The following is a 124,880-nucleotide window of genomic DNA, read 5'->3' on the forward strand; positions in this document are numbered from 1 at the left end:
ATCAGGCTTGCACGACTGTTGCATGATGGCTAAATTCTCCCGGAGCATTTGAGGTGATGAGACAATGGCTGCTCAACACTCAGCACTATTTTTAAGATTAGCTCCACGGTGGTGTTATGAAATGCAGTGCAGTCTTCACTTCAAGGCTTTGCATCGCTCCAAATGGTGGAACAACACTGTCCCCTGCTGGCTCCATCACGCACAGCAGATCCAGCTCAATATCTCCACAGTGTGCATGGACATACTGTATGCATGCTGTGCTCGGTGAGGGAACAGTCTCTTTTCCTATTTGAGAGCATTAAATGATAGAACGCTCTTCACTAACAGCTGACACAAGAGTAATTGCCAAATAAGCATAGCCGTGCCATTAAGCAATTTACTCATCATGTTTGCTTGTTTGCTCTTCTAAATGCCAGCTGGCTGTGCACACACTTTTGGGTGTGTCTGTATGTTTGTGTGCCCCCATATGTCGACTGGTCGTATGGTAATTTGCAGTGAATCATGGGCAGTGGAGCAAAAGCTTTTAAATGAAAGTCAAAACAGCCCAACAGCTGCAACACATTTGCACATGTGTTTAATTTTTATACAGTTTGATAACATTTGTTTCCCCTTTTGTTTTTGTTTTTTTATGGAGACCGATAAACTAATGCCGGCATTCTTGGCTGCATAAGTAAGAAATATATCTATAAGAAGAAGCTAAACCTGAAAGATTTGGTTACAGTGATCGATTTTTTTATGACTGATTTTGTAACAAGCCACCATCCGGTGGGGTTTTTGTTCCTGGCTTCATGTTTCTGCTTTATTCCTCGAGTTTTTCCTGAGTTGTACTTTGCTCCTCTTGGTTGATACTTTGTTTTAGCTTTTGTGATGCTACTTTGTGTTTTTGGCATTTTGCTCTTCTTGGTTTTTGGGATTATATGATTTTTGGATTCCAGCTTTCGTTAAATAAAGCTCGCTTTTTTGTTCCCAGTCCTGCCTGCCTCCAGAGTGTCTTGCATTTGGGTCCTCAACAATTATTGCCAAAACCTAACACTGATGCCAATACTGATATAATGGAGTAAACAATTCCAATATCAACATATATAGGCTGATATTAGCACAATTTTGCAGTGATCCCTCAAATGTTGTTTTCTGCATTGTGTTCTTTGAAACCAAAAATATATCATCTCAGAAGATATAGCTCTGTGGTACATTAAAAATGAAAAAACGATGATTAAATCACACTTGATACCATGTAGCCTATCTTTTTAAAGAAGAATTTGAACATGTAAAAGACAGATGTGAGGGGATGGAACCAATGATCTGTTGATCTTTACAAATCAAGACTTGATAATCTGACAATGTCAGAGCCTCCAGTGCTGGAAAAAAGGTTTAAAAAGACAATGATAACAGTGAAATCAAATAGTGGATTCTGAGAATCCTGACATCTCAGTTATCATCTTTCACCACAGGTGAAACAATGGACATAAATCTCACAGTTTCGAAGGAGAGCAAACCCAGAATTGGTTGCATCCTGATGGTTTTTCACCATCTTTTTTAGCTACCTCTCTCCTATCAAAAAATAACCCCAGGTGGAGGAATGCAGGTGAAGTGGAAGGTAGCCAAGGAAAAGTGGAGGCTGTTTTGCGCCGTTTATTTACAACATCATCAAAAATAGATGTGTGCTACTGAGGCGATGGACCTGTACCAGCTCACAATATGCCTTGTAGGAGATCTAAGTTTGGGATGAGCTCAGAATAAACACGCATTAACCTGAAACTGCTGACTGTCTTTATGCATTTTCACTCACAGTTGCGAGCTTCGTGCCTTACCACAATGTCATATTCTCTCTTTACTCACAGATAAGTGAGACAACTTGTACCATCCTCCATTATCAGCACAGGGAGACACACAGCGACACAAACATCTTTTTTTTCTGGGTCACGGAGAAAACGAGAGATGAGTTTTCCGGCTCCAGGACACACGTCTGCTCCTGTTCTGTCCAGACAGATGCCAAACCCCAACCCCACAGCAAGTTCCCATTACTTTTGTCTAATCAAAGTAACCTCTCCTTGATGCTAATCACAACCAACCTGACCTTGTTCTTGCCTTAGGGAAGCTGTGAGTTAACCATGAGGCTTAATGGCCTGAGTTTTTTTTTTTTTTTTCTGTCTGCATCTCTGATATGCAAATTAATGCAGCAAGGTGCTCCCAAAATCTAATCAGAACATCAGTTCTCTGGGGGAAACCTGTGGTGAAAATGTGGAGTTTCTACTCTCAATTGTTCTTGAGTTATGAACGTGTCTACAGACAGACTGAGAAAACAGAGAGAGAGAGCGATGTAATGTAACATTAAATCAGTTTTATTCTCTCTGCATTTTTTCCGGGAATCTTTCGACTTCTGGTACGCTGAAAATACTCCGGTTTTGTCGAAGGTAATACGATGTGTTCATTTCCCCGTAGGACGACAGGAGGGGCAGGAGGGGTCGATGGGTCCTGTGGGTTCACTTCACAGTAAGTGACCCGGCACAGGAATAATCAGTGACACAGACAATACAGAACAAAGAAGGAGATATCTGTGAGAGGAAATAAACTGGATGTGAAAAGAGGTTAGTTTCACATTGGTAGGCAGGGCTGACAGTAGCATAAATATTTGATTTCACCTAACATGTTTTTATAGCCAGGTTTGTTTGTTTGTTTGTTTGTTTGTCTCTTCCTAGTGTCTCAAAAATCAAATGTATTGGCTTTATTTGCAGGGGTGCCCCCGGAAATTTTTCATACGGGGGCCAGAGGGGGTTACTGAAAATCAGGGGGGGCCACAATTGGGACCGAAAAAACACTTGATTCTTTTGCTAATTTAAAAAACGATGTCTGGCCAACACTTTACATCAACCCAACTGCTGAATACCCAAAGATATAAAGGTTCAGGTCAGCAGTTGGAACATATGAACGTGTTTTAGCACCACAAAATAATACACTGGGAAGACGCATCCTCACGAAGATTTACGACTTCTTGATAATGGTAAATTTATTGTTAATTAAACTTTAGCTAATAGTTAATATTGCTCTGCTAACCATTTATTAAGCAATTGTAAAGGTTTTTAAACAGCAGTTGCGGCTTTATAATAAACAATTGCTAGATAAATGGTTTATTAAGAATTTCATTGTTTGTTTACTGTGAAACCAGTATTAAGTGTAATTCACTATAAACCTACCATTTAATATTGATGTTGTTAATATAAAGTATTATTAAAAAGTATAGTAAACAGAAAAAGATAGTTTCTCTGAGAGCACGTCTAAAGTATCCTTCTAAAACTGAAATTGTAGAAGTCATGTGAAGCAGCCCATGATTCAGCAGGTCAGAGAAGCAGGTGCAGGGTTGTGTTTTCCACTAGATGGTACTGTAGTCTCTCTTTATTTCATTAAAGGCTGTAAGAGGCACCAGCCTTCCTTTTCCTCCACTGTGATCAGGGATGCCTATGATAGAACTGCTGCTTCCAAAATAGATTATGTATCTAATACAATCATGTTCTGTAAATAACAACCAAAGGGATTTACTTTATTGAGGCGAACACTGCAACCACAATCTGTTACTGCGGCCAAAATAAAACAAGAGCTCGGCTTTGATTTTCAGGTTAAAATACTTTTAATCAGTGAACTGACAGGATACAGTAATTCAGATGTTATAAAGACATAAAATAGGAATATAATACATATGCAGCTACACAAACTTTTCTCAAATCTTTGCTTTTCCATTGTAAAATAGCGGACAGTTTCTTTCTTGAGGCTTCTACAATATATTTAAATCTGAGAAGCAGGGATGCACGATATTGGGATCTCCTTGGGACACTCTGGGTCGTGCTGGGGTGACATGGGTCATTGGGTTTTGTGCAGACTTGTGGGGGCCGTGCCGGCTCGAGTGCGTGCTGTTGTTGGAGCGGGACGAGGACATGCTGGGATGCCATGAGATTTGTGTGGCTTCTTGATTGCTTGAGTGATTGAAAGGTTTTTGCCAATATTCAATAGGTCGATATTTTCCAACTCATTCTGGCCGATTGTTGATGCTGATACTGATATATGCAATTCTTAATTCGCAAAACTAAATTAAATACCACTGAACTCCAAAACTATTATATGTTGCTTCCTCAAAGAGGACAGCAGTTGAGGTCGCATAAAATTCATGTTGAACAGATTCTGAAGGTGACCAGATCTCCCAATGGGAGGAAAATAGTATCAAAACATCCCTATGAATATAAAGTTCTCACTTTAGATGCAAACACTTCTGCGCTGTAACCACCGCCTCCATTGTCCATCTTTTTTTCTTTTTTGTCTTCATTTATGACTTGTCATATTTTGGCAAAACTGCATGAACGCGCATATTGTCGGTCCATATGCTCAGCATGCTCCCAACACACTGTTCTGGGGCTTTGGCAAAAGTAGTGTTTGGACCATACTGAGCGAAAACATGGCTGAAAACACAGACTTCATTCTTCTATGTTCACATTCCACATGCACATCCATGCCATTCACATTGTTTGGCATGGATGTATGCTGTGTACAGGATTCAGACATATTATGGCACAATTGTGGTGTCAGGAACACAGAAAGCATACAGATGGAGAGTGCGACAGAGGTTTGAGAAGGTCATATAGCTGTTTTTATACCTCTAATTGTCATTGAAATGAGACTTAAGTAAACTAAGCCCATCACAGACATCTTCAAGTAGCTTACAGTTCGCATTTCTGCAAATTGCTGGTACATTCACATCTGTACGTGCCATAGACTATGTAGCATATTGATATTTCTACAAAACCGGTCGTATGACGTACACATGACATGGATAGCTGGCTGTCATATCAGGAGGTGGAAGGGGATGGTCGTGTAGTTACAGGCAAGAAAGCAGCCAAGCCAGCGACCGCAGTTCGAGTTTCAACATTTGTAAGCGTGACACTACTAGATATCTTTATGGAGACCTCAGGACAATTTCCAGCCATGTTTGTGGTGACAAAAGCCGGATATTTTTGATGCGAAATACGGATATCTCTCGCCAAAAAAACCCAAAAAAAACAGGCAAAATCATGATCTTTTCCTAACCCTAACCAGTGTTTTCTGTGCCTAAACCTAATCAGACAGTAAGCACAGTGTTGTTATAAGATAAATATTGAAAACAGAACTTAATGAAATGTAAAGTTGCAACATAAATAAGAAAGTTTCAACGTATTTGTGGTTTGCAGAAACTTACATTTTCAACATTTTGGAAGCCATTTCGGCTGATTTTTGGGAGAACCTAACGGCGAGCTTTCAGCAGCTACCTTTCAAGCTTGCAGGTGGTGAGTGCTGGACACTATCAAAAAAACTGTAACACTTTAATATAGTTTTAGGATGCTGTTAATCGTGTTTTTTAAATTATAATGTTAGTTAAGAAAACAATTTAAACTATAGAAACAAAGTACTCACTTAAACACCTTAACCAAACAACTTAATTATATAGATGAATAAACCTGTGATATATACGATCAACAAAATGATTGAACTGGGGCCTTTAACAAGAAATTAATCCTTTCAACATGAAGTGAGTTATAGCATCCTGCCAGTGCAGCGGAGACTGGCCTAGAGACCCGGTAATTGGTGAGTGTTGATCCTGTGATATACAATGATATCGATTACCCGCTAATAAATCTCATCCTGCAAGTGTTCCTGTGCAGCGAAGGCTTCAGTGTTCTTGGGGGACACATCAAATGAATGATCACCATAAAGGGTCGGAGATGGATAATGCTGAGGGAGAGCTTTCACGGGGTAATAAAGAGTCCCGGCGTGAATGAGCGTGGGGGCCTCGGAGCTCCAGCCTCTTCCTGCTGCTGATTCTGTATGGATTTTTCATTTGTTTAAGTAGAGCATATCATATGCAGGAAGTACAACATTAGCCACTGTCAATGGAAACTTAACAACTGATGGCTTCCTCACCTCGGCCGGGGCTTTAACGAGCAGCTATCAATCACATCCTAAAGCCATAACACTATATCACTGTGTGGGTGTTTAGATATGTTATGTAAGACATATTATTTGTATCAGGTGTATTAGTCAGTCAAAAGTCCTGTGGATGTAGAGAATAAATATTTCATGATCAGCACTGTCCATGTTCTGCTGAGGGATATTGACTTATCAGTCTAATAGTCATAATCCGATGCATCTCCAAGGACCCATCCAATTATCTCTAAACACTTCATTGCCATATGGTAAACAATACAACCAAATATTAATTGGACAAGAAGAAAAAACTCAACCCGGGACACGACGAGAGCTGGTCGATGTAACAGTGTTGGCGTTTCCGTTATGGTAAGCTCTTAATGGCTCTTTGCATCACAATAAATAGACAAATCAATGTCTGTAAGCCTGCCTTTTACTTAGTGTGGGAAATGTGACATGAATCACATCTAGTCGGAAGAGTTTTTATTATAATGTAATCCACTGGGCACTCGCAATTAATTCGTCAGTCATGCGCCAATCCATTCAATTTGTCGGCATACTCTGTCACGTAGACTAAAGGCAATTCATAAACAATATAAGGCGTATAAATCAATAAGACTTCAACAATAACAATTTTTCACATTTTGTTTTTTACATCATGAAGGAAATGATACATTTAAGCTGCTGAACAATACAATCACAATCACAGCATACAGTATTTTAGAGGTTATAGGCCAATTAATTACATGTACAGTAACAATTTGGTAAATGGCAGCTTACCAAATACAGTTTTCTCTCAGGACGACTGTGAGGATCTCTCTCTTTTACTGATCAGGCCGTCCTGAGTTTTCTTATTTAACATTCACAGACAGTTATATCTATTTCCCTTTTCTACAACACAACTGCTCGTCTTACTCTTTGGTTAGTTTTACCACATGAGGAAGACAACGTTGGTGCTGCTCAGGGGCGGCTGAGAGGTCTGAGGCAACCTAAAGATAAAAAAAAGAGAATGATTGACAGATAAATGAAAAGTTGTTTGGCACTGAAAGGACTTTGTTGTACAAATTTGACCAGCATTTGTATTATTGGCCATTTTAAAGGATAAGTTCACCCAAAAATGAAGACGCAGTCACTATCTGCTCACCCCACCTGCCAATGGAAAGCCAGGTGAAGTTTCATTTCTGGAGCTTCACAGCAAAACAGCGTTGCGGCATTCTCCTAAACAACAGAAGTAGATGAAGGCTTCTTTTAAAAACGTTATAAACAACAAAATAATTTTAAATTTTTTAAAAAAATGGCTCCATGCAGCTCAATCGGTGTAATCCAAGTGTCTGGAAGCCCTGAGATCCCACATTGATGTGAAAAGACATTATTTACGCTCTCAAGGCGCGGTTGAGTCAACGCTTTTAGCTTCTGTCAGCATGGGGGTCAGTACATAACGACTGAATTTTCCTTTTTTGGGTGAACTTATCCTTTAATAAGAGCCTCTTCTTTTTCCCTTAAGGTTGATGTTTTCATCTCTTGACATAAGGTCAGAGGTGGTCTTTTAGATGTCCTGTATGCTGAGCAGTGTGTGTCTGTGTGTCCAAAAGCTCATGTGGCATCTGTAATAACCTCTGTCTCATATAGATGGAGATCAGATAACAGAGCAGAAATGGAATTTTTTTTTCATCGGTGGGTTTTCATTGCAGTGGAGCTTTGTTTGTTTCAAGGTGAAAGTTCTGAGTCGGCAATCAAACAAAGTATAAACTGTTAATTAAATACAAGCTGAAGGAGACGTTTCTTATATTGGTAGCTAAAAGGTTTCTGAGAGAATCTGACTGGACTGCAAAGCAATCTCTAAGGTCCAACCCAAGTAAATTATTATTACCGAGTGAGTGCTCTCGTCTCATTTTTCACTCATTCTCTCAATCTGATTTTTTTTTTTAAATTTTAACAGAGCAGAAAAACAAACTTCTGTCAACAGCTATCACAATTTATAAGGCAACTGCAATTTCAGATAAAGAAGCAATATGATGTTTTAATATATATATATATACCTGTGTGCTGCTCAGTTCGAGAGATTGAAATACCTTGAAACTTTTAAACCCACTCCCTTAAATGAAAGCACCAGGGGCTGTTAATAGTTTCAGTGAGATATTGAGACACTTAAATAAATCGCTGCAATTTAGCTGACAGACTGTAGATACATGTGACGCAGGCCTGCAGGTCACATCAATACATAATGAGCTGTTGGAAATGTTCAGCTGAGAGTTAATAAGTGAACTCTATCCAGATGTGCCCTGCTCCCCGTGCTGCTTGCCATCCATTTGTTTTCGCAGTTGGATGTAAATGTGAAGCTGTTCACTGCTCTGTTAAGGTTATTGTGCGCATAGTCGCGTGACGTCACGCCCTCACGCGTCGCATCTGGAGCCTCTCAGTTGTTCATCAGAGAGGAGAGCAGTCCGGATCAAAACGGGGCTGTTTTGTCTTCGCACCTGCTGAAGGGGATGTACTTTTTTTGATCCAGATGTTGGGAATCCGAGCGCTTCCAGTGCGTAAAGGGACGTGACGGACGATTAAAGTTAAATTCCCCTCATGAAGTTGGACTGATCAGAGTTGCATTGAAGTTTTTTGTCCGGCAGCTCCTGTGTCGGGACTTGTCCGTGCGAGTTCGGTGGAAATGGTCCAGAGTCGACGCGTCTCGTCCAAAACTCCGGCAGGTTCGCGCGGTGCGGTTTCAGCTGGCGCACTCGGGTCTGGAGTTGGGATTGTCGCTGTTGGATCTACAGGATGCCGGATCATCACTTGAACTCGCGTGATGTGGAAGAAAAGCGGATCTGTGTGACAAGTTCGCTCCAGAATTTCTTCTAATTCAAAAATCCTCTTTGAAAACATAATTATTCTCCTAAAGCGCAATGATTTTGACAACTTTTGTGATTGTATTGTCCTTCCTGGGTAAGTGACGCTTTAATCTGTTGAATTTCTATGTTTCGGCTGTGATATATACTTAAAAACTGCGCTTTGTTTCTTTACAGTTCATCTAAATGGTTGATTTGTTCCAAATTACGCACGATTTAGGGTTCAGAAAGTTTGTTTTACGCTCAGTGCGTCTTTGCGCATTATTTGGCAACAGTACTCTCGGTTATCCTCTTTCTGTGTACAACAATGTCGACAAACTAGAAATCTTTGTGACTTCCCTCAGACTCAGTGTTCACCTTGAGGGGAGACAGCAGCAGCAGCAGCAGCAGCAGCAGCTCCCGGGCCGTCCGTCTGGACTGCGTAAAGGCCAGTGAGCAATGTCTAAAGGAGTACAGCTGCAGCACCAAGTACCGGACGATGAGGCAGTGCGTGGCGGGGAGGGAGAGCAACTTCAGTGCGGTCACCGGTCCCGAGGCGCAGGGCGAGTGCCGCAACGCGATAGATGCCATGAAGCAGAGCCCCCTGTACAACTGCAGGTGTAGGAGAGGCATGAAGAAGGAGAAGAACTGTCTCCGGATCTTTTGGAGCATATTTCAGAGTTTACAGGGTACGCACTGACCCAGAGGAAACTATGAATCATGATTTGATTGATTAATAAGATCAATATATTCTGAAAGTATGCTTTTATGATGGTGGGGGATGTTCAGGTACTTTATTTTGTAAAAATATCCCATCACTGTGCAGAAATATAATCAGAAAAACGTACTTTATATCAAAATAAAGCACAGAACATATCATGCATGCTGAATATCATTGTTTTATAATAATTTACACTATTAGATAATTAACACTGATGCATTAATGTATACTAAGTGGTATTGCAGTGCTGTAGCTAGTTAAGGTGGAGCTATTTTACTACTGATAGGTAGTTTAATCTGTTATAATGCATTAACTCATCAAACTGTAGCATTTACACTGTGTCTCATATCTAAAACTGCAAAGAAATAGTCAGCAGTAGTCCAGCAGTGGAGAAGGAGTCTTAAGTAGATTAAATAGGAAATATTCAAATAAAGTACAAGTACTTTAAATCACTATCTCAGTTCAGATGTCTGAATATTTAAAGGTGCACTATGAAAGAAATGTTAATGGATGAGAAAAATCTTCATTGCCTAAACAAACTAAATAAACAAACTCTCTTCATTTTCATGACTGAATAAACAAACTGACCTTAAAGGACAACACAATTTCACACTGTTTTACTTTATATTTGGCGGACCCTGCCACCTTTCTAGCTTCAAACAGTGTGCTGGGGACCTTATTGTCGTCTGAGGAAGCCTTAATATAAAAAAAAATGTATGAGTTTGAATTATTACCTAATTAATATTCTAAATATCAACTTTCTGAGTTTCTGAATTCCTTTTCCAAATCTACATATTGCCCCTTTAATTCCCACAGTATGCCACACATTCATTATAGTGATACATGTAATGAAGCAGTGTCAGGCCTACGTGAGACGGAGATAATTGTAGGCTACTTAAATTAACCTAAGGTCAGCCTTCTTCACATGCTTTATTGTGTAATTACATGACAACACATCAATATTTACAAAACAAGAACTCATATATGCATTAACATGTGTGATTTACAGCTATTATCCAATTACCCCTTCAGTATAATTCATATCATAATGTTGAAGACGATCAGATAACATTCACCCACATCACGATGTTGATCACATACTGTTGACAACCATTTGTTTCCCGTGCAGGTAATGACTTGCTGGAATACTCCCCGTACGAACCAGTCAATAGCCGCCTCTCAGATATCTTCCGCCTGGCCCCCATCATAGCCGGTAAGACGCTGCTTTTACATCTCTGACATTCCTCAGGTTTTACATTTGGACCCTGCAAAGTTAAGTCGCTGTATACATGGAGACATTATCTCCCAGTTGTTGCTCTAAACCCAGTTTAAGTCACCACATGAGCGCCACAAATCTGTCAATATTTGACAACCGCTCTTTTCTATTGCTGTCTGGTTTCGGGCTGCAGCTTTCAACGCCCATTATCTGTCACAAAAGCTTTTATCTGCCACTGTGACCCACCGTACACAAAGCAGAGTAATTTAGTGTATTTCACTTTCAGCTCTCAAAGCGATGATGAGAGGGTCTGCGTGTTTTTCCCCACTATCACAGTACTAGTGCTGGAAGTAGCATTTATGTGCTAGTTTTGGATTAATCATCCTTTTGGAGTAGAGCATGTGTTGTTGGAGCTCGCAGGGTCGAATGCCTGGATTTACAAAAGAAAACATTCAGACCAGAATTGTTGCTTGTTTGTCATTTTGAGCCGTACACGTCCTCAAAAAGCCAGTGGAGTGAAGGTGGGCTTGGGAGCATGCACCTAGGCCGGGCACACATTTAGATCTTCTGAGATCACACACACACATCCACACACACACACACACACACACACACACCCCACACACACACACACACACACACCCCACACACACACAGAAGAGCAATTAACCATCTGTCTGCGTTCAATGGCACTGATAGAACAAGAACTGTGTGTGTGTGTGTGTGTGTGTGTGACAAGTGCAGCACTCTCTGGCACTCTTCAATGTTGGGCTTTCTGGCTGGAGGAGGGCGTCTGCAGCACTGGCCAGCGACCATTTCAGCGAAAAAATGGTCATCTGATTCTCTCTCTGGCTCTTTCTGCCTCCCTCTCTCTCTCTCTCTCTCTCTCTCTCTGGCTCTTGCTATGATTGAATCCACTTAGCGTATCGCAGTGGCTCTGCTCCACATGCGATGACATAATGGTGAACTGTATTTCAAAAGGGAGAGTGAAGAAATGTTTTTTATTGGAATTCAGATTTCTCCCCCCGCGCTGGAATAGCGCAGAAGTAATACAGAGATAGGTCTAGCAATGCGAGACTAAGAAGAATTGGAAGAAAATTGAAATTGGAAAAGTGGTTAAGGATTCATGAGGCTTTCAGTTGATGGGTCTGCTTGTAAAACAAAACAGGAATTATTAAAGGCCAAGAAGACAGATCATCTCGAAATGTGCAGGTCATTATTTAACAAAATCATTTGTGTGATGTGGCTCAGACGAGGCAGCAGATCCAACTGAACAAATGTTTTAATCTTGATGAAGATTTAATCTGCTGCAAATGTGCTCCTCTGTCAAAGTCAGTGTCTTACAATAGGGAAGACATGGCGGTTTTTATCATTATTAGACCCTATTATAAGAAATCACCAATGTGTATGTGAGCAACATAAATCTGGATGCAGGGATGGAGTCGGAGCTGAGTAGCCAGTGTAATGTATAGCTGTGTGTAAACAGCCGAAGGGGCTCTAAGAAAAAAAACCAAATCACTTAATGGGTTAGATATCAGGAATCCATTTGCCATAAGTGACCTCATTCCTGTCTGCAACTAAGCCAGGCCCCGGGCCATCCGCAGTGTAAAATAATGCATATGTGAGCCAGCATAGAATAATCCATACCATATCCCATAGGGCCAACTGCTAAGACATGATGGACACTACTATGAACGGTCAAAAATCAATGCTTGATATCATATACATGTAAGTCATTTTTATTCCAAATAAGTCTCAGCAAATTACATTTTATAAAACATGCCAACTATGAAATAAGCAGATGCACCTACCTATTGACTACTATTAACCCTCCTACCAGCCGGTTTTTGATTTAATCAGATTTTATGTAATAGTTTTACATGTACAAGATAGACGGTAATTTATTGTCATTATACAACACATAGTGCATCTTTTGAATCTGCTTCAGGGTGTATGTAAACAGCTGCAACAAGATGGTGATGATAATGTGGTCGGCATCTTCATATCAAAAGTTCGACATCTGGGAAACACTGTCCATCAACTTTGACTGTGTGAGCTCCAAGCATCAATGTTGTAAACACAGAGTCCACCTCTCCTCGTCCAGCTGTACTCCTGCGCTCAGTCGGCTCAGATCACGGTCCGCCCGTCGAGTGCAACAGCTTGATCCGAGATGTTGTGGTGGAGACAGATCTCTGTGGGAACAACAGTCTCTGATTTCAGGTTGCTCTGCCTGCCCGAATCCCATTTTGTCCATTTCCTTTTCCTGTGACCAGACGTTAGCCAGGAGCAGCCTTAAACCGAGTTAGATCTTATTCCAAGTGACTGCTCCACAGCATCCGTGTTGCAAAGTTTGCACCGTTTGTTTGAACGTCTTATTTTACGAGAATTCGTTGAAGCTGGTTTTGGAGGTCTGTTTTCACCTAGGGAGAAAAAAACTGCAATAGTAAAATGCATAAAATATATTTTGTCTTTTCATACCTGTTCATTGTCGAGAAATCACGTTCACAGTTCACACGAAATACCCTTGGATAACTAGCACATTGTCTGCAAGGAGGCTCAGGCAGGGGTGGGGGTTTGTCCATTCGTCAAACTTGTTTTCCAGCTGATTCATGACCTTCTCCTGACTCTTGTTCGTTGATTGTAGTCACAATCAGCTTAATTCACCCCAGTAAGGACTTGATTCTTGATCGAGGACCACTCCTGCAGGACCTCATTATTGTATCACTTAGTAGAGGACCTGATTGTGACACTAAAGGCCCCAATGATATCCAGTGTTTCCAGGCCTGTTATGTAAGGGTGGATGATCTACATGAACAGACCTTTGTAGGAAGAGCCTTTGCCCACCTTTACTTCAGTCATTCGGGGCCAAGTTATTTTTTTTTTTGAAGAGGAAGGGGAAAATGTTTTAGTTTTAAACTTAGGCATTCACCTTTCACTGGAATCTGGTTCACTGCTCCTCCCTCAGCACTTCTTGGACATCTTGCCCTCGCCTATTCATCTCTTCCTCATGCTGTGTGTTGAAGGCTTCAAGTCCTTTGGGATCATCGAGGTCCTGAAGGAGGCGAGACAGGAATGGTCCAGGGAGTGGAGTCTATTTGATGCTGCTCAGAGTCTGAACTGTGACAGGAACATATATTTACAGTAGAATAGCTGCCTCTGAGCATGACATCAAAAAATATCAACGTTCCCATACCTGACAGGTGAATCAAGCTGCCTGGATAAGGACACATCTGTGCTCCATTAGACTTCCAGGCTAATTGCCTGTGATGATTTGCTCTCAAAGCCAATCGGCTCCTTGACGACTTCTGCCAAGATCTCAAGCATGTTTTCAATGATGCTTTCTATAATTATTCCTCTGGTCAGTCTTGACATTGGGAGAAGAGGCAAATGTTCAGTTATTAATTAATCATTTCTATTCATAAACTTTAAGGCTGAATTTCGTCTTAAATAACGGGTGACCTTTGCCTTTATTTTCCTAAAGTAATTACACCCTAAGCTCCACCAGACCCACAAGGTTTTTATTAGCCAGTGAACCCACCAAAGACTGCCTCATGCTCCACCACAACAGTGGGCTCACAGGAGTCAATCACTGATTTGAAGATTATTTGAATTTACTTATATTATTATGTACCTGCTGTTGGAATTGGACCCACAAGATGCAAGAGATGAATGGCATCAGATGCTGTGCTGGTGATATTCTGTAGTGATTTGCCTTTCCAAGTAATCTGTCAATACATAACGGCTCCAACCTCAACAAAAGCCCTCTTTGCACAGCATTTCTTACAAGCAGGTACAAGCCTGTTGATGAAACACCTCTAAAAAGTAGAGCAATCAATTATCACATTTGCTAAATAGCTACATGGCACCTGATTGTTTATTCTTTTTCGTTAAATTAGTCACACAATACATGACATAACACAATAAGAACACAAACTGATAAGATGATTTATTTATTTGTATTGATGGTTATTTATTCATGATGTCACAAATTATGAAAATAGCCACTCTACTATGCTGTGAGTGGTAAAGTCTTTAAGTGAGACATATTCAGCCACTCTGGATCAAATTCAGTGCTGCATGCTGATGTCCTGTCCTTCTCGAGGCACAGAAGAAGAGAAATGAGGGCCCTCTTCCTGAGAAATCTACTTCTCTGACCTGCCCTGCTTCTCCATCTCTCTGTGTTTGCTGTCAGTCTCATCTGTTGCTTGTGCCCTTCGCCATATCTCCCACAGCAGTATATTGACTGCTGTCCTTCACCTCCTCATCCTTCCTTCATCTCCCTCTTCGTTAACTACAACTACCCCTTCCTAACTTTCTCTTGCTGCTTCAGTAAGTCTTTTGAGTCTTTGAAATATTTTTCAAATAATAAATTCTTCAGTCCAAGGGAGTACATATCCAATATTAGACTTAAAGAACTAACATTAATGTTAGCTACTGACGAGGCGTTTCAGGAGCAGGAGAGAGGAGCTTCTGTAGGTGCGGACTGTGTCTCCTTTAACTTGATGGCTTTGGATACATTTTTGGATAAATTTGTGGAGCCGTGTTCATAATAATAACTATTCGTGATGCACTATTTGTGAGGATATAAAGGTAAAACAAAAAAATCAATATGTGGCGATCAATGCTGACAAATCAACGTAAGTGAAACACTTCCTCAATAGAGCCACATTGCGAGCACGGCTGAAAACAAAAGACATCATATAGTTTTCCATTTCTCGTGTTAGACCACTAGTTTTGAGTATCTCCTTCATTAAGTCACTTTTCTTCATTCGTGGCTTCTCCGGAGAGCCATACTTATGATGTATTTATAAGGTTATTAATTCAAACTGAAAGGCGAGGCATCCATGCCAATAACTGCTCAAGTATAGTCTCCAGGAGCAGCTGAAATTAAGTGCTGTGTCATTTATAAATCAATGAACGAGGGCCTCTCAGAGATGTAACACAATACTGTTGAGCAGACTGAGGGAACGATGGAACTACAGAAGTGCCCTTAAGTAAGAAAAAACAGAGCTTTTCTACAACACATCTTGTTTATGTCTTTAAAATTAATTTATTTGGCTGCTCGAGGCCATACACTTTGCTCAATTACACCGAGCTAAAGACAAATTCAAGTGATTTCAGATGTACCTGCAGCTTTTGGGTTGTGCTTCTTTGAAATCCAATAGCGAGAGTTAAGAAAAGCGAGGATATCCTGCGGGACATATCTTGTACAATCACATCCCCCAACTCGTCTTAAGTTAGATAAGACAAGATGAAGTGATTCTGCATTCCCTCAACAAGCCTGACAGCAGTGATGTACAATTACAATCAACACAAACAGTGACACATAAGAATTTGCAAGAGAATACACTTGGCCACTTAATTCTGCCACTTGTTCTCGATTCCCTTTGAAAGTGAAAAGTTTGAATCAGCTCTGCGTACTTGCATCCAGCGATAAGTCAAAGTTAGGAATACGTACATGTAAATCAGTGTTCGAGCCTTAATGTTTATAGCCATGTTTCTGTGCAGAGACGCTTGTACTCTTGGATTCCTGCCACTCATGTTTCTATGATGCTGTAACTGCTATAAACTGGAGCTGTCTCAGTTTCAAAGTGACAAACTTAAGAAGTTCTCAAAAAGCCCCGCAGCCAGCTCCTCGACTTACGTGTAAGCAGCCACTCTCACAGAGGAAATCTTAGTATTACAGCCCCACCACTGAGCCCAGTATATTCTCCCTCTCCTCCCAGTCTATCCTCGTAGCTCATCAGCAGTCCTGCAGAGGATCGAGTCGGTGAACAAGAGATGAACCTCGGCATGATGATTTTCCATTGCAAAGAGCTCAAGAATAATTCAGTGGGTCTAGAGTCGTTGCCTGAAGCAACAGATTAATCCTCTGTAGTCTTTGTCCTCTGCTCCTGGCCCGGCTACCCTGTGAACTCTGCATATATGAACAAACTGCTGCAGCTGAACATCAGAGCGGACATCAGGAGAAGACACACTTTTAATCTGCTGATCCTTTTTTACACAAGACTGCTTTCAGCCATATCAGCCAATCATCTGGAGGCATTTCCTTTCACATAAGTCTCCTTTGTTTTCACTGTGCCCCTCTATAACCGCAGAATAACACGATTTATTCCGACTGAGTTAACCAGAGGGAGCTCACGATCCAATAACAGACACAAGTTGTGGATTAGAAGTTTGAAATTCACTTAGATGCTGCGTAATCAAATATTAAAACTAAAGCAAAAAACAGAGGATAGCCCGTGCACAGCAGTGCTTCTCTTCTGGGTGCAGCCAGTACGGAGCAAATCACAGTACATTAAAAAAATCTATACTCCAGCGCACACCAGGACATGATTGACACTATTTTATTAACAGTTCATCGCTCCCTCTTGTTTTTAGTGTAACTGTTAATAAAATGGTGTCAATCGTGTCCTGGTGTGTACTGGAATATAGATTTTTTGATCTACTATTAAAACTACAGCATTCAGTGGCATGAGGTGAAATAAACGTAATTTTATCTCAAACATTAGCAAGACTTTCTGTGTCATTGTGAACTCATGGCGCCCCATTCTCGTAAACAAGATATCTCAGAAACGCAGGGAATTTCTTCAAATTTAGTGTCCACTAGGGACATCACCAATAACGAGTACTGACAACAACCATGGTATTCAGAGATTGAAATATTGTTATCACTCTGACGTCACAAAACATATTTTTGGCCATAGCTCCTTTCATACTGTAATTATAATAAAAAAATTACACAAATGTCTAATAGGATAAAATTAGAAAGCTATTACAGTTGATATCCAAAAGGTCAGAGGTAAAATGCACTGTGACATCATAAAACTCTGTTAAAAAATTATTCAGTGCCATAGCTCAGGAACAGCAACTCGACTGGTGCGCATACCATCACAAGGCGGTTATTCTAGTTTAATCATTTACTGTGTGTTATTTTGTATTTATCATCTATTATTTTTGTCACGTTGAATTTATTTATATGTACATGCATGGTTGCATAATTTGAGTATTCTTGTGTTGCGAGGACATGCCCTAAAGCGCTGAGGAGTAGTAACTGAGTATTATAGTACTTACTTTTCTACATCTCTGTTCTGATGCCACATCATGCGAACGAAATAATATCAAATACATTCATGAGCACACACACATACATGCACACTCATTCATTCATTCATTCATATACTGACTAAACCACCCCCAGCTTTCTCTGCCACTCTATATGAATCTTATTGGAAGTTGAAGGCTCAGTAAAGGGGCTTGAAGAGAAGGATTTCCTCACTGAGATGAGTGTACCTGATGGCTAAGCCATGGCAAGCTGTGTGCAGGGAGCCTCATGGATATGCAACCTTGAGTGATGCATGCAACGGCTAATCATGGCTTTGAGATAAGAATATAAAATGCTGTAGGCTGCAGGTGACGCAGGATAATGTTGTCAGTCAGGCATGGACTTATTTGATGTGTGGACTAACTACACCCTGTGCACCCATACACACCAACACATGTACACAAACTCATAATCTTCACACTGTGTGCATTGCGACTGCATGAAGACCCTCATCTTCGTGCAAATCACTCTGCATACATTCCGATACACTGACAGTCACGTTTTCAAAGTTTAAAAATATCTCAGCGCCTCAGGCTTCCCTTACATCTCTCAGATTGATATACAGGTGAAATGGTTTTCTAACCACTAATGCCTAAAAGTAGGACACAAGAAGGAAGAAAAAAGGGAAAAAAAGCTCCCTATAGAAACTATTTGGTAACTGCTGATGGTGAGAAAGTGAATATTAGAAAGTTATATTTCTGATTATCCAAGCATAATATCACCCCTTTGATCTGTATGGATAACTGAGTCTCTGAAAAACAGAAAGCAAAAGGTATGACTGTGCATCGACATCCTCTCCCCACATCCAGTCATCTTAACTGTTTCACAAATGTAACCTTATATTCATAACCATCGGTCAAATCTGAAAGAGGGGATGTTATCTCATGCCATGGTGTAAAAACCTAGGACTTTAAAGCGTTACTTAGGTTCCAAAGGGACCTGATGAATTTCTTTAACATCCTTAGGCCACCATCACTAGATTGTGGATGCCCTCAAGATTGATCAAGATCTGAAATTGTCAAACGCCCACCCATAATTCTCAGCATATAATTTGGTACCATTTATCTAGGGGATTATGGTACCAAAAGAGTCCCAGAGTCCAACATGAGCATCCTTGTGATCTTTGATCAGAATCAGACTGAATATGACACTGCAATACTCTCAGCAATGAAGATGGTATTGCACTTCTGTTTAATAGAAGGTGAATTACTGAGTGGAGGATTAAATAAAATAAAGGGATAGCTTGTGGGACCTAAATGAGATTTTGCTAATTACATGGGAGCACTTAATAAATGGGTCTTGGGGCTGGTCATAAATACAGAAACACTGAGACATAGATTAAGTGATGCTGGCAGGAAGCCAGATAGAGGGCAGGGTGCCATGAAGGGGCAGGCTCTAACCACTGCTGCTTTTTTTCCATTATGGGGAATGACAATGAGGGCACTAGGTGGAGGAATAGGTTTAAAAGGATTAAGTAAAGCAGTGATAAACATTGAAAGACGGTTTTGGACCATTATCTATTATTTCAAGCCTGTAGTTTATCACTCAAATCAATTTATCTGCACTGTTTGACTGTCTGAGTTCAACCCCATTTCCATTCGGGATTGCTTGGATATAGTTTCTCTCATAGAGTCCATCATCCGCCCCAGTTGACATAATTCCTACAAAATCTCTTAAAGTGGTCCTATCAATCATTTCCATATGTCTTCTCACTATTATCAATCACTCTCTTCTGGCTGCTTTCCTAATTATTTTAAGACAGCCAGTGTCTTCTCCCTCCTTAAAAAAAACCTTTATAGATACCACTAATTTAGTAAACTACAGACCCATCTCTAAACTTAATTTTATTCCTAAAATTCTTGAAAAACTTGTCATTCACCGGCTTCTCGTGGTGGTTAAAGGTCACAATATCTTTGATAACTTGAGAAGCTGTCTTCTGTCAAAAACATTGTGCTTAAAGAAACAACTGACATTCTCATGGATTTTTGTTTTACTTGACTTACTGCCTTTGACACCATTGATCATGCCATGTTCATTGATTATTGATCAGGGTTGGCATCTCTGGTACTGCACTGAAATGGTTTACCTCATATACCCCAAATTTTCGTAACAACTACATGTCTTCCTCCGCTCCTCTCTCATGTGGGGTCCCTCAGGGCTCGATACTGGGTCTTATTCTGTTTTCTTTACATATGCTAACTCTAGGCAATCCGTCAACTCAACCTGTGGTGTCTCTCACCATAGCTACGCCGATGATATGTAGCTTTACTTCTCGGTCAAACCTAATAACCTTATTAATCTTACCCTACTTCATGACTTATTTGGATGTCTCCAAATTTAAAAAGGCCCTTGTGATCAGCCCTAAGGAGGCCAGTCACCCTCTTCACATGGAAGTACTCTGTCTTCCCAAGCACCTCAACAATTGGTCCAAAATGCAGTATCTAGGCTGTTAACAAACACTGATTGTGAGTTGCATATTAATTCTTGCTCCCTTCATTGGCTTCCAGTAAAACACAGCATCAGTTTCACAATGTTATTAATTACATACAAGGCAGTGTATTGCTTGGCCCCTACGTACACTGAAAGATTACAGAGCCTGTATTGTAGCAGTCTTCCTCTCCAATCATCTGAGCGGGGCCTTTTAATTTGTTCCCCCACATGCTGATCAATGCTCCAGCAAGAGAATGCAAGTTTAAAATATCAGCATGTTTTTCTTAATAGAATTCAGATTATAAAAGCAGAAACCCAGATACTCACTAAACTACAGCCTTGTTTTGTGGCTGGTCATTTTCACTGACTGAGCCAATAGTTAACTGAGCTCATGCAGTGTGCTTCATTGTTATCCACACTTTTTACAGGCATGTTGCCTCTAGATTACCATGCAAACAGCTGGCTCCTGAGCTTTAGTTTAAAGGTCACACTAATACTATTTATTACTATAATCTGTGTTTCTCGGATATGGGAGGATTTTCATGGCAGCCACAAATAAAAGGGCAATTCCATGACCACATATTTCTATCTGTATTCCCGACTTGCACTAAGAGGAAAAAGAAGTTGCTTGGCAGAACATAATTGCTACACAGGAATTAAACCCTCGAGAGAAAGTACTTTTCCAACCAGCTCTACTGCTTCTGACCTCACAGCCTTTATGTTAAATGGTGGCATCAGTTCAGGATGTTCTGTTGGTGCCTTTTAGTCCATGTGTCCTGTCCAAAGAGATGATAATCCAGCTAAGCCTGAATCCATAGACACTAGCAAAAAGAAATTAAGGGGATTGCACAAAATCTGATGCATTAAGTGCACAAGGCTCTCTGGATGCTCCTGACAGGAAACTTGGAAGCTATGAACCATGCAGCCATTTTCCCACATTTCTTTAAGCTTCACCGGACATCTGTCTTTTTAGTCCGATGACTACAATGACTAAAAACATCGATCAAAGATTGAATTGAGGTATTGATAATGAACATAAACTGACCTAGTCTTTTCTCATTAGGTGTTTTTTTTGTGTCTATCAGCTGTTTTGAGCATATGCAGTGCTGTAAAGTGCAGATGCAAATCTTTGAAGAGAAACTTTTCTTGGTCTAGACTTCTCCTATAATCTCGAGGTAATGGGTCAGTTCTCCAACAAAGATGCATGTCATGTATCATAAGCCCACTGATCTGAAAAAATGTTTTAGGTAATTACAACAACAAAAAATGTGTGTATGCTTTTAAACCTTCACTAGCATTGAGGGTATTACAAACACTGGACGTCTTGGCAGCTGTACAAAAGAGAAGTTTGGCTCTCATATTCTCATTTTCACTGTATTAGTGCCCTGAGGGCACCATAATTAACCTCTTCTTTGAGATGCATATTTGACCCTACCTGGCAGGCAGTCTTTCAAAAGCTCTTTTGTATCATTCTAATAGATGTCAAGGGTCAGATTCCTGTGTTTACTTCACTGGTATGTTATTTGGTCTACGTCAATGGCAACATGGTGGCCTTGCAACTTAAGAAGGCTAAGTGAGAGTCTTTTAACAAGATATGTTATTTTATAGGTGAGCATCGCATAGGATTTCAGTCCTTGTTATACACTGCAAGGTCAATGGACTAATGATACGAGAAAGCAGAATAATGTTCATTTAAATTAATGTATCTTGAAACAGTATTGTCATTGATGGCCTTTCTCTGCTTTCAATAAAGAAACATGATAATAGAGATATTAAGACAGTAAGAGGATTACAGAGACGAGTGAGGATTGTTTTCTAATTAAAATAACAACCATAGTGCAACACAGAAAACTGAAGTGCAAGCAGTACACAGACAATGAATAATAATCTCCAACATTGCTAATTGTACTCTTGAGGGAGATTTAAATAAAGTAATCGTTGAACTCTATGAATAATAACTGTGTTAACATGCAAAAAATACTCCATTATATCCTGAAAAAGTTCCAAACAAGTCGTTGACATTGCTAAAGGAATATTCTACTAACATAAAGATATATTATAAGGACATATTCTTGTCCACATAAAGAGTACAAGGTAATGTATGCATCATTATACAAAACAGGGTTGCATAACGAAATGAACATTTGCAAACACCTTCATGCTACACTAATTACAAAACATATATAAAGTCATTTATACTGTATACAAATATACATAATAGTATAGTATAGTATAGTATAGTATACTTTTGAATCTGCGTCATGGTGTATGTAAACAGCAGCAACAACATAGTGATGATAATGTGGTTCACACCTCATATCAAAAGTCCTGTTCTCTGTCAGCTCAGAACACGTTCTGTCCGTCTGGTGCCACAGTTTGATCGGAGATGTTGTGGTGGAGACAGGTGTCTGTGGACACGACAGTCTCTGAAGTCACGTTTTGCCAATCTGAGTATTTTTTTTGCCGTTTCCCTTTTTCTGCGACTGGACATTAGCCAGAAACAGCTTTAAACCAAGCTAGACTAGTATGGCTCTTATTCCAACTCTCTTCCTCCCTGGGGGCAGTCAGCCAGTCAGGATGAATGGTTGAAAGATGCCGTGGGCCGTGATGGTCTCAATGCCTGCTGCTCTTAATCCAAAACACCTGCTTTCTTCTCCAATGTTGATATCAATAAAGCCTAAAAATAATGTTTTAAAAAACAAAAATGTAGCATAATCTTGAGGAGCCCACAGTTGTCATAGCCTACTCAGATTGCGGAAACACAGCCTCTGTCTTCATTTGTTCAATCACCTTTCTGGAAAGGTTGGTGTAGCAATATTTGTGGGTTTTCAAAAACGAGCTGATATCAAAGTCTTTCACATGACATGTTAACTGTATTCCAGGCAATACACAGAGCTGAACATAAACAGGCACATTTGAGATGCATGCTTTGAATGTGCTGTATACATGTCCAAATAATGCTGCTAAAACCCAAGTCACATCCCACATCTTCACCAGAAAATGCTACATTCAGAATAAGCCATAAATCGGGACTATCTAAAAAGGATGTAGTTTACATGACCTGAATCAAATTCTGAATATTATCACATTGAGAATAATGGTGGAATATTAGATTTCACGTACACAAAGTCAATGTCATGACTCTCCACTGAAATTGAATGTGAGCAAGGTCTGTATCTAAATTGCTCCTGAAATAGAGAAAATATGACTCCAAAATTAGCTTATTAAATACAAAAATGTTCCTGATGAAAAGGTTTTTTCCTGCCGGGGGGTGTTGCGTCTATATGGAGTCACGCTGTGACCTACAGCTTCAACCTTCTTATTCACACTTAGCTTGTGACGTCTGCTACATGCTCACACACACAAACACACAAGTACGCAACCATGTTTTAGTTCAAGTCCTCAAAGTAAAAACTTTTTGAAAAGTGAAAAAGAATAAATAAATAAGGGTTAGCATTTCCTACTGGGTAACAGTAATTGAGGTAGAACTGTCACACCTATGGCCCAAGAGCTACAAACAGCCACTAAAGGATCACAGCCCACATCTCTAGGCACTTGTCAGATGTAAGTAATGGGTTTTGTAATATGTGATTAACCCGAGGTTCAAGAATGTATTCAGATTTAATCATGGCTCATTCTGTGGTGCATGAAAGAGTGCAGTGAGCTTCAATTCCACCTCAAAAGGCAGAATTACAGAATTCATTCTTCCATGCCAAGGCTGAGGATACAGTTTTTGTTACTGTGCAAAAGTCACTCGAGCAGAGAGGACTTTTACGACAACAAATGAGAAAAACGAGATGTGAGGGTCATTGTGTCGGCTATACAGTGCTTTAGCCGTGATGGAAGGAAAGATGGTTGACTTGGTTTATGTAACTCAGAGCAGGGAAATGCACTGTGTCTGAGCAGGTGTTTGCATTTTCAAGGTCTATATTTCTATTTTATGTAAGGCTGAGGACAAACAAATCACCCTAGAGTTACATAAAATATGTGACAGTCACACAAAGGCACAGAATACCAATATGAGTTGTGTTGGAGAGACAAGAGGTCAGTAGGGTCTATCAGTGGCATTATGTTGCACATACTGGGGTTTGATCACAAATGCCGGACCTAATGAGGTCTGATAATAACTTCAAATACACCATTTAGCAAGAACATTTGGAGTTCAAACATGCAACAGAGCAATCGAAACAAATGGATTAACTAGAGCAAAAAATTGGTGCAATAATTCATGATGAATCCGCTGCAAAAAAGTCGTTATCCACACAATTATACTGTTGTGTTTGCAAATACAAGCATGATTACGAGGCTCGAAGCTCTCCTAAAGTTGTTCTTTTTCAGTTTCAAACAGGCATACAGTAAATGACAATTTTGAATTCATAAAAAGGCATCTAGTGGACACTAATTCATGCCAAATGTGACTTAATATATTTAAATTTTATCTCAATCGTTTAATCTTCACTACATTTGGCAGCATTTTCAAAAGCACCCAAGAGATACTTTCTTAGGACTGTGGATAGAAGTGGAGCAGAGCAGTTTTTAACGAGGGGTGTAATTAAACTGTTTTTAAAATTGATGCAAAAAACAGAAAAATCCTCTCACTAATTCCCTGAAGACTACATTCGGTGTTTTGAAGGACTGATGCTGGGGCTGCGACCAACGATTATTATCATTATCGATTCATTTGTTCATTATTTTCTCAGTTAATCAAGGAGTTGTTTGCTCCATAAGTTGTCAGTAAATGGTGAGAAATGTTGATCTTGTTTTTCCAAAGCCTTAGATGACGTCCGGGGATAGATCAATTATCAGCCCGGCTGATTATTGGTGCCGATATTCAGCATTTTTCTGATTATCTGTATTGGTATTTTTTGTGTTTAATTGCTGATGAAAATTTACTTTGGTTGAGTATCTGATTGGTTACACATCACATGTAATAGCTTAATACTGAAGAATGTGTAAAGTAACTAGTAACTAAAGTTAAATGTAGTGAAGTGGAAGAATCAAAAAGCAGAAAATGAAAATAGTCAAGTATAGTACTATTGTGAATATTTAAGATTTTTATTTTTATATACATTGGTTCCAAATATCGGTTCTTGGTCTCCTTGATTACTAATAATCGGCATCAGTATCGGCCCAAATAAAACATATTGGCCAATTTCTAATGTAATCTGTCAACAGATTAAATATATTCTGTTTACGGTCATAGAAGTGTAAACAAAAAAACCCAGGAAATATTCACATTTGAAATCAGAAAACTTGATAAACATCTGTGCAAGAAGCCAATAATTCTTACATAAGGGATACTGAAATCATGTCTCTCCTCTCTCTTAGTTGAGCCTGCATCCACAAAGGAGAACAACTGCCTGAATGCTGCTAAGGCCTGTAACCTGAATGACACATGTAAGAAGTACCGCTCAGCTTACATCAACCCCTGTACCAGCAGGGTGTCTGCCTCTGAGGTCTGCAACAAGCGCAAATGCCACAAGGCCCTGCGTCAGTTCTTTGACAAGGTAATTAAGCATGTTAATATTGGGAGCCATTTGCAGCTTTTTCTGTGCATTTGCTGCTTCAATCAGTGTCTAGACCTGGTGTCAAATGTCGAAGGAGAAATGTTTCTTTAAGTGCAAGTTTGCTGACTTTGAATCCAGTCTCCTTATTCTTACATTTAAGTCCACAAAAGGCTTCTATTCAGCTACTCTGGTACAGTTAGAAGCTGTAATTGCAGGTCTAAGGTGTTCGTATAATTTTCACCTGTGTAAACAAGTGTTTTTTCTGTCATTTAGGTTCCAGCTAAATACAGCTATGGGATGCTGTTTTGCTCCTGTCCAACGGGGGATCAGACAGCGTGTGCTGAACGCAGACGACAAACAATCGTACCCGTCTGCTCCTATGAGGATAAAGACACGCCTAACTGTCTGTCTCTGCAGAACACATGCAAGACCAACTACATCTGCAGGTGAGACCGATGTTCTTTATACTAGTGTTTGTTCTGCCTGCCGAGATTTTTCACGTGTCTCCAGTTATGGGAAAATTATTGAACCATTGGTTATAAATGTGACAAAGCACTTAGCCCAGCACGACCTTGGTATGTGATAACAGATTGAGGAAATTAGCATCTATAATCTGTATCTCTATTCTCTTAAGGTCAAGGCTCGCAGACTTTATCAGCAACTGTCAGCCTGAAACTCGCTCCATATCCGGCTGTCTGAGGGAGAGCTACGCAGACTGTCTGCTGTCTTACTCGGGTCTTATTGGTAAGTTATTCTGAAGCATTTTAAAATTGGCATCCGAATTTGCCAGATTGATTATGTGACAAGACTAGACTAGAAAATCTTCTAATAGAAGAAGCTCAAAATGAATGAATAGACTCAAATTCTTGGCATTTTATCAAGTCGTAAACATTATTTGATCGTCAATCTTTTAGCCATCAAACTTGTTTGTATTGTCTTCTAATCTTGATTTTTCATTTAGCAGCGTGAAGCGCTTCTCAGCTTGATTAGAAGTGATAAAGCTTTAATCAGATTGTGTTTTTCCTGAACCAAAAGAAAACAGAAACTCATTAAAAGTGTGGAGAGTTGATTCTCTCTCTAAAACAGCTGCAAAGAATATGAGCCAGCTCTTTACAGCTGGTGAATTTTCAGCACGGTGCGGTCACCGTGCAGCCTTTGCCTTCACAAGTCACACAATTGGTGTCGGATAAATGACTTGTCCATAAAGCTACAGTTGTTAAAAAAGATAATAACACATCAGTTTTATGGTTAAGTTGTGTCTAAAATATAAAATATATGAATATGAGCCTAACCCTAACTACAAACTTAAGGATGATTGATAACATTCAGCCATTGCACTCACGTCACAACACCGCTATTGTTCGAATCATCTGCCCCCTCAAGTGGCTGCTAGTTTTGTTGCACTGGCAAACGTTAACATTGCTAATGCTAGTTAGCAAACATTACTGCTGACACTAGCTTGACAATGGAAAATGTGTTTCAGATGAACAGAGATCTTGCCCATCATGTCAATGAAAGTGATTTTTGTATGTATTTATAACTATCAACTAGCAAATGACAAACTGAACCGAGCGCTGACTACAACATAGCTTCTTATGTTACTGCTATAGTCATTATCACTGGCTAGCTACGAAAGAGACCTACGAAAAATACGACACATTCAAAAGGATGCAGTAAACCCACTATTAATGGGGGAGCGTACCCTTTTTTTTCCTGATGATGCCACATTGTGCTAAAATCCGCTGGAGGAGAGCTAGTTAGCTGTTAGCAACTGAAGGGCATGGAGTCCTACGGTGCGTTTGGCTGATGGAGCTAACAGCTAACGGAGCTAAACGCACAGCAGAACCGAGAGTTTCTGTTCGGAGGAATAGGAAGTGTTAAACAGTGAATTGCAGTTTAACTTCAGCTGAGTTTGAGTTTGCGGGTAAAAGTATTCTGAATGCTAATACTGTTAACTAACAACAACAAAATTTAGATTTTTGGATGGTTTACATTCACTTCAGGATGGTTCCAGTGCAGTGGTGAAAAGAGTTTGGAGTGATGGTTCATACATCAGACCACTGTGCAGAAATAGTGCTTGTTTCACTTGTTCACTCTTTCTTCCATCAGCAGGCTCATTATGTAGACAGGAAAAATGATATCCCACTGAGTTTTAGTAATGAGATTTGAGTGCAGGGCAACAGTGACCAATTGCAAACTCAACAGGCAGACATTTTAATCTACACCATTCACACAGGTTACACCCCTCTAATGGAGCCCCCTCGGCTTAACCACTCATCTCTGTCTATGCACACAGAAATTTGCATGTACTTCCGAAGCTAATAAGTATGAGCCTACTCAACCCCATGGCTTCCTCTGAAAAGGGAACGGTTTTATTCGGTTACATCAAGATGACAAAATAGTCAAAATGGTTGTCCGTGCAGTTCAGTGAGCCCCAGCAGGGTCACCACCGACTCCCAATGGGTTGTAAGCAGCAGCAGCTCCGAAAACACACTGAACACTCTCAACAGAGCTGCAGTTTATCACCTTTGTTGGCACAAGCAATTCTTTGAATAAAGTGCAAGTTGTTGAAAAGTTAACACCACTGGGCAAAAAGCTCTCAGAAGTCAGTGAGGCGTATACTCATGATGCAGGAGGTTATAATTCAATGCAGGTTCTGTAGAATATACTGTAGTTGGTGCAATGTTGATCTGTGAACCCGAACATACAAACGTCAGTGTGACAAACGCCTTTTTTCTGCTCTTTTGTGCTGCAGGTACGGTGATGACACCCAATTATGTGCGATCGCTCGGTATTAGCCTGTCACCGTGGTGCGACTGCAGCAGCAGCGGGAACAGCAAGCCAGACTGTGAGAGATTTTCAGAGTATTTCACCAGAAATCGATGCTTACGTGAGTTTACCTACTTCCAACCTTTTGCACCGTTCTGCATTGCATAAGATGAGATTGAGCAGTTGTGTTGTCTTTACTTGGTAGATAATGGACGAGTATGTGATGGTCTATCATGCGTTTGCCTTCAGATACAATTTCTGTTACTCTGACTGTGATATAAGCATCGATCAGTTGCATTTCCACATTCAAACTCCAAAATCGACCAGGTTTAATCTACTTTTATTGGATTGCCCTGTCCTAAATTACTTGGACAACAACTCGTGGACGATCGTTTTTTCCTATGATTAAGACTAGAGACATCCAAAAAGTTTTTGCCCACACTCTATTCTGCTTATTAAAAGGTATCTTAGATTAAATGTCAAATTAATGATGAGAAAATTACATTACGTAAATTATTTTTGAAGCTTTCTTATTTCAGGCAGTTCTAAAAGTTCATTTTTGTACCACTTTGTGAATCATAGCTATTACAGGCAGACACTGCTTTTAAAAAGGGCTCTTGAGAAAGGTCAAGTCATTTCTTCTCCGGCCCAATTATCCAAAGTGTTAATTATAAGCAGCTTTTAGTTGGATTGAACAAAATGTTTTGGGCCGTGACAGGAGACGTCTGTTAACTTGTTAGATGTGCAGACTGTATTTTTTTAAAGCTGGGCCCAGTGGGCTCTCTGGTGGATAATGCTTATTATGTGTCATTATAACATCCTACAATTGAAGCAAAGTCATAACATTAGATGCGTACTTTTCATATCTGTGCTGTTTAGTAAAATAAACACATTATTCACATATAAAGGATCAACAATGGCAGTAATTCATACACTTTATTCTTGCAGGAAATGCCATCCAGGCATTTGGCAATGGTACTGATGTTGGAGTCTGGCAACCCCAACCCCCGATTCTGCCTACTGTTCTCGAGCCTAGCATCACCCGGAGGGGTAAAGCCCGAACCAGCAACGCACTGGATGCGCTGACGGACATCACCAAACTCAATCTTGACGGCGACTCATTGTACCACGTCTGCGGGACCTTACAGGTAAAGTTTTAGAAGGAGAGAGTTTCTGTGTTTGGATTTGTCTTTTTCTTTTCATGACAAACAACATATTTATTTCAAATAAAAAAAATTGCAAGTCATAAAAAATGTATAAAAGCAGAGAGAGAAGTGGAGATTCAATTACAGTGTGTTTCTTTGGTAATATTAAAAAGTCATCAACTAAATGTGTCTCCGTGAGATCTGAGAGCAGGGTTGACAAAGACTAATTCATCATGAGCTGTATTTATCTGAATTATTTAATGTATTTTTAATTTTACTCCATTATGGCTCAAAATACCTCAAGAAAAACAAACAAATCTGGAGAAACAAGCAACATGAGCAAGAGCTTAAAGACAAAATAAACTTTTCAGTGTTATAAATCTCCAAATAATGGAGCTAACTAATTTAATTCTGACTCAAACGGCTGACTGTCAGCAGGCTTATACCTCCGCTGATCTCATTAACGGAGGAACTTTATTGGTTCTCTATTGGAATTCCTAGCTGAAGCAAAATGGCACCGCTGCTTTGCAAGATAATTAGTTTCAATTTTCATTATAACTACTTATCTCAGTGCAGAAGTTTGTGCCTGCGCCTTAATAAACACCTCTGCCAGGCTGCTTTAAAGGCAAAATAAAAGGACAAACATGAAATCCTTTCACATTTACATGTTTTGATGAATTTCCAGGCTTGCTGTCCTTTTTTTCTAAATGTTGAAGGCATCAGAACCAACTGAAAACTTGTGAGGGACCTAAACATGGGGTTAGAGATCTATTCAGAGCTTCTGTCTGGGTGTCACACGTCTAGCTCTGTCACCTTGATGGATCAGGGATGGTTTTATGATGGCATGCACACAATCCCCCCTCCTGGGCAGAAAGATGAGACGTCAGTGTGGAGTCAGACTTTCTAAAGCTGTCATGTCAAAGCTAATTGGTTGCCACAGTAACATCAGAGATGGCCCACAGGGGTAGAGTGTCTGCGCCTGTGTGTGTGGGTGTATGTGTGTGCAGGGACACAGTATCATTGTAAGGTTTACCACATTTTTTGTTGCCAGGTTGAGGTGTATGTTTACTAAAATCCCTGTTAGCTTTGTAACAGACTTCATCCGACAGCCGACATCTCTTCACCTCCTGCACCTGCTGTTGAATGTAAACTAGTCAATCGATAGAAATCACAACGTTTTGACCTTGGGTCCACATTGACTCAGAGATGAACTGATTAGATGGTCGAAGGTCAATGTGACCTTATGAAACACATTTTTGGCCATAACTGAGCAATTCATACAATAATTATGACATAATTATTATAGTATAAAGAATCGTATTTTCAGCTGCTGATTCCCAGTTTGGGAATAAACATTTAATCGCTAACTTTAAGACGACACAGATGAAGAGTCCTCTGAGAAATGCTCTGAAAATTTTTCATATTTTTACATTTTAAATTCCTGAACAAACTTCATCAGCTGTGGAAGACTATGTGAAATATGAGTCGAAGCTCCAGAACAGCTCACAACTAAACTGACCTTGCGGTGGCTTTGTTATGTGATTTACGAAGGAAGTCCTCGTTTTTCACTTTACACAAACTCAAAGACCTCACTCTGGTTTTGACTTTAAAAAGTGCTCCCAGAAAAATTCTTAGCAGACACATACTGTATCATGACGTGCAAATAAATATTAGTTTTGAATTATCAGAATGTGCTCATTCTGACGTTCAACATCGTAAACTGAACGTTTTGCTGAAATGTACTTCTCGGTTCTCCGGCTCGTCTGGAACTTTTTGGCCTCACCTACACACCTGAGACCTCTGCTATCCTCCTCAGATAAATACCACGGGGCTAAACTGTATTTTTTAAATGAGATGATATCACATACTTTAAGCGAGACGATCTATCATATTGGCTTTTAATAGCGATAATATGATTTATCACCAGTGAAAACATCCTCCAAGAGGAAAGACCTCCTATAGAGCAATTAATCATTCTTCTCTACAATCCGGGTTCATAGAATCCTTTGTACTTAAGAAACAACACATGGAGTGTTTATTATGTTCCCAAACCACTGTAGAGTCACTTTATCATTTTCTGTGCTCCATCTCTGTATCTGTGAGTGTGTGTTTGTTTGTGTGCGTGTGTGTGTGCAAATGTGTGTGGGTATTTGTATGTGTGGCTGGAAATGGCTGGAGCAGTCTGAGAAAAGTTTTAACGTATTAAACTGTCATAACCTTGAGCTTGCTTGCACAAACAGGCACACACACAAACACGCACACACATTTTGTACACAATCTTGCTTGGGGAGGATGATTATACAAAGAGGTCCATGTAGGTCCAAACTATGGGAATTGGTGTGTACTTAAAGTATTATCATAAATCTTATTGCAGTGTGTGTTCTGCTGTACAACTGTGGCAGTGGGAGTCGGGCTTGATACAGTAATGATTTTGCTCGACCTTGTCTTACTGTAACACTGTGTCTCTCCTTGAACAATTCAACTTCCAGGCCAAGACAATTTATTCATTAGACCGCACTGAGGCTGCTTAATTGAATGATAATGTTAAAGAAACAGTCTGTTGTTTATTTCAGAGCGTTTTTGCAGAGCCATCAGCCGGTCTGCGGCCTCGAAGGACAGCCAAACACAATCAGAGGAGAGTGAATGTTAATGTTTCTCTGCCTTCTTTCTTATTTTTCCTCCCTCCAGGCCCAAAAGCTGGTGTCAAATCAAACAGTGGATACTGCCATGTGTCTGGTAAGACTTAATCTGTGCTTTTCATTCAAGGTTCCTACTAGTTCCTACTTTACAGATCGTTAGTTACCAGCTGACAAACACGACACAGATGAATCTTCTCATAACAAGTCTCATCAGTCATCGTCATTTCTTGAAAACATGATGGAAAATATAGAATTTATGTTTGTTATTACCATCCTCTCATCAGTCTATACATATCTGATGATCTGATGTGTTCATTCACTGCTATTTTTAGTCTCTTCAGTGGAGCGGAAGCTTCGGTGGACATCTAATGTACATCATGATATATAATGCAAAGTCTGTGTTTCACTGGACCAAACAATTTTCAATTCATTTAGAAAATCAAAATAATTTATATTTGCCACCCTAGTTTTTGCATAATGAAATGTGGCTACAAAGGAAATAGAGTATCGACAATAGTTCTGACCTGACTTTCGAGGCTGACAGTTTCAAAAAACTTGTTCCATTTCAAATTATTGTTGTTGTCACCTCTCCACTCATTGTAACACTAACTCTATGATCTTTTCCCTCAGAACCACCAACTGGATGAGTCCGCTGACTCAAATGCCATCGCTAGAAGCTCAGCAGCTGAACTCACCGGCCTACACCCCTCCAGTCTGCTCCTCACACTGGCCTTTGCTTTGACACCAATAGCATCACCGCTTCGTGATTTCCAGCTTTTGTAGGATGCACGTACCGCACCATGGATTGACACTCTTATCTCAAGAAGTGATTGAACTCATTTTAATTTAGACTTTTACCAAAGTGTGACACCTGCATTTTTCTTGAAACGGCACCGTAAGAGCCCCGAAATCAGACAACAGTGGATTATATCTGACTGTGTTGAAAAAACAGACCTGCTGACGCTGTTGCTCAGATATCAGCTCGTTTGCCTCCCATGCCTCGTGGGGGCAATTTGGTGACTTCAAGAATCAGATTCACACTTGGGAACGCTCATGTTTTTTGGAGTTAAGCCCTGTGATCTGATAACCGATGTGAATACATTCACTTTCTTTGGAAGCGTGTGCAATCGGCGCACATTTGACTGAGCGGACTGCCAATGTGCTGAACAACGTTTTGAGGATAGAGATCATTCTCTGTGTAACTGTGCTTTGATTTGTCCTGCCAATAAAACCTGCTTTAGTTCAACAAAAGGAAAAAGTAAGTGTTGATCTGGAAGTGCTGATCTTACAATATGTCACAACTGGACTAACTAACATGTTTCATAGACACACTGTATGGAAATAAACCATTTTAACTCATAACATCTTGAGACATATCAGCCAGAAGAAAGTGCAGTTTCCTCTTCTATATGTTCGGTACTAGGTGTAGATCAGTTTCGTAGATTTATTCGATTGTTATGGTGGTTTGTGGTTTTATCACATCGCCTCTCAAAGAACATTTTGTACATACGATACATAAAGTGTACACTCTATTACAGTATGCTGCCGTTAGCTTGTAACATATCGTCTGTAATGTTTTTGAGAGTCAGTGTTAGTATCTGATGACCTGAGACCTCTCAGCTTTATCCAGTGTAGCTATGGTTTATAAAAAATGTGACGGGGGTGCGGTTCTTTACTCATGTGGTTACAGATATGACTTGATTGTGTGATTATATTTTGATGGCAAAGTGCATAATGTTATCTTGAACAGTATTTTTCTTGAGGATTATTAAACTCTCTGTAACAGCAACAAGAACATAAAGAATTTATAAAAGTGTCTTTAACGGCTGAAACGAAGTAATGTTATTCTTCTGTTCGACTGAGAGTGCGTTTGTTTCGACGGCCGCCCCTGTTTTGATTTTATCTTTTCAAATTATTGTATGGATAGAAAGCAGAAAGGACAGAGGTTTGATAAACAAAGAATGTGTACATACACACAAGCAGAGCAAATGCCAAAAGACAAAAGCCAGTAGACATTAATTGCTAGCACTTACTGCAAATGGAGGAAAATATGAAAACACTCAACATTGTTATTATGGACTTAATGACACCCTAATTATCAAAGACATTAAAAGAATGTACAACATAATAACAATGAGCACTGAAAACTTGTTTTCAAACAGACTTGTGTCAAATGTGTGCACTTCTTTATAGATCATGTATCAGATTTGTTTATTTTTAAGGGTCAGAAGAGGTTTCGGTCGATCTAATTTGACTTAGAGATATTACCAGCATACCTAAAGACGTCAAATAGACATGAAGAACATTTTAAAAAATTTGATTATGTGTTACAGCTGAAATAAAAAATGGTGAACAGTGACTCGGTGACAGCGAATGACATCCTGTTTTTGGCTCAATCCATTTATCCTTTTACCCCGGTGTTAGTTCTTTAAGCAGCTAAGAGGAACTCCTGTACAGCAGGATTATAAAATAGCACCTGGCAGACAGACTGCTATTGTCAGTCAGATCACATCAGTCCCTGTGCGGAGTGACACAGGCGGACAAGGACGCAGCCCCATAGAGGACAGACTGCTCAGCGGACAGGAGGAGGACGCGTCTCGTCGAGAATATGGCCCACCTGTTTTGGCACAGTGATGGAACACTTGACCTAGAGAGATAGCCTAAGATTTATTAGACTTGTCACACAATTGAAAACGGCTAAAATATCCTCCGTCTGTTATGCATGAGATGAGACGGAGATGACAACTGTCCATTCCGACTGATACAGGAGAGAATAGAGTGATTGAACAGATTCTAACACGTTGTTTTGAGGAAATCCTTGTGATTATTTGAGACTATACAAAACATGATATTAGAAATTGACCATTTTGCCATTTTGGGTTTTTTTGAAGATCAATATCGCGTTCATAAAGCTTCTGCCAACAGCCAGTTAGCTCAGCCTAGCTCAAAGACTGGGAACAGTGGGAAACAGCTAAAATTGACAATCTGCAAGCAAACAGGGGAAGTTACTGGTCCCATTAGTTTAGCTTTAAAAGGTGCGGGTAGGCTGATTGTCTTATCTTTGCACAGGCTAGCTGTTTCCCTGTCTCCAGTCTTTGTGTTAAGCTAAGCTAACGTAACAGAAATTTCTGCTGTGAAGTTTCATATCCGTTAAACATCCGTGTGACAAGCACATCCTGCCAACAACTGCAGTTTTACCTTAAAATGTCAAACTATTCCTTTAACATTTCACTTTTAATGTGTTCATGTAATGTTAAAGGGAGCGTTAAGGAAATCATTTACAAACGGGTGATTAAAGCAAGAACTGCAGTGGTAAAATGTTGATATTAGGGCAGCATAATTAATTAAAATGTAACCAAAATTGCAATTTGGTGAAGCAAGAAACAGCATTTTTTTGATAAAGGTAAAATGTGTGACATTACAAGTACTGCAGTGCTGCAGAGATGACCTGGCCGACAAATCTTGTTTTACAGATGTAAAAAATGTTTGTTTGGTACGGACCACAGTAATCATGAACCATATCGCAATATCTGTCAAAGTAATCGCAATATGATTTTTTGACTACATCATGCAGCCCTTGATATCCCTATAAGACATATTGTGTCCTCAGGCATCTAACAATGTTGAGAGGTGCAGAGACCTCATCATTTCAAAAGGAAAGTCTGGGAAACTTCTGTATTTATCTGGTCAACAAACAGCTTATTTCTCTGAGCCACAGACCTTTAAGTTGCTGAAAAACAAAATGTTGTTTAAATTTAAAATAACAAAAACACTGCATATATCACCACCAGCCTTATGTGCCATGTGACACTAATCAAGCACACCGGTGTTATCATGGAAAGTCACTGTGAACATTCTTTCAATATACTGGCGAACTCTGAGTCACAACGACAAAGCTTGTTTTTGTTTGCTCACTGCCCGAGCCCTTCTTCACATGAGCCAAGGTTCATCTTGCTTCAGTATCTGGAAACGGATATTAGACATTTTATCAGGAAAGAACAGCACCGTGTACTCCAAACTCTTTTACCTCCTCATGGGGTTTTTATTGTAGCTCTACTACATTCAGAGATGTGCATAACATTACAATTTACCCGTTAAAGTTTTAAGAATGCGACGCACATAACAGCCGCCTCGAGACAAGAATAGTTGTCATTAAACCTATGATAAATATTATTGCTCCACAGGTTTACTGCTCCCTTGCCATAAAGCCCAGAGGACTGGGAGATAGTGTTTTGAGACTCCCCCTCCCACGACTATAAACCCACTGCAGGTCTCCTCAATCCAAATGTTCACCCTCGGCGTAGATTAAAGAGGATACTGATAAAACAGTGCAATCATAGCAGCGCTGCCTGGTAGGGATCACATCTAATTACTACAACTTTGACCTCAGCGGCAACATCGTTCCAGCACGACTAAACTACTCTGTGGATTTCACCTTTTCCATTAACCAGGAGAACAGCAGCAATTTCACTTTATTACCTTCTTTTTTTGTGTGTTGCTGTTGTTGTGTCCAAATGTCAAGGTGTGCCTGACTTTTCACAGCAAGCACTCCATGGCATCGGTTATTTCGAGATGCTTTCCCTCACATCTTCTCCAGGGCAGCGCGGGGGCAAAGATAAGAGATAATAATGCTATTTGTTGATTGCACAGTGGAGCCAAAACCATAAGCTGTACTGAAAACTTTAATTCCTGGATGGATTAAGAGTAAATATGACAGAGCTGGAGATGACCTTTTAATGTGTAGGCTGGAGAGAGACACATTAACCTGTGTTGACCTTGATAAGATGTGATAACTTAAGTCGTCTTCTTATTGTAAGAAAACTGTCGGCTATACAGCAGAGCAGCAACTAACGATTTTTGTCTGCATTATTGCTTCGTGTGTCAGCCGTTTTTATTTTATTTAATTTTTTTAGGTTTTAGTCTATAAACGTGAACAACGAACAATCCAAAACCCTAAATCTATTCTGTTTACAATGATGTAAAACAGAGAAAATGCAGCCAATCCTCACATTGGAGAAGTTGTAACAGGAAAGTTTTTGGTATTTCCGCTTAATAAATAACTTAAAATTAACCAATTAGACCAGCAAAGGAATTTTAGTCCAAGATACAGTCATTTGTTCAAGTTATACACTGTATATCGTAAGGATAATCTCTATAAATACATCATATGAATGCAGAATCTGTCAGCAAGGCACAACATTTTGGTATCGGAAGAGTCTGTTTTCTGTTTGTCATCCAGGTAGTGTTGACCAATCACGTTTGAGTGGGCTTTGATTGGTTGCATGCAGCTAAATCGTTCATGTGGAGAGCAAAAAAAGGTGTAATGTATCGAAGGTAATGCAATTTCTCTGATGATCTGGCGATGATTATGCTTTTTATTTTTCTGCAGTATATGAGCTATTATGGCAGTTTTCACCAGATAACCTGAATAGCTCAATAGAGACTATGCACCTGATGCCACAGTGGCCGCGAGAACATTGGGAACGTTGTTAATATTTGTCAAGCGCTGCAACGTTCAACTTAAATTAGGCAAAAGCACAGAAAAATGCACAGACTCCATGCTAAGAGTTACCTATTATTCCATGTTCTCGCTGAACAACCTGTGTCATTTGCTCATAATAGTACCAGGCACTAAACTGTGGATTGTCTTGCCACTTAGCCAGTATTTTCAGCACCATGGAGAGCACCATTTCCACAAAGGGCCAACCTTGGGTGAAACTGGAGAATATGACACCAGCTGTTCTCAATCAAAGTAATGACTCCCCCCCACATGAGAATTTGCTGCAGCCTGCCTTTAAATTACTGACGGCCATTCATTTACCACGTGAGTCAGCAGTCTCTCCATCTAGCTAGAAATTGACTGCTTTTAAGCGTGCTGTACACCCAACTTCTTTAGGAAGTACTAATCATTTTTTTCTTTTTTACGTCATACCAGGAGTCTCCCGCTGGTACTGCAAATGTGTTCTCTCAACCATAACAAAGTATTTGATTTTAAAAGCAGTGCTGCATATAGCAGAAAGGGCTGCACATCCAGCGGCTGGCTAATCGTTGTACAAACATGATATCTTAAATGACTTGAGTGTACCTCGTGTTTTCAGGCCATTTGATATGAGTTTAAAAAGTGGAAAATATGGGACAAAGACATAATTATTAGTTAAAAAGTCAATGATAAGTTTAAATTTTGGACTTTTTATCCAATAATTCTGACTTTTTGTCTAATTATTTTGACTTTTTATTTCATAATTTTGATTTTCTATTCCACAAATTTGAATTTTATCTCAGAATTATAACTATTATTTCATAACTTTTATCTAATCTCATAGTTATGACTTTTTATCTAATAATTTTGACCTTTTATCTCATAATCTTGACTTTTTATCTCATAATTTAGATTTTCTATTTCATAATTTTGACTTATTACCTCAAAATTATGACCTTTTATCTCATATTGATGACTTTTTATCTCATAATTTTAACTTTTTATTTAATAATTTTGAATATTATTTTCATCAAGCTTCTTTTTTTACTCTTTAACTCGCAGAAATGAGCTTCCATAACAAGACAACTCAGATGGAACAATGGAATCAATGGAACAGATTTATTACATCAAAACAAACCACAAGCACAACATAGCCTACTGTATGGTGAACTAAAATGGATAAATACAAATCCAGCAATCCATATGTGCAGCTGAAAAAAAAAAGTCAGATATGACGCAGATAATTATTATTAACTGAAATATATTGAAAAATGATTGTTTGGAGTCGTCTCTCGAAATAGCACTGATGAGCAGCAGATGACCATCAGCACTGATAAGGCTTAAGGTTGTGCAATGAGTGCAGCTGAGTGTAGCAGCGTTGTAATCCATCCAACGGGAGCTCAGCACTTTAGATGCAATTATGATATGAAAAACAGTAAAGCGAGCGGCTGTCACATAAACCCATTGATTGCTTTGTTAATGCTCTGCAGATATGAAGTGTGTAGAGACTCTGTGAAGATAACGATCTATCTTATGTGACAATAGCCATGTGAAGTTACCCTTGAAGCCAATATTAAAGAGAAAACAGCTATGTGTGGAAGACAAGAAACCAGGAACAGGAAGGAAGAAATACGCTGCAATTCATCCCACAACACTGCACGCAAATATATGAATTAATATAAATAAAATATTTCAGCCTTAAAAAAGAATAAAAGGAGAAATTAGTAACAGAGACACACATCAGCTCACCTTCCTTGTTGAACAGAAGCTGCTATCCTCAAAATCTCAGCAGAGCAGTCCCGCGGTCGTCCACAGCCTGGGGGAAACGGCAGCTACCACGTTTAAAAGCAACTTTGTGGCTAACAGGAAGAGGTAAACAGTTATTCCTCCACAAAGCCGTCCTCTTAAGCATAGCTAGCGAGCAAACTCAGCTAATAATGCTACATGTTTAAGCTCCCAGTAGCTGTAGCAAAGTTAAGTTAAAGCAGTTTGGAACATTAGGTAAACGAGCGCGTGCTGCAGCTAGCTAACTAGCTCGCTAACTAGCTAGCTTAACGTTAACAGGCGTTGTGAATTGCATGCCATTTTACAAGTGCATTATTCACGTATTGAAGTACCTGTAAAAGGTTGTTAATATGACCAGCAGTATGGTAAAAAAAAAAAAAAAGCTAGCTACAGATGTCTCCCAGCTGGTGAAAAGTAGGACACAGACGTCCACTTCCTGTCGCCAAAATGGCCGCCACCATTGGGCAAAATTTCAATGAGGTCGAATATATTAATACAATCAATGTAGCTATTTAGAAATAATTTATACAGTCACCATTATTTCATTATGTCTATTTAACCTTACCAATGAACTGCTACAAATGTATAGGCTACAATTTAGCATTATTGTGATTAGCCAAATCTCAGACAGCCTAACAAGTCTTATTTATTTATTCATTTATTTATTTGTCTGTACACTGAATGTCTTTGTAGTTAGTAGTTTAAGCTCTTTGTTTGCATAGAAATTAAACTCTGTCCTCAGTCGTCCAGCCTCATTCAGACAGATTAGACATGTATTGATCCTTGATTGGACCTGCTGTTTCCATGAAAGTAAATGTAGGACAGTTTCTGTCTTCATTGTCTTGGACATTGTTTGTAAAAGCAAAAGGTGTGATAAGGTATTGTTTATGAACTCGACATTAGGCTCTATGGGACTACTGGTGAGCCTCTGGTGAGGACATCTGCTGACACATACGGAAGCAGATTGGGTGACTTAACTGAGTTGTTGCTGAGTTTGTGGGATACCAGATTCTCCTTTTAATACTACTGTGTCAAAAAATTATAGTGGAGACATCAACATCACATACAGATACTCATTAATTCATTTCTTTTACCCTCCCCATTATATATAAGCACACTGCTCTTAATATCTCCTCAAGTTAAGACTGTTTGATGTACATTGTGCACCAGTCTTCAAATTCTTCCAGCAGGGAAAAAAAAATCTAACAGGATTATTATACTGGATGGTTTGGCTTGAGACACACCCCGATGAATTATATAGCTGAACGTGACAGATTAATCACCATCTCTTGGTAATACCGGGGACGAACCAAGACCAACAGGAAGAAAAATCCATACTCCTCCATCATAAGTGAATCAGGGAACTCGAGAGACTCCATTTCTGCTCTGACCCGTGCGAGTCAGTTCACATATATTTGTGATCTGTGATGTAGTCAGGGCGACCCACCAGACCACAGACCCGTGTCACATATGACAATCAAACTGATTATGCAGATTTGTTTTATGTGGTGCCATCTGGTGGTTGAACTAAATGCATTGTGACAACTTACGCAGAAGACAAAGTCAAGGTCTCCCCTGCTTTATTTAGTTAAGCTCAGGAACATTTTGTAATGTTATCAGGGCAACAAGAAAGGAAACCGAATTATAGGTCATATTTATAAGAGGAAGGGAACACACATCGACACTGATAGATGCTGAATTGACTTTGTCACCAGAAGAGAAAAACATAGATGTTAGTGTTTCAGCTGCGCAGCTAATGTTAGTCTGGTAGAGGGAATCTCCCCCTACATTTTACACCACTTTTAACTGTTTAACCATAAAAAAAAGTTACAGATCTAAGCTCATCAGCTCTGTAACAGCCAACCACCAGGACAACAGAACAATGCAGCTTCAGATGCTTATTACAAGTGTTATTTCCTGTAAACACTGACACAAAAGAGTGTGATTGTGACAAAGACTGTGGTTATGAACCACAATGAAAGGTTAAAGCAGCCCAGTCACCTTAATAAATGTTGGCATTAATCATTTCTGCAAACAACTCATACTTTCACATTTGTGCATGTCATAGGCTTTGTACCATAATGACATTTCTACAAAACGTGTCATTTCACGCTCACAATAAATGTCTATGACCTGACTTTCATATCAGGAGGTGGAGGAGATGGTGATGGAGTTACAGGCGAGAAGGCTGCCAAGCCAGTGACCGCTGTTCAAGACTGCGTTTCAACATCGGTAAGCATGAAACCACTGGGTATTTTTCTGGTGATTGAGTTGGGTTAAAAAATAGCAAGCAAAGGCGAAAGTACCATCCAGTATTTAAGTACATTCAGAGAACACAGTACCCATAATTCCATTCCCAGCACTCAATATCTCCTTCTCCATTACACACAGCAGGCAGCTGACACCAGGGCATGAAAGGCTCATACATAGCTACATTATGATCAAAGTGTCCAAATATGTGCACCCAAAACAGTGGAGGAAAAATGCAACGCAGCGTTGGGACCTTGAGCATCATCAGACAGTCGGCTCTGTGGAATAAAAAAACAATTTCATATGTGTTAAAGCCAGACAACATGACCGTCGGGGTTGGACCAGACTAGACATCAGTTTGCCAGCAGTGACTCAGGTTCAGCACAGCAGTCACTCTGAATATTTTCAGCACATCCCTCTCCAGTACTTAGCGATGACCTCTGTTCACTTAACTGTCATTTTGAAAAATAACAGCCCATCACACCTTGGAACAGCCACCGGGCTGTTTGGTCGAAAGCTTTCAGATTTTAGTGCTTTCCTGGTTCTTTTTCAAAACACAGGGTTGATTAGCTGGCCCTGCCGTTTGTGTGCAACTATTAGCAGTTTACAGCGCGGTCGTATCCATGAGGATCTGCAAATTTAAGTGTGTATATGTGAATTGAAAAACAAATTAAAACCCTGTCTTCAATATAGTAATGTGTCTCTAAAGGGAGCTGTCCTCAGATATTTATCAGTCCTATGGAGAAACTGGAGGAATAAACATCTGGAGCCACATCAGATTCTGCTCTGATCTAGAGGAGGAAAGCTCATCTTTCTTGGGTGAACTTGTAGATTTCTCTGGGTTTGAACATCGTTGAAAACATCTGGAACAACTTAAACTAAAGGTTTTAAGACATTTGAGCACAATTCTTACATATAACACCTCGGACGAAAGGTTCATTAGGAAATCTTATCGGAACAGAGGCAGTCTATCCTCAGATGAAGTCCATGTGGCATAGAGACAATACTGCATGTTGGTTTAAAGATTTACTGACAGTTTCTTCTCGTAAAGTACATCAGCCCGGCACGAAGCCTAAGTTTATGTCCTGAAGAGTTTGTTTCCATCTACATAAAATTATATTTTCAGTACAAGTTAGTGTCGACAAAGTTTCATGCATTCGTCACCCATTGGCTGTTACGCAGTTATACTGGCTGTTGCACAAATGGCAAATATTGCACTAATGTACCTATATTGAGGACATTCTACCGTGTCAGTTGTCAACATCGCTAAAACAGCAGGGGAGGCGCGAATGTACGACTGGCAGCCGGGAGCGCTACAAAATTACAAAGCACAATGGAGCCTTAAAACCACCTGTCACCTCCGGAGCTGTCACCTCTCTGTAACATGCTACAAGTGCACACAGGGCGAGTACAGTCTCTTTCAAACTGAGAGGTTCAGGTAAAAAAGCTCTCTGCTCAAAGTGCATGTTACCGTAGCTACCTTAGAGAGTTTAAAGCAACATGTTTTCTTGACCATGCAGTCTGAAATCACAGTGAAAGTATTGGTCTCAAAGGGATATTGTGTAAAAAGTGAACTAAATCATATACAGTATACAGTATGAGCGCCCTTCATATATGCAGTTGCACTAAATAGGTTTAACTTGCCAGGTTTCTTGCCATCAACAGCATTATAATAAACCCACATGGCAAACACTCTTGTAGGGTACTGGAGTGGCTTTTCTCTAAGAGCACCTGCAGCTAATGAGTATACTGTTGAGTATAAATGAGGATTATCCAGAGGAGCACTTTGGCAGGCTGCATCCATTTTCTTTACATCCTTGTTCAAATGCACGCCACTGAAGAGGGAGCACAAGCACTCTGAAAGGTGTCGGCGCGTTGAAGGACAAACCTCTTAACATCGGGCTGATCTTTAAAGAGGATAATGCCGCACATTAATTTTTATCACACGTTTTTTGTCACCTTGCGGATTAAATTAAAATAATTAAAACGCTGGTGATCCGTGTTTGTTTTTGATGTTTTCTGAAATTTCCTCCATTTTAGTTTGAGCTTTCATCTAGAGTTTTACAGGATAATTTGTTATTATAATACGCTTGTGTAATTAACCTACCTTTTCCTTCGCACTTTGTATTCGTTGACTTGTTCTGACTGCATTCTTGCTGAATATTAAATGGCAAAAATGGATTCAACTTAATCCACATTTAGGTTTTGATTTTTTTTCTGTCTGTTATATTAGATTACACTAATAAACCGCTTAGATAGAGGTTTGATTGCTAGGTCTGCAATGCCATTATTGAGAGAATGTATATGCAAATATAAAAATTGTTTATAAATAACAAAATATTCAATCCAAAAATTAAAGTGACCCTTCCCAAACCTAACCAAGTAGTTTGAGTGCCTAAACCTAACCAAGTAGTTTAAGTGTCTAAACCTAACCAAGTAGTTTCAGTGCCTAAACCTAACCAAGTAGTTTTAATGCCTAAACCTAACCAGGTAGTTTAAGTGCCTAAACCTAACCAAGTAGTTTAAGTGCCTAAACCTAACCAAGTAGTTTCAGTGCCTAAACCTAACCAAGTAGTTTAAGTGCCTAAACCTAACCAAGTAGTTTCAGTGCCTAAACCTAACCAAGTAGTTTCAGTGCCTAAACCTAACCAAGTAGTTTAAGTGCCTAAACCTAACCAAGTAGTTTTAATGCCTAAACCTAACCAAGTAGTTTCAGTGCCTAAACCTAACCAAGTAGTTTAAGTGCCTAAACCTAACCAAGTAGTTTAAGTGCCTAAACCTAACCAAGTAGTTTTAATGCCTAAACCTAACCAAGTAGTTTCAGTGCCTAAACCTAACCAAGTAGTTTAAGTGCCTAAACCTAACCAAGTAGTTTCAGTGCCTAAACCTAACCAAGTAGTTTTAATGCCTAAACCTAACCAAGTAGTTTCAGTGCCTAAACCTAACCAAGTAGTTTAAGTGCCTAAACCTAACCAAGTAGTTTCAGTGCCTAAACCTAACCAAGTAGTTTCAGTGCCTAAACCTAACCAAGTAGTTTCAGTGCCTAAACCTAACCAAGTAGTTTTAATGCCTAAACCTAACCAAGTAGTTTTGTTGCCTAAACCTAACCAAGTAGTTTTATTGCCTAAACCTAACTAAACAATGAGAGTATGACAAATGTTTGTGTGCCTGTTACTGGTATGCTGCAACGGTCATACTGTGATATACGTCATTTTGGGACCTCTGGCAATCAACCTTTTCACTCTTTTTCACTCTATGAGGATGTGTTGGAACAAAGGCAGTAGGTTACTCTAGTAATTTCCAGGGAACTATGTGCAAAGGAGGCTTAACACAATTTTCAGAGGGAAATCAAAATGTTCTGTAGCTGAGTCAACTAACCAGTTTTGGACAGGAGGTGCCAGAATGCAATCAGAAATTAAGCTTCAGAGACAAAAGCACCACAAAGGCAGAAGCAGACAGTCGAGAAATATAGAGTAGAAGTCAATGCCTGTATTAAAATGTAAGTACTGTATGTGAAAAGAGTTCAATGCAAAAGTTTTTCAGGTTTGTTTTTTTATTTTCTGGCATGTTGTCCATCTTTAAAATACACTGAATATTACTGATATGCAGTTTATCATCTTTTTTTCACGGTACAGTGAGACCCTGATTCCTGTGTAATGACACTGTTATGGGGTTACTCTACAAACACAAAATAAAAACATTAGCTGGCATACTTTCCTTATGAAATGCATCATAATGACCACTTTGCAACAGAAAGACAATGCCCATACAGTCCTTAAAAGATGTACAATTCAAAAAGGAGTCGACATTAAATCGACCGATTTAAGTCAACAATAATAATCAAGGTAAATGTGTTATTACACAGGAATCCGTTAAATATCAAAACAAAATATTAACAGAAATGCTCTTTTCACAAGTGTAGCAAAAGACAATTTATCATAGATATAATAATAACAGGTGACAAGGCCTAAAATAAATGAGAATCTCTTGCCATTCTGTCATAAAAACCTGACAAACACATGAAATCTCAAGAGATAAGAGTGACAAAGACTCACATTTGTTCCAACAAGACACTGTACAGCTCAGGGTGGAGTCGTGGGCTAAAAATGGTCGACAGCTTTTAAAATTCTGCAGATCAACATGCCCCCTCCTTAGGAGTTCATGGAAAGCCAAGGCATTATAAAAAGGTAAAGTAACTCCTTGTACTCAAAGATGGGAACAAAGTCGTAGCTTCAGAAGACTCTTAAAAAAATGTACAAAACAAACTAGTAAACAGCCAGAGGAGCACGATGTCCCTGGTCTAATTTTTAGTATGCAGACGTTTTTTTCTCCTACGAGGCATCCACCCACCACACCAATCCAAGGGCGAGATCAAAATGTCCAAGTTGCACAGCAAAATGATAACAAAACTACAGAAAGAATTGACAAGAGCGCCAGTGTTTCTCTGTGTTTTTGTAACTTCTTTAACAGTTAACACAATGATTTTTTGCAACAAAGGAAACTTCCAGTTTGCGAATAAAATGTATTTATCTTTTTCTAAAGTTTGGGGAGTGTTCCATGCTTTATTTTGATGACTGATGATTTGTTCGTGGCTCCTCCAGTTTGCAGTCTTCACCCACATGCCGCTGGTAGTGATTGCAGTCTCATGTCTCTGCAGCATTTGTATATGTACCCCACAGAAAATACAGACTTTAGCTTCAGCTGGGTGGATGATACATATGTACAGTAAATGCTAAAACAGATCGATCGAGCAAATCGGCAAAAGTGGTGTGACGTAATACTCTAGCTGTCAAAATACTATCATGATAACAAGCGGGGGTTAAAAAGAGTCAGATAGCTTAGCGTGTAGCTTCCCCCACAAAAAGGCAGAATGAATTCAGTCCACACAGCAAAGGCTGAGTTAAGAGTCAGGCTGGTCATAAAAATGAAATGCTTTAGCACCATAGAATACCACTTGTTGGCAAGCAAAAGAAGAACAAAAACCTCCATAGGCAGCATCATTGACTGGAAATCTACCAGCCATTTTTTTAAACCATCTCTTATACTTCCAACTTTGATAAAATCCACAATGTACAGACACCCTTTCCTTTTTCCCTCATGCTGAGCAAATGGACAATGAGGTGTCAAAATGTCTACAACTGAAGTGTCAAAGGGGCACATCCTCCTAATAAATCTGCCAGGTGCCAGGTTCCCTCTCGGCACAAGCTTTGCCATGACGACTGCCCAAGCTGAAGAGATGTGGAGGAAAAGTTGTTCCAAAGACTGGAGAAGGATTTCTGATCACCTGACCAGAGGTTGATTTATGCAGAGCAGAGCAGAGCAGAGGGGGCAGGAGAGGTTGGAGAAGGGTTGTGCTCTTGGGACTGAGTGGTAGCAGCCGAATGAAATCTTCTAGCCATGACTCGTGCCTCTGGCAAGGCCTCCAGCTGGGACCTGCAGCATGTTGGGACAATGTGACCTCAGATGGTACAAAAAGGGATCCAATGGATTGACGGGTTGGGACTCAGACGCAGGTGCCTTGGTGAGCTGGAGGAAGGGCTTTCCTGCTCTTTAAAGCCTGGGACTTGTCCTTAAAATCTGATGGTTTCTGCTGTGAAACGTCTATCAGCGCACTGGCGACGATGATTCCTGAAGAAAGGAAAAGGAAAGAAAAATGTAAGGGCAATTTCCAAAAAGTTGCTTTGTTCAGCTGAAAAACTGATGGATTACACTTGTATAATACGTCAATAGTAATAGTAAATAATAAATTGAATTCAGTGAGTCTCATTTTAAACCGCTCACTGTAATAATACAAAAACCCATGAAGACTTGTGGGTCACTGAACCATGCTCAACATCTGTCTGGTAAAATACACTATAACTAACATAACTGCGCAGAGCGAACAGCTTACAAAGTAGTTTTTCTGTAAAATCACTGACCGCGAGGATGTGAGACGTTTGTAAAGTTGGAAGGTTGTGCTAATTGTTGCTACGCAGTGAAATGTCATCGACTGACCATCATAATTAGATCAACTCAAGTAATTAATTTAGACGCCGTTGGCATCGTCAACTGAGCAGGTGTGAGCCAAGCCTGACAACAGAAATCACTTAAAATGTTATTATTTCAATCAACATTCTGATGTGGCATATAATATATCTATTTTTTTTTTTTTAAGTGACCTATTAATCTTTTTTTTCTTTAATCAAAAGATGACACATTTGTGTGTGTGTGTTACCTGACTGTCCTGGTGGAGGTAAGCCTGAGGGCCCAGAGGGTAGACGCAAAAGGACAGTCAATACAGCAGCTTTCCCTCCTGAACACGGCTCCATAGCAACTGGTTTAGGTGCACCCTGGGAAGAGAAACAAACAACATACAACATAAAATGTGTCAGTGAACACCACACTCAAGAATTTTGAGGCTTTTACGTGTCTCATAAAGAGACGGTGGCTAACACCTGGTTACATGAGACTACAAAAGGTTGTCAGGGACATTAATCATTATCACGCCAAACACAGGCAAACAGCTTTGTTGTGTTCATACTAGTGCTCTTGCAGACTGGGGAGACATGGTAATGCTAGCCATCGAGTAAGCTTGCAAAAATATGTCATCCCTGCAGTGCTCTATTTTAGGTCAACTGACAGAATGCTTGATAAAGGTATTTAATTGACACCCTGGACCTCTTGGTTGGCATACCTCTGCTCTACCTACCAAGCTGAAATCAAAGTGATGTGACTGTCACACACAAGTCTTGATAGTTTTGTTTCTGCGATGGCAAATGTGCTGTTGAATTTTCTTTTTTTGGGGGGAACAATGGTCACCGATTTTAGCTGCTGGAGCTGCTGCATTTAAGACCAGTCACCCTCCTCCTGAGACAAATGGCTCGATTGGTCACACAACAAAAAACACTTGTGTGCGTCCCTGTCAGACGGCCCACGTGTCGAGGCAATGACCTACCCTCGGAGTTAATGGCCAAAACTGCTTGTCTCAAGCGTGAAAAACATGTCATCCTGATAATGAATGTCAAGGGTTTCACAGCATGTTTTGGATGAGCGGGTAGAAATTGGGGAATAATAACATGTCTGAATAGAATTGCCTTTTTTCTCTGTGTCTGGCTGAATTTTAAATGGAGATGAGTTGGAGGCAAAATCAGCAGAGGCAAAATGGTGGTAAAATTGGGATGCATTGAAACATGAGAGAATGAGGAGAGGGGTGCACCAATTTGTATTCACATGTTCCACTGGAATTTTTTGCTTATTTCACCCTGTGGAAACTACAACTGTACTCTAAGACCCTCGATTTACTGAATATACACATGTCAAAGCTGTTAAGGTACCGTTCCTTAACATAAAATTGATGTAAATTAATACGATAGTATCTTCACCCACTCTTTGCAATGTAAGTGCAAAAACTTCAAAAGTAAGTGCTTATCAAAAGTGAGTGCAATCTTGTTTCCTATGAAGCGTGCAGTGTAATTCCCCGAGCAACTTTCAATTAAGTTTGCCATTTCAAATGCCACAGTTCACAACAGATACAGATTGTTTCTTAGTTACTCAGTGACATTGAGGGCCTCATAACATAATAGTAATCATAATAATGAACCTCAAAATACAGACAGTATGGGTGATCATTTCACAGCACACAGTGGATGAGAAAATACATTTTTATACAAATACGAATTGTCAACTATCTTGAAAACTTCTCAAAAGATCAACTAGAAGAGACAAACTTTAGACGAAGAAACAAATACATCCAGGATTGTGATAATTTGTCAGTTGGTGTGGCTAAGATTTCTTTAAATTAAGAGCGTAGCAGCTAATGGTAGCTATTTACAATAGCACTGCATTGTTTAGCCACATTTACCAAACCAGTGTTTTGTGCATGCGTCAACTACTGTATTAGCATGCTTGTCACGCAAGCCGAGTGTGATTTCAATTTTACTAACTCGAGAAATTTTGCCACTAAAAAAGAAAGGCCAATTCTGAAAATAGGGAAATGACTTATTCATTAGTTCGTCCAGATACAGGAGCTAATTAAAGGTGAAGCCAATGATTTGCTCAACAATGAACCAGCTCTGTAGTTAAAAAAAGAGTAAATGTTTTAACACAATTTTTCGAAGCCTTTTAGTGACAAACATGCGACTAAATGTTGAATCTGAGAGGTGCTGAATTTGTCCTTCATCAACAGACAGCCCTCTTTGCAGAATACTAATAATTTGCTGAGGTTATGAATGCTGTCAGCATTGGCACAGGTTGTTTTCCATTTGCCTGTTCTATTAATCAGCTGGAACTAACACAGACAGACCGAAAGATGAGGGGAATGGAGACAAGGACAAAGGTGAAGAATTATTAAAAAAAGAAAGAAAGAAAGAAAGAAATGGAAGGGTGGACCAAAGTATTAATAGAAAGAATATTAAATGTGACAGACACAAACTCTAACTCTCAATTAATTGTTAAACTGTTCTACAAAGTTTTTACTCAAGCCATATAACTTTATTTAATAAACATTACAAGGCCAGATTTCAAACATCTACCCTTTCAACATATGTTTCATTTAAAAATACTTCGCTTTAAAACTATGTCGTAACCCTGGATCGGCTGTAGGAGGGACCCGGGGATCTACATTAAGTCTGCTTACCTCTAACCTACAATTATTTTATATTTAATGCACTGAATGACTCATATTCCTCTAAAGGCATCATGTGAAAGCAAACAAAAGAGACACACAGATTGCTTATGTGCACTGTTCCTCGACCCAATTAGGCCGCATGATCAGAGCACTATAATGTCATGCATCTTTTCAGGTACATTCGTGATCGAGAGGCACATATCTACCGCTGACATACAAAGGTAATTAAATTGCCAGCCGTTTCATGTCCATTCAAGTGATTCTGCTAATGAATAGCTACAGTATATAAGCCGCATTCATCAACCTAGACTGATTTTTGATGAACACAGATTCCACTGCAGGCTACACTTAATGTACATGAACCACTGACTGAAACATCGTTACAGCTGTTCCAAACAAATTAGCGACACTGAGGCAACATTCTAGTTTGGAGGACTTGTAACAGAAGCTGTGTCACTGCTGTATAGCATATGTAGAAAGACTGCTGCAGTGTTTGATTTAAATGCATGACGACTCCTAATTTTAGCAATGCTAGCAACAGAGCTCTAGGGTTGTTAATGTCAATATCTCAACAATTACTATACAGTGTACATCGCACCAGTCACTGGATAAACCCATAAACTGTGTATACATTAAAACACCCTTTGCTTACACATCCTGTCTCTACTGCCACTCCAAACGTAACCACTGAACCTTTGACTGTACGTAATAAATATACAGTATGACCACCATCACCTCAAGTTTTGTTTAACTGGACCTATTCCTTAACCTACACATTAGGGCCCTGACACACCAGACCGACGATTAGCTGTCGGACAAAGTTGGGGCAGTGAGGGAGCATCTGTGGTCCCAGTTGTTGCTGTCCCATACTGTTGCCACTGGTGGACCCTCGACTGAGTAAGTATAATCAGCAGCAGAACCCGTTGGTGAGCGAAATCACTTTGATTGGCTTTTCAGCTAATAAAATCAGTGTTCAAGAAGAGAGACGGAAAAAGAAAGGGAAAACCCCATGTGCCTGTGACTGTAGTATCCATGATTTCACCCACTTAGTGCTGTTTCTCCCAATTTTTCCCCTTACAGCCTTTTATCAGACGCAAAAACACTGCTTTATCATAATAACGGCTTGTATATCCTCAGTCCTGAGTCTTACGGTTTCTCCAGGCGCAGAAAAAACACACTAATTGGCTGTCAACTGTTGCCTTTATGGCGTTTTCAAGTGCAGCTCTGTGAAGTGACGCAACAGTCTGTCTTCGTCTCTGCTAGTTCCTTGATGTCGGTTTGGTGTGGCTGGGCCCTTAAACATGAAGTTGATAATATCACTAGTATTTGTATCCATATTAATGTTGGTAATGTTATTAGTAAAAGTATTATTACTGGTCACTTATAGGCAAATAACGTTTTTTTTTAATGCTGTCATGGCCTCAATTGATTGACCAAGTGATGACTATTCTTAGAGTGGACACTTCCACATTACTGTCAAAAAATGCTGGGGGTTTTTTTTGTTTTTTTTTAAAAATTAAAGTAAAAACAAAAATGTAAAAAAAGATTGTTTGTGTGAAAGGCAGCAATTATAGCAAAGTTAAAGTTCGTCTCGCTCTCTCTCTGCGAAATGCTTCTATTAATTTGGGATATCGGACATTTTCCGACAATGCCAAGGAGAATAAAAACATTAATACATCATTTCATTCCATTTCAATCATACGGTCGCATTTTCTATCAAAGCATTTAAAATTGCTTTGTCCATTCTCATATCTCCCAAAGAAGATTTACACAGCCTGCATTTCCACAATGCATTAATCAGCCGCGAGGACTGTATTACGGTCATTCATACGCATCCAAGCACATAAACATGCATGCACACATGCAAACACACAATGGATCTGCTTTCCTTCCCCCTGCTGAAAGGTGTCATCCATCATACTAGCTGTCCGTTAGTGGTTCCATATGTTGAATGCCAGCCACAGTGAATGGAGACATCTGTGACATCGAGGCCCGGGCCTGAAGTGTTTTGGACCCGATTGGCTCTCTGTCTAACAGCTGCTGACATCTTGGTCACTAACAGCAATGTCCATCTCTTGGGGGTTTGGACCAACCAACCAAAAATGGAGGAAACGGGCACAAAGGCTGTTTTCATTTTCTCTGAGGCCAGCTGGAGTGTCTGCAAAGATTTAGTGTCAGATAACTGCTACTAACTAATGCAGTGAGATCGGCGCTGACAGTACAATCACAGAATACGGTCTTAAATGTTTTCATGTGTTGGGATGAGTGTGAGGGGTCATTTTTGTGCCGCAGCCCTTCTGTGTCTTGTTTCCTGCGTAAATTGCATCAGCTATGACTGATATTTCAAAAAATCACTCTAAACTTTGTTCCCGAAACTGAATATTTTAAGCAAACATCAGACTTGAACTGCAGATACTTCTTCCATAATGTGGATGTTTATATGCCAATATTATCTCTATAATTTGTCTTGTCTGCATCAGTCAGCGAACGAGTTGCTCTGAGTTAAAAGTACAAACAGAGCAGATTAAACAAATAGGAGAGCAGTGATGCTAGCGTGGCATCAGTGTCCTCTTTGACATCAACAAATATTTCCAATAGCTAAGTGGTGCCAGATGCTGACCAATTAACCTTTATAAAAGAGAATTAGGCTCGTTTCATATGGTTCACCTTCAGCTGGTGCCAAAGCACGCAATGCTGAGCTGTATGTGGTCCAACACATGCATTTGCATTTGGAGCCACATTTGAAACCACTTAGATTAGATTTTTCTCAAGGAACCAGTCCAAAATACGCTGAAATATTTATAAAGCTGGCAAAGTCTTCTTGAGCGAGGTAGCGTGCTTCCATATATGTGGATGTATCAGTTATAGCAACTCAATGCAATACTGTGCCAGTTCAAGACCCGCTCGGACCAGTCTATACGGAGCGTGGACTGGTAGCTGGAGAGGTGCCGGTTCACCTCCTGAGCAGTGCCCAAGTGCCCTTGAGCAAGGCACCAAACCCCTAACTGCTCCTTGTGCCCATACGAGGCAGCCCCCTTTGCTCTGACACCTCTCTGTTAATGCATTTGTACAGGTCTTGTTTGTGCGTGTGTGTGTGTATTTCAGGCCTGTGTATGTATGAAGAAATAACAACATACATCTTCTTTTAAAATCTGTTTTCTGTAGCTGATTATTCCCTATTTTGTGCCAAGAAACAAAACATAATGGACCTGTTTTAGTTATTAAAGTAAGTCAGCCCTTCATAATAACACTATCTCTGAAAGAGCACAAATTCAATCATACAAAATTAAGATATATCCTTAATATGACCTTCTTTCACATGAAAAATCTTTTTTTTTCTTTCAAAATAAGCCTTGTTAGCCTTCTGTACAGCTACCTGCTCAGTGATAAAACTCTTTTTACTAATTACAAAGCCTTACAAACTGATGGCAGGGATGTCACAAGCTAGTAGCTCATGAATGTGCCAGACACAACAAGGCGATGTTCAGCCGATGTAATAGTGTATCCCTAATAACTAAAATGTGTCATATATTATAGTAACTCCTGAGAACTTGCATGTTGGACTAACAAGATGAACAAATGTCTAAGACAGCGCTTGAATAAATAGCTCAGAAGCTGCAGACTATTATGGCTGCTACAGCATCTGCATGACTGGCCACAGAAATATTTCCTTTTTCAACAGAGAAGTGTCTATTTAACATTAGAATAGCTGATTCCCTGCAAGGTACGCTTTATGACCTTTCAGTAAGTATATACAATGTTAATACTGCATTTGGCTACTGCACATCTGGAATTAACATCACACCAGACACTAAGGCCAGGTTAATCTCAGATAGTAAATATGATTTGAGACCATTCACGTACTACTGGAATGGAAATGATTTACATAATAGCACTTAATTAATTATTACAAATGCATTTATAATGTATTTATGTTTTCGGATGCCAAATTTCTGTTAAATAAAATTAAGACACAGGCGTGTACGTTATTACCAAAACAACAAAGTTCTCTTGCGTTTTCTGCGACAATTCTTTTATAGTAACTTCCTTAAAAGCTGTGCGGACATCTAAGAGAAACTGAAAGTTAAGCGTCCACAGGTTCAGTCTGCATCTTGAAAGGGTCGAGAAACAGAAGACTGAGGATGTGTTTTTATTTCAGTTATCATTTCCAAAACAGCTTAGGACAGTGTTTACGGCAACACTCTCCAGTGGATGCAGAGTCTCTACCTTAACGGGAACAGAGGCAGAGACGGGAAAGGGAGGGGTGGAATAAATGATTAGATAGCAGAAGGACACACACTGACAAGTATGTGATTAACATTTTACTTAAATCAAGGTAAAGCAGTGGTTCCCAACACTATTCAGACTCAGATTGTATCTCGCCGCTTTATAAAGTGCAACGATAAAGTGCACTCAGAGCTAAGAAGCATTGTTTTCCTCCTCTTTTGTTCTTTACATTGCCCTTCACATACCATAATGCACGGTGAGTAGCACTCAGCGCAGCACTAATAGCTAATGCAGTGCCTCTTTGCTGGTTGCCACAGTGATTTTATTTCTCTCAGAAGGCAGGTGACACAGCGCTGGCCCTGGCTGAAGAAACACTGTTGGTCCCCCGATGTCAATTTGAGGATGTTGGCTTCCCATATTGCTTTAAGATATGCTTTTATCCCATGTGGCATCGAGTCCTATAGGCTGTACTTAGTGCCAGACTTCTTCTCTACTTTCTGTCTGTATGGGAGGCATTCACGTCAGAGGATTAAAGAGGTGGGTAGCAACTTGTCAGTCAAGAACATTTCATGTGTGTAGAAGTATGTGAGGAGAAATTAATCCAAATTAAATGCAAAATCAGGCTAAACAGAAACATGTAGTAACGATATAGAACACTAATAAAAATGTCCTATTTAAATATTTTAAAGGAGACATACTATGCTCATTTTTGGGTTCATAATTTTATTTTGGGTCACTACTAGAATAGGTGTACATGCTTTAGTGCACCAAAAACACATCAGTTTTCTCATATTGTCCAGTGCTGCAGCACTGTATCCCCCCTCTGTCTGAAACACTGTTTTAGCTCCTGTCCCTTTAATGCCGGCCCCTCTCAAATAACCTGTCTCCTCTGATTGGTCAGCTCACACAGGCCTGACCCAGCACCGCTAACAACAACAGAGCAGCTGTGCTAAATCAATTCTTACGTGCCAAACTAGCTGCAAAGCATAAATTATGCACATGTGTGAATCTGTGACGTAGTGTGATGTCACAAAGTCTCGGGATTATAGGCGAGACTACTGACGAAGCGTTTCAGGAGCAGTGTTTTCTGTGGGAGGGAGGAGCTTCTGTTGGTGCAGACTGACCATTTTTACTTTCAAGATTTTTTTTACATGCACAAGGACAAATATAAAACTCTGAATTAAAGGGAAAAAACCCCGAAAAAGGTCTCCTTTAATATCCCTCTCTGATTCAGTGAAGCTTTTCAAATACTGACTAACTTTTCAACCATAAAAAAGTGTTGAAAAATCTATATAAATCTTTAAAACTCTGGACATGACATCGCTTTACATAAAAGATGTTTTTTCAAATGTTGACAGAAAAATGTCAGTAAGTCTTGAGCCATGACTGCAGAGAGCAATTCATATAAACAAGAGAGACATGGGAAGAAAGGACCATCACTGGCAGATTCTTTGGTGGATAAAAGGATATATTGTGAGTACAGGACAGGAGCGGTTGAGGACAGCACAATGAGGCCTAATTATTAAGCACAAAAAAATAATCTTCTATACGTCAGCAGGAGCACTTACACATCTGAGCTTGCTTGTATCAAATGCCTGTGTGAAAATGAAAAGATGGGGAAACTTTCTGGCATCCAGTTTGTTTTAGACTCAAGATGTTACATTGTTTTAGCATTAATTTGGTAATCATCTGTGTGTGTGTGTGTGTGTGTGTGTGTGTGTGTGTGTGTGTGTGTGTGTGTGTGTGTAAGCAAGAGAGCAGGACTTACGTCAACCACATGCTGCAACAGTTCTGTTTGTTCTCCCCTGGCGTCAAGTGCAACAGCGACTGAGGCGAATGGACGGCTGGCCATCTGCTGACGCTCTCTCATCAGTTGCTGTAAAGTCAAACACAGATGACAGATGAGCAAAACACAGAATGGAGTTTAATCACGCATTAGATTTATAAAGAAAGGAGCGAGAAATATGCTCTACTGAAATAATAAAATATCATTATATGCATACGGCGAGGTCCTAAGATACGTCTACTTCTGTTTTGCATTTGTTATGAATGTAATAATTTTTTTTTAATTACAAACTATAATATGATCTTAAAAAATGTACATGAATTTCAGAATATCTTTCTATTTCTAATAACCTTCTTTTGCTTCAATGACAGCATGCACTCAAGCTGGCATGGACTTCTGGCATGTTTTTTTTGCAAAACCTGAGGACTCATGTTATCCAAGAATGATTTGACATCGGTCCACAAAGCTTCTCGTGATGTGCTTGGGTTCTGTCTGATCGTGCTTTGGATACAACTAATCCAGTTTCTGCAAATCCAGTTATTAGAGTTCTATGCACTGCATGCAAACATTTAGTTTTGCCATGATCTGATGCTGAAAACATCTGTCTTTGCTTAGAATAACAATTTGACTTCTGACACTTTTTTTTTTCTTTGGGAATCCTCAAACTTCCTGATTATTTGCAAGTTTGTGTGACAGTATTAGAGATTTTCAGTGTGGGCTCAGTCTTTTGGACCTAATTATTTACATACAGTATGATATAAATCATAAATATTAAAAAAAAGCCCTCATAAACACATAACATTTGTAAAGACAAAAACAAACATTTTGAATCTCAGCTGTCGATAATGACGAACTAAAGGAAGTCACTGTCATCCAATGTATTGAAAACCACATAAGATTTCCAGTGAGTGGTTTATCTAATGTAATCCAATCATGATGATAGTGTGTGATGATGGCCATAATACCTATACAAAAATGTTATAAAATACTGCAACTTGAGTTTATGATAAGATGCCATGAAAGAGCCTATAATACACATCAAAGGATTCAGAGTGAGAAAGAATGAAAAAAAAATAATAAAAAAAATAATAATACGGCAATATACACCCTCATGGCTATTACAGCATGAGGCTAAAAATCAATTGCAGATATCAATGATGACCCACTGAAAGACTCACACACCCAACACACATGGGGAATTATTTTGTACCCCACATTACTCACCGAGCCCGAGATTTATTTGAGGTCTTTCATTTTGTAATGCAATAGAACAGAATTGAATGGAGTACAAAAAAAAAATCATAATGTAAAAATACTTTATCCATTCGATATTTTTTTATATGAAGCAAACTGCAGTGATAACACAGCTTTTGTTAACCATCCCACTACAATTACCAGGAACAGGAATAGACTTGAAACTGGACAATAATAAGTAAGAAACTGAAAACTATCACGCCTGCAACATGAGTCACCAACATACAGTATACAGCTTACAGAGACATACTCAAATTCTCTTACAGCCGTGTTACTCCCCAAGAGTGACACCATTTCTGTGTCTTAGACTCAACGGAAAATAGCTTCTCTTGTTCCCTTCTAATCAATATTGTAAAACAACTAGCACCACACTTTCATCAGCAACGCAGTGTCTGATCAATATCGAAACAGGCCACCATTTTAGTGCCAAGGACATCACTGATTGGTATTGGATTTGTGATGAGCTTAAGTGTGTCGCATTAAGATCTAATTGTACTTCAGATTACAAAGCACATCAGGCAGTTGAGATGATTGGACTCATAACCTGCCCTTCCTCTGCACCTCTCTGAAGTTCAATAAATATATCTCTATTGTGTGTTGCGCAGACTTACGAACAATTTCATACAAAAGTGTACTAATACAACGTATCGAGTATATATGTCAAAACTATAAAAACTTGATTTGCTGACATTTTGTTGGGTGTTATGGGCTCATGGTTCAGGCTTATGATGCTGGATGCTACTGTGAAGGCTAACAATAGTTAAATCCTGTTTTAATAAAAAATGTAAGCAAAGCAGGGTTATGTGGGAATTAAACAATCATACATTTTTCCTCATCATACTTACATACACAGACATGAAGTCATAGGTATATAGGTGTCTTGTTTTGAAAAGTTTAAGGACCCATTAAAAAGTCAGCAAGAATAAGGAAAGATTGACACGTGTAGTAACAGCAGCTAAGGAGTGGGGCTAAGCTAATGGTAAATTGCCCAGAAAACAGAACTTTTTAGCTTCACTGTTGAAGCACGTTCCACTTATCTCACATTATCCCTTAAATAAAACTGTGTGGCTGTTTGCGTCAACTGTATGAGAGCTTGGAGTTCTCTGGTGGTCTCATTCGTGAATAGAAATTTGTCCTTGGTGTAGTAATAACCCTGAGATTCTTGTGTCCAGACCCCCACTCTCACTCACTCTGAATATATTAAATATTCATTAGTCCGGCTATTAATTGGCAAAATTCAGATGAAGTCTGGAGAGGTTGATAGCATTGTACGAATGAACAAGTGAAAAAACGTTTGTAGAAGACGTTCGAATAAACATCTTGGGGTATCAGGGACTTTATCTATATGACAGCTTTAGAAAAAGAGGATGACAGAGCACTTTATTCATTTTTTACATTATCACAGTTCTGTTGAGGGTGTACACAGAAAAAAAAAGTGATGGAAATGGTGGTATTCAATTAATATGTCAAAAATCTTGATTAGATATTTGGGAGCTAACGGTGACTCATTACTAAGAGGCACAGGCAGCTCTTCAAGTGGAGCCTCAATTATCTCAGATGGAGATTAAAATTTAAAAAAAGACCTCACACTGGCTGACCAAACATCATGTTCTCAAATTTTGCTGATATTTAATGTAAATCTTAAATAAATTTGAGGCTGACACATACATCTGTTGCCTTCATTTGCTGATAGTGGCCTATCACAGATACATCAGTGTTGGAGCAGTGTTTCCCACACATATATGTTACTTGGGCGGGCTGCCCAGGTAAATCAATGGCCGCCCAAGTATATTCAGCGACCCACTTCGGGTTGTATGACATATTTTTCTAAAGACCAGTCTATGCCATCTGTAATGTATCTATCCAACACAAGCAACACACAAAAAGGTTTAAAATCTGGAACACGATCAGTGCGTTTCATATATAACGTCTACCATAAATAATGAATTATTGCTTCAATGCAGCCCATGTTGATATTATAATATTTTAAATCATTCCTCTACAGACTAACCATTACCTTTACCAGTTACAGACTCACTAATGGAGAGTGAACGAGAGAAAAGTTCGGGTGAGTTCTGTGTAAGAACAGCGTTGTTGAATCACTCTGAAAACATTCCCTGGGGGAGGTAAAGCTGAGGAGAAAAAAAAACAACAGCCACATGAAATTGAGATTGATCACCTGATTGATTTTTTTTCTTTTTGAGGGCTCATGTTAGATTGTTGTACATCTCCACGATTAAACATCAAACAAGCAATACCAAACGTACAGATGTGAGCTGCTGGGCCACCGCAGGTCAAAATGAGAAATTTTGCCCTTTTCGAAAAGATAAAAGCAGGATGGAGGGCTCGGCGGGGTTGTTGCAAAACAAGAAAACAGCTCACGGCCTATTAAGGTTTCCCACACAGACGCTTCAAATCCAACAACATTCATCCTAAATGTCATGGAGCAGAAATGTTATTTATCATGTTGCAGAATTCATTAAAAGCAACAAACCATAAGAAGTAAGCAAAAGCAAAGCTGGGGAATGCTAAGCTTTGCTTTGTGTCTGGTACAGACAACAAAAATGTGCTGGGAATACAATCAACAACGGACCAGAACAATACCAGAGACAATTAAGAAATGAATATCAAGTTAATGACAAAAGGAAAGAGTGAACTCTTTAAAACTGAGTGACGTTTGCGCAATGACAGACTGATTTAGTCAAGAACACAAGCTGGAGCCATTCACGGTTTTGATAAGGATGGACATGCAGTGCATTGCTATGCAACTCGATTAATTTGGCAAGTGTGTGCCTAAATTATCTGTCTTGTGAATACAGCATTTTTGTTCCCTTCATTGGATTTTTATAAAAGGGTAAGTGTCATCCCGCCTTTGAGCATATTCTACACCTAAGCAGGTCACTTTGTCCTTTCCAAAGATCACCGGCTGTAACCACAGGCACTGTCCTTAAATAAAAACAAAACAAAATAAAAAATAAAACAATATATTGAATTGTGTAGCCATGTAGTGTTCAGAAAAAAGACAAAATATATGTGCTTTTTTGGTAACAAATTCCCTTATTTGACTACCTGACAATCTACAAACAGACAAACACACACACACAGATCACTAAACGAGGATATGCAGTCTCGTGAACAGCCACTGCATATCACACCGATATGATGCTGGTGTGAATGAGCAGTTTTGTGTGGGCAGTAGTACCATAATATGCATATAGTGGTTTTGTAAAGTAATTAAATGGCACCTCGTCCTATTTCCATAATTCCACTTTACTCATTAGTGGGAGTCCAAGGGTAAGCTATAACCTAAGTTGAACTCACAGTTGCACGTCATCGTCTGTAACTTTAGAGTGCAAACTTTAAACTGAACAGGGGACAATCAAGGTGACCAGGGGCTTAAGAGTAGGATAATCTTAGTATAGCAATCGATGACTGCTGATTGAGCTCTTCAAGGGAAGAAGCAGAACGTGAGACCATGCAGAGTGTGCAGAGGGACATGTAGGAGTTATGTGGTAAGTAATGTGTTCCTATTAGTTGTCTTAATGCGGTCACAACAGCACATTAGACAATTGAGCTGTCTTCAATCAAAATCAGTTTGTTTATGATCATTTTTGAGTGACTGACACTTGAGAGTTCCGCACAGGAAACAAGAGTCACGCCACATTTAGACTGACTTACGCATTGCATGAAAAAATGAACCCCTTTCATCGATTTGAGTGAGACTAGTCCAGCAATGAAACAGGGGTGTCGACACAAAGGACAAAAAGCCCCAAAAAACCAGAGGGTCGTCCGACCAAGACGTGAAGTTCAGCCAGAATACAACGTGACTCCATACATCAATCAAATTTGTGATCTCGCCACAACGATAAAATGATTGTCGCCGTGATAACATTCCAGACTTGTAAAATCCTGTCAGCCAGAGTTATAAACAGCTGTGTAGTGTTTGGGCGTCTGATGAGCCTTCAAACTCATGACTGATATATTAATGAAGCTGGGCTTACAGGATCAAATTTCATATCTCACCAGTCCCTGAAGCAACCCTCCCCATCAACTCAGCCACTGTTTTAAATCAGAACAGGTTTTGTCCGAGTTATGGTTCAGAAACACAGAATCAGGCAAGGACGTACCTGGATGCACTGGACCAGTCAGAGTTCCAGCTGTTGGGTGACGTAAACAAGCAGCACTATCGAAAAAAGCTTCCGCTAATCCGGTGGCAAACACGTTTTGTTTCCTTTAAATTCTTCACAGTAAAACTCTCTAACATTTGGTTTCCCTGCACCGAAAAAAGGGATAAAGGAAGTAGTGTGCCTGCTGCCTTTGACTGCAGAATCTATGCGTACATATAGAAGAAAGCAGGTAGTAAACTACATCAGTGACACACCATTATAGAGGGTAACGAGAAAGTTTAGGCCATCATGTAAAACCACGGCCATTACCGACGTCATTTCTAGGACGAATTTTATGGGCTGATGATAGCTTTCAATAAACAGACGCTATTTAGTAACTGGTGGATTTAATTAATGGTATGCTTAAACATAACTGCGGCTAAATAATTGTTTTAGAGTGCCAGTAAGACACCATGTCCCTACACAATGGTCAGTGTGGAGGACGTGCGTTTGTGCTATGTTAGATACATTCACGTTTGTGTGGAAAACATGTCCGTGATGCAGTCTCGTGAAATGTCAGCGCCCCCTCCCATCTGTTTCCCCCCACAGGTAGCTTCAAAGAGGTCAGCCGTCGTCCTCCTCCGTGGCATTTACAGCTGTTGTCTTCTCATCCCTTTGTCCCCCCACTCAGGATCCAAGTCTCGTCACCTATCCGCAACTAAAATTATTCAAATGCGACAGCTGCACCTTTGGTGCAGGGTCTTTTCAACTCCTGACAGAAAATTAAAGCCCTTATCCAATTACTGCATTAGTGTGGCGAAAGATCAGCTTTGTAGGATTGAGCCAATACCAGGAATTGCGCATTTACCACCTTTTGGCTTCAAGTTACTGAGAGGCTGTCAGTGGTTTTATTTTGTCCTCCATTCACAGCTTCTTTTCAAAATCACACAATGACGGTGCCGACTTGGTTATGTACAAATATACATGTCAAATGTGTTTCTAGTAAAAAATGGATAAAGAAACTGGTTCATCTAAACACATTGCTTTTTAGATCTAACACAACCCAGAAGTACTTACACAGATTTCACACCACAACGCCAACAAAAAACATCCAAAAGTTCAATTAGCACTACACTTCCATATGCCACTTGGCTGGATCAGTGCCTCAGTATTGTCCCCACTATCTCAAGAACCCTCATTAAGAATCGTTTCTTCCATGTCCTTATGTCAGATGGCGGCTTGTGAGCATTAGATGGCTTTCAGCTCCATATTTGTACAGGCCTCGTAAGCGCAAGGGCTGTTCGCAGGCCCCTTCAAATTAAATGGACACAATGCTCCATGAAAAGCCAATCAGTTCACCAATGGACAAGATTGGCGGAGCAGAATCAAAGACTTGGTCTTGTCCCAACACGACAGTAATGACCAATTCCACTGAAACTCTTGTGATTATAACTTCCCATCTGTAGTGACAGAATGCCTCAAGTAGAGATGAGAAAGGAGCAGGCTACAGAGGTCTGGTGAGCTCACTTCTTTCTAACGCCATACTGCCAGATTTCTTTCATTTTCAGACTCTGGCAAACCGACACTGACTCAAGAGACCCTGGAGGCAGTTTATCAGATTTCACACAGCTGCCTCTGGAGCCATCAATACTTAATACAGCTTTTTTTTTCCACATATGCCTTAGCACTCCAAATCACCTGAAAACAGACTCTAATTTGCAAAAATTCTCACCAATCCATTTATTGATCCAGATACATGAGTCTGATTGAGCTGCTGTCAACTTCCCATTGCACTCTTTGGATTTTTTCTTTCTTTTTCTAATGTTGAACTTGATTTGTTCAAGTTTGTCACAGTGAAGGAGTTGCCATAGAAATTATTGTCCTACATCTTTTTGTATGTGAAGCCAACAAAAAATTGTCTAAATTTTATTCACTTTTGTGTAATTTTTTCTTTAAGATTCCCTTTAACACTGAACTTTTGGACACTGCTAGTGTTCTTATGTTATGACAATCATGTTATGGACCTACAGTAACAATCACTGTCCATTTATAAATGATCAAATCCATTGTTGTCTGACCAGATGCACACCAGAAATCCATTGAATAACACTGTTGCCATCTTTCTTGAATCATTTTATCGCACCCACTTTAAAATAGAGACTATTTTTACTGTCCAACTTGAGAAAAACTACACCAAAGCAGAGACTGACCTTTCTAGGACACACGGATGGATTCTCGTATAATTGTCCTCTGAGCAGCCGATGGTACAGACAAAAGAGGTGTTTTTAAAAGGAAAGACTGATTTTGTCTGCACCTGTCAGACACTGATAATGACGCTTAATAAACAAAAGTGAGAAAAAGACCCAAGTTAGAGGTTGTTCAAATGATTGTAGGATCCCATTCACAAGCTGAACGAAGTATTTTGTACTAAATGCGTAATTATCAGTACAAATGGAAGTAGACGCAAACGGGCTTGGAACAACATTAAAAACGTACAGTGACTGCAATCTGAGGTGTTCAGGTTTAAAAGTAGTTCTTTAAAAATCATTTTCACCCCTTATAGTACATACAACCAATTTTTTCTGACAGGATGCAAAACTGACCTTCACTAGTTATCACTTCAAATGATTCTACTGATTTAGTTATTACGGAAATGTGATGAAAGAACCACCAACATAAGAAGCAGTTAAAGACTACTTGCAAAGCTAAGTACCCATAATAGCACTGAAGAACACCCTCTAGGCTGTTACAGCTTTCAGGAAAAGGTGACCAACACACAGCTTTTCTTTACAGCTTCTCTTTAAAAGTAGGGCAGCAGGAAATGCCACATTAGGAACCTTAAGGCATTATTTTTTCTCAGGTTTATAAAGCCATGCACCAGAAACCTTCATGTTCTACATTGTTTAGTAGTATGACGGTGATACATTTTGAAATAAATTATAAATAGTCAAATCCTGTTGACCCTCTTTAAGTCGCAAAATCTCAAATGTCAGGTTGTAGCTACAGGTTTTCAGCATAATTCACAACAAATCTGCAATAATTTCGCCTTTGCGGCCGACAAACGCGGGTGACAGAGTGAGACTCAGTTGATTTTTAGGGTTTAGGACAGATTCGGATTCAGAAATATGAGCACAGTGAGGAATGCAACGTGCAATTGTGGACTGGATCTGAAAAAATTAGCATGTCCTGCTACTAATTGAGCTAGAAACCACATGGCGACCACCGGCAAAGACGATCTTCAGGGAATGTGAACTTAATAGCAAATACATATATAAAATGAGTTATTCATTTATTCATAGATATGAACTGGTGTATCATCTGCAAAAAAATATTTCGGCCCATCTCAAGTGTTTTTGTTCTTCTGACAAAACTTTTCAATCACCTGGAATTAAAAGATGGAGATTTGTATTTATCTATTTATCTATTTTCATATGGCAGCTGAAGGGCAGCAACAAACAGATGATAGGAATGCCAAGAGCTGACAGGAAAAGTGAGCAGAATATCAATGACGTGAGCCCATCTGCCTGCATTAATTTTTATTGGCTTTAATTCTTTGGATAGGCATGATTCGCTGTCACGGTAGCTATCATTCTTGTTTATTTTCATATATCAATTAGAGGATATAAAATTCAGATCCTATGATTATCAATGTCATCCCCGAGGGGCAATAAATTGTGGGAGCTTTATTAGTAGACTGCAGGTCATAAGGCTGGATGCAAACCAAATTAAACTTCCCGCTATTGAGTACCAAACAGCATCCAGGAGAATATAGGATTCACTCTGAAGAGATGGAAATGATGGCTGCTCCTGCAGAAATCAGCAACCTACCCATGCAGTTTAGGTTAAGGGCAGTGAGGTGAATTTATATACATTTGCGCTCTTCCTCAATTTTCCTGCACGGTATCTTTCTTACCCTCTTTTTTAATTTCTACTGCCAATCATTTCATCTTTCACCCCTTTTCATCCCCATCTTTTCTCAATCCCATCCTTCATACCAACACTGAATATTAATGGTTCATTTCTATCCCCTTTTCCTTAAGTCACTCACAGTATCTCTACTCATTTCCTTCATACTTTTTCCACTCGTCCACTTAAATTAAATCCACAATTATCTGAATAACTATCTTTCCTTTTAACCAAAATTATCTCTGACACAATAATGGACATTGTACTTCTTAAAGAAGCATTTGCAGACACAGACCTTGTCTGAGCGGTTGTCTAAAAGCTAAGGAACTGAAGCTGTTGTCATAATGCTGAGAGCATTGGATGTCGATATACATTGAGTTTAGGCCTGTGACATCATCAGCCCAATTGATCAGCCCAATCAGCTGGCACACCTTGTATTCATTAGCTGTTGTTTTTCAACAGCTGATAAATACTGCTGTTGAAAAACAGCTGTGTTTATCCTTCTCTGGATAAATACTGCTGTTTATCCAGAGCAGGATAAACAGCAGTATATATATTTGTTTTATACTGCTGTTTATGAGAGATGGTTTTCTCTGCATCCTGCAGAGCAACATTTAAACCAAATGTTAAAACAGCCAATCTGTATCTGAACTTTATAGTGTAGCTTGACTCTTATTTTTTATTCATTGTAATTTAGATTCATTTATCAAGATTAGTTTCTCCTCTTGCAATTAGGGATGCACAATATACATCGAGCCATAAATAAAGCAGATAATACGAAGCCAAACTGCTTTTATTGACAAGCACAGCATCGACAGCGGCCATAGGTTTTCAGTTCTATAATAGCCATTTGTTTTATATTGAGTATTTAATACCACTGACATGTCTGCATTGACAGATTATGTCAAAGCATTTAATTTGAATTCTTAGGCAAAATGCTCCATAAAAGAAAATGTTTGTTTGTGAAGTGTTTTGATTTAATCTACTAGAAAAGACAAACAAACGTTTTTTTGCTGTAACGGCGATTTCAAATATGGATAGATGAGAGCTTCTTATTTACAATTAATATACGACACAAGGTTGTATAACAAAGCTCCAATTGTAGTTCCCTAAGCTACACACAAAAAAACTAAACTATACAAACTAATGATTAAGCAAATTAAGTCTGAAAATTCATTCGCTAGATACTTCTGTATCTTTTGCCAGATGGCAGCAGGGTGAACGCCTGACCACATCAATATCACTCGTGCTCGGTAGTTGGGCACCAATGATGGTCGAGTCTGGTTTTAATCACTTTCCACCTGATGCAGAGCCTTCCAATCCTAGGTTGTGAAGCAACCATGCCAGTTTAACCAGTTATCACTTATCTCATTGGTATTGGCTAATAAAATATCCAGATTGTGCATCGATACTTGTAATTATTTTTGGACCAGACCAAACTGCACAGGCTTAACTGCTAGTGCAATCTTTCTTAAGTGTCCAAGTGTTTCAGAGGAACGGGGGCATCACCATGTTGAGCGTTGATATTTGCAGATTTGTAAAAACATTTCTATGGACTTACTTCTCTCCGTCGTGAAGCCCAGCAGGTCTGTTTGATCTTCCACACCACCGCTGCCACCAGGAGTAGTGATAGAAAGCAACTGAAATGAAAGAGAGGAAACAATATCAAACAAGTGGACTTTAAGTAACAATAGCTGCCGTTTAAAAAGTACCCACACTTGTTCCTTACAGCTGAGTTTCATGTTACTATGTTGCAAGTATCCCAATATTCACATGGAGTCCTTTACCAGCTACCGATATTTCCTCGGCTGTGTCTTTAAGGACCCCTCGGCTCTGATTGGTCAGCTCTCCGAGACCTGAGCAGGCACCGCCCACTGTATTTTCTGTGTCAGTATCAGCACTGCCATAGAAACGGCCCATGAGGGAGGCATTGCAGAGGGCGGTGACTGTATAGTTGTGACATCACAACGTTACAGAAGTCCTGATGGCTTATTTAAAGGAGCAGTTTCGGATTGTTTTGATACTTTCAAAGTATTTACATAGCACCAAAAGAAAGACTTGGAAATCTTGCCTTCTACAATATGAGACCTTTAAATATTCAAAGTTTCTATCTAACTTTAAAGAAGACCAAGAGATGATATGAAGAAGCAGGACATTCATTTTCTTAGCAGAGTGAGTATTTTGGCTGATTACTTCATTTAATAACCCAGCAGTAAAATCATTAGTCAAGGGAAATTCAGCAAGGTCCGAGAGCTACTGGAATGGAAAAATATGACTGATTGAGAGCTTCCACTTCATTATCCTGCTGACAGATGAGAATGTAAAGATTATTATGTGCTAAAGGGACAAAAATGTGTCTGTGGGGGTCTTTAGTGCCAAAGAGGGGAATATATTCATGGTTTAGATATCTACAGTATGCATTTGAGTTAGGTAAAAAACTTTAAGCATCAATCTACTTTAAATACAAGTGATAGCTCATTCATTAAGTATTATATCATTTCCCTTTGATTATTCTATCCTCACTTATTTAGAAGGGAACATGACCCTGTTCCTGATGTCCAGGAACAAAGAAAATCACATTCGGATTTGAAACACATACTGTAATATGACCAATGAGCCCTCGTCTTTAGGGACATGCCACATTTCTAAAGCGGGCAGTCTGGTCCAATAAGCACATTTCACCAGAGACACATGACTAGCTCTGATTTCAGGGGCCCATTTGTTAGCAATTTAAACGAGGCTTTCACTTTGCCTGCCACACCTGCCAGATCCATCGTCCGGGATCTTTGAAGAAGTTCGATAACGCCTGTGAGGAAGGTGATAACACTTGAAAAAAATACAGCTTTTCAAATACAGTTAGGCTACGGAGCCAAGAAAACGAAGGGAGGTGCGATTAAAGTGTTGAGTGATGGGAAACTCTTTGCTTCAAACATCTCGTCATCGCGGAAGGATTTTATTTTAAGAGGTGCACATGCTGGGAACCCTTTCATTCTTTTAGAAGTATTCGCACCATCTTAGACACCTTTGAAGATAACAGTGAATGGGGGGAGAGTGTTGTGTGGGCTTCAATGACATTTTCATGTGGCTGAAGTGACAAAAATCCCTAGACAGATGTTTGGCTTTCATCGTCAATTTTTTTGACAGTAAAGAAGCTTAAATCCACGTCGCTGTACCTTCCGCCGTTATTATAAGGAGCACTGCAATCATTCATGCTCTGACTCTTCGAGGTGTTGAAGGACAAATGTAAAATTCTTTACACAAAGATGCAAAGTTTACTTACAAGTGCTTATGGGTAATGGATAGGATGATGTGTAGATGTAGTAAGGACAGGTGTGAACTTCCTATTTTTCTAATCTTTATACCACCATGATTGTGATAATGTCACACAATGTGTAACATGAGAAAACTGGCCTTTGACGTAGAGGAAACTGAACTCAACACTGCTGTCTTTTAATTACATGCTCTTTTCTGTGACCAAAAGGATACAGTTACGGCAAGGGAAAACAATCAATAATATCTATAACTGCTATACAGGCTTTTTGGCTGCTAAAACGGGAACAACACGATCCAAAAAGCTTTGTAAATAACATCCTTACAATGCTCAATATCACAACTACTTCTTAATACCCCATAATGTGCTCATTTTGAGGTTCATATTTTTATTTTGGGTGCCTACTAGAAAATGTTTCTGAATGTTCCAAAAAGACACATTTTTCTAATGCTGTCCAATGCTGCGGCACCTCTATTCACACGTTGTCTTAACGCTCCGTTTAAGTGCCTGTCTCTTTAGGGCCGCCCCCCTAACAAGCCCAGTCTGCACTGATTGGTCAGCTATCGGAGGCCTGAGCAGGCACCGCCCACCATGATTCCACCCTTGTTCTGCCTGTGATTTTGCAAAACCACGGTCATGCTGTGGGTGTGGCAGAGGGCTGTGACTGTACAGTTGCGACATCACAACCTTACAAAAGTCCTGACTGCTCATTTAAAGGCACAGTTTTTGATTACAGGCTGTGTGCATTTCTGTGGATTGAGCGTTTTGATACTTTCACAGTAGTTTATACGGCACCTATATCCGCTTTAAAATAAAAAATGACAGGAATTCTCACTTTCTACAATATTGGAGCTTTAAAAAATAAAGAAAAATTATGAAGAAATCTTAAATGTCTTTAAAGTTTTTAGACTTGTGCATGAAATTGGGTGAAATGACTGACTGAGCAACACCAATGTGCATGTGTACACACTTACATAACAGTATACAAGCACACACAAATGGACGTGACTGGAATAATGCCAATTTTGTTAATTAGTATAAATTAGACCCTGGGGTTCCAATGCAAGTATAGTGCAGCAACCTTTTAGAGAGTTTCAACAGCATCTAATCAGAACACAGAAAACAATCTGACTCTAATTAGATTACAACTTTTTAGGCAGTAATGTGCAAGTAAATATCGTTTATGAAGTCACTCAGATGAAAAAGGCAAATGAGGAAAATATACTTGGTGTCTGAAAGGCTTGAAGTGAAAAAGGTGCGCCGATATTTGAATAAACTCAGAGGAGTAAACAGAGCTCGTTCCCAGTCATGCCGTCATCCCTTCACCCTCTATCTCTCATACAAGGAGGTCTGGAAACCCTGTGGGGTGATTTGACATTTTGTCATCAGGCTGATTATGTTTCCCGCAGGTTCATCCCCTTCAAACCTCCGCAACACTCGCACGCACACACACATACAACGGCTTGTGACTGCATCAGGGCCTTTTCACTTTTTCCTGAGTTTATGGGTCAGTGAAGAACTGGACACCAAGGATGCAAAAAAGACTCGGAAGAACTAGTACAACCTACATGGCTATGGAAAAAAAAACAAAAGAAGCAACGAATACGCTGCATACTAATGGGAAGAGATGCACAAACCTGGGTAGTAAATAGGCTATGTGTTTTGTGAATGCTGCGGTTGATTTCTATTGGATTGAGAAATCACAAACCAGAACAAGAATTAAATATACTTACATGTAAATTTGAGAAGAATTTGTTCATTTTAAAAGGTGCATTTAATTGGCCACATGTCGAATTCATACTCCAAACAAATGGGTGGCAGAGTATCACCAGAGTAACTGCTAACTGCTGCTAATTGTAGCTACCAACTTTAGCTGCCATTAGCTAGTTAGCTCAGCTAGTGCTTCTAGCCGAGTCTGCCCGGACTGGGAACTCGCAACACCGAGGGAGTGTTGATGTTTTTTTTTTACTCCTGGACTATCACCTCCTGAGGCACAAAGTGGCCCGGGCTAGCTGGTATCTCTGACACAATACCTTTTTTGATGTGTGGTCAGTAACTGTTAATAATAATAATTGTAACCTAAACATTACATAAAATTGCTACATATTGCACCGTCAGAAAAGACAGTTTCTCTTCCAAAACTTATAAGTAGAAAAAAGTGTCATGCACTCTGGCTCCATATGCATTTCTCTTTATAATCGGATGACGTTTCGGCCCTCAGTTCTTCTTCAAGATCGTCTGCCACACTAAGACACTGATACATTATGTGGGCCACACACTGGTAAACACGTGGTCGTGATCAGACAATCATCCTCCACCACTAGGGGAGGAACAAACTATCTTTTAAGGACTTAAAGCTTTGAAATAGACAGAGATGCATAGATACAGCCAATCAAATGACTTCCAAATTGAAAAGAAAAAAATGTTTCATACCACAAGTTAATTTAACAGTATTTTTGGAAAAAGTTAAACATCAGCTCTCAATAAACATCACAAACTTTATCTAAATATCCTGTTCCAGAAGTGCTCAAAACTTTTCCATGAGTCCGTTCTGTGACCCTATTTAAATGGTTTCCTGTGCGAATGATGCAAGCTGCTGTGAGACACATTTTAGATAAAATATACTCTGTCCTTCTCCCCTTTCCTTCCAAGCATTCCTGAATTTGGCTATTTAACTGTAATTTGATCAGATGTAGGCAGAAGATAACCGATTGTGTGACAGCTTTTTCGGGGGAAAAAAGTTATTGTGGACTGGGCAGTGATGGGCAGGTGCCTGGGGCGAAGACTGTCTTCTATTCCCACCTTGACAGCTACACAGATAATGTGTTAGTCCATCAGCTGCACTGGGTAGCACGACCTGGATTAAAATGAACACGCCTATACACAGAACTTGCAGTGTGGCAGCTCATGTCAGTGATTTTACGTGAGAATAATTCATGATTACTGCTCTCCCGCTGATTTGTTTATGTGCCTCTATTCCAAATCTAACAATTCACTTTAGCTTCCCCTAGCTGGAGGTCTTTAAGTATATCATTACAACCATGTGCATCCAAACACAGCATCATTTACTTTAAAGCTTTTCGCAGGGACAGCAATTTATTGTCATGGCTCCTAAACATTTATCACAATGCTAAATATTTTATAGCTAACTCACAGGTCATTTGTGAGTTAAGTTATGATAAAGGGTGGGTCTTTAAATTTCACAAGCATAAGATTTAGCCTATAACCTGTGACACTGTGTTAGAGATGCAACGCTGATCTTTTGAAACGCCACGATTTAACTTCAAGCATAAATTTTCCAATTACACTCACATCCTCTCAATATATTCAGGCTTTGCTGTGCTTTTCAGAGAACTCAATTGACTCATTTTAAACATTTCAATGAGGAGAGATTTCCATCGCAGCTCTCAGGATGAAAAATCATTAAGAGCCCTCGTATCTTGATCGCCCCTGCCTTCTCTTTAGACAGCACTTGCACAGCAATATGCAACCATTCAAATGGTTCGCCGGTTCATTTGCCACTTGGAAAAGTAAAATCCCTGCCTTGAAGACACAAGAAGCATTTACATGTACTCGGTTCAAAAAGGACTGGTCCAACAGGCTCAAGTAACTCAGTAAGTCCCGAGAGAGCGGGAGGAGGTGGGTCGAATTCTGGATAATGCTTTTAACTGCAGAACACTTAGAACAGCTAAAACAAAAGACAGAGTGTGTATATTTTAGTCCTATAAATATTTGACTCACTTACCTGAAAAATGTCACAAAGAACTGGACGAGGTCCATGATACTGTTGTGTTGGGAGAAGGCAATCTGTTAGAGAAAAAGAAGAGACACAGAAACACCATGTCAGAAATATGAAAAACTACTCTAAATGTACATTATTTTAAAGTCTGCACGTCATGTTTTTACATTTGAAGCTTCTACTGAGGTGTTCGAACAAAAGCTTTGAATGTATGTCGTCATATTTTATGACATCATCACCCTAAATAGAAAAATTATGATAAAAAAAACACCTGAAGAAAATCCTCAACTCATCAGATTTAATGTGTTAGTCTTTTCTACACTCGTCATTGTTATCAAAGGGATGACTCCTTGATGGAGTGCGGAGCAAATCCAAATACATACTATGATCATCTGCGATGTAACAATTACAGTAAGTAATTCACAATAAAAGTGTCAGAGTCAAAAATGTATTTTTTGTTATTGTGGTTATACAAATGTAATTCATGGTGCTGTTCCTGAGAGAGAGAGAACCCTCTTTCAACCACAGTGATATAAATATTGTTATTGAAAGGCTGAACGGCAACAAATATGTATCAAGTAGAATATTGTGTTACATAAAAACATGCTGTGAATTTGATCTTTTTTCAATAAATTTAGACTTTTGGACAACGCTCTGGATCACGGGAGTGAGAAACAATTCCGGGCAGCCACTACTGGAATCTAATTCTGCAAAGAGTATAGTTGTGTTAGTGAAGCCTAATCTTTAGCTGCAAATATGCAGATATACCAGGTTTAAACAGAATGAATAGACAGAATCTAATGTTCCTGATGGGCCAAAGACAAAGCAATAAAGTACATGAAATAAGCACAGAAAGGTCAGATGGGTCAGACCACTGTGTTTTACTCTACATCTTTAAAGGTTACAGTTAACCGGCTGGAAATGACAACCTAAATAAAATAAAATCAACTGCCTGCTGTGACTGTTGGCATGATGTCACCGTGATTAGGGCTATATAATATATATTATATATCTATATAAAAAACTGTGCAGCGTTAGACTTCTAATGTAGAATTTGAATGTCGATGTTTTGAAAGTTTCAAACTATTTCACAAAGCCCTAGAACAAGGGTTTTTTTTTTATGAAGCACATGAATTTAGTGGAACAAAATAAAGCAGCAAGCTTTTTGTTTGAAGACAATCTGTAACCTCTAAAAAAAATAATTGGTTGCAATGAATGTTTCACAACATCTGAAATAATTCATCCACTGATACTTTTAGAAGTTGAGTCAAATATTTCTAATCTGATGGATTCTGGGCCAACATCAAGCTCTGCTTTATTGACTTGAAGCCAGAGATGAACAAACACTAACTTATTTAGACTTTTCAAAATCATTTTGTTTCTGCATTACTCACTGGACTACTTAATATTACAATTAAATTCTAAACTTTTACCATCTTTCAATAATGTCCACAACAACCCATCTGCTTTAGGTGAACAACTTATAGTGTATCTCTTATGTCAGCAGCATGGCCTGTGAATAACGGCTCATAAACATGTTTTACCTTCATTAAAAGAGGAATTACACACAGCGCCAGCAGCTAATTCACATCTGATAGGCCACATCATAGGGACACGTCAATCTCTACCGTAGATGCTTTGAAGGCATTTTCTCCTCCGGGAAACATTTACAAACACGTCATCTTCAGCCGTATCGAGCTCCTTCTGGTTGACAGCATGTAGGGTTTGGTAATAGGGCACAAATTGTGCTTTTAGAGGTGGATTATTTGCGTCATGTCCGATCCTTTGAATGATGATGAGGCAGAACTCTTAAAAGGTACTTATTTTGCTGATACTATCACTGACAGATGGTGCTCTTGTCTTATTGCCAAAGCTAAAGACTGGGAAAAGGTAGTGGAGAATTCAAAAAGAGCAGATGCACTGGTTTACTATTGCAGGTGTGAAAGGAAAAACATCCCGCTTTCCCATTTCTCATTCATCTATAATGATAAACTACAGACAGCAGCAAGTGCATTTTAAAGACTGTAGTCTTCACAGGACTGATGTTCTTTATTGACAACTTCGTCTTTCTTGCAAACTTCTCCCACCTTTGACTTTTTCAGCCTTTCTAAGTAGAACATGAGAATCACTGATCTGAAATGAGATGCTCGCTGACATGGCTAACTTGACTGAAAAGCACACATTACACATTTTGCTGGCTTTAGTAAGTGGGACGGTTCTATTCAGTCCTTGCAACCCTGCTTTTCACATAATATGAGGTCAAAGCAATACGTTCAGGGTTAATTTGATTTCAATTTGTCAATCTCGGCCAATCAATCTCATCATTTAAGAATGTACTTCCATTATATCTGCCCTTTTATTCCATTGAACAGTCTCTTAGGTAACAATTATACTGATGTCACAGAAAAATCTTACCTCACGACCTTCCTTAACTATCACGAGTGCATTCTCAAATTCTGCTTTTATCCCTATGCACTCATCCCTGCATCATAAAGGCAAGTAAGGAAAGAGAGGCCTTATCCTGTTACAGAAGCTATCTGCTGTAATAGCTCAGGCCAGTCCATAATAAATAAGTGACGGTTGGCCAGGAAATCTAATAGAAAACTATTACTGGGCCACCTTCATAGATGGACTGACCCCCAAGATATCATTACCCCCACCGTGGTCAGTCCATGTACTTCGTGAAAGGGAGGGACAGAACAAATGTAAAAATCAATACTTGGAAGTGGGCTAATTAGAAACAAAGGTAATTGTGTGATATTTTTAGGAATGGAAATTGTATCCATCACATTTCTTTTGTAAAAGTGCCTGTTTTTTGTATAATTATACAATTTTAGCAACACAGTTGTTGCAGATTTAATGGCTTTTAATCTTTTTCAATAACAATAAAACGTGAAGACCATGCCAAATGTACATTCTCAAACCTGCAATGACTCTAATCTTGGCACACGCATCTTATCGACTATATTTTCTATCCCGATATTATCACCTTTTCAGTTGATATGGTGAATTTGTCAGCAAAAAGTTGCCTTTTACACGCACAGCAGATCCGGAGTCATGTTTCTGGCCACCTGATAAATGCGATTCCAATAATTACTCTCTTTGAATATCTGGCCCTTTAGCAGCTAAATGCCCCACCAGTTAGTCTCTAACTGTGTCTCCCCGCTGCTTGGAGCTGGGCAGGTAGAGTGCAGCAAGTTTTTGGAAACAAGCGCCTGCTGCAGGGAAATATGACACCATGAGAGCGGTGAAAGCGAACAGAGATGCTATCCAGCGCCATAGAGCTGAGGGGAATTGATGAGTTGGGTGATAATTCTTTGTGAATTTGTCACGAGCGGCCCCTTTCACATTACAGTATGCATATACTGTGTATCAAACTCACTTGGTACTGCTCCTGTAATATCAGTGCTGACTGGCAGGGTAGGAGCATGGGTTGTTGATGTTCACCTATTAAGCACCGCTAGTGGCCAGGTAATGAAGCAGAGTTTTTGATGGATTTCATTGATAGCATGATGTTAATGAATTGCGAGCGGTCATGCTCTACTATCTCTGTCATAAAAATGGCAAATGGCATTGTGATAACACCAGGATTGCCAAACTAATGCAAGAGAAACCGCTGCTAAAGACGGCAAATGTCCGGTAGCGTCTGTTTACGTAAACGCCACCAATGACAAGTGATGGCATATGATGGTCTCGAAGGGTATGATGGTCTCTCGAAGGAGATTTCAACCACAGCCCCTTGTAACTCCGTTCTGAGAGGCAAGGGGGCACTTGAAAACAAGGGGTAGGGTAAAAAACTGGAGAAGTGATTGTGCATTGAAATGTATTTTTGAGCAAACAGAATTTTGTGAATCTGAAGCGCTTCGATTTACAGCGTAAAACAGTTTGTGACACCGGATGTGTTTGTTATAATCACAGTTCAAAAAGCACTGCCTACATGTGAAAGAGTAAATGTTTGGTCTCCCTTTAATTCAGTGTTCTCTTTACTATGAAACCACTGACTCATTCACATCAGTGCTATGTGTCCTGTATTCCATTTTAATTGTATTGCCTGTAGGACTAAACCGTGAATATTTTTGACAAAAGCTTAATTGTTGTTTTCCTGCAAACCCCCAAATAACCGACAGCAAATGGCACTTCACAGTGCTGTATTTTTGCCCCTTTCACCACATCAAAGCCTCAATCTCCTCCATTCACAAAGAGGGCTGGAAAAAGGTTAAATGGTGCTTTGCTGTTGCCAGCTAAAAAACAGCTGTGCACCTATACACACTAACCATTGCTCATTAAATGTGTAATTAGAATAAAGTGCACTTGAATTCACCCTGAGCAACAATGGAGCTCTGCATCTGCAAAGATGGCTGCTCTATTTACGTATGTAGGACCGATTGTTCATCAGTCAGATGTCATAGATGACGCCACACATTCTGTATATCCAGTGAGTAATAGAAAGCAAAGACTTAACACAGAACAGAGAAAGGATCAGGTCCCTTTGTGTTTTCTGCTTCATATGAGTCAGTCCAAGGTCATAAACAGTTCTTACCTGGATCTTGATGGGCCATGAGAAGTTACTGACGTAGACATAAAAGGTGATATTGGGGTTGCTTCTGAAGGTGAACCTCTCACAGGAGAAACTGTCTCTGTACTCCTTGATGTTAGTTTTGGACATGATGGGCAGTTCCTCTCCAGAGATGGTTCCAGCTGTTGGAGCAAAGAGTTTGTGTTCAGCACACACAGAGAGCTCACCTACATGCAGAGATGGAGCTGGACTGACTGGAACATATTATTATGAATCCATTAATGGTTTTAGCAAGCCATTTTGGACAACAGGAAAGCACTCATAAGCAGCCATTATTATGTCTTAAGTGCATTAAACTTCTTTTTGGTCGACCTAACACGGCGTAGAGCTTTATTGTGTAATTACACACACTGTCTGTGTTTTATTGTTAAATGGATGTAGGAGAAAAGCACAGCTTGACTGCTGCTGTTCATAGGTCAACCGAGACACATTAGCACATATACATCATCTGAATCCATATTACTACCATCAGCTAATGCATTTAGCATATCTGGAACCGAGAATTTAGCATTTAGGGCAACAAGATCAACCATTTTCTATCATAAATGCTTGTTTGTGTCCATTTACGTTCAGTATTAATGAGCAGAGTGTCATTAAATTTCTGTGGATTTAAACTTTGTTTTTATATGATCATCACGAAACAAAAACTAATGCATTTCCGAGCCAAATCCTCGAAAAAATAAGTCTAATTTCCATCTATATAAATGTTTCGAGTCATTTCTTATTCCTCCTCATGTCAGTGGGTCCTCAACATTGACATTCCAACCCACAGCTCTGAAACAAAAGAACTGAAAATGACAGCTTGAGTGTGGCTATGTGAGCATGTTTATCTTAATTGAAATCACCCTCCTCCTCCCACCCAAAGGCGCCTCACGCTCTTGTCGATTGTCAAGAGGCTCCCCGTTCCTTCTGAGACACAATATCTTTGCAGGGGAAAGGGGACCCAACTTCAAATATTAATGACGGTGCTCCGAAAAGGTTAAGGTGGCGCAGGGGGAGCGCGGGAGGTTAAGGTGTTTCAGCGGTTGGAAAATGTCAGTGTTGTGGGGAGGGAGAAAGTGGCCGACGACTTGAGAGGAAGGGAGGGCAGGAGATAAACGGTGGTACTGGATGACTGCAGTGTCCTTGGGTGTCTTTCCTCAGGGGACCTATAATATCCACTCAACAGTGACAGTACACACTAACAAGGGAGGGTACATTATTGTTCCTGTTGTGCCAAATGACTGAATGATTATTGAGCCAAAGCAAATCTTTGACATCAGAAATGTAATGTCAGATTAAAAGCAAAATTGCGTAGAAATGGACATTTTGTGCGATCTGGCCTCCACCGATCCTCCACCGTTTCTGAGTGCAACACCACTGCCGTAAATACAAATCCCAGGTCTTTAACAATTTGCCAGATGTAATGTAGGTGCTAACTACAAACAAAACTCATTACATCGTAACAATGTTACGTGTTGAAAACTTGTACCTTGAAGTAAACATTTATGTAACGCTGTGATTCTACCCTCTCACTGAAGTCACATAGTGCAGAAACAAGTGATAGGGGGGTGGAGTGGCTGAGAAAGAGACACCTTTTGCCCTATTACAGGACACTGTACCATCAGAATGATTGTGATGCTGCTGTCAGAACCATGTATGTAATAAAGTCATATTTAGACCATTCATTCAGTGAATTTTGTAGTAGAATTTTACAATTAGCACCTTTTTATGGCATTGAGACAAAAATCTTATCAGCCTCAGTCTGTGTTGGCTTCTTCCTGCCGCTTGACAGAGTGTGTAATTTTGTGTGGTCGTGGAAAAATCATGCAGTGATCTGAAATTTTGAATATCTTATTTACCAACCTGCCAAGGCTGAAAATTATAAATTATATATTAGTATAAATGTTTATTCCATCCAAATACGAGCTCACTCTTGAGACGATTTCCTCAATTTTACAATTCTGACACCTTTTGACCCAAATCTAATAGCATTTGTGACCTTAGTTATTGCAGGCCATTTGTAAGGTGTACAATAAAAAATTATCTTACTGCATAATTACCCTGCTCTTTTTTTATAAATTTATGCAGAAGACAATCAGATGGATTTACAACACAAAAAAACCCTTAATTTAAAACTACAACTTTTTAGTAATGGACTGCTTATTCAATCTACTCTGACGTGATTGGATTGGATTTATAAATAAAATAAAATGACCCAATGGGCTGTGTGCACAGTTTGGCCCTTGTCAAGGTCAAACAGAGAGACAGAGTGAGGCATTTTTACGACACAATAAATAAACTGAAAGAAAAAGTACCTGTCGATCCCACCGACCAGGTGATGTTGAGGTTGAAGTTGTTAGATGCATTAATGGACATGTCCAAGTTCTTGTTAGCCTTTACAGGGAGAAGATAAGAACAACACATCATTAATGTAGTAAAACTTTAACTCATTATAGTAAAGCACATAATAAAAGCAGGGGTATTATATAAGGGTTATGATTTCAACAAGCAGTGGCGGACTTTGTGGGCCCTGCCAGAAGCCTAGTGTAACTTTCTAGTGTCTTGAGAGAAAAAAAGTCACCAATAAATTGTTTTCTGAAATAGTTACCTGCTCGGGCGAGGCCATAAAGTTGATGGCAGTGTAGTGATTATCATCTTCTTGAATGAGACTGAAGGTGAACTGGTAGTCGATCAGGAGATTGTCTATATAGAAAATCAGACAGGAAAGAAAGCTCTCATTTCACTTCCTATAGTTCAACATGAGGATGAAAATGCTCATTCTAAGCTGCCAGCTGTGGCTCACACTACTACTGACTACTATGACAGCATAAATACAGAGAGTTTCATACTATGTGATATGATCAAAAGAAACTTCCAGGCAATAGAGTGACTGATGGCGACAAGTGAAATCAAAATGTCTGTAATCACTTCCAATGACTGCAATCAGGGTGCACAATTTTCTCATCAAGCAGAGAACAAGTAGGGCTGCCTGACCCTGACAGCACGCTCTAAAAATCCCCCTGCAGCGACTAATAAAGCATCAAAATATTAATTAATAGTGGTCACATATCATTTCAATACACACACTTATCAGTATATAGAGTTAAATGTTGATTGAGTATGAGGCTTCATTTTTTGTTGACGAGCGCTCGGGCAGCAGATGATTACTTTTCCAGGGGGCACATTATTAGGGACAGAAATGACGATAAATAAAGACGGTATAATTTATCAACCTGAGTCTGACCTGTTTGTTTGAATCCAACTGTGAGGATTAAAATCATTTCTCACCGATGCTCAGGTCGAATTGAGTGGATATCATTTTGAGTGGGTGTTGCAAATAGCGCAGTAGGAGGGCTCGTTGTTCCCGTTTCAAACTTTAATATTAGAGCTCTGGCAGGTTTGCATTGTTGACCTTTAAATGCTAAATATCAGAATGGATTTTTGTTTGTAAGTGGCTCTAACATCCACAGACAAACCTGTCATCTATCAGCTGAATGGTAGAAAGTAGACGGTAATATAGCCCAGTTGATTTTCAGAGCAACACTGTTTCATCGCTTTCATTTGTGTCAATTGTTTTGTGTTACTTCCACCCTTTGAGGCCACTTTCCTTAAATAGGCGATGGGATCTTTGTATTGCAAATGATGAATATAAGATGAGAAAAGTTATGTTCTCAATATATTACAAAGGTCTTTCCTTCAGTGTGTTGTATATGTTGTTGTGTTTGTAAAAGATCATCAAAATTAAAAAGAGCTGCAACAGAAGCTCATCTTTTCCACAGAAAACACTGGTCCTGAACGCCTCGTCAGTAGTCCCGCCTTTAATTCTGCGACCTTGTGACACGTATGCCTAGTGGCTAGTTTGGCACATAAGGATTGATTTAGCACAGCTGCTCTGTTTTTGGTAGCGGTGCTGAGTCAGGCGTGTGTGAGCTGACCAATCAGAAGGGACTGGGTATTTGGGAGGGGGGGTCTTTCTAGGAGGAATACAGATCTGCAGCACTGGACAGTATGAAAAAACTGATGTGTTTTTTGAGCACTAAAGCATGTAAACATAATCTAGTAATTGAAATAAAATTATGAACCTGAAAATGAGCATACTATATCTCCTTTAAATGAATCAAATCACATAGATTTTCATTACCTCCTTTTATCAATTAATTTTTGTTACTTCCACCCGTCATATAAGAGAAGTTTGCTCCAAATTAGCAGTCAGAGTAAGAAATCAGCCAATAAACAAAGTGAGGTATCTGGATAATAATTAGTGTAGCATGCTTATCCATGCTCAGCCCTACTGAGCATGGATTAGCATGCTAAGGATTTTTTAAATCATTGATTAATCTCCCGATTATTTTCATGAATGAATTATTCAATCGTTTAGTCTATAGAATGTCAAAAAAATTGTAAACAATGCTCAGCACAATTTCCCTGAGCCTAAAGTGACATCTTCAAATTGCTTCTTTTGTCCAACCACTGCTGTCGTTGCAACTCTAACTCTGTAGCCTTATAGTCAGGAGTGTCATGTTTACAAGACTGCAGAACACAGCTCAAGAATGAGTCCCAGTGGTGTGCAGAGGTTAAAGCGAGCTCCAGGCTTTTAGTTCCTGTCTTCCCCTCATTGAGCCTGCTGTCAGGCTATGGCATTTCAAAAAGGGACAAAACCTTGGCAAAGGCTATGTTGTCAGTAGCGGAGTGTTGAAAGAGAGACATACTGCAGCAGCGTGAAGGACACTGCATGATGCAAATAAACACACAAAGCACAAACAACATGTGCAGCACACACAGCACACAGTTGCTTGCACTCATTGGCACTGGGTACCGACTTTATGTATTATTTTTCCTAGTGCGTCTTTTTACATCGCTCACCTTGATGTATTTCCCTAAGTCGAACTAACATTTACTCAACTTTCTAAATGAATGAATGAGTAGGTGGGCGAGTGAGTGAGTGAGTGAGACAAGTGAAGATTTTTTACTCCTCCGTCTCCTTGATTAGCTCCATCACTCACTCCTTCTGATGCACTTGACATTTTCACGACAAGTCATTCTGTCACCGAACAAGCGCCCCTGGTGCCAAAGTGCTAAAATGCTCCATCTGCCCTGAGCGGAAGAGTGGACGAGGGAGAGAGAGAGAGAGAGAGAGAGAGAGAGAGAGAGAGAGAGAGAGAGAGAGAGAGAGAGAGGAAAGCCAAGAATAATCAAGGAGGTGTGTGTGTGTGTGTGTGTGTGGGGTTGTGTGAGTGCATATGAGCTGTCTCTCCAGCAAGTAGCTGTCCAGCGCAGAATTACTCACAGTAACAGGTTCCTCTGAGTGGATTGCCAAGGTAACGGTTTTCTGAGTCACATCTGCAGTGAAGAAAAACAGAGAGGAGAGAACAAGATGAAGCGGAGTGCTAACAGATTGAGAGCAAGAATGCCTCTTATCAGTAGAAGTGTACGCCGAGTGCCAGCGCATTAGCTCCTGCTGTTGGCGCCTCATCAAGTCTCTTACTTCTGACGACGAGGAAATAATCTGATAGTTTGCAAAAGTTAATTAGATTTTTTTTTTTCCTCCAAAACTTTTGTTTATCAAAGTGACACAGTGACATGCAACAAACTTTATGTGCCACCTGATCACAGAGCACAGAGAATAACAACACAATTTATGTAAATTAATTCTTATTACTTGAGATTCATAATCCTTGACTAAGATGTTCAGCCGAATTAAGAATAACCACCAATCAAGGTGAATCCTTTTTAAGTGAATGGATTCAATAAGACCGTGCTTTTAGTTTAAAAGCTCATGAGTGAGGCATGCAAAGTTCAAAACGGGCTAGATGAAGCCCAGGGCGAGTTTATCTTTGTTTTACACTCGTGTTTATAAACTCAGAACTTGATAATCAGAGCTCAGGGTGAACATCTTCACAACGCTCAAAGCACATGACTTGTTTACCTTTAATTGCAGGATGATCATCACATTGCTTTGATTCTCTCACGGCAGTGTTAAAGCTGTGTTTTTGGAGATATTCCCAAAAACAAAAAAATGGGGATATCCCTGATCTAGAGTGAAGTTTACTTTAAGAAATATGTTGTAGAATATCTCTTAACCAGTGTCAGAATCCTTAACAGCACCACAGGTATCGGGGAGTACTACTATATATGTGAAAGAAGTAGTTTAAAGCCTTTTGTGGTTCCAAAGGAAGCTGCATATAAGTTGATAAATTGCCTCCAGTGATGTTACTTAGTGGCTAAATTGCATTGTGGGTAATGTAGGCGGCAGGTTCCAAACAGAAGTCGACGGGTAGCATTGCACTTCTTATGTACAGTTTAAAAACAAATCAAAATATATACAGCAGAACCAGAGATATCGCCTTTTTTAATGCACGTACTCTTCGTCCTTTTCGTCTGGCGCCTACATTACCCATAATGCAATTTAGCCAATGAGTGACATAATTGGAGGCAATTCATCAGATTATATGCAGCTTCTTCTGGAATCTATTGAAGCCCATTTTTGCCAGTCAAAGGAAATAAAATAGATAGAACCTTACCATGGTAAGTCATAATTAAGAGATTAAAAGAAAACAATGAGATAAAAGTCTTAACTATATATGGACAAAGTCACAGTTTTGACCATCCCATAATTGTGACTTTTTTCTCATAACAACTTTTCATATCAAAATAATGACTGACCACAGGAATATGTTATAATAATATATATTATATATAAATAGATTTTTGATCAAGGGTAAGTTTTCATAAATAGTTTTTTCTTAACTGGCGAAAGGGGCCTTCCACACCAACCAAAAAAAGGCTTCATACTACGTTTTTTCCCACATATGCAGTAGTACTCCCCAGGGCATGTTAACACACTTTAATGTGTACAATTGGTGGAGCTACCCTTTAACAACAATTACCATGAATAGCGAAATAAAAATAAAAATGCAATGTTGCAAAAGAACAAAAACGAAAGCTAAAGAAGGATGTGAACTGCAAGTGTAAGTGCTTAAAAACCAAATCTCTTCACCAGAAAACAGCAGTACAGCTGTTGCATCAGTCCACTCTGTCCGAGTACAGTTATAAGTCATGGCTTTCCTAATTTAAAAAAGTACACTGAAGGTATGTAACCTTTCATTTGTAATTATGCTGTTCATTCTGTTAGAGTTATACACAAAACACATTTTAAAAACGTGTTTTACTGTTACATGTACTCATTTATACATGAAGTACACAGTGACAGAGGGCTCTTTACGAGAAAAGAAAAATGCAATTTGATTTTCCCTTTAAAGACCCAGTTAAGCAAAAAATACTCGTTCCACTTCTTACGACAATTAAATAACAAATCATAACTGTAATAAATAAGAAGTAAACAAAAAGTAGTAATTTCCCCCAAAAAACTAAAGCTGTAAACATAATTTGAATTCTAGATCCACAAAAATGCAAAAAAAAAAACCCACATAATTACCCTGTGGTTAACCCATGTTTTGTGTTTGTTGCAAGTGTGAAATGACTGTAAGCCCAGGGCCAATGAATCTATAACTCCAGCTAATGAGGGCCCTGACCCAGGGCTAAACATGGTGTGAAAATTGGACAATTACTGGGTTCCATTTGCCTCCGATCCATTGTTGTTAGTGGACAGACACTCTCATTATAAAGCCTCGGACGTCGCCACTGTCCTCACGAATGGCAGACACAAACACTAACTGATTCCTGACAGTGAAAAGATGCAGAACTTAAAATCTCACCGTGCGTCACTGCTGCACTTACAGCTTGAACTTGGTTCTACCGAGTATGTTAACATTTACGCAGACTTTGTCCTGTGCAAGGACATGAGTGTTTCTTAGCTTCCGCAAGGTCATGCAGTTTGCTCAAACCCTTGCAGTTAAACACTATTCACAATTTTCACACACAATCAGAGACATCATGGCATCAGCCAAAGTAGTCTGACTTTTAAATGAAGTGCCACTGAGCAAAATAATCTGTTAACATCCACAGAGTGCCGTCAAGTGTTGCGAGGGGTGTGTGCATGAGGGTGTTTTATCAGGCTTTTCCAAAGGCATGTAATGAGGAGGAACATATGGCCATGTTCACTGGATTACAGTGTCCCTAGTCCCCTTTTAAATGCATCCCACCATGCTGTCTGTAAATCTTCAACTGCCTGCAATTCCCTTTGAACAACTATATCATCCCCTTTCTGTGAGAACACAAGCGCTAGAACTTCACTAATAAAGTGTAAAATACGAGATGTCTATTTTTTTTCCACAGACAACCAATAAACTGTGGACATCAGAGACATAGAGTGAAGACAGACCCACCGAGAGACATGAATGCTGTGAAGGAGGAGGTGGCTGTTGGAGATGTTACATGACTATGCCTTTAAAAATAATCCAGCATCGGTTGTTTTGAAGCATTTTGGATTCACGAGACAGATGGTGTCACCGACAACGGAGCTACACTAAAAAATGCCAGTCTGATGCGGGTGGAGGTAACACGCCCGATGTGTTCTAGCACCTTAAATATCACCAGGGAGAAATACAGTCAGAATATAGAATAAATAGTTTGTAGAAGTGTGACATGACCCTATATTTCCCAGCCACGACAGCGTCAGCTGGTATCGTTTTTCACTCTGTGAGTCTGTGTGTGTCATCGTGACATAATATGACCTGGAGACACCTTTAATAGCAGGAACTGGCACAGAGGCGGTTTTGAGAAATTTGAGTAATAGTTTATGCGTCTGTCTGTGGTCAGATTATGTCAGCGTGATAGCGTCACCATGTGCAAGATACAAGGTATGTAGTTGAGATCAAAATGAAGATCCAGTTAAAATTGAGCCATGAGTATTGAGTCTTCTCTTAAAAGGGTGCAATATGTAAGAATTTTAGCTAAAAACATAAAAAAAATGAATTTAAGATTAGCATGCTAACAAGATAGCACTGACCCATCTAATCGTAAGCTCCTAGCGTTGTGAACACCAACACTCCCCTGGTTCTATGAACTCCTAGACTGGACTGCTAGCTGCAAGGCTAAATGAGCCAACCAGCTAACGGCAGCTACACTTAGCAGATAGTGGTTACTCTAGCAATTTGCTGCCTCCTATTTGTTTTGAATTTGACAGGTGGTCAATTGTTACATATTGCGCCTTTAATAAAGTAGTAATGACTCCTGACTATTCACGGGTCAGTGATCCCATCGCAAGATGGAGAAATTCATGGCATATTGTTATTATGTAAGCATCTAATTATTAAAAACGCTGTAGTCGAAGAACAGGAAAGTAACGACAGCTGTACGCCTGAGTTTACAAGGTGCGCTGGAAAGCACCATAAAGTTCCCGATGGCGGCCACGCATTTTGCTGTGCAAAGCAAGGTAGACTTTCGAGTTTATGAGGTGCACCTGAATGCAACACGAAGTCCTTGTCCCTGTGCCATGTGTGTGAAACTCCAATACAGACAGCGAGCACGAGAGAGAGAGTCAGTATACACCAAAACCAATACCTGCATTTGGTGCTTGGTGGGTGTTAATTTCAGACCCTGAACATTTTTTAAACCCAACACTACGGGCTGATGTCTTTTTTACTGTCATCCGAAACTCCTGGCTACTCCAAGATACATGCATGTTTTAACAATATTACCTGACCCGACTGATCTATATCTGACCAGCAAGTCCTGACGGGCAGGCATCAATGCTCTGGATGATCTAATGGGGGCAGGACACGGAGCTGGGGACGAGCCAGCTCCGGCAAGGACAGGGTAGAGTGCTCTTTTACCACGGTACAAAGGACAGAGGACAAATGCCACCACAGGGTTTTTGAACCTTGCAGAACATCACTCCTGGGGCGTTTCAGCCGCCTGGCATTTGCAGATGGCAAAACACATACACACGCACACACATATAGACACACACACGTGCGCACGCAGCACTCATGGTGAAGTGTATAATGCAACTCCTCGACGCTGTATCTTAATTTAATCTACACCTGCATGCATGTGTGCACACATCTGAACTTGAGGCGATCCCCCTGCGCAGTATCTTAATTTGATCTACACATGGACCTTTGTCTGCGATGGTGCACACACAGTGATTTCACATCCTCAAATACACACACACAGACAGAAGAAATGTGCTGTGAACCTATGCAATTGCCCTTCACACATATGCAGGCTGGAGCCAGCACACACATGTGCAAGAAGAGTCCTGAATAATGTATGCATCCAAATGAGCGCTATAATAAGAAATATTTCCCTGTTTGACTCATCGCTGTAACTCAGCGTCGACCTCATCAATTTGTTTTCAAAAACAATTCCATTCTGCACTCGTGCACCCTTCACTTCATTACGGCGGCTATTATTCGGAGGTCCTAATGGCAGCAATGCCAGCGGTGCACGCATGTGTGAAAGCGTGCACGTGTGTACTTTCGTGTTCACTGCTGAAGAGACGAGCGTACCCTTGTGTAGAGGTCTTTGTTTAAGGGGACGGTGCGAGTGAGTGGCTGACAGCGGTCGGGGAGACACTGATTACATGTAATGAGATACCAGAAATCACATTACAAAAAGGGGAACGGCAAACACCTCAACTGCTAGTCATTACACACACACAGACACGCTAATTAAATTACACTTGGGGGGGAAAAAAAAGGGATTACTTGATTACTCGAACAAGTTTTAATGTGAAAATGTATCTTGATTTTGAGATTAAAGTCAGCACTGAAACAGCGGTTGTTGATCTAATTACAATCTGTAAATGGGACTGAATTAACAACATATTCTGGTGGTTTATGTTGCTGGCTAAATTTTAAGCCGATAATCAGTAATGGGCTGCAGGAACCTTCCCCATAGCTGGCTCCAGACCTGTATGGGCACATCCTCCCACGAAATGGCTGATGATGATTGGCCTGCTGGTGCCTGGCTTGTTCCGATGCCTCATTTTGATTCTGTGGGCTCAAAACGAGGCATTCGAATCAACTGTTAGCCACCTGCTATTGGAGTGCTGTTCTGCCCTGTGCTGCACCGCATTCCATCTGGTATGGCAAATTAATGTGACGTTTTGACATTTGTGCAAAGTTGTCATTTATTTACTGTCAAAGTCAACAGAAAGCGATGAGGGTTTTGGAGAGGTCTCGCTCTCCTGCAGCCTCGCTTCCTTCTGAGCGCTTGCCTTTGTTTCCTCTCCGTTTCCTCACCCCCTCTTTCTCTCGTGCTCTCGTCACATTCATCTGTTCTCTCACTCGATGGCTTTTCTTGCATTTTGCGAAGATGTCGCCAAGGCTTTGACGTCATTTCCCTTTGGTTTCTAAGAGATTAACTTTGCTGGTAAACTTTCTTTTTCTGTTCCAACATGGAGTCTCACAGTACTCAGAATATCTCCTAGTTTATTCTTGTGCGACTGAGGATTTCTCTAAGAAAACAAAATATTTGTTCATATGCCTACAGGTTGGCTTACTACTTTCATCAACCATCACTTAGAGTACAAAAATGTACATGTAGTTATATATGAAAATGTAGTAGATTACGTCAAAGGCCAATTTCTGAAAGGGAATGCGAACACATGGTTTACATAACGAGCAAAATACCTCTTTACATATTTACTTTATACCCACGGCACCTACTTTGTTTAATTTTGATTGTATATCTTGATCATGATTATTTCATTCTTGCTAATTAACAACAAACATACAAGACTATGCCCAGATAGCAAAATTGATGTGGCCTTGATCTGGCCCACACCAGACACGTTTGTCCGGCCCACATACCACGTGGAATGATGGCATATGGGTGGTCCACCCCTGTGTGCCAGATCTGAGCCACAAGCAGGCCATAGCGTGGCTGTATGTCACCCAAGAGCGAACCGAATAAACCAGAACTGGCCCAAATCCGGCCCACAGTTAATTTCCATTCTTGTGGCTCAGTTCTGGCAAATGAGTGGACCACCCAAGTGCCATGATTCCACGCTGTATGTGGGACAGATGTAACATTGTATGTGCCTGGTACAATTTTACTATCAGGGTGGGATTGTTTAATTTCAAATGTTAAAAGATTTTTGATTGTGTAGATAAAACACCAGCTTGTCTGTAAAAACTCCACAGGGCATCTTTAAGGGTGTCATGACAACTGTATGTGACTTTTGCTGACTAAAATTGTATTCAGCGAGAAGATGTCTCAATTGCATCAGTGTGATAAACGTGGCGTGAACTGTGTGGGATGAGATGACGAAAACCTCGAATGCAGCAAAAGCGGGTACATTATTCTGATCCAAGCACACAACGTCAGAGATATTTTGAGGGCATGTTTCCAGAACAAAAACATGCGTGTGGGTGTGTATGTGACCCCTCCATCACTCTTCATGCATTAGGGGTATTAAAAACATCAGTGTCCATTCTGCTTACAACTGGGAAAACAGACAGCTAAGTAGAGATGGTCCGCCCACACCAGGGGGGGCATCCACCGCATCAGCAGAAATCCTGCAAGAGGTGGAGTTTCTGGCCGATGTACTGCCGATGGATCGTTCTCTGCTTTCACACCACCAAATCACTTCCGCATCCAAGCCTCCGCATCAGAAGAGCTCGGAAAACAATGCTCATGATCACATTGTGAAAATCATGAATCACTTTAGAGGTCATTTTAATTATTTGATCTGTCACAGTCTATGAATCCCATTATATAATTAAAACATAATGGTTCCTGGAAGTCAGCGAACGTCATGATTCAAAATTAAATCGAGTTAATTTCCATTTAATGTGTATTAAATAAATTACTTATTTTCTAGTGTCTTTCTGACTTATCAATAACTGCACTCCAATACCAAAGAACTTAATTGCTTCAACATGACAGACAGAATTAAACAGACGAACGCAGTGATCCACTTGGGGAGAAAAAAAAATCCTAATCTAGTATTTGTACAAAATTAAATAATAAGTTCACCAAAAAAAGAAAATCTAGTAATTATCTACCCCCGAAAAACAGCACTGCAGCATTCTAGATGTAGGTGGAGCAACAACAACAAGTAGTTGGCAGATGTGGGTAGATAATGACTTAATTTTCCTCTTTGGGTGAACTTTTCCTTTACGGATATGTTTTTAAAAGTTATCACTTAAGAAAAAAGAATTCCTCTGGGTCGCCTACCAGCCAACCATTATGATGTACTGTCAATTGTTAAATGCCTTGTTATCAATCATTTTGTCTGGTACGATTAAATCAAATGCTTGGGGCTGACTTGTTCCACTCTGACCGTCATGAATCTGTATTTATCCTCTTTAAAATCTAGCAGAAGCTCTGTGTTTGTGTCCATGAAGACGGATCATATAAATATGTTGGAATCGAAGAACCGGGATCCTGTTTTTATTTTTAGGCAAAATTTCATAAACAGCACACAATACCTTCCCGTGTGTATCTGTCTCACTTGTCAAAATGGGTTTCCCTTAAAATAGCCCCGAGCGTTTCATCAGGGCTCCATCCCAAGTGATTACTGGCACGGTGACAGACGGCTCAGAGACTCACTTTTGATTGACATTACCTTAAGTCAGTGAGAATTTCAGTTGGAACAGGGTGTAGGGACGCTGAACTGACCACGACCTAATGTCGTACAAATAAAAATTCAGGAAATGCTGCAAAAATACAACCATTTAAAATGCTACAAGCATGCTGGGTAGGTTCTGTTTTCTCATGGTTATAGGTATGTGTGTTTGTGTGTGTAAGCATGTGGTTGGAGTACTCACAGCTGGCACTGGTCTCCTTTGATCCCCTTGGTGGTGCAGAAGCACTTGCCAGTTAACACCTGGCACACACTTGCATGACCATTACACTTACAGGCTGGAAGAGGCGACAAAAACACAGATGGAGAAGAAGACGGGGGAGGGAGAGGGAGTGTGTAACAAAGGGAGAAAATAGGGAACAGTGACAATATTGATTAAACAACACTGGAGATGTGGAGAAAGTGAAGGTTTGTTTTTTAATGTGCTTTCATAGTTAGCAATTCCCAACCTCAGAAACAAGATAAGAGCTAGAAAATGATCCGTTGATTCATTGACTAGATTGAAGGTGATGTGGTAATCAATTATAATGGAGTTTAAAGGTCATATTGATAACATTTTATGTAGACAAATCATTTAAAAAAAATAACACAAATCAAAAATATTTTATTAATAATAATAATAATAACCATTATTAAAATAAATATGTAAAGAGAGCTTAATGTATTAAGTGTAGAACGACGCAGAATAAAAGTTTTCTTTTCCTTAAAAACAATATTATGATTGTAAATCAATAATTTTACAATGTTTATTGGGTCCAAAATGATTGTGTTGTTTATCTCTGTGCAAGAATTCTGACGGTTGGTTCCAGTTTCTAACAAGGTTCGTCAGCATCAACGGTCTTGATAGTTGCCAGTTTGTGGAAAAACACAAAAAAAATATGCATCCAGCATACTGTACTGCCCTAATGTTAGCTAGCTGGCGTTAGCAGCATTAACATTAGCTAGCGTTAGCAATGTTAATGTTTACTAGCTAGCATTAACAACGTTAGCTAGGGTAACAACTTGACAGGCAACTATTTGAGAGGGCAGATGATTCGAACAACAGCCATGTTGAGACGTGAATGCAATGGCTTTTTGGTGGCTGAATGTTATCAAGAACGCCTTTTAATTTAAGGAGTTGCTTCATTTATTTGTCATTTATGATAGTTAATTAAAAGTTTTAGGTTTTAGCAATTTAAAGAACAAAGAAAGCCACTTTGGTTTCTGGAAGATTGTGATGAGCATTTTTTTTAGCTATTCATAGACAAAACGATTAGTTGGTTAATCATGAAAATAAGAGATATAATAGAGCTTCATTCATCCCAAAGGGAATTATTGTGCTCAGAAATTACAACAACATTAGAATAAAAACAACAGAGAAGTAAATATTAAGTGTATAAGGAGTCAATTCTAACAATGGTGCCTAAGAAAAATACGAGACAAAACTATTGCAATACTGCACATAGTAACTGTATGAAAAATTTGAGTTGGGTATCTCCTGGGGGCACAATAAAGCCGACAGCTCCCACAGTCTGCACCATCCCCACTTTAAAGCACTAGGCTAACAGTTCCCCCTTTGCTCGCTGTGTTTGTGCTAAGCTAGTCTACCAACACCACTTCTGCTGTACTGAGCACGCCGAGATGAAATTGATATCGATCTGGGTAAGATGGTAAACAAGTGTATTTCCCAAAAGATTGGCTGAACTTCATAGATCTGATACATGATGGAGAAAAATATGCCCCCCTCCTCCCTTCAGATGGGACATCAGGATACCCGCTAGGCGCACGTGTGTGCGCGTGGAATACAAACAGTGCAGTAATAGATGTGTGAAAAACGAGCAAATTGGCTTCTGAAGTGCTTCTAGTATGGCAGCCTTTCAGGTTTGCACAAAAAAACGACCCCTTCCTCTCACTTGACTGAGCTTTAAAACACTGAGAAGGGGGATAACAGAAGGGTCAGTGGACACAGTCTCCCCTCCCGGTGTTACACCTTCTTCTTAGCAGCTCTCTGATATGAATATTTCAGGTGATAGAGCTGCTTTTAGCACGTTCTCCTACACTTCTTGTTCCTGACAGCTGGTAAAACAGAGATTTAATCGGACTGTGAAGCCAACAAACATTAAATATGCAATAGAGTCCCAGCCTTCACATTAAAGTCTTTCACTCCTTTTCATTTGTATTTATTTACTCTGATAGTCTAAATTTCAACTTTATCTTAATTTTAGCCTAATCTGCTCTTGCCTCTGTTTGACTTTCTGTAATATTGCCTTCTTAGTATTTTGCTGTAAGAGCATTGTGTAAACTCTGTTGCAATAATACTTTTTATACAAGCCAACGTCAAGGTCCCCAAAACAGTGTTTGCAGCTAAAAAGGTGGCAGGGTCCGCTAAACATAAACTGAGTAAATCAGTATGGAGTTGTCTTTTCCTTTGAGGACATTTTGTTTATTCAGTCATGGGTTAGGAATAAAATCTTGAATCAATCACTCAAGATTTTTCCCTTCTTAAATTCCTCCCCCAAAAACTGCACAGTGCACCTTTAAAGGTGTTAAATCAAGGAGAAAAAACATGGATGTATTTGCATGTGGTAACGGCACATAATGAGTTTGAGTCATTTGGTCCTCAGGCTCCGAAAGAGTAAGAAGACTATTCCCTTCACAGATGTTCACCTGTGTAGTTTCACTTTACAGGTTATAGCTACAGCCTATGCATTAGCAGATGGTATCTGAGACCGTAAAGCTCCCAGGTGTGTGTGTCTGTGTGTGTGTATGTCTCTCCCAATTCAAACAATAGCCTCCATATAATTTCTCAGGAATGCTATTCATGCCTCATAAGAGACGAGTGTGTCTAAATCTCCTCTTGACGACGAAGCTCTACTACCAGTCTTCCTTCATTCTCTAATGTATTTATCAACAACTCTGACACACGTGTATGGTTAGTTTGCTGTTTGTACCCATTCTCCAAATTAAACTCAGCAAACATTGCATGCTTTTGCTTTGGAGACAATAATGCCGTATAAATTATGGGTTGCCATCAGTCAAGGAAATTTAATGTGCATTGAGCAGGGGACAGATAATAAATCTGCATCATGTGCTGCTAAGAAAAACTCAATTAAAACAGTTTGACATCCAGAGAGGAAGAGATGGATAACAACCCCCTGAAAATTAGTAAATCACTGCAGATTTTTATAATGCCAGGGTTACGTAAGGCTAAACAGTCCCATATGTGTGTGCCTGTGTGTATCAATCAAGATACAAGATGTAGACGCATTTCTATTTCCAACAAAGCAGCGTTTTAAGGCGTGAAAAACCACAGTAATACAAGATGTCAGTATTTGACCTTCAGTTTCACCCGCAGTTCCCTCAGAGCGCCGCATCTGCTCTACACTCGCTCTAAAGCGAGGAAAGTACAGTTAATCTTGATGTTTCACCATCTTTAGAGAGTGAGAGTGGTGTTTTGACTGAGTCGCCGCAGCGAAAATAAACCAACACCGTCCACACGTCTGTTTTGCTTTTAGTTGTTTTTCTGTCAACACATTAGGAAACCAGCACATGGAGAAATATTTCCATTAATCAAACAGGGCAGACAAATTCTAATCAATACACAATAGTGCCCTCTGTTGGTTATGATGCTGTATTACTAAATGTTGCTCAAGCAACTAGATAACATTCCTCTAACAATTTCATTTACCACTGCAGATCAGGTCCAAATAAATAGAGGATTTAATTTGAGTTGTTTAAACTAAATGTTGTTAACTGAAATGAAATACATACAGATTGATTGAGGAAGAGTTAAAGGGGGGTTGGGGTTAAACTACAGCAGTTGACACAAGAAAAGCCATCAAATCTGCAAGAACAACTCGTTTTGATTCACACTCACCCTGGCATTTTCCCCCATTGGTCGGGTCTCCATGGTAACCAGGCATGCAGGTCTGGCAGTGTGGACCGGTGGTGAGGTTACGGCACTGTTCGCACACGCTGCCGTTCACACACGTGCTGTGGCCATTACACTGGCATGCTGTGAGAGAGACGGAGAGAGGTTAAAGATTAATGTCGCTTCAGAGTCGTAATGAATTTCACTGGCTCCTCTTTCTGCAGACCCTTCAGATAAATATTTAGAAAACAGTGACTAGGAATTTCCAGATCTGGACACAGTGAGCACATCACGCCTACACCAGGTTTAACCTTTTTGTGTGTTATACTAGTCATGCAAGTGCAAATCATTTTTGAATAGTTTAGCACGAAGTCACACAATCATTTAAACATCCTCTCTGTAGCTGGTAAACAACAACGACTTGTCACCAGCCCAACAAATCTTACACCTCGGGTTGTTATCATTGTGGCTTCCTAGAAAAGCAGCAGACCCATTAGAGCTGTCAGTAGCTTGTGTCTGCCACGTCAAATTAATTATTATTTAATAGGACTGGCCTTTTAGAATATTTCCAATGGCTGTAACTTTTAATGAACCTATATCTAAGTGTCTTATTGGAAAGACAAATTAGGCATTTGACAGACATGGAAAAAAAACAAATGTTGATATCATGTGAGAAAGGCTACTTCAGTAAAAGTTGCAATACCACAGTGGAGAAATACTTACTGTTACAAGTTATGCATTTAATGTATTCTTACATAAAAGAACACATATGCGAAGCTGTGAAAGCAGGTTTAAACCCATACTGAGGCAAAATATCGCCCAAAGTCTTTACATTTGACGTCAGACTTCCCAGGTTTCTTAAATATTACTCATACCACTGAGTCACTGAGCAAAAAAGCATGCCTCACATTCTCAAATTACAACTGCTGTAGCATTGAGTATATTATCATCTTACATGATGTGGTTGTATGGGCTTGGTGAAAGCATTAAATGGCACACAAGCATAAGGTTGCATACAGTCAGCAGGGAGGGATTAGTTGCATAGAGGAAGCTGTAACAGGAATCCTCCATCAGAACATCGTTTTAAACTTAAGACAGTCAATAGGTAATAATAATCTCTCAAGAAGACACACTTCACATGACGATCTGCCATTTCAGTAAGCCAAACAGGAAGTGGATCCCTTACCAGGGCAGTGAATGAAGGCCCACTCGTAGCCCTTGTCTTTGGGGCAGCTGCCCGGCTCCAGGCTCATGTCCTGGGACTGCTGGCTCTGCTGGCCCTGCTTCGCCGGCCTCTTCATCGGACCCCGGTACGAGCCCTCCATGCACAGGCCCTTGCCCGTGTTGGTTGGATCTCCGCACCAGCCGCACTCGGGCTGCTCCAAGCACTGGGAACACGTCCGCAGTCCTGAACAGTTCTGGGCTAAAAAGTAGAAACGAAGAGTGAAATGTTTATGTTGTACTTCTCATCAGCAGCGGCGTACTCAGGCAATCACCCCCCTGAAACCACCAGTGCCCACCAGTATCATTGAAAGCTCCCATTACTGGGCAGTGTGGCCTTAAAAGCAGAATTCAATACACAATATATCTCGATAATTTGAAATACCCTCAAAAGCACTTCATAAGCACTTCAGTAGAACAGTCTGATGAGTTCAGAAAATTACATCGTTTTGCTGTAATGCAGCCTTTTACACCAGGACAAGACAACACTGATGTCATATCACAATATAAAGATATCCAAAATCTAAGAAGATATATAGTCTCATAGCTAGATGACGATGCAATATCCATATATTGTCCAGCCCTGGTTACCGCTGCACTTGTTTGCTGCATTTCAAAAAGATTTAAACTCAACCTCTAACTTGACTACGTTGTTTACGTTCCTTCGTTCTTCGCCACATTTGTCCGCGTCTTTTCATGTTCACGTTTGTTTACCATTTACCGGGGTTGTCACCTTGAAACATCAGCAGCATTCACAGCAAAGCACTAAAAACAACAAGAGCTGCGGCAAACAGAAATGCTGAAGGATGTTGCTTTCAGGATTTTATTTTGGAGCATGCCAGCCTTTCTAACTTCAGTCATTCCTTCGCCTTAACATTAATGCGCTATTTGCTAAAAAAAACGAAGTGATCGTTTATTGAAATTTGTTGAACATTTTCTGGTAAAGGATAAAAACTCCTCCATGTCAGACTCCGTGTAAAGAAGCTTTTACTTTTGTCAGAGAAACACTTTGGTGAGAATCATTTTAAGGAATTCCTGCTTCACTCGCACCTGATAGCAGTGATATCATAGATTCAATGATGAACAACGTAATAGACTTCAATCTTGGCACTTGTAATTTTCTTAACCTCTCTTCAAATGACATCTCTGTCAGACCTGGAATTAGTTTACTTGATCTACTCTGAACCTTCTCGAGTCTTTATATATATTTTAATTAATTTTAAGGACACCAGACTGAACTTGCTAATTCAAGATGAGATCTCACCAAGGATTTGTACCGTATAATGGTAAAATAATTCCCTTGCATGAATTGCGAAAAGATCTTTTGATTGTCCTCATCATGTAGTGACCTGTCAGGGCAACAGATTTGAGAGCCGATTACAGGCGAGTGTTGAGCATTGAACAGTTGACCGAGAGGGGAAAAAGCCGAAGAACGAGGCTGAAAATGCTCCAGCAAACCAGGGCCAGCGAAAAAGTTTGTAATTTGAGCAAAGTTCGCTGAAAGGCTTAAATGTGATGTGTGAAGTGGCACCTCGCTTAGATGCTGTTTTGTCAGTTGGGGGACGAACTTTCAGGCCACTAAATTGCTTGACAAGTTTCAGCGTCGCCACTTGCCTGCCAGGCAGACACTTCAGTGAGAGAGAGAGAGAGAAGGGGGGTGAGGGAGGGTGCCGCTACTATTTTAAAGAGACAAACATTGAGTGCTTTTACCTCAGTTTATGTCAAACAAATCTCCAGCTATTCTGCTAATGGATGTGAAACCAAGGGCAATCAGCACAAAGTAAGGCCATTTAAGTTTGTTTTGACGACAGGACGTAAAGTGGCAGATTTCTCGGGAACATCACATTCTGAGAAAAGCAGCAGCTGGATGAGGACGTTTGTCTTTGCCACACACGCAAAAAACTCATGTCGAAATAAATAATCTGCCATGGAAACTAAATTTGCATATTTCAGCTTTAGATTCTGACAGATGAATCAATATATGTGTGAACAGGAACAACTAAATCTGATGCCCTGGAGCTGCTGTATGAATTGGGTGGTGTTTATGACTGGGTCTGTACAACAGACAAGTCTCGCATCTTCCAGAAAATATAACCTGTATTCCTGTAATCACATCTTACAAACATCAATTTATTGTTCACAGTCTCCTGTGCTTACATTTGCTTCCATCTGTTTCTGCAGGCTGCCTACAGAGTGTTCTTACAGAGAAGATGATTGATCAAAATGACAACCTCACCAAGTCGATATCTGAGAGCAATGTGAATGAAATCAGATTTTTCTGTGTCTTGACATGGCTTTTATTGTGCCCTGCAATCAGCAGATGACAAGTGTTGCTTTAAATCAACAAGTATTCTTTAGAGGTTTTTATACAGTTTTTATAATAAATAAATAAATTAAACATGTGTTTGATAATGACATTTGAGTGATCACTGCAAAAAACGTCTTCCTTCCTAATATGAGTGTCGACATTGGCCCCGTTTCAGCTTTACTCACCTACTGTACACCTACAGCACAACTGCAGGAGCTATAACAGTGATGCAGGAAGAATACAGGCCAGTCCTGATATAAGAGATCAAATCAAGGACCATGGAAAAATGCAATGAGGGGCAAAGGGAAAGACAACTTGACCTTGCGCATTCAATATTCTGTCTGAACTAAATGTAGCTTCAGGGGATTTGCCTTTTCTGACCCATCTCGATGAAACAGAAAAGCAAAGTCAGATTTTTCTGTGTCTTGACACGTCTTTTAATGCACCCCGCAATCAGCAGATGACAAGTGTTTAAATCGTGACAAGAGATGATGAGTAGAACTGCTGTAATAAATAAAGTTATTCATCACTGCAAAGCAACAAACAACCAACTTTTGGTAAATCACAACCTCAGATCTGCAAAATGAGACAATTCTCTACAGAGAGCAACAAATACCCACATATCTTCCTTTTCAAAGCCCCCCTGCAGGCGATGATACTGCTGAATATTTCATCCTAGGTCTATGGCTTTTAGTGCATTTATGCTGTGTGCTCAGCATAAAGCATGCTCGTCTCTGCACTGAAAATGAGGAGGGAAGAAGTAAAGTAGGTGAGAGTGAATGTGAAGGAGCAGAACAAACAGAGAGAGAGGGGGATACAGAGAATTTATAGGATACCCTTTCTCTGTCCTTCACGCCAGAAGGGACGAATTCCTTGAGACAAACACCCCACAGTGTACAGAGTCGTCTCTGGGTTACCCAACAACGGCTGACACAAATTAAATTGAGTCTGTACCCTTCAGCTCAATAAATTTGGTCTAAACTGATCTGAGATGTTTTTATGATCTGACACAACTATGGGTAAAATTCATACATCATGCTGAAGAACAGCAGAGACCCTGAAGAGCGACACTGACCTTCAAGCGAGGGAGCTCTCTGATGTTAACAGGTTTACCTCTGCATGTGTCCAGGACGTCTTTAATTTACATTTGGACATGTTCCAAGAAATTGTTTCATGTTTGAATTTTAGCCTATCACCGTATCTATCCATCCATGATGAGTAATCCCTTTTGTTTGCTGCTGTTTGTCTTGAAAGCATGCGCAGGATAATTCTAAGTGCTGCATCATAGGCAACTGGGCGTGTTTCAGTTACTCGAAGGACGACAGTATGTTACTGAATAGTTCAATGTTCAATAGTTAAAGACGTTTTAGAAAGCTACAAAGCGAGGTCAGAACTGCATCACATGAGAAATTGTTGATTTGTGAAAGATACCTGATGCATATATATGCTACCCAATCAGTACTGTGCATGTGCAACTCTCAACAGAGATGAGAAGTAGGCGAGGACACTCACTCTGCAAAAAAATTAGGTTTTTAATTCAAAATGCTATTGATCAACATCTATGCTGGGCCACTCCGAGGTTGCTTCTGGGCTAGATGTGGCCTGAGGGCTGACAATTAAATATGTCAGCCTTAGTTGCTAAAACTGCCTTATTTGAAAACATCTTGAGTGACTCTGTTCTTAACTCCCATTCCAAAAACGACAACAATAACATAAACGTTACCATTCTGGATGTTAGGGCGACAAAGTATATCACTTCAGCGTCTAAGCTGCAATGCGTACATGTTTAATCGTCACATCGTTCGTGCAGTGTCAAGTGAGGCGCATTAAGTCAGCTGTTTCACATTTTAGATGTGTTTTTGAGGCATTCCAGCTGAACGTTAAGATTACAGCATTTGATGAATATTAACAAATTTGCCACTCAGTGGTTGAAACCATGGTGACATCAGCCTACCATGACACTATTGAGCTATTCAAATAATCAGGTGTAAATTCCTGTTTGAGTTTTTTTTTTTTTCCATCTGGCAGAAACCCTAAATATCCCAGTCAGTTTTTTCCATAATCATGCAGCCTTACTGTATGTGCAGCCATTCCCATCTGCTGCATGGTCAGCAGGGAAATCTAACAGTTGGGGCAACTACCTACGGGTGTAATTGGCCATTACAACCCAGAAACAGCTTCTAAAGCCAATCACAGAAAACTAATACCATTTACCCACTGACACAAACACCTTCCACTTCAAGCCGTTTGCTGCCTTTACCTCCCTATTCTCTCACTGATGAATACTGACTGCTTACAGAAGCCAATATGGGGAAGCTTATAATGCCAGACTATACAAAGGAGCCTCATATAGAAACTTACCCACACAGTCTCCAGTCTGCCACTCCAGACACTGGCCGTAAGGGAAAGAGATGACATATGCAGTGGAGTCGACACATCGCTGTGCACTGCCGCACCACATACACTCCATGGCCTGGCTGGTGCAGTTGGTGCAGGTGGTGTGCAGCGAGCAAGGCTTCTTACAGGATGGACGGGAACTCTGATTGGGGTTTCCTGGACAGGAAGGAAAGCATAATGAGTCAAATCAGACTGTTACTCCTGTGTAATGTCAATATTTTTCTAAACAGATGGAGCATATAGAATGTATGTGTGTCTTTCTCACCTGTAGCTTTTTCACAGATGAGGCCGTGGGCAGTGGCAGTGCATGGATTGGCCCTAAGTCCGGACACCTGAGGCTCCTCCAGGTAGGCACAGAAACCAGAGTCACTGGGCTCGCCAGGCAGCCAGCGCAGGCTGCTGTTGGTGAAGGGGGACATGTCCTCCCAGCCCCAGTATGACACGTTGATTTTCCTCAGGCCCACCCAGGGAGACAACCGCTGTGGAGAAATGGCAAAGGGCTTTATGAGGCCACTAGGTATTCAAATTTAAGATAAAACTGTGCCCCCCATTTCTGCTCCATCATGCTATTTAAGAAATTAATGGCTACTGCATTTACACCTGGGGAGGCAAGAATGCTATTAAAAGTCTACTGAGAATAATTTCACAGATATGATTACTTATTTGCCTTCAGGATTCAACTTTTAATGTAATGCGGAAAATGATGGGAAATGGCACGTCAAGGTTGTGTTTGGAACAAACAGGCGAGTTTCAACCCGGCAGACAGACAACAAATGATATCCTCACAAACACAGCAGGCATGACCAAGCTAAAATCATCAGTAGGTTCCACAATTTTGGGAAATGTAGCTGTGGCGGGATGACAGACTGTGTGTTTGCCCAAAAGCGTATTTAATCATCTCCATTAAAGATGAAGAGGTTTGAATTATGATGCTGTTAGGAGTAGGAACAAATCAGAAGTTATGAGTTACATTTTATGAGCTGGACTGAAGAATTTGGAGCCTAGTAACTCTGAAAATTTGAAGTCGAGGCCGGTCGAATGCAACAAACAGACAGACACATTTTGAGACACACTGATTTTGCGGAGAGACTGCCAGCATGTGGCCCTGGTTTGTTATATAAAGAAGAAACTGTGATAGAGGATAGAGCAGAGGATAAAAGAGTTCAAACAAGGCAAAACAAAAAATAAGTGAAGTGTGATTATCACTGTATCTGCAGATACTAAAGCCTGGCGTCGGCACCTACTTGAAACTGCGTCATAATCGTAAACAAACCGTACAGTTTGTGGCACAGCCGAGTGGAAAACAAATTGATGAAAAATGGTTGAAAGACACAAATTTCACAAGCTAAAAGCAGAGACGCAATCAGACAGGAATCAGGGCAGCACACAAGTACAAAACTGATCAGGAGAAAATCATCTCAGAATGCATAACTCATCAGTTACTGACAGGCTCGACGAACAGATAATAACTCTCTGCTCTGCTCTCTTCTGTCGATACACCAGCTTCTGATTATACCTTTATATATTTGGTATTCAAGTATTCTAGGTAGGCATGTTGTCCACAACAACGTACGGTCTATTTCCCTCTTCACTACAATTCTAGCAGGTTTGTTTCATTTGTTGACTTAACTATGTTTACCTTGTCTTGTTCTTGCAGCTTCTTTAGCTCCTCAAGCACAAAGTCCACTTGTTTGGAGGTGGTGAGCGAGGCGATGTTTCCGTTGAGGTTCTTGCAGTAGTGTTGGGCGTTGTCATAACTCTCACGGCTGGAGTTGATCCTCAGGCAGGCCTCCCCCACCTGGTTCCAACCCTCGCTACACTGCTGGGCTGCAGTATGATGACATGTGAATCAGTTGCTTATTTACACATCCAGCAGTTTCAGAGCAGGATTGTTTTTCATTTGGAGCCATGTTAATGGCCACCTGGCGGATATAAGCCCAATATTCACTCTCTCTTTTTGCTTTTTGGTCTCCACCAACTCTTGAGGAAAATATCTGGCTCTTTAGCTGCTAAATGCTCTACTATGTTCACAAGTTAGTCTCTAACTGTATCTGTCTGCTGTTCGGTGCTGAGAGGGAAGTATATAGTGAGTTTTTTAGAGCTTTATTGCAGGCAACAGATGTCTGCTGTAGGGTTAAAAAAAAAACGCTTGTACCCTTTTCCTCCAAATTAGCTTTGGTTCTTGGACCAGTTCCATTCAGGATCATTCCTTGATGCTATCCAGCAAACGATTCCGCCTTTTATACTAGTGGAGCAGAACCATTGCAATGAAGTATGTGTCGTCAATGGAGGGTTCACAAAGGAAGTAAACAGTAGAAGCAATATCCCAGCTTGCACCGATAATCTGCTCGCTTTTGTTCTGCAATTACAGATGATTGTAGCCCCCCAAAAAGCAAGTTCTCCCTGGACTTCGACGCTGTTGCTTTCTCCATCCTCTCTTTCTAACTCGTAGCAAATCACACGCCTAAGGATGATTAATCATTAATCAGAGTCCCTAGATTAAGTCATTATTTTTGTGTTATTTAGTTTATCAATCAAGTAACTTGGTGTTTATCTGCTCTTTTTTGCACCCAACATGTGAGTAGTTAAAACAGTTTTGTCTAACATATTTCATATATTCTTAATGATTAACCAATAATTGATTGTTAAGGCAAAATTTGAATCCCTACACACACCCACTAAAGTTTGCACTACAGGTCAAAGAGAACTGGCTATCTTTTGGCTCCAGGTAGAAGCCAAATTTTCTCTTAATCAGTTAAAATTAGGTGCACCTCCAGACCGGAGCTTGTTCCATGTTGATGGAAAAGGGGTTTATGAGAGCAGCTATAGTGAATCAAAATAGTAAAGTAAACAATGAGCCGAAACTCTCTCTAAAGCTGCGTAAACCTGAGGGGAGCTGCAGATTCAGGTGATAACTCTCTGTACTACAAGCGACCCCTGTCACACTGTTTTCACATTGTCATAAAAATATTTATTACAACCACTTTAAATCAGAACATTAATTAAATACTGCTCAACAAGGGGTGCCCTACTCTAAGAAAATAAGACCTCATGTTGAGAATACAGCCATTAAAGCAGACTGAAGGGAGCCTGCTTTCTTCCAAACCACAGGGGCCTCAAGATTTGGAACCTAGTGTGTGTGTGTTGTGTGTGTGGATGTCACAGATTTAGCAGGGGTGTTATCAGCACTTATTTGCCTTGGAGAGTGATTTTTGGACTCCAAATTGCTTGTTAATAACTGCATCTGATAAAGAAATACAGTGGGGGCTCATTCAGATGTATGTGTGCAAGTGTATGTTGACGTGCGTGTGTGGATCATTACGAGACTCCCTTTCAGGCATCACAAACACACAGACACATGTGATTTGCGACTCCCACCGCTGCACCGAGTCTTTAGGCGACAAGACTTCACAAACTGAAAATTATGGATAAAGTGACAGCAGCAATTCTTCAGATTCAGCCTCAGTCACCATGCGGGTACAGGCGGGTAGAGGGTGAGAGGCAAACTAAATATACTGCCAGACCTGATAAACAACATCAGGATGACATGTTGAAAGTACATCTCTGCAAATCTGATGATGTGTCTAAATCTGATGTGCAGTGTGAGATTCAACCTACAAATCCTTGATTAAAATTTTTTTTTTAAAAATCAATGAATAACTTGTTTTATATTCCCTTTGCGTCTGAATGTCAGTGGACTTGTTCATCACAGTGACCACAAGATTGTCTCTTAACATAAGTGGGTGTTTTATTTCATGAGGTGTTCACTCTCACGATTGTTCAAGACCCTTATGGGCTACATACAGAAGACAAAACATTATATTTATCTTTTTTTTGTCTCCTAATCTCCAAATCCTTGACTGCAAGATACTAAAAATCTGCCTCTCATGCACGTGTGAGGACTATAGCTTTCAAATAAAAAAGGTATCCTCTCACCAGGCAAAGCATGGCACTCTGACTGATTCTGGTCCCACTGACAGTTGAGATTCAGCGAGCAGCTCTTGCAGTTGGCAAGCTTGCTGCACACCTGCTCGTTCCGCACCGGGCACTCGGTGAAGTTCTTCACGTTCTACACAAAGAGAGGAGACAATAGAAAAGACAAGAGGGCGGTTAATACAAGCATTCAATTTAAGGTGAAACAGGAAGTGTAGAATTGTGAGGAAAACCCATGCAAGTAAATATATTTCGCCTCAAATACACAGCAGTCCTGTTCGACACGGAAGTGTGTAACCTAATCTAGTTAAATCATCATAAACAGAGACACCAAAATCAACCTTTAAATCCTGGCTTATCTCTTGATTTCACCATTAAATATGCCCCAATATCCCAAAAGAGAAAACATTTACAAAAGTGTACTGTATGTGTTTGTGTGCAAGCTGAAAGCGAGAACAGAAGTGCTCTGACGCCCCCTGTTGGAGCACTCACAGAGGTACAGTTGCTGGAGGCAGAGATGCACTTCTTGTCATCACACCACTGGCATCCGTTAGTGTTGGCAGTACAGCTGGCACAGTCTGAGAACCGGTAGCACCGCTCGTCTACTGTGACTAAAAAGATAAAGAGAGGAAAAACAATGCAGGAGAGTGGATATGGTCATGAGAAGTATTCATTTATAAGAAGAAAAAGTCCTGAGCAATAGAAAAGAAGTTACTTTCAAACTCTCAGTTTATGGAAAAGTGTGGAAAAGGTGAGGAAAACATGAACCACCAGTCATTCAAAGAGGAATCAATCCAAAATTAAAGCAATCAAAAGTACAGAAAAAGGTTTGGACGTTTTCCTCACCAGCTTTAGTGGGGCAGAACGGGGCAGGAAGGAGGCTTCCATTAGCCATGCTGGGTTCCCAGGGGAGACAGCGGCCCCTGCTCCAGATGCAGCGCACCCCTGGGCCTGCCTTCACGCAGCCCTCCTCTGCCAAGAAGGCCTGGCAGCTGGGGGGTCGGTAAACAAGCACATCGTTGAGCAGCACACCGGAGAAGCCCCCAAACACGTACATGGACCTGGCAGAGAAAACATAAGTGTGTAAACAGTAAGGGACAAAATAAAGAAAAACACTCACCACTTAATGAAATTCTTCAGAAGGGGACAAAAAACAACTCAGCAACAACACAACACCTGGTTTACCAAATGATATTACTCGTAGTCACATTTTCAGGATTAGCAACACAAAAGTATTTGTTTGTTGAAAAACTAAAAGCTGTTTTGACTGCATGAAGCATCTATCCAGTGTGTTTTAGTCCATCAGAGAAAGAGACTCACCCATTGCTGACCACAGCAGAGTGACCAAAGCGGTTGACGTCCCGGTGCAGGTCTGGTTTCGGCAGGAGGCTCCACTCATCACAAGCTGAGGAAAACATAAGGGAACATCAGAGCTGTCATTTTATTTAGTTAACTGAGCAGACAAATCTAGGTAAACTTTCCGTCTTGGCCCTGTATGCAGTAAAATATATTGTGCTGTTTTTTCCCCCAATATGAGATACAGTATATTCCTTAAAAAATGTTGGTTTTGTTGAGAATAACATGAATAATAATTAAAGTGGAGGGAAAAACCGAAGCATTATTAGCTAGCTTTACTGTACTGTACTGTACTTAATACTGGCTAACAACTCTCAAAAACTGTTCCATTAAAAACCCACACATGTACAAAAACACTTCAGCCACACACATCTCACATTATAAACAATCTTGTCCTTGACTAATAGAAGTAGAACTATTCATAAGATATTTTTTCAAGCTAAAAATGGGATGACATTTACCAAACATTGCTCAAGTTGCTAATAAAACCACAGTGGCATGATGTCAAGAATAATCCCAGTCCTACCGATGTCATAAGCGAGGAAGTCGGCAGAGAAGCACTTGGCCCCGTTACTGAGTGACGTGTCGTTGTGCGTGTTGCCACCAAAGATGAGCAGCGTGCCGCTGAGAAGCGCAACCGAGTGCAGGTACCGAGGAAATCCGCTCTCTCTCAGAATGAACCTGGAACATGTGCATGACAAGGGCAAGTAAGACAAGACGACATATAACACAGTGTCATACACACAGACATGTATACACACTGAATAAGAGAAGGCAGCATATGTAAGGTGCGTCTGTATATTTGTTGACTTACCATGTCCGGGTGTTAACTTCGTAGCGGTAGAGGTCATCAACAAGGCCGTATTTGTTGGCAGGCAGTGCCTTGTAGCCGCCATGAACATACACACTTCCACTGGCGGAGTCATACGTGCTGCTGTGGCCGTATCCTCCCTGAGGAACGGCACCTTTGGTCTCAGGCACCAACCATGTGTTGGACCCTGACAATGGACACACACACAGGAAGCATTCAATACAGATGTAAAAATGTCCTTAAAATCCTTTAAATAACTCAATCAGGATGCTTACAGGTATCAGACATTTAAATGTAATGCCTTAAAAGGCCTTTTAAGGATAGATTTGAATCAAATTTAGGATAAATCCTGTTTTTCTTAAGTGCAAGTATGAAGTAAAAAGACAGTATCAGGATCAGATTTAAAGATGACATCAGAAATGTGGACTTATTGTGACAAGAAGAAATTGCAAGATGCAAAACTGAAATGTTTGTGGCAATTAAGACTCAAATTTAAGACTATTAAATGATTAAGACTAGTCCATTATTCACCACTTTTCTGATTATCAGTATCAGCAGTTTTTGTGCCCAGTTCCTTATAAAATAAATACATTTATGATGCAGCATCCTGGTTACACGTCACGAGCATTAGCCTATCAACACTGAATAGTCTGAATCTGCAAAGCAACTAGTAACTAAAGTTATCAAATAAATGTTGAGAGGTGGAAGTGTACTGTAGCAGAAAATGGAAATACACAATTAAAGTACAGTACTTGAGTAAACTGTGCTTAGTTACATTCCATCACTGGTTATTTGACACTAAGCGTTTCATTTTTACTGCAAATGTGTATCAGTCCCAAATATCGGTAATCAGTCTCCTTGCTTATTAATAATCAGTATCGGTATCAGTGATGGTGGATCTCTAGTCCTCATTTTTTATAAAACTGAATAGAAGACATATTAAGACTTTTTAAAGGACCAACACACACCCTGACAAATGTTTGGAATCTAATGGTAGAAACATTTCCGTCACTTGGAGACAGGCTGCCTCCTGACAATCTTGATACTCTTTGGCAGAAACGAAAAACAGACTGGCAGCCTGGTTAGCCATGGTTTTGTTGTGTGCACTTGCATGGGAATAATTGCATTTTTTCTAATTAACAGTTTTCTAATAATGACAGAAAAACAGGCCACAGTGTGTCTCCTCTTCTGGTATCCACCAAATAAATAGTAAAATTTGGTATTTTTTAGTTATTTGATAAGCCTCAGTTTGATGTCCGTAGCTTTGAAAGGGAGCTCAGTTTGATTCAAACATTATTCAAAAACTAGTGTGCGACAACCTTTTCCCTCTTATTAGGAATCAATATGCATATTACTGCCAATTAAAACTGCCTGGAATGCCTGTGTCAAACACTGAAAATCAGCTTCTCATCAAAGCCTAAACAGAAAGTCTAAAATCTAAAATGTCACGATGTTGGCTCTCAAAGCTATGACTCACTCAAGTTGTACTCCTGAACATTGCTGATGTAGCTGTAGATGGGAGAGTAGCCAAAGATGACCAGCATGATGGCCTCGCCCCCGTCTAGCAGGGCGCAGTGGGCCGAGTGACCCTCCACTGCGTAGATCTGAGCCTGGGCCGGCGGGCCCATCACGGGGTTTCGCCTCTGCCACGTTCGACTTGGCATGTTGAACACCCACAGCTCGTCTGTCACGTTCCCCCAGCCGGCCTCCAGTTTGCCACCGAACATGTAGATGTCATCCTGAAAAGAAGAGGAGGGATGTGCTTTAGCGTATTTAAACAAGTGTGTGGAAAAGCTGACGCATGCTGTAATAAAAGTGAAAGAAAAGGCTCAGCAGTGTCAAAACATGATGACATAAAATGTGACATGTCAAACAAGCCTGTAATTAAAATTTCTTTATCTACTTATTGTTCAGTTTATGGAGCTTTACTCTTTTATTAGTTTTTCCAGTAATCATGGATACATGGACATGAGAAAGAAAACACATCTCTCAGCTGTGTGTTTGAAGGTATATTACAATATGTAGTTCTTTCAACGATGACATTTGTGAATACTGAAAATAAGCAATTTCCCTTTCAAAGTGCCAGTTGAGGCTTTCTTTGTTGTGCTAATATTTTAATGCTTTTTCACCCAGACTAATCTCCCTCACAAACTCACAGTTTTCGAAATATTCTCTGTACCCAGAAAGGTCGAGGCATATCTATGTGTGTTTACCTGGTAGGCGGCAAGCGAGTGGCCGTATCTTGGCACAGGGCCACTGTTGATGGGAACTGTGTTCCAGATGCCACTCTCCAGGTTGTAGCTGCAAAGCAAAGCAACACAACGTTAAGCGTCTGAGTATAAAAATGGGTATACAAGGCACACAAAACAGAGCAGTTTCCTTCATGCCAAAGATACCACTTTAGTCTTCCAGCTACAAACAATTATTTTGTTTAGCTGCAGATTACAAACACAGGAAACTGAGTGTTCACAGGACACCTGGTCGTGTCGTCACACATTGGCTGTTTATTCAAACTACTATTGGAGCCCTGCATCAATTTTCCAACTGATTTCCACCTGATGAAGAACAAACACAGAGCAGATGGAGAGAGCCCGTCCAGGTAATGAAGACAAAACTGTCAGTTAACTCAGAGCCAGGATATGACTCAGCAGAGAAGTTACTTCTGAATTTTATCTGCAGAGTACCCTAGATGCTAAATCTGTCTTTTTATCTAAGTGAGTGCACCTACACAGCACACTGTGGACACCTTAACTCCTACACTTGTCACAAAGTCAAACAGGTAGCTCTAACACTGGGTTGGGTTTTTCTTAAGGGACTTGCTTAACAACTTGTATTTTGGGTAGCCACAAGCTTTTCTACACTTCCTTTGTTGGTAGTTGTTTGCTTTCAAGCATTCAAAGTAATGGTCAGGACTTTGGACTTGTCCACACTGAAGATAGTTTCCCCCTCCATTAAAAAGAAAACTCCTTCCTCAGAACACAAAACCCATTACAAACTACAGCGCAGCATTTTTCTGAGAGTGGTAACCGAGCACAATCAAAACGTGACAGGTGTTCTGTTTTTTATGTCTGAACCCGATTCTAGCCCAACACAGTTCCTATTAGTTAAAGCACTGAGTTTGTTTTACCCTGTCACGCTGAGTTCCACATGAGTGTGTGCTGCCTGAAAGTAACAAACAGCCTTTGTGTCATGTGAATAACAAATCCCAGCACTTACAGGACTGACAGCCCCAACACAGAGAGCAGCTCCATCATTTATTACCACTTATTTTCAGACTTTATTTAATTTACACATTATCACTAAAAGAATTTTGAAAGCACAGTGTCAATTAAGCCCACTTTTACAACCTGAACGTCATATCTAAATTTTCCAGTATCCATGCTCTATTCCAAACAGTCAAATGAGCATGGCGGGACAGTAGGTGGCAATAAAGTCTTCGTCAACAATACATCAAAGTGAGTGAGCTTATTCTGTTTAAGTAAAATGATCAAAATCGATAGAAAACCACTAAGTTAAGATGTAAACTTGTCATTAGAGTTAGCAGTGCTAACCAAATGTAAACCAAACCAGTTGTTGTTGTTTCAGGCACATTCTCATTACATAAAACAAAAGTGGGCATGCGCAAATCGATGTGATGATGTCACAGCTTCCTAAAACACTCCATTTTACATCAGTTAGCAGTTAGATGCAAGTGTTTTTTGCGATGAAGTGATGATGCAATTAAGCTCGATTTATTTCTGTAAAAGAGAGAAACTTGAATTCAGACGGTGCATGGTTGTATTTTTCTGTTTCCGTAGCTAAACCAGGTATAAAAATATGTCTGTTTTTGACACTTTGTGACTTTATTTTGTGTACTTTCAGACTAAGTAGGGAACTTTCTCCTTTTACATCTCCCAGCTGAAACTACAAGGGATATCAAACTATCATCTCCTGTGGTACAAAGTGGTATTAGGATAAGGGACAGGCCCTGGCTAGCTGTTCAGCATGCTAACTTCAGTAGACATCTCTGCAACACAGTACAGAGATGTCTTTGAAATAACGTCAACACTGTTGTTTCTTCACAATCTGTTGATAATGTTAGTTCATTTTTTGAATGTTTTAAACTAAAATTCTGGACATATCTCACACATTGCTTCTGTAATGGAGTTAAGAATAAACAACTGTGAACTGTATAAAGTACCTCTTATTGTATGCTAACAGTAAATGAACAATGCTGTCTGTTAAGCTGTATGCAGATATGCTCGTGGAAAAATCCAAACTTTAAGACACACTGTGCTCTGACTTACTTGAGGATCATCTGAAAGGAGCTGTAGTTGAAGGTGTATCCTCCTACCACCCACATGACCTTCTCCTGCACCACGGTCTTATGGGAAGCTCTGGCGAGTGATGTGCCGAAGGGCTTGACGCTCGGTAGGACCCAGAAGGACTCGGTTGAAGGTACAGTCAGAGAGCAGTCTGGGCCTACGAGACAGGATGAGAAAGAATTTTTAACACAGGGCTCATGTTGAAAATAAACAAGATTATTAAAAGTTTCCTCATAGCTGCACTATTTTTAAAACAAAATCTGATCTGATGCTGAACCTCTTTTAGGATGGAATTTTTCAGCACCCACTCAGTGAAACTTTGAGGAGTGCAGATGCAGCTCTCGAACCTAAACATAAGCATGACTTATTAAATGAACACGACAGGCAGGGAGGTGTGAACACGCTACACTGTGTGAGTGAGGGCCGTGCTGAAAAAGCGCATGCCTCGGCTAATGATTCTGTCAAGTTTCATCACGTGAAAGCATTCGCCTCCCTCCAGCTGGAGGCACATAATAACGCAGTGTCACGGGGCTTATCGCCGTGTTACTGATCAGCATTATGACAACACGACACAGCTGTTCACACTTGTCTGCTAACACATCCTTCATTACATCTTCCTGCATAATCACTACAGCATACATGGGAGGGGTGGCAGCATTTTACAACCGGTGATTATAAAAGTGTTACACATGATACATCGCTCAGTGTTTTGAATGTGGTGAAACAAAAAATACTTCATTAAGATGTTTTTATGATCTCCCAATGTTGTATTTCTACTTGGTTTGGGTACTTTAAAGCCAGACATGGCAGGCAAAAACATTGTTTTAGGTCAGATTTCTGTTGTGGACATTCATTTAATTTGATAATTCTCAATTTGCGTATTTCAACATAACATTTCAGAAAACTTGTGATACAAAAAACTATTATCTTAATGCAGGTAATCAACTAGAGTTTACGTTTCATGGTGATATCCATGAGTTATTTATTTTTTTCAAAATTAGTTTTCTTTCACACTTTTAGCCAGGAGTCTATACTTCAATGGCACTTTCATATTTTATACTCATTTCACCCCTATCAATATTCTGAAAACTTTGACAGAGGATATGCTTTAAAAAAAAAAAGAGAGGAAGACTTACACTTCCTCTCTTTCTTTGAAATATTCACTTTTATGAGCACGGGTGGTTTGAGGGACACCAGTAGCACTCCTGCCACCTCTTTTTCTCACATTTTTACAGAAGAGTTTATTCCTATACCATTTATAGCCTGATTAATATGAAATTTTGTTCCAAAAATTAAATATCAAATTAATATTTTTATGGCAGTATTTTCTGATTTATGAAGTTATAAAAGAGATGAACATAATTCTCTCTGTAAAAACCTTTGTCTCTACTATGTAAACAAAATGAAACAAGACTTTTGAACGTGGCTTTGCCCAATGTTCAAATTTCTATCCTGCAAATGTATGCAAATTAGTGTAGATTTTATTAAATTATGCGTCATTTGCATGTAAAAATAATTTGCTAAAGTAACTAATGAACTGGGGAAATTTCATGGCGATATCTATTATTTAAAGTCTTTACCCAGCTCACTTGTGGTGTCCTGCCTTAAACCACTCAGGGTCTCTTAATCAAAACATAACAGTAGCGTGACATCATGGGAGTTGCTCCCCTCTCCTCATTTCTCGGTTTAAACATTCCTTTCCTCTTCTCCTCTCCTCACCTCTTAGTCCCTCCCACTTTAGATTAAAGCAAACGGGGTGAGGAGGAGACACAAGGAGAGAGATCTCAAGGCAACAGGCATTCAACAAAATGAGGTGCCTGTGCTTCGGAGCCGTTTTTTATAGTGATGTCAGCTAAGCAACTTCCGCAAAAGATACACCTGTGCATCCTTGCTCACAACTCCTCTACGAAAACCTCCTCTCTCCTCAAGAAGCATTTTAGGAATTGCAACATCCTTAAATATGATGCACTGAGATCGATTTCTGGGTCGCTGCCAGGAGGATGGGGGGGAGAGGAGACAAGGAGGCACAAAACAGAGTATTGAGAAGAACCCATTGTCTTCATTGTTTTAACAACAAAATGTAACTTCCGTAAAAAAGATAGTTGATTGACATCTGACCCGAGCTGCCAATCCAAAACGTCAATATTTGACGGCCTGGGGATGAGACTCAACAATCAACCACCTTTGCCCTGGAAGTTACATTTTGTTGCTTTAGAACCACCACTGCTGTTGAAAATCTATGTACCTGACAGTAATGTTCACAAGCCAATGTGTTCAAGTTTAATTTGCGTTACATTCAGTCATGTTCGCCTACAGCTCTTGCGAGATATTTCGACAGGCGACCAAATGAAACCCACCGTTACTTTGAATAGAATTATGGATTTTATATGGATCAGAAATGTTACATATCATATCTAGAAGCCATTCTTTTGGATCTGATGGTTTACATACACCTGTTGGGCGTTGTGGAGCTTACTCTTACCTTGCCAGCTCTCGTTGCAGACACACAGCTTCTCCCCGGTGAGGTCGCAGTAGCCATGGTCTGGGCTGCCGCAGTTGTTCCTGCAGTAAGGGATGTCGCAGGCCTCGCCTTTCCAATACTTGTCACATTCACAGTACACTCTGCTGGCGGCCGAGTTGCCAGGCGTGCACTTCCCGTGGCCGGAGCAGTTATTGGGACAAGAGTTGATCCTGAATAGAAAAGTGTTTTCATTTAGTCAATACTGTATGCACTATTTCGGACATTTAGCTGGAGACAGAGGAGGATTAATGAGGATCATCTAGCGTCTGGCAAAGATGAGAATGGTAAAAAACTGGTAATAGAAGAAAAACCATTGAGCAGGTCATTAATAGTGACTGTTGCAATGGGTTTTAAGCCAGCAGAAAAGCACCATTGATCAACAGCTTGGAGAAATAAATGAACATGGCAACACCAAAAATACTTTTACTTATTTAAAAGTGAGGTTTTATTATGTTGTAAGTGCAGAGCCTGGCCACTTACGAGTAAAATATTTCAAATCCTGTCAGGTTATAGGCAGCATCGCTGAAAAAGTGTAGTAGTGCGTAACCTGAAGTCGTCTCAACCTCAGGAACCGTCTCATTTCCTCGTATCTCTGGCACAATGAGACCGCTGTAGAGAAAAGCAGAAAATTAATTGGCATCACTTGTTAGTCACGAGTTATAATAACAGACCCACAACTGTCTGCTCAATCAGAAAGACAAGACAGATGCTATGTTCAATAAAGAGTACATTAAACAATAAACTTAACCGATTAACCCATTTAAGTGATATATTCCTTGTCTCTTTAAAGAAGCACTTATTTATATCACTTTTTGTATCTATATTGATAGATACTGCAAAACTCACTTGTGATATACTGCAGTATAAGACATCAGTATAATAATCAATCAATCAAACTTAATTTATATAGCACAAGTCAAACATAAAATGTAACTCCCAAGTAATAAACATGAAAAAAGATTTTAAGTAAAAAAGAAAAGAGTTAAAAGAATAAAATAAAATAATAAAATAGACTAAACGGTTAAAAATGCAAGTAAAAATACACAGTACAGCACTTTGGAGCAACTCACCTGAAAACAGCCACCAGAGGAGCATATATCGAGTCTCCATCATAGATGTACATGTGGTCCCAACTACATTCTGTGGCGAAGTGGTTAAATCTTAGCCGAAGAACAGCATTTGGACTGCAGAGGACACAAATGAGACATTGTTTAGGTTTCCTGGATAAACATTTGAACTAAGTGCACAGTTTTGTTCCAAGTCACTGCAAGATTCAAACATGCAGGCCTCAATTCCAATAGCTGGAGCACTCAGGCGCAACACTGGAATTATAGTTTAACTGAAGAAAAAACAACATGCTCATAAACATACTTCAGGAAATACTGTATTTTTGTACATTTGTAGCTTTTGATGTTTTCGAACACAGATTTGAAAACCATCAAAGTAAATAAGCTATTGGAAATGTTTCTGTCACGTGAGTCGGAATCTTTTTTTGTTTTTATCTTTTCTTTTATCCTTCAAGCTTCATAAATAAATTAAACACTGGATACAGATTCTCACATCACCAAAAGACACGAGGATAAATTGATAAAGAGGATAAAAACAGTTAAATTTGAAGTTTACTGCTCAGTATATTGTAAAAGAGACAAATGCGTGTTAATATTCATAGAATGATGCTGCCCTCTCTTTCCATCCTGGTTAGAAAGTTTCCCAACGGCTCTGTCCTCATAGTGACCGGGGTTGCCATGACAATTAAAAGCATCAACGGGAACAGTCTGCTTCCCATCTCTGAATGATTGCTGATTAAAATGTAGCAGTAGCAGCGCCTCAAAACAGTCCGAGCCTCACAAAGCTAGACCCGGCTTTAAATTATACTGTGTAAGCAACAAAAGCATACTTCCTTCTGCGGAGATGCGGATCGGCTTGATTTGATTGCATTAATCAGTTTACACTGTATAATTAAATTCAATTGTGTGTGCTCTGCTTCATTAGAACATACTGAGTTATAAAAGTACTTACTAGCCCTCAATGAGCCAGGTGCACTTTGTTTTGTATTTGTAGTTGATTGGACCATCGGTGAGGTATCCTGAGGGCTCCGTCAACCTGAAAGAAAGAAAGAAACCATGAAGTGTCTTCCAGCTACACGTGAAAGCCATTAAAAAGAGGAAACAAGAGTATCATTGGTCACAAGTAATCATCTAATTTGTTGCGGTAGCTACAGGACAGACAGAGGACCTTCTCTGAGACATCAAAGTGTCACACACACTGCTTTCACTTCCTAAGATTCAAGATAAGACGCCGAAAAAGCTGGCAGGCGGCCCAAGGTCAGTCCCTGCCAACCTAAAGGTTTGATCAGCTGTCTCTTTAAAAGGTTCCTCTGCTCTTTTCTGTCTCAAGTCTGATACTGGAAACACTTTTCAACAAAGTTTTCTTCACGGGGAAAACACCACAGTGCTGTGTCACAATGACGGATGACTTTAAAATGGACATCCATCACTGTCCCATATGTCACAAGAGATGAGTGTATACCGCCTACAGACTGTGCGATCACACTCTGAGAGAACTGAACATGATGAGGAGACACATTACCTAGAAATATGTGTTTTCTGGTTTGCGACAGATTGTGCAATGATAAGACTCATTAGGATGTCAAAGTTTGAACAACTACTTCATGAATCCACAAAATGAGTTGCTGGTTCTTTTAATTTTTGACTTCACAAATGCATACTGGGCTCTCGTGGGTGGTCTGAGTAGTAACACAGGCAGAAACTAGACTGTATTCCCCTTTATGTCCCTGGCAGATGTTTTAGATGTATAACATGATATAGGATTACTTTCAATCTATAGGTTTTGACAGTATAATGGACCACAGATGTGTTATAATCTCCTAAAGATATATATGCCTTGAAGTATTTACCAAAACATGGTCTTTGTTTACTACTCACTCATTTTTACAGCTACTACAGTCAGATTTCGAGTTCTGCTGATTGATCAAGGTGAACACTTACAGTTTAACACCCAACAGCATGCAAATAATGTTAACAGAAATGAGCCAGGGCTGTGCAGACGTCCAAAAAATAAAGAATTTTGAATGCTGCACTTGGACTCTCCTGAACGCATCAAGCAGTTTGTTTGTTACGTGCTGTGATCCCTTCTAGAGTTAAAATCAGACACTACAACACATCAAAACAAGATTTGCTCTTTTACAGTTAATTGAAAAAGTACAAGAATGACAATTCAGTCATTATCTTCTCACCCCCATGCAGAAGGAAAGACAGGTGAAGTTTCATCATCCACAAAACACAAACAGCATGGCAAAAAGAAACAACCAAAAAATAAATTAAATAATAACATTAAAATAAATTTAAAAAAAACAGCTTCATACAGCTCGTCTGGCTTTGGAAGCCCTAAGACAATAAAGTGATTTGAAAAGATGCACAGCCAAGCTAGTGCTCCCACTTCAGATGGGGTGCACACTACTGAAGTGTATATTTCGGTAAATAACGGGTGTAAATAACTTCCTTTGAAATCAATTTGGGATCTCAAGGCTTCCCTGACTTGGATTAGGCTGGACCGGCTGTATGAAGCCATTTAATCTCCCCATCTACTTCAGTTGATTAGAATTGTTTTGCAACGCTGTAATGCTGTGAAGCGCAAGAAATGTTTTGTGGACAATGAAATTTCACCTGACTTTCCATCAGCATGGCGGTGGGTAGATTATGATGGAAATTTGATTTCTGGGTGAATTTATCCTTTATCCAGGGTGCACTGCATATCCATTACAGAGATGCTACAAGTTAAATTCTGACATTTCAGACAGTAGTTTTGTCTCTGGCTGATTGGAGGTTATTGCCTGACAACATGCCTGGTGACAACCCAAACAAAACCTCAGACACATCAGGAGTGATGGTGATTACTGTGATCAAAGCACTTCTGGGCCACAGAGTGCACCTCAGGTGTACCGGAAAGCCATTAGATGCTCCTGTCAAGAGTCGCAGACACGATGAACATTATCATTATAGTCCAGTTTGACTCTTTGGTCACTTGCCATTGTTTCCAAACTACTACCTATGTGCACACAATCTTTAACTCACTGCATCTCTTAGGGAGGTCATGGCATCTGCCTGTCCATGTCAACAAGGCTTATTCTTCCAATTTAAGAACAATAGACATTTGTTGTACTACCACAAATGCTTCGGGGCACATGCAAAATCAATTAGTTGCAGATGTTTTTATAGCCACTGTAGGCTCCTCTGTTTGGCAAAAGCAAAAGCAATTTATTTGTATAAGGATTTTATTTGGAATCAATGCAAACGCATCAGGCTGTAAGTCAATATAACAGCGCATGCTTGAGTCTTGGTTGTCTGGTTCACGCTCAGTTGTGCAGACTGGATTGTGCAAGCTAAAATGAAAGTTTGGCACTTGAGTGAACGCAACTGATGGACTGAAGGATACCCAATTACTCATAAAACCACAATTTAATTAGCATTTTTTTATTAATCGCTAAGTCAATTTTCCAATTAAAATACCAAACATTATTTAGTTCCAGAGTCTGAAATGAAAAAAATGAATTAATTTGCTGCTTGTGCTTGCCTTCAGTCATAATAAACTGAATCGCTTTGATCGCAACAAGCAATTTGATCAATAAGTCGCCTTGAGGTTTTAGGATGAGCTTTGTCTCTGACATTTTTTTTTATACCAAATTAGTAGTGATGCACGATAAATAACGGGCCGGTTGTTTTTTTATTTTATCAGTTAAAATTAAAGTTGATAAATGGACCTGATAATATGAAGCCAAATTGCTTGTAATGAGTTAAGAAGCCCAGCATCTACACACTTCGGTACAGTGAAGTGGCAGTATGCTCCTCTAGAATTGGTTTGTATTTTGCCAATAAGAACAGACTTGAAGAAGATCAGCAAGTTGTTGTCAAGGTCATGCCGTCAAACTGCTGCAGGGTAGAGCCACGCTGTGTAGACTAGAGGACCAAACAATATTAAATCCTCCATTTTCCATCCGAGCCCTCCTCATCCTCAGCTGTGAATAAACTACAGGTTAGAAACTTTTTTTTAAATACAAAAAAATGTGCAAATGTCGGCTGATATTGTCGTATCACAGATATATTGGTATCTGCACATATACTGGCAGTATCAGCTGTTCCGGTGCACCGATATAATTTTAGACAATTAAAGTTTACTGTAAAATATCCGCCGCTCGCCCAATGTTGGGATCTCCTACAGCCCCCCGCATCCCTGCAAAGAATAAGCAGTTACAGATAATGAATGAATGAATGAATGGATGGATGTAAAGTTTCCTGCCTCTTTTACATATCTTTCTCACAAGTGTTTGGTTACCATATTTGAGGGATCACTGCAGGAAAATTACTTTTACTAGGGGTCGACCGATATGGCTTTTTCAGGGCTGATACTGATACCGATTATTAGAAATCACGGAGGCTGAAAAGTAAAAAAAGGAAACCGTAAATTTAATTCTGTGTGTTAAAATTTCAAACAACCAGTGATTAAATAAACCAAAGTACAATTTAACTCAAGTAATGTTCAAGTTTGATGTACTTCCATTTTCTGCTACATATACTTTCTCTCCTCTACATTTATTTAATACATTTAGTTCCTAGTTACTTTGCAGATTCAGATTATTTAATTGATTATGGGCCAAATAATCATGACATGTGACCAATCAGATAATGCTGTGAGTGGAACATTGTGTGAGAGGATGCGCAATCAGAGCCAAAGTAGGACATTTTGGACTTAGTTTAATTTATCAGCAATCTGACAGAAAAATCACCTATACCGATAATCGGAAAATGCTGATAACCGGCCTCGATAACCATCTTCAACGCTGCAAATCCACTCATTCAAGAATATATTTAACCTTTGAGCAACAGCTTTTTTCCAGACAGTGTTTACAAAGGTTTCGCCAGTGTCATTCATGTCACTTTTTTTTTCCCCCACATCCATCTCCAAAACAGCTGGCTGCACAGTCACACAGGTCTGTTTGCTGAGGGCCAATGATCTCTACTGACACTGATGCTGGATGGAAAACGGCAACTACTGCTGCATCAGCCTATTTTGGAGGGGGTGGGTGAACATTTTCAAAGTGAACATCATGAGACCTCTGAGCACAATGAGGCTCACAATCACAATCGGATGCCGATTTGGGTAAATGATACACTTCACGGCCACTTACTTGAACCTCCCCTGGCAGTGCTGGCACTGGTCTCCGACCCATCCTCGATCACAGATGCAGGATCCGTTGATACATTTTCCAGAGAGGCAGCTCTTGTCGCACGGTTTCGCCGGGGAGGCGTGAGTGAACAGTACGAAGTAAAACAAAACGTACACCACCAAGTATCTGTTGATACCCCGCAGGTGGCTGTGGGTGGCTAGTTTGGGTCCAAAGAGGAAGAGTTTGGTCTTACATTCCCCCCCAGGATCCATTTTTCTTTCCAGGTCGGAGCGAGCCGAGTGAAAGACCGGGGCCTTTAGGTCTGCTTTTGGGAGAGAGCCTCGGCTACTCAGGCTGTTTCTATTATAACAAAGAAGTCCTGCATATTCGTGTAGTGTTATGCATACTTAAATTGAACTTAGCTTGGCCCGCTTGGGAAGCTTTGGACGATAACGGCTAAGAGGAAAGCGACGTTAGCTAGCTGAGTGTTTGTGGCTTGTTTAACCGCATGCATAGATGTGGAGTGGGACGTATTCAGCCTACCTCTTGTTGGAAGAAGCTACAGAGAAAGAAGAAGCCGAGCATCGATTTAAAAAAAAAAAAAAAAGCTATCCGAGCAGCTAACTCGTCCGATACCGTAACTCGCCAATGTCAGATAAGGTAGCTTATTTAGAGTTTTGGCCTCTGACTAGGTAATGTAACGTTGCTGCATTGATTCAAGACCACTCTCTTCCAAATGCCATTTCAGCAGCCATTTTAACGCGTAAACAATCCCTCAGACTGGAACAGGGGATGTGCATTGTAGCATACAGCGGTGCCTCCACAAGCCGCGACAGTTCAGACGGATCTTGCCCGCAGAAGAACAAAGGGGATGCGGTGTTTGTAGCCCTGGACCCAGCGCGAAGGCTGCCGCAGTCAACATGGATGTGGGAACTGGAAGGCTATCCCTGCCGACTGGGGGGCACTGAGCGAGTACTTTGAACTGTTGTTGATCCCGCCGGTCAATTTCCACGGGAATGTAAGCACCCTCCGGCAGTAGACTTCGTTGGCCGTCTTGTGTGGTGTTGTCGTCTCGTATTCCAGTGTGGAAAAAAGCTCCGGTGTTGCTTTCAAAACATGACAAGAACTGGCAGCGATGGGTTTGCTAGCGCAGCGACACTAGACAGTTCCTCAGGTTGGAGAAAACTAAACACAGGGTGCGCATGCGCACTGGGAGCGGGCTCTATTTAAAGGGACAGTGTCGAAAACCCACCAAACTCTCCTATGCGGCATTTAACGTTTATATTCTGATATGTAAATACAAATATTTACAAATCTGAAATGTAAATACAAATATTTACAAATCTGAATTATAAATACAAATATTTACAATTCTGAAATATAAATAAAAATATTTACAAATCTGAAATATATAAAAAATATTTAAAAATCTGATATATAAATACAAATATTTACAAATCTGAAATATAAATACAAAATATTTACAAATAAATACACACAAATCCACATACACAGATTTAGCACATTTTGCCCTAATTATCCTTGACCTTTGACCTTAAAATATTAAAAAGATTCAGTAAGATACAGGGGTCTCATAACATCTTCCTTAAAGTCATACAGAGAATACTTTGGAAAGGTATATTCAATTGTGCTTTGTTAAATGTTTTTAATGTCTTTCATGTCTTAACAGCATGGTTTATTTTTTTTACTTATTCAGGTTAAAGTGTAAAACTATAATAACTATCATTCACAAATACTACTAATAATAATAATAAACTTTATGTATATCAAATCTTGTAGCCAATTTGATATCAAATGAAGTTTTATTCAGGATTACCAGCAGGAACACAACAGATGACTCAACAAAGATTGAACTAAAGTCTTGGATTTAAATACAAACTAGACTAAGGAGGGGATGAGATGCAGGTGGAGAAAAACACAGGTAAGGGTAATGAGCAGGGGTATACCAGAGAGCAGGGAAGGAGCTGATAGGCTGGGAAGAGCACCAGGAACAGGGCGGCGCCAACGAAGGTGATGCAGTGCAACATTATAATTAATGTTAAAAGGGTAGGTGTAATAAACTAATTGTTTGTTGTTTTGTTACTATTATTTATTGTTTCTCTGTTTGATTTGTTTTCTGGAGCTAGAAAAGCATTAAGCTAATGTTTATTTATTCTCTATCTACCAGTGTATTTTCATTTTATAAGGTGATGCAGTGCAGGTGTGGCAGGAACAGCAGGCTGGTGAGGATCACAATAACACAGGTGGGAAACAGAGCAAGAGACACCACAGAACGAATGCAGAACACAAATAAGATGAAACTGAAATGACGAGACCTTGACAGAGTCCGTTTATTATGTTCTCTTCCTACTTGAGGTCCTGACACATCTCAGGAAATTACACATAACTGACACTTTCGGTTGGGGTAAAAACATTCAGTGACAAGGTCAAGGAGTGACAGGCGCTCTTTATTAAAATCTCTTATCGTTCATGTGTTTGAGAAGCCTCTGCTCTGACTCTATCCGAACATCAGCAATACATCTCTCTGAGAGAGCACTTATCTTTGTTTTGGATGAGGCTTGTCACGGTGATGCCGGCTGCAGAGCTGAGGGGACTGACGGATCAGGGCTTTGGTGGAGTCTGCACTTATGTTAGAGAATCTGAGAAGTGCTTCTGTTTCTGTCTATCATACAGATGGTGGTGCAATATGGCAGATGGAGTCTGGCATCTTCAGCTGCGTTAGTTTGTGACAACGTTCTGAAACATTGTGTAAAACACTCGGCTTAAATCACCAACCCAAAAAGTGACAGTATAATGTGAAGTGAGCGTGATGTACAGGTTGTCATGATGCAATCAGGTGTGACAATAACGGTAAAAGTTTTGAATTTCTGTCTGTAACCTCTGACACTGTGCAGGCAAACTGAGGAGGGTCAGCAGTGGTCACAAAATGGCATTAAAAACATACATTTATGTGGAGTTGTCGACACTTTTGCATCTACACCTACAGGTGGCAATGTTGCACAATCACATGCAAAGGCATGGATCCAGTGGGGTAAAGACTGCACCACAGATGACAAAAAAACACAGCCGACTACAGGAATAGATTCCAAGAAGCTGACCAGAGGTTTCTTTTCTGACTGTGCTGTGACTGTTTCATAGTCAGTTTCAGTTTGAAACTAACTCGGTGAGTGTAACATCATTGCATCTTGTATCTGTTTGACGTTAGTAACCGAATGATCAAATGTCACATTACAGATATTAACATAATTTAAACACTTAAGGGATTGTTGATAATCGGCCCTTTTCACAGCAGACAGTTTGACTTGAAGAAAATACTCATGTGTCACATGCACCAACACCCTGCAGCTGACACAGCTAAATGGAATCTAGCCATTGTTCTTTTCATTATCTAAAACCTCTTCTTTTTCTCTGACAAACATTTGTTCTGTGACTGGAGCTACTTTTTTTTGTCTGTTTTGACAATAGTTATGCCAAATGAATATTCCACTGTGACGTCAAACCCATCTAATAGAATTATTTATACCGCAGGGGATTTTTGTTTGTTTGTATTTATATCTTCTTCTACACAGGATGGTCTACTGAGATATAAATCTCTTGAGAGCGACCAGTCCAAAATGGCAGCACAGTTATGATATGAATCAACACTGGCTTGTTGATTTAAAGGGGCAGTTCACACTAAAATGGAATTTACATTTAGATTAAATTTTACATTATTCATTTAATGTAAATTGTGCAACGCTGCTTCTTTTGTGAATTTAAACCAGTTTCTCCATAAGAAAGACAATCTAGAAATAAAGGGAACACTTTATAATAACCATCATTTATTACTTTTACTCAAGTATGACTACTTTGTCCAACACTGCTTCCAATTAATGTTTATGGATGAACTACACAATATTTATTAACCATTTTAAAAGTATTATAAACATCAGTTGCAACTTTGTAATAAACAATTGTTTAATAATTGCTTTATAAAGCATTTCATTGTTTGTTAACAGTCAAAGAATTATCAGCTAAAGTTGAATTAACATTAATTTTAAATTATGTTGAATATAAAGTGTTGTTGAAACAAAGCCTCAAGCTGCTTTGCAGACATATTACTAACAAGTGACGCAACAACTGCTACGGCACTGTGACACATGATGTCACATGACTTTTTCTGTTACACAGCTGGAAGCCCTCATCTGGATGTAATAAGTACTGTAAGCTCACTGTTTCAGTGCCCAATGCATCAGCTCCAAACAGTGTCACCTGAAGACCTTATAAATCAAGTCTTGATGCTGTGATATAACATATTAGAGAGACAAAGTAAAGTAACAGCTATATATTACCCACGGTATGTTACAGCTTATATTGCAAATCTGTAATGGATTCTATTTCCCATGTAGTCCTTTCCAAATATTGTATTACACCTGAGTGTGTTTTGTGAATCATCTAAATAGCCTTAAGGAACTCAAGCTGCTAAAATCACTTGCTGTGCAAAGACTTAGTCACAAACAGCATCACCTCAACATTTTCTCAGCCTTCACATGAGTCACACTCTATCTGAAATATGAACACCCACTGTTTATTTTCCACAGAGGTTACTGTGAACCTGATCACACGTGAAATAAAAACAATATTATCGCACTGTGACTTAACACTCTTCCACTTAAGCCGCGGGTGAGCCTCTTGGCGTTTAGTCAGGTGCACGCAACCTCTGTGGTGCAGCATCTCCACGAGGTGTAGTGTGTCTGTAGCCGGTGCCCTCTTGCATTCTTGGTCGAACTGTTCTTAAAACAACAGGGAGGTACAGACAGCAGAGTCGGTGGATTCGACTTTCTTTTGGAAATTCCCAGACGTAAGGGTAAGAAGGGGCGCACGGTTAAGACTAGATTAGATGAAAAATACCTCAACAAACGGGGGGTCTCTTTTCAGGGCGGCATTATGTGTCTGTATATGTGTGCAAACACGGGAGAGCCCCATGAATCAAAGAGGGTCCAGTGTTAATTTGGAGTTGAGTCGGTGACCTTTGTCCTCTGATTCACGGCTGAGGAATGCTCTTTGTGCTCCAATCAGCAGCAGCGAAGAGGAGAGGACAGCCCAGTCCACAGCTGCACCTTTGACTCAAAAATGCAATCCTGTGAAGTTCAAGTGTCTGACGGACCACCTTAGAAAACTGTTAACACCCTTAATTGTTCAACACCTACATACAAATATTTGACACACATGGATGA

At 39.9% G+C, this 124,880-nt stretch overlaps 2 protein-coding genes across 2 annotated transcripts; one reads left to right on the forward strand and one right to left on the reverse strand.

Annotated features, from left to right (window-relative positions):
• Nucleotides 1-8,608: 8,608 nt before the first annotated feature.
• Nucleotides 8,609-33,080, forward strand: gfra1b (gdnf family receptor alpha 1b). Its single transcript, XM_073489150.1, has 10 exons — nucleotides 8,609-8,648; nucleotides 9,131-9,454; nucleotides 10,616-10,699; nucleotides 25,566-25,744; nucleotides 26,018-26,190; nucleotides 26,379-26,488; nucleotides 28,500-28,634; nucleotides 29,462-29,661; nucleotides 32,347-32,394; nucleotides 32,928-33,080. The coding sequence occupies exons 1-10, from the start codon at nucleotides 8,609-8,611 to the stop codon at nucleotides 33,078-33,080; spliced, it is 1,446 nt and encodes a 481-aa protein (XP_073345251.1).
• A 12,266-nt stretch (nucleotides 33,081-45,346) lies between these two features.
• Nucleotides 45,347-120,806, reverse strand: atrnl1b (attractin-like 1b). Its single transcript, XM_073489459.1, has 29 exons — nucleotides 119,665-120,806; nucleotides 115,479-115,562; nucleotides 114,530-114,643; nucleotides 113,940-114,068; nucleotides 113,421-113,629; nucleotides 110,921-111,095; nucleotides 108,848-108,935; nucleotides 108,112-108,373; nucleotides 106,638-106,821; nucleotides 106,350-106,504; nucleotides 105,788-105,872; nucleotides 105,314-105,528; nucleotides 104,960-105,078; nucleotides 104,471-104,603; nucleotides 102,174-102,361; nucleotides 100,800-101,013; nucleotides 100,499-100,690; nucleotides 95,795-96,031; nucleotides 94,615-94,752; nucleotides 90,943-91,036; nucleotides 82,551-82,603; nucleotides 79,872-79,966; nucleotides 79,579-79,657; nucleotides 77,246-77,403; nucleotides 72,712-72,773; nucleotides 67,257-67,335; nucleotides 56,412-56,519; nucleotides 48,026-48,140; nucleotides 45,347-47,439 (listed from the first exon to the last, which is right to left on the reverse strand). Exons 1-29 carry the CDS (start codon nucleotides 119,913-119,915, stop codon nucleotides 47,315-47,317), a joined length of 4,140 nt encoding a protein of 1,379 aa, XP_073345560.1. The 5' UTR covers nucleotides 119,916-120,806; the 3' UTR covers nucleotides 45,347-47,314.
• Nucleotides 120,807-124,880: the final 4,074 nt, after the last annotated feature.

The sequence above is a fragment of the Pagrus major genome, chromosome 20, assembly GCF_040436345.1.
Source record: "Pagrus major chromosome 20, Pma_NU_1.0".
NCBI classification, from domain to species: Eukaryota; Metazoa; Chordata; class Actinopteri; order Spariformes; family Sparidae; genus Pagrus; species Pagrus major.

Excerpts from the sequence above, each read along its gene's own strand:
- atrnl1b (XM_073489459.1), bottom strand. The coding sequence starts at position 119,915 with ATGGATCCTGGGGGGGAATGTAAGACCAAACTCTTCCTCTTTGGACCC. Across the intron at positions 106,822-108,111 it reads TGTTCAGGAGTACAACTTGA|GGTCCAACACATGGTTGGTG; the intron begins GTGAGTCATAGC and ends GTCCATTGTCAG. Across the intron at positions 105,873-106,349 it reads CTTCCTCGCTTATGACATCG|CTTGTGATGAGTGGAGCCTC; the intron begins GTAGGACTGGGA and ends TGTTTTCCTCAG.
- gfra1b (XM_073489150.1), top strand. The coding sequence starts at position 8,609 with ATGGTCCAGAGTCGACGCGTCTCGTCCAAAACTCCGGCAG. Across the intron at positions 9,455-10,615 it reads CATATTTCAGAGTTTACAGG|GTAATGACTTGCTGGAATAC; the intron begins GTACGCACTGAC and ends TTTCCCGTGCAG. Across the intron at positions 25,745-26,017 it reads TGCGTCAGTTCTTTGACAAG|GTTCCAGCTAAATACAGCTA; the intron begins GTAATTAAGCAT and ends TCTGTCATTTAG.